Below are 114,307 nucleotides of genomic sequence, written 5' to 3' on the forward strand. Positions count from 1 at the left end.
ACAGCTTCTCTGGCCTAAAGCACTCATGAATCACGTCTTTTCTTTCCCAGCAACTCCGGATGCTGCTGCTGCTGTTGTGGACAGGTGTGATTTGAATGGCAAATAAGCTTCATGCAAATACAGCAATTAGTGTGGGGAAGGAGTGCAGCGGGGTCATACCTTCAGAAGTAAAATGCACAGTTTATATGTATGTATGTATGTATGTATGTATGTATGTATGTATGTATGTATGTATGTATGTATGTATGTATGTATGTATGTATGTATGTATGTATGTATGTATGTATGTATGTATGTATGTATGTATGTATGTATGTATGTATGTATGTATGTATGTATGTATGTATGTATGTATGTATGTATGGATGTATGTATGTATGTATGGATGTATGTATGTATGTATGTATGTATGTATGTATGTATGTATGTATGTATGTATGTATGTATGTATGTATGTATGGATGTATGGATGGATGGATGGATGGATGGATGGATGGATGGATGGATGGATGGATGGATGGATAGATATCACACACAAACATGTTTCACCACAAATGTATTTTTAAAGGAACAGTCCGAAAAATAAATACACAAACCAGCAACACTACAAACCTTTAACACCTACATTAAACATCTGTAAGTACACACAAAGGAAACCAGGCAATATTTATGACTGCTGGCCTGAAATGAATAGTTAGCACATTTCATTAAAACAGCCCAGACATGATTGTGGTGCCATGATGTCCAGCTGTTTCCTTAAGAAGGCACAGTATTAACTTACAGTAATTCCTTATTTACTGTAACAGCAAATGTTTAATAAAGGCCAGCCAGTGAAGAACATCTTATTTTCTTCTCATCTACCAAATGATTCTAAAATCAACACCAAACATACCAATCTCATATATATGGTTTTAAATGCATATTGTTTTGTTTTTTTTGTCATATCCCCAATTTTTCTACTCTGTGACTACTTCTTTAAATCTAGCATGTTTAATGACAAATCCAGATATACCATTATTCAAAAATTGTAAAGCCTCCACAGAATACATTGTGTTGTTTAAATAAAATCAGAACAATTTACAAAGTAATAAACATTTAAGAGAATAATAAACAGGCACCCATGTTAGACTAAGCAAAGAAATCCATATTTATACAGTACAGAACCAAATGTTTGGACACACCTTTTAATTCAGTGAGTTTCCTTTATTTTCATGACTATTGACATTGTAGATTCACACTGAAGGCATCAAAACTATGAATAACACATGTGGAAATATGCACTAAACAAAAAAGTGTAAAACAACTGAAAATAGCCCTTATATTCTAGTTTCTTCAAAGTAGCAACCTTTTGCTGTGATTACTGCTTTGCACACACTGTGCATTTTCTTGATGAGCTTCAAGAGGTCGTCACCTGAAATGGTTTTCACTTCATAGGTGTTGCCCTGTCAGGTTAATAAGTGGGATTTCTTGCCTTATAAATAGTCATGAAAATAAAGAAAACCCATTGAATTAGAAAGGTGTGTCCAAACGTTTGGTCTGTACTGTACCTAAAAACAAAAACCAACATTTTTTTTTCCGCTTTCTGACTTGGCTTTGTAATGTGAAGGCACAGTGTAGCTTAAATAGGATTGTTCATGGCTGTAAGTGTTCCACAGGATTTAACAACGACTATGTTACAGTAAAAACCAAACAGAACTACATAAAACTAAATAAATCTGTCTGTACACCGCATGAACTACCCAGAGCAACCAAAGAGAAACGTGTTAAGTGTTATAATTACGTCACAATTCAAAGCACTTCAAAAACTACTGGGGAAATTCGCTTTGTTTTCCTCTGTTGCGCCTCCTCATGGTGAGTAATTCCCAAACGACTGTGAATCATACAACATGTGCTAGCTTAACTTTGACTCTGTCTAGGTGTAAACTTGTTGGGATAGTTTTTCTTTATATATAGTTTTTAATGTTTGGACTAAAAAACACACTTAATTGTACCAACTCTTTCCATGAGTCCCTCTTTGAAATTGATGCTTAAAACTGCATGAAAACAAAAAAGAAAAGAAAATACAATAAAACTGAGTTAAATTTTGTGGTTAAATGGTGTTTAAATTGGCAATCTTGAACATTTTTATTTCATTGAATTTCTTAGATTTGAACTGCTGAACGACGTGGCTCAATAGTGCTTGTGTGTATGCCTCACTGAAGAACAGTACCTCTGTGTTTTTCAGTATCGGAAAACCTAGTGGTATTTAAAAATAGCTCTTTTCATTTGAATATAAAGGATCTGCAAACAAGAAACACAATTTGATTATCTGAGCATTTTTTTAGCAGTGTAACAACAGTTAAACTTTTTCTCCCTCAAATCACTGGCACTTATTCAAAAACTGTTTCTTTTCTATTATACTATTATTACTATTCACTGGAACGGTTTATCCTGGTCCAAAGTGTATATTCCATTATCTACATACTACATTGCATTTTCAGAAATCCCAAACACACCAATAGCCAATGCATCAAACTGGAACAACATTCCCTGACAACCTGCCAGATCTAGTTAATCCTAATGAAAAGTAAACATACCATGCTGCTGCAGTTTCACAGCACAAATATTTAACCTGTTAAACAGGTGCTGAGATCAGATAAGGCAGACACCTTAAACGCAATGTGTGTGTGAGTGAGAAGAATTAACCATTATTATTGGAAGAACTCTAGAAAGTGAAACACTTTGTAGTTGTAAGTTAGTATTGTAACTCACAATCACAGTACAATTAGGGAAGAGACTACATTTTGAGTGCAAATGAATGTGAGATTTAGAGGTCTGACAATAAAGCATGGTTGAAATGTTAAAGATTGCCATTTTAAGCTCCAATATGGGTCAGATCATTTTTTTAGCCCTGGTATTATTATTCTGATTCGACACCATCAAAATACAGCAGGGCAGAACAAGTGGAGGTGTGTTAGAAATCTAGTCAAAATTCTCCCAGAGGAGCAAAATCAGCAAATTTATATAAAATACATTCTTAAAAATTAAATTTCTTGGGATTTTCTAAAAAAAAAAAACATTAAAGGAAGCCCAAAATAACAAGCTGTACCAAACAACTACTCTAATAGTGCCTTGCAGAAGTATACAGCTTGAGCTGTTTCACTTTGTGTCACATTACAGCCGCAAAACTTTATGTATTTTATTTAGATTTTATGTGAAAGACCAAAACAAAGTAGTTGCTAATTATGAATTGGAAGAACGCATGTTTTTAAAAACATTTTTACAAAAACACCCTAAGAAGACGAGCATATGTTTGGATTCAGTCCCCTTTTAAACGAAGAAAGACATTGTTGAAAGAAAGGCTGAGTATAATCTTCCTGCAGGAACTTTAAAAATGCAGTCAGAAACTGAAATAGGATCAAAGCAAAGACATGCGTTCGAACGGCCCAGTCAAAGTCCTAACCTAAAACAAATTCAGAATCTGTCGCTAGTCTTAGAAATTGGCGTTTACTGATGCCGCCATCCGGTCAGACTGAGCTTAAGCTATTTTTCACAGAATGGGCAAAACATTTATTAAGTAGTTGAGCAAAGATGTGTTAAGAAGTGGTTCTACAAAGCTTTGAATGATCAAAACTGAATACGTACAGATGGACGTTATTTCATATTTTCATTCGCAGAAAATATTAAAAAATATTTCTTTTTCTTACACTTTAGGATTACGTTACTTCATATCGGTCTATTAGATATTCAGATAAAAACACACTGAAGTTTGTGGGTGTAACGTGACAAAATGTTAAAAAGTTCAAGGGGTGTGAATACTTTCATAAAGCACATAATATAATAGAATGCCGAGGCTCTCATTAACAATCAAATATTAGGTAACCTCTTGCTGGTTTAGGCCTTTGCAGAGGATTTATTTATAATATTAAAGTACGTCAACAGGTCTCACTTTGTATTAGGCAACAAGATTCATATCGTTTGCTTTTCAATGGGAATTTCTTAAGTAAAAGGTTATGCTGTCAAAATGAGGTTATATAAGATTGACCCTTTTCCCATGTTTAAAACCACAGCACAAAATAACTCAATTATGAGGAACTGAGGCGCTGTTGCTGTTAGTAGTTCCACTTGTGAGGAACTAAGAGGAGCCGGACCATATGGTTTGCGTCGTGAGCTAAAGTGTCAGTGTTTCAAAGGTTTCTCCAGTAGAATGAAGCATGAATGGAAGCTTTAATGGTGGTGTGTCCAAAAGTTTACTTGGTTTAAAAACAAAACCTGCACACTTCAAGTCTCAGAGACCACCATGGAGGAAAAGATGTCCACCAAGCTGTCGAGTCCATAAAGGTAGCCGTCCTCTCTGTTGCCTTCTACCCATAAAGCTCGGTGGGTTAGTTCCTCCCCGTCAGGGAGGGGCGTGGTCTTTCCAAAGTCGATCATCCACACTTTGGCTTGCTTCCTGCTGTCATGAACAAATAAGAGGGAGCTGCCAATTACCTGCAAAGACACACAACAGCCAGATGATCCAAGAGAACTGGACACAAGGGCCAGAACCGAACAGGGTTTCCTCCGTTATTTGCTCAGCAGAACAAGCTCGTTTGTTTCTTTTCAAAACATTATTTCACTTCTCGTTTCAGCTTTGTGCCAAATGTCTGTCGGCGTGTGTGTGTGTGTGTGTGTGAGTGCGTGTTTGCGAAAGTGTGAAAATGTGCGCGAGTGTGTGGTCAGGCAGTTAAGAGTCTAATTTCCATGATGAGTCTTGCTGTGTCTCAGTAATTTGGTGTGTTTACTTTACATTAACAACATAAACTGAATAAACAGGTAAGTAGGACTGAAACTAATGCACAGATTAAATCCACAACCAGCTTGTGTTTAACTCCCATCAGTTCCAATTGAAATAATAAAGCTGCATAAAGACTTTTGCTATAATCCATACATCAGTGGCAAAGCAAAAAAAAAAAAAAAACATAATGATGCATTCAATAACCATTCAACATATTTTTCAGAAATATAATCTTCCATGCATAAATACACAGAGCATATTTTCAGTGTTTTGTTTCAATGTGAGCAAGAATTTGATGTATATATTTTTTTCTTTTGCAAGTCTTACGAAGCAACTTTTCAAATGTTTCCCCTACTAACTGTGTGTCTTTACCTCATGACTTCTGAAGAATGGAGAGATTTCCAAAGTGGCTCGGATTTCCTTTAACCTCGTTAGATATTTGTTCTGGAAAATAATACAAATAAAGAACAAAATTAGTTTTAAATGTGCTTAGCAAAGGAGAATCTCATAGCAGCATCCAGGTTTGCCCTGTTTTAAACTTTATTCAGCCTCCGATCAACTCCGACCAGCTTTCTATTCCCCACTGACGGAAAGCTTCCTCACACCATGACGCTGCCACCACCATGTTTCACTGTCAACATGGTGTAAAAATGTGGTGAGCAGTGTTAGGCTTTCACCATACTTAACATTTTGTTTGAAGACCAGAAAGCTTTTCTTTCTCAAAGAAGCAGAGCATCTTCTTTCTATTTTTCAATTAGGGCAACTGCTTGCTGTAGTTTTTGATTTATTTAGGGTTGCCACAGTAACCGAGGTTGGAAATAAAAGCACTGCACACCTTTCAGATTTGTATTTCTAAAAAAAGTTATAGATAGAAGTTTCCTACTACTTCACAGTTATGTGCTACTTTGAGTTATAATATATTCTTAAATGACCCTGCAAGCACTATGCATAAGTATTATATATAAGCATTGTATCAGTTAACTGCATGATAAAATTAAAATAAGCTCAATCATTTCAATTCTGATGATTAATGTTTATTGAAGGGAAATTTTGTTTACAGAGAAATCATAATCTATTTTACTTTTTGTTTTATTTACTATTTTTGATTGTGTTTCATCTTAGAAATTTAAAATATCTTCCAGTAGTAGGTGTTCTTTACAAAATTAAAGTTTATTGGTTTACAAAGGGCAAACTTGCATTACTATGCCATTATCAACATATTACTTGAAAATTGACTCAATACCACAATATTAACATTTTTCCCAATAATTACTGAGACAATTTATCATCCAGCAAAGTTTGTTAATAGTTTTGTCATAAAATATGTGAACAAGTTCATGGCATATGAATACTTTAACAAGTAGCTGTGCTTCACAGCGTTCCAGTTGGGAAACGAAACTAAAGCACAGAAATGTTTGACGTCGTCTGAATTGTTGCGGTTCTACATAACTGTAATCCAGATTGTTAAAACGTTCAGACACAGCTTCTGCTTGTTCCGCAGACACAAACTTAATGATAGACATTATACACAACTTCACCTCATCCTCTGATGCTTTTTTATTACTATCGTAATTGGCAGCTTATTGGCTCACTGAGTATTTTAGAAAAACACTCACCAATATCTCCGAATCTCCTCTTACAAAGTCATGGAAGGCTGCCACCACTTGTTCCCTTGTCCTTGTTTTCTTAAAATCTCTGTTCACAGTTCCATCTTCTTTCTACAGAAAAAAAACAAGAGGAAATTAAAATTAATTGGCTTTATTTGTGACTCGTTAAATATGGTAAGTAATGTTTGGAAGGATATGGCTTACTGTGTAATCTTACAGCCTAGAGTGTTATGAAATTTACAAATTTCTTCTGTACCTGCTTTCTTGTAATATTTAAATGTTTGAGGTCGTCAAACTACTTTTTATATTAGACAAAGGTAGCCAGTTAATACAAAATGCATTTCTCAAATTATTTCATTTATTAGGGGAAACAGCTACCCAAACAAACCTGCCCCTATAAGTAAATCAAGACCATTACTACTACCACTACGTTTGTTTTATGCCAAATGTAATAAGCTGCAAACCTTCCAACAATTTTCACTTTTATGACTTTAGTCCAAAGAACTTAGGGATCATAAAAGTATTATTCAGAAAATTTATGTCAGACCTTCATAATTCTTTTGGTTAGCAGTGGATTTGGCCATGGCACTCTCTAGAGTTGCAAAATCCAAGAAATGATCTTGCAGCTATTTGCAGACTGACAGTTAATGGATGTGTTTCTCATATGATCTTGTATTTCTATAGATATTTCAAAATATTTTAACCTACTTCAAGTTGTCAGACAGGATAGACAAAATTATTTCTTAATTTTTACACCCAGGGCAAAGTTGGTTTGGATAACTTTTTTCCATTAAGAAATGAAATTGCCATTTGAAAGCTGCTTCCTTTTTAATTTGTTAAGATTATTTAATATTAAAATCAAATAACTTGTTTGACAATCTGAAACATTTAAGTTTGACAAAAAAGAAAAAAGGGCAGAAAAAAACTGAAAATCCTTTTTCAGGCTTCAGTCTTAGGAAAGCAGACAGACAGAAAAGGTAGGAAGGAGTAGAAAAGGAGAACAATGTGTGGAAGGAAGGCAGAAGGGTAAGAGAGATATTTTTAGAAATTTAGCCTTTGAGCAAGAAAATACCTCTTTGTGTTTTTTTAATCTAAACATCCACACAGTAACTATTTTTAAACCTTCAGCTTTCCACTTCATAGATCACAAGTAATTATCATCATCGTAAGTTTCCCACACTCCAAAAAAAGAGCGTGTTTTATGTTTAGAAGCATCACAGATCTGCCTTTGTAGTAAAGAGTCTTCTTAAAATGAACTCATCAATGATTAAAACCATCACAACAGACCAAACTGTACACTTCCCTTCTAAAACAGCAAATGTGGAAGTATCAATGTTCAAAGTTGTAACAGAGTGCTGGTGTGTGAAGCCGAAGCTGTGGCAGAAAATGCAACGCTGCAGCAAGCATGTTCTTACAGGACGTGAGACCATTGATGGTCACCAGTTAGGTGGTTTAAAAAGGAATAAATTAGCTTTTCCTATTCCGCTCGCTGCCTAGCAACGAGGTAATATTTAGAAGCAAAAGTACTTTTTTTTCCTCTTTATGGCTTAAAGTCTGAAGAGTCTCTGATCCAATCTGCCCTCAACTCACAATTTACCATGTTTTCAGCTTACATAATAGACTCATTGCTATAGGCTTGGCTGTCCTTGGTGACGATCCGTGCATAATTTTCCAAATGAAAAAGCACACACACGTCTTTTTTCTGGGGATAATCCTCCGCATCATGGCAGCGGACCACCAGGAGGTTGTGAATGTCCTTATATAGCCATGACTCCCACAGACAAAGGGACTTTTAGTGTGGACACAATATGTCAGAACCGTATGCTGAGTTTGACACAGCTGACACTGACAGAACTCATACAGGACAAGGGTACTCCTGTACCTTGAGAGGAAGTTTCTGGGAAAAACAGGAAGTTAGGTCATATTCCTGAATTAACCACACAGCAGCGCAGGCCGTTGGAAGAAAGAAGGGAAGGAAAGCTGCTCACACACACCTTTGTCCCTCTTTGAGAGTCTTACCTTGACTCCCTCTATCCTGAACCCCAGGGTGGCCGTTGAGCTTATTGTCTCTCTCCACTGCATGTATCTTGGCTTGGTCACTGCCTTCTTGTCGTTTTCCTCCAATGTGGGCGCCTCAGGGTCGACCTCGATCATTTTCTGATACATGTCGGGCCTCGGCGCAGGCTTTCTCCGAGCCTTGGTTAGTTCTTCTTCAAGGTAGGTCCTAAAGAATTAAGAGAATCACAATTGGTGAGGGATGAGGAGGGAAAATATGCAAAGGTTACATGAGAAGAAACACACGTTGCACTGCATATTGTTCCTAAGGTCAGGTTTTTAGTTATAACTGACCTACAGAGGTTATCTGTTTTCCCACAAAAACTGTCAATTGAGCTGCTTATTGACAAGCAGCTCAATAAAGTTTTTCTAAATTTAACATTCAGTGTTGTATATAAACATGGTAAAAATGCGTACCTATGTGAGTGGCATTAAAGTTTTGGAGAACTTTGAGCAAAATTCACTCGAGTGAAGAATTCAACAGCAGCATTTGAATGAGAATAAAAGATGAAGAATGCATTTTGAGGGACGCAAACTTTATCTATTTTATGTAGAAAAAAGCTGCAACATTACCCTGCACAGAAGTACCTGGTGACTGGCATATGTGCAAGGCCAGATATCTTACTTTAAACTTGGCTTTAGCACCTTGAATTTTCTTTAAACTTAACAATATAAATATAAGGTCAATTTCCTAACCAAAACTGATGTTTTTTACCATTGTAAAGTCAAGTTTAGTCAAATTTAAAGTCAAGTTTCAGACTTTAGTGTTAATGAGTGATAATTTTGACAGATACTCTCAAACATCAACAGGGATTGGAATTATTTTGCTCTTTGATTGTTAAAGGAAAAAGCAGCTTTTTGGGGAGCAGAAGATAATGGTCTCCTGGTCTCAATACTGCACAATGACACAATTATGTTTGTATTTGACACATAATAAAATAACATTCCACCTCACATCTCAGACAACAGACGAGCTCCTCTGTAAGATCAAAAACCTGGAGCAGTCAGTGGAATTAAGTACATTATGTAAAACATTTTGTGAAAACAATTTTGCATTCTCTCACCTCACTCCCATCTTACAGTCCATTACACATGGGTAGTCGAACTCTGCCAGCAGATCCTCCATCTGGTTGTATTTCTGGCCATCCTTCTCCACGTCTCCATGATAACCAGGAACATAGGGCTTCAGCACATCCTCCATCAGCCGGGACAAGCAGCGCTGCTCACATTCACAGTGTTTCTAAAAGACATCATTAACAAATGAGCATTTAAATCAGAATTACAAATATGAGGAAGCTGTTAATAACAGAGATGATTTGAAACTAATTTCTTACTTTTAATATGCGTCCATTTGCACCCGCTTTAAAACTCCCTGTGAAGAGAAAAACCTTTACAGTCAGGCAGCTGCAGAAAGAGCCTGAGGTACCGTAGCTTAGTTTAGCTGACTGAAGTCACTTCAGCTGTGATTTAGATCTCTGTTAAACAAACAGGTTCCATGGGGTCCAACATGATGATGTATAGCGCTAACATTGCAGCCAACCACTTTTCAGCTAGATGTGTCAGAGCACTTAGGATTCAACCGTCCCTTGCTTATGTCACCAGAAAGTCGCCTGTGTTCTGCAACATGTGCATGCATACCTGCATGTCCAGCCAGTTGAATCCAGGGATACTTCTTCTTGAAGGACATAACAAATGGAGACCAGTGGACCATGTTCTTTATCTTCTTCCATGACTTGTGCTGCATAAACACACACAGAGAAACAAAGAGCCTTAGTGGAGTGTTCCTCCCCTGGAGTCTTATCATGTATCTCTACTTTGTTATACTGCAATACTTAGACTTGGAGCATGCTGACATTCAGGATGTTTATTTCTGAGTAGCTACATGGGCAGAGAATCAGCTGCTCTCCAAGAATATATTAAGTGGAATATAAAAAAATAATTATTATTATCGTTTAGTAAAAGTAGATAACAGAGCCATAGCTAATAAAGATTAACCTCTGGAAGGTTTCAGATTTGAACTACCATAGAGGTTTAAACTACCAGACGACTTTAGGTATACAACCTCAACAGCATGGACTGTGGTCTCATCTGTTCTCAAATAGAAAAACAAGAATTATAAGAAAAACAGAAACTGGTTTTTGATAAGAATGTTTACGACCTTAACAGTAAAAGCAGTTTTCTGACTTATTCAGTTTCCACCCAGTTTAGACTAATATTTGAGACGAGCTTAGAATTTGACACAATTTGCTTCTGGTCTTTGAGCAGCTGAGATGCCTGTTGATCTAAATTTTAAACAAAAAAAAATATTTTGAAAGTCATTTGCCGCCACCTAGTGGTATGAGCGTGAAGTACCACTATCTGCAGTATAAAAAGTATACTGTGTTTAATAACTTACTTTCCAAGTCATGTTTCAGCAATACAACAACATACATGCATTAGACTAAAGATTTAGTTCAATATTTTGCACGATTATGTCTCGTTGCACATTTGCATCATACCTATATTTTGCATGGACTGCATGGGCTACATTCAAATAAACAATCTCCATTAGATTTAGTATCTGCTTCACAGCTAAACACAATGAACTTAATTTCTGTACAACTGTTTACAATCTGAGGCAGTAGAAGGTTGTGAAACAGTAGTATATTCAGTTCAATTCACTTACACAGCACCATTTACCAACAAACTTCACTTCAACCCAGTGAACAGGTTCAAATCCAACCCTAATAAACCAACTGGCTGAATAATGTATTTACCCTTGAAATGTCCCACGCTTTCAAACTGAAAAAGGGAAGCAGGCATTCAGTGTGTTGGCCCCCACAGCGTGGAATCAGTTGCAGTCTGAACTTAAGATGTCGGAAATGATTTCACTGCACTTATTTCGAGCAGTTCTTAAAGATAGGTAACAAGATTCTATGAAACAGTGTCATTGTTTTTAAATTGTTTTTATTGTTTTATACTTGTGCATATGTATTAATTGTTTTTACCTTGTAACCAGGTTGCTATGTATTGCAAATTTTTTGCCCAGGTCCCTCTTGAAAATGAGATCTAGATCTCAACGGGGTTTACCTGGTTAAATAATGTCAAAATGTAAGTTTAAATAAAGAAGAGAAGCAGCTTTAAAGTTTGTCTTTAAATATGTTGGCTAATTATCTGCTTTTCACTGTTTTCCTAAAAACCTATGAGAGACATAATAAACACGTGCGCCTAAAAAAACACACACACATACATTGTGTTGACTATCCGTGACCTCGGGCAGTCATCTTTTCTTTTTTTACATGTGTTGTTTTCTAACATTTTAACTAAACTCTGGAGAACTGAGCCAGGGTTTCCCCTGGTAACTCACACAAACACGAATAGACCCAGCGTTTCAGCAAAGGCTCACCCTGTCCCTGGCAGGGATGCATTGAACTGTGGGAGTCCTGCCTCACAAAGAGACACTCATTCACAAAGTGACACACACACACACACACACAAACACACGCAACTACACGTACACACACAGCATTGTTGTTTCAACATAAACAGCTTTTCTCTCCAACTCTTCCTTCTTTTTTACTAGTTCTCTGGCTTTATGTGAGAATGTGGCTGTTCTTATTTTTTTATTTATTTATTTTTTTGTCAGTTGTTTGTTGATTCTTGCGTTGTGTGTGAATTGTGAGACAGTTATTTTTTGTTTTTGGGCATGTGCACCGACTGATGGCACCCTTTGAATTTCGTTGTCCTTGTGACAATGACAATAAAGATTTATCTCTCTTTATAGTGCTCAAGCTGTTCTTCATTAATTGTGTTTTCCATATTCTGTTACAACCATAAATTTCATTGTATCTTATTGGGCTTTTATGCAATAGACCAAAATAAAGTAGTTCATAACTGTGAAGCGAAAGAACATCTTACAAATAAAAATCAGAAAAGTCTGGTGAGCATTTATATCAAGCAATTGTTACTCTGACACACATATATATACAACTCTGTGCAACTGAAATCTTTAGAGGTCATTTGATTAGGAAATGATGTCAGCCTAAGTGTAAATTAGACTCAGTATAAATAAAGTTGCACACAATAAAGCTTGGGCCTTGAGAAAAAGCCGCAAGAACAAAGCTACTATTGAAATAGAATCATAAGAAGTTATGCCTTCATGTGGGGAAGTTGCTCTCTGGTCAGATGAGTCCAACATTAAACTTGTGACATGTGTGGGACTGCGAAACAGTTTGGGACTTGTGTCACAGTCCCCAACTGTGAAACAAGGTGGTGGCAGTATCATGCTGGGAAGCCTCAATCTGCAGAAAGATTAGTTTAAAAGCTGGTAGAGATATCAAAAACGAATTGCAGCTGTTACTCCAACAAAGGAGGGTTTCTGCAAAAGTACTGACTTAGAGGCCTGAAAACAATGACATGCCACACTTTTCAGATTTATTTCTTGTACATTATTTAAAAATTATGTAGAACTACTTTCCACCTTACAATTATACACTACTTTGTGTGTGCCAATGAAAAAAATTATTACTATTCGCAGAGGTTTGTGGTTGGAATGTGGCTTTTGCTGAGAATCCGTTTTTACTCTGCATAAATAAACCCGGTGCACAACAACTCTGGAAATCTAAAATAGAAATAAAACAGACTTTTAGTGTACAAGCCAGTATTGTACAATGAAAACTCAATCTCCATCCCAGCAATCCAAGACACTTTTTTTTTGTTAACAGCGGGATCATTACATCAGATGTGGAAAAATTCAGCTCGACTCTGAGAGTTCAAACAAAGCTTGGCTGTTCGACAACAAGGTCACCAGTGATTGCAGGCAAGCTGAAAATATGTGTCGAAAATCCAACTTCCTAAACACCGCTTGACTAATATGACAAAATCCTCTCGCTTCATGTTGCAAATAGAAAGTTAACGATGACCTCACTGAGAGAAGATTTCCTCCGGTCTGTGAGAATCAGGAGAAATAATATTATGTCTCCAAATAACTTGAGGGAAGAAGAAGAGCAGCAGGAGGAGAAGTGAGGAGAAGAGGGATAAGATAAGAGAGGAGCGAACCATAGAAGGAGACATTTAACCCACGTCCAATAATCTGGACCTGAAGAAAATTCATCAGCTGTTACTATGACTATCTATGGTTAAACATGTCCACACACTTTCATTCAAAGCATTCAAAAGTCACATGATGTTTTTTTCTTCTCTGGACCAGTGAAGGGGTTAGGAAAAAACTCAAGCAGCAAAAGACACCCAAACCCTGGCGTTTATAGAAATCACATGATGGAAACTCATTAAGAGTGAGGTCATCTGAAATGGGTCCCTGAGCAGAAAGTCTAAACCTTTCTCAGTTTGAGAGGTCCAATAAACAGAGAATGTTTTCTTTTATATTTAACAAGAAAAAAAAATCAAAGGAGAGCGGATTGGTTAAAGGGAAAATTATGGCGGCCTGGAGGCAGGAAATTGCTTAGTTTACATGTATTATCAGTAATTAAGGCTGGAAATTAAACAAAGTGGCTAAAACATTCGGTTATCAGCCAACATATTTGTTTTTGTTTTCTAAACACTCATAAAGTTTGGAACTTATCTCATTTTTGTCAACTTGTTTAGCCAATGAGCAGGAAGGAAAAGAGTGGTGGCTACTGGCTGAAGTTAGCGCTTCCTCTGCGAGTTCTGTCATACTTTCCAGCATGCAAGGCAAGAGTCTGCACCAGCTTAACAGAGCAACACCCAACATGGTCTTTATGTGACCTTCGCAGAAAGTACTTCAGAGGTTTTCATAAATTAAAATTAAAACTCAAATCATCGATTATTCCACCTAGAATCACTACTGCTCAGTAAAATCTTGCTAGTTCTAGTTTGTCAAACACGAATCTTTCAGTAGGTGTAGATCTGAGTTAAAAAAAATCTCCTGCGTGGGTTACCTGAGGGCTGCTGCGTCGGTGGATGACAGTGATGATGAAGATGGCTACGAGTGATGCCACAACACTCCACAGTGAACACAGCCATGCAGACCACATCGTGACAGATGGGCTGCCAGTCAACCAGGCAACCTGACAGAAGTGACGACCTGACCGGCCTGCGCTCCTCTCACAGCTGGAAAACCCGGCTCTTCGGGCACCTCTTTCCCAACCTCAGCAACATTTACACCTGTGTGTGTCTGACTGAGCGCAGGCACAAACAACTGCGGGGTCATTTGATTGGCAAAACACAGGGTAAGCATAATCTGGACATGCAAATCTCCACACAGGTCCTGACAATTGAAAAACAGATGGAGCAAAGTGTGTGTGAGTCTGAGAATGCAAAATAATCTGGATTTAATTAGAAGTCAAACAAATTCCTCTTAGATATGTTTTATACTTGAAAGCAGTTAGAGTATTTTTCTTTTTTACTTTTTTTTCTGGGTGAATAATGATGATGACAAAAAAAACCCACAACAATAGCTAATATAAACAAAAGGAAGCATTCAAACCAGCATTGCCCACACTCTATGGTAACCTACTCGGGACTTTACTGCAGACTTCATGTGAATTTTAATTACTTAAACTCACAATGCACCTAAGCAATCAAAGGGACTGTCTAGTTTATCTACATTTTAAGACAATTCGACTTGTCGACAGTACAGACTAAATATAACAAATTCTATTGACTGTATTACTTCCTGTTTCTGTCAGCAATTCTTAAAGACGTGTAACTAGATAAACTGCAGGTTGTTATTGTTGAATTAGGACACTGATGTAACACAATGATTCCATTCTCATCTTAAACAGAACTTAATTAAATCGCTTGTACTTCCTCCAGCCTATACATGTCAATTCTTTTGTACTTTTAAAACAAGAAAATGTATTCAGAAATTAATTTTTCAATGTGGACTGCACAGTGATCCAGTTGGCAGCACTGTTGCCTTGCAGCAAGAAGGTGCTGACTGCACCATTCTTACAGTGAAACACGGTGGTGGCATTTTTCCTTCTGAAAGCTCAGGGAAGCTGGTCAGAGTTGATGTGAAGGTCAGTGGCGCAAAATATAGTACAGTCGAGGAAGAAAACCATGTTGGAGGCACAAAGCACTTAAACATGGAGTAAAGGTTAATCTTTCAGCAAGAAAACAGCTCTATACATTCAGTCGGAGCTGCAATGGAATGGTTTGGATCAAAGCATGCTCATGAGTTCATGTGGATCAGTCAAGGTCAAAACTAAACCCAAAATAAAATGTGGGACAAGACTTGAAAATAAATGTTTAAAGATGCTCTCCATTCAATCTGACAGAAAAACAAAACGAAAATGAAGCTCTGACTTAAAAAATTGTGTTAGTTGGTCATAAGAAATAGAATGAAATTCATCAAATGTACTTTAATCGTGTTTGTCTACCTTGACAACTTAATAAATTAACTTTGATAAACATAATGTTATTACTTATTAATTAATGCATTTGTTTTTAAGTTGGAGCTGCATTTTCTTATTTTCAGTGTGTGCAAAGTCTTAATATTATTTGTTTCCACATATACACTACTCTTTCCTGTTTGCAATCTGGGATTTTCCCAAAGTGTCTGTGATCCAACAGGACAGACATTTTTTCAGCTTGGCTTCCACTTTGTTGAGAAATTACTGTCTATAAGATGAATGAAAGATGCCTTGTTGCCCTCCTGGCTTTAGATAAGATGTTTTCTACAAAAGGGAGCTTTTCTAGTGAAGCTTAATTACATCTGTTGAAACTTAACAAGAGGCCTCAGACTGTTAAAAAAAAATCCAACAAGTCTTAATTTAATGGTGTTTGATTTAAAGTTTTCAAGTTCTGTTAGATCAGTGTTTGATTTACTCTTCTCAGTGCAAACATCTACAGTGTATTCATATCCCCACAGTGCTGATTGAGGGTTTCTTCTGGATATAATTACCCAAAAAATGATATGTGTGCATACTCATGTCTCTTCATGTCTGCAAAAAGAAAAAGAAAAAAGAAGTAAGACTGCTTTTAGAAAGCCGCTGAAGGCTCAAAAGCCTTTTCCCTCTGTCTGTAAGTTCCCTTTGCCGCCAGCTTCAGTCTGTCTCACATCTTTGGCCGCTCGGTGAAAGATTTCTTCTATCTCCGTCCCCAGACTGGCTGAGTGACAGGAGGATAGCAGGAAGAACAGCAAAGTTTCCATTGAGGGAGAGTCGAAGAGAGAGAGAGGAAATTGTAAGCGAAGGAACTTCTTGCAGACAGGAAGTTGAGGAAGGGGGGGTTGCCGCTTGCCTTAGCGACAGTATTTTCCACATCCGCCACTGACTACAAACAAAATAAGGCAGAAAAAAAAACTGGCCTTGCCCACTGTAAACAGTAGATAGAGGAAAGACTAAAAACAAGGGAGAGCCACTAAGCAAGAGAGGTTTTACTGGTCACTGGTCATTACTGGCTCTAAAACATGCATGATTTTCAACACATCAGCTACATGAATTTGCAGAAGCTACAAATTCATTGGTTTTATGTCAAAAAGGTTATCTTAAAAATATGCACAGATATATAGGAATATAATGTTTAATTATCAATAAAAAGAAACTGAAGTTATGTGACCTGATATCAGCTGTTTGCATGCGGAAAGTAGTGCAGTAAAAGGTGTTAAATGGTTAAAAAAAGACACTCAGGGCAAAGGGTAACTCTGGGTTACTAATGTGTAATGTGCACAAGCAGGGGAAACACTGATGCACGCTGATGTTTTCAACGGAGAGACTCTGAGGAAACAACAGGCTCGATATCTCTCACCACAAGGTCCCCTTGCAGATACAAATACTGCAACTGTCTGAGTCTGCAAAAGTTTAGACTACGAGGTGCACAAACACAACACAAACACACACTTACTCGCAAGTCAAAGAAGAAAGAAAAATCAAGCACACAGGCACCATTAGGCTGCAGTGAGGGTGACGCAGTTTAAACAACGTCCTTGGGGAGAGCATGATTAATCCTTTGGTAACCAAGGTTTGGAAAAACAGCTTTGAAATACTGACTGTGCTGGTGAGCTGGGAAAAGAAAGACCTTACAGTAGAAAGGAGGTTAGATGGTTTGAATGTGGCTGCTGTTCAGTTATGTCGTAACCAAACATCGCAGTTAGATAAGAAGACTTCTTTCCAAATTGAGGTCACTATGGAACATTAAAGAGCCAATCTGAGTTTCGATCTAGGCTTGACTCTGCAAGACTAAAAAAGCCAAAGTGATTCAAGGGGATCCTTTGCAAATTTGCCAGGGAATGTCAGTGCATTTAATACTCCTACATATTGATCTCTGGCTCACATGCATGAGTGTTTTCTCATAACCGTGTGTCAGAGCCAGCAGGGTTTCCCCCGAGCAGTGGGTCCAGTAAAGGCCGTCTGTCATCTAGGCCACCAAACTCAGCAGTGACAGCAGTTTGACCCGACTTCTTCATGTCATGCATAAAACATGCAGCTGCATTCTCCAAACTCACACAAAAAGCACCAAATAAAGGACTGACCAGTGGTTCCCCTCTCACGGTAAACCAAGTAGGCACTGCAACTAACACACACTTGGGTTAAACACACACCCATAAACTTAGAGACTCTGCACAGCTGTAAGAGGGAAACTCGGTTTGACGTCACTGGGCTGCTAGGCAACTTGCGCTGTGGTGGTGAAGATTTTCCACTGCAGTACAAACGGGGTGTGTGTGTGCGTGTGTGTGTTTGTGTGCTGATAGTTCAGTTGACTTACAGTGCTGGACATACAGTAAAAATGTCTGCTCACCTCAGTGAAGTACGGCCAAAAGAAATCTCTCATTTTGGTTAAATTCGCAGGAAAAAGCATAAAATTGACACGAAAGGTGACGATGTTGGGTTTGGGTCAGCGTGTTACCACATTTATCAGAGACACAGAAAAAGGGATGTGAGTGTAGCTTTACCAGGTTACACTTTCTGTGTGTACGCTAATGAATGTGTGATATTTAACTGACTAAATTTGTAGAGAAATGTGTGCATAAGGTGTGCCGATGATGTGTTAGGGTTTACGGTTACTGCAGGACGGGTGTGGCCTTCGCTTCAAAAAGGCCAGCTTGTTTATATAGTCGATCTGTGTATTTAACAGGCGCATCTTTTTCAGCTGCAGAAAGTTTATAGAAATCTTTTCAAGCATCCCGTGCTTTACAAACTCTACATATGGTTTCGTAACACTATGCGTGTGTCACTTCGCTTCTAGATGTCCTGCTGTGCATCCTTTTTGCTGCTTCTGCCCAAAATAGCTTCAAAGTCTTGACTGAGTCTGCATAAGATCTGAAAGATGAAGGAGTTTTATTCCAGCCCTGACAAAGTGAGAAGCTAAACAATAAAATAACAGGAAAAGCATTTTTTTTGTACATAAAAAAAAACTATTTAATTCTTAATAATCCCAATAAAAATATATGATTATTAATAATTATTATAGTTAATTTAGCATTCAAAAAAATATTTAGTTAATTTTTTTTCCATGATCATCACAAACGTAGCTCTAAGAGAGCCAAACCACATGAATGTCCTTCCCCAGCTAACAAAGGACGCAAAGCTAAAGACTGACTGCTGGACAACCGAGTTCTGAAGAAGCCACAAGCTTTTGCTCTTGTAGGACGATGTGTCAAGTGGCTTACAAAGATCTCAAGCACAGAAAGATTCTCACGATGGATGGTGAAGAAAGCAAAGTAGCATTCTTTGTCCTGAGACAGACCACGAAAAAGAATCAGAAACAGCAGTTTCACACTGGCTGAAAGATGACACACTTTCTAAAATTGGGGCCACACAATATTGGAAGATCATACGATTTTGACGCTGTTGGCAAAAACTGTGATTGTTTTCTTTAGTACATTTCCCACAACTTGTTTTTAAAATTCACAGCCTGTGCAGTATTCATAATATTTTGATCAAGCTGGCTTCGTCCACAGAGAACAGCTGAAACACCAGCCAATAAAAGTTATAAAGCTCAAAGCAAAAAACAAAGTTTTGAGTTAGCACTCCAACCTCTGTCTGTATGACTTATCTGACTCAAAATGAACTGGCAAGGCACTGAAATATGTTATAAGCCTAAATATCAATCAGCAGTATAAAAACAAAAAGGGACTATGCTGGTGTTACAACGTCATTTTAACAAATTCTTCCACAGAACCAGCAGGACCGAGATGTGAGCGTGATTGGGTTAGGAATGCTGTCCTACAGGAACTGCACAGCTGGGTTCACTAATTGTCCAAATGCCACTAGTTGATTAAGTATGACACATTCACATTTATGTAGAAAATATAGTGTCAATATTAAGCTAATGACAACTGAGGTTTTATTTTAAAAAAAATAGTCTATACTTTGTTTTACTATCACGTAAAATACATGTGAGCTACATTTTTCAATAAAAACTAGTTAGAAATGACTACACTTAACCAAAAATACTTGTGTAACTCTGAACATTTTAAGTGAAAAATTGCCTTGAAATGGTAAAGAATTGAAATGGAAACCTGCAAAATAAGTTTTGGGAGAGAAAAAGAAAATTATAAATACTTTTTATAAGTGAAGTAGATTTGTTAAGCAGCCATAAAAATTGTTCTTAAAAGAACAAATTCTGCAAATTGCCCCAACATACTTGAAAAATGTAAAAATGTTTGTATCTCAAACTAAATTTGTACCATTTCCCTATTTTTTCTCTCAGAGTTCACAGAACCAATTGCTCCACATGAGCTTACGTGAAAAAACCCAGTTTTCTAATTTCTGATTGATTTTGTTTTTTTTAACTGACATATTATTATGAGAATAGATGTAATTTCAAGTCCTAGTTGAGGTTAAATCTGAAGAAAAAAAAAGGAAATGACTAAGTTGTGTTAAAGGAACCGCATTTGTGGAATGAGGCGTTTAATATTATAGAAAAGTTTTTGATTGAAAACTGCAATATAAAGTAAAGAAAAAAAATTTTAATATGTGGAAATTATATGCAGAATATTAAAGGCAAATCAACAAAAAATTTGTACTGTCAATTAATTAATAATAATAAAAACGTTTTTATATCTCCTCAAAAAGCAGAATATTTACCATTTCAAACATGCCCTGAATAAATTCTTCTGAATGTTACAATAAATGTATCCTATTAATCCAGATGCTTCTTTGAAGTTTTCTTTTGTAGCTTTGTTTCCTGAAGACATTTCCCAGCTGCAACAAACAGCTATTATCTCGTCGAAGCTTCATTTTTTTCCTCCACAGAGCTCAACTGAAACACCGATGCCAATCTGTGACAGGTGTCTTTCTGCTGCAAACATTATCAGAACAGGAAAAAAAACTGCCAGCACATTTCTAAGTGACTTGTATTTTAGGAGAGATGCGAGATAGTTAAAATATCTACCAAATGTCTCTACGTGTACCTTCTGTCGGAAAAAAATGTTTTCAATTCATCTTAATGGTCACAACACTCTACAAATATTTAGCATTTAACGTCACTCTAAAATGCCTTTATTAAAGAAACGGTTGTCTGCAAAAATTTATAAAACAAATGGACAGCAAAGCAGAGCAAAGGGATCAACTCATAACTGAGAAATAATGTGTTTGGATGTGTCTCACATTTGCATTTTTTTACACCTAGCATGCAATAAAATAATTCCTTTTTCTAGCCCTCGTTTGATTCACGCTCTGGCATTTATAGCTGTGTCAGAGCCATGTTAACACATCTATGCATTTCCTGGAACATTCAATGGTATGACAAACACCTTTTAAAGACCCGCTTTCAGTTTTTCTTTGTCTTTTCTGCAGACTAAATACTATGAAAATGGTTTATTTCCTTGTTGGTGTTTGTAGCAGCTAAATTCTTATTCAGTTCCACTGTGTTTGTATCACTCCTCCTCTCTCTGTCCCTCTACTCTCTCCCACATACCTCCTACACGAGCAAGCACGCTTTATGTGTTTCTGCACGTTTGCCTCTTGCACAAACACATCAGATTTCCTTAAAGGACGGATCAGGAACTGTAACAAGCCAGAGACAAAATCAAGCTACATGTCAGACAACGTCATGATGTGCCCATATGTTGCTTGCAAATTGCACCGAGAGCTTTGGCTTCTATCTTTATCCGGACAAATAGAAAAAAACAACAATGAATGGAAACATGCAAAAGACAATACAAACCCTATTCAAATCTTTAAGCCAAATTCATTTAAACAAATGATTTATACAACAGCAGAGTAAGTGGAGAGGTTGGTTTCAATTTGCAATCTTTCAGCAAACTTCTGTTAAAAAGATCTTACTGAGAGTTTGCCAAAAAGGTCACTTATAAGGGAGGAAGTTTTAAAACAATGCAAAATCAGTCCCACAATCCTTCCTTTCAAAGGAAAGTCAAGTGATTTTGTAAAAAGCTGCCTCCCACATGCTTACACACACACTTCAAACCCGAAAAGGGCCTGGCGTTTAGCTGCATTGACATTCAGGAGGTGAAGGCAATTTCTCATGCCTTCACCTTGTTTTATAACACGCACAATCTCACACGGCTTCAGAACTGCACATTAGCAAGAACAGGGCGCGATCCCTGCTAGTGTTGAGGTAACTCAGGTGGTGGGCTTGACGCAATTTGACAGAGAAGCATTCAGAAACATGCAGAGGCATATTCAGGAACATCAGCAAGGGGCATAAAGAGGGATTCCTGAAGCAAAACACTAAAAGAGAAGCTTATTATTCTGTCTTACATGTAAAACTTGATTTTATGGCACCTGAATCCAGAGCAATTCAGACAATTTACCTGCATGGTGTGATGGGTAAATCACTTATGAGTTGAGTTAATTTATGTTGACTAAATTCTCTGCCCCAACTAAAACCTGTAAGTTCTGTTTGTGAATGAATGCGGACGTTGTGTAAGCTGATTATGTGCTACGAATAGTACTTTCTTTTCATTCAGCGTGTGATATACCACCCTGTTGCAATAAACACATAGACAAAGTAAAACAAAAAAAGTCAGGGCAAACTCTTTCCAGGAAAGAAAAAGAACAAAATGCACTTCCAATAATCTCAGTGAAAATATTTTAGACAATAAAACTGGTGTTGTGCTTTAATGGCTCCGTTCAGCAGTTTAGCTAAACAGCCTGCGTGTAGATGACGTTCTATACAGAGACGGATTAAAGAATGGTTTTCTACAAACAAAGTAATGCGACAAACACATGCAATAAGCTCCCAGTTGGGATTGGGGATCAACAAAATTAATAAAAGCTATTGGATGGAAAGAGGGAACAACTATAAAGACATTCCAGTAATCCATCCTGCACCCTTTGAGACCCTTTAGCCAAAGTCAGAAGAATAAAACCAAACAAGAACTTCCTGTCACAGCAGTTAGACAAGCTAATGGAGGAAAAACTGCATTAAAAAGCCATGCCATTATGTTATGTTAAGTAGAATAAAACAAAATAAAAATTAAAAAAAAGTGTTGTCATTGCAGTCACTTGCACAGCATCCAAAGTGAATATTAACAACAGTCGGTAATAAATACTTGGCTGACGATAGCACTTTTACAAATTACACTTTCAAAACAAGATATAGCCACAATTACTAATTAGCAGTGTGGTGCATGAACAATTTTTTTGAGGACTTTGAAATGAACAGCGCTTGTTTTTACATGACAAACGCCACATAATTTATTCTACCATCTTTAAAAGGACCCGATATACAGTACAGACCAAAAGTTTGGACACACCTTCTAATTAAAATGGGTTTTCTTTATTTTCATGACTATTTATAAGGCAAGAAATCCCACTTATTAACCTGACAGGGCAACACCTATGAAGTGAAAACCATTTCAGGTGACGACCTCTTGAAGCTCATCAAGAAAATGCAGAGTGTGTGCAAAGCAGTAATCACAGCAAAAGGTTGCTACTTTGAAGAAACCAGAATATAAGGGGTATTTTCAGTTGTTTTACACTTTTTTGTTTAGTGCATATTTCCACATGTGTTATTCATAGTTTTGATGCCTTCAGTGTGAATCTACAATGTCAATAGTCATGAAAATAAAGGAAACTCAATGAATTAAAAGGTGTGTCCAAATTTTGGTCTGTACTGTATGTAGCATATGTCTCTTTTCTTGCTTTCAACTTGACTGTAAAGTCTTCATCCTAACGTAAGAATTTGAACTAATGGCAACTATTCAAACTAATCAACTGTGTTTTGCTTTTTTGCGTGTGTTTTTCATCATGACTGTATTACTTGTTGGCAGGAGACACAGAAAACTTTTCCTTGAGACCTTTGTGCATATTATAAGCAGCAGAAGTAACAGCACCAATGATGTCAGATTTTTACATAACTGCAATTTTTGTCAGCTAAATAAGTTTAGAATGAATCAGAATTTTATTAATAAAGAAAGATTTTAATGCCTTTATGACCACAATTATGCATAATCCACTTTGAATTATTTTAATTTTATGTCCGTACAATCATAAAAACAACTGACGTAAGTATTTTTTACCATTTGTCCAAGGTAACTTCAACTTTTAGTGTCTGGCAGTAATTCATTATTACTGTGTGTTTTCGACCATGCAATAAATTGAATGTTCAAAAAAGGTAAGTGCTAATAGGAACATCGTCTTAATAAGCCTTTTTTCACTCAGTATTTTACTCATTTTGCTTATGTATGAATATGAGCGACTTTTTTAGGGAGTTTCACCATTATAAAATACTATTTATGTGAGCAAAGGGAGAACAAAACACATTTAAGGAGGGTTACAAATGTTAGGCACCGACAAATTCAGTGCCCTAGTTGGTCAATAATGTCATGAAGTACATATAATTATAAGTAATTATAATGTGGACCTGTTAATATTGGAACTGTGACCTGTGAACTATGAACATGAACCAACTCACGCTGCTAAATAACTGCAGTAATAATTATTTTCACTGTTTCTGCCTTCTGGGTTGATCCAACAACTTTGTCACGAATATTTGCGCCTAAGAAAAGCTCTAAAAAGCATTCAATGGATGTTTACCAAGTGCTAAATCTGTTGAATGTTGATTTCACACCTCTACTCATCCAGGAAGATCAGATAATTAAATGTCACATCCAATAATAGCACATTAAAATACAGTGCCTAGGGCCTAGGTTTTCAATGAATCTGAAGCAAAAAGACTTTAACACTGTTTATCAATATCTACTAATATTGTATAGCTATTATCCATTTAACCAATATTGTCCTCCACTATGGCATCAACTAAAGATCTCCCTCTTAAGTGTCTGTTTTTCTGCTATGTAGCTGTCTATTTTCTGGGTCCAGTTAGAAACCTGGCTACAAAACTTTGGATCCTGCAGATGGGAATACAGACACCAAGTAATCCCTCAATAAACAGAGATAAAACACTTAAACCATAAAGTAATAGAGCAGTATACTGCCGCTTAAGTCATTATTAAGAGAGATTTGAGATAAGAAATGTTACTTAGATCTAAAACAACAACTCAATACAACTGAGTTAATCTTTTTATGAAATATAAAGTGCAATCAAAAATTGCTCATTATTCTCATGAAAATAAAAGAAATCCTTAAGGAACTCTGTAAATGACAAGCTTTTCTTCAAGCTGACAAAGACAAAAACCAAAACAAATTTTGGGTCGACTCACCGCTTTCTGCTTAGAACTGAGATGTGCAGGATTCAGGAGATTGTCTCCCTTCTCCGTGTCACTGGAAACATCATCCTCCGACTCTTCCCAAGACGAGGAGAATCCAGCTGAGGAGGCGGAGGAGGAGGACAGCTTCCTGAGAGGGCGAGACGAGGAGTATGGAACAGGACTGGAGCTGGGGCTGGGGGACCGTGACAGTCCCCGCTCCGAGCCAGAGCCGTCGGTAGTTTGAGACCGGCTCTCCAAACCGTGGTCGGTGATTATGACTGCGGGGATGGAGGGAAGCAGGGAGGATAAATGGTCGGATGTTTGATCAGGTGCGTTCAGCGAACTCAGCTTCACGTTATTACTGTTATGTCCTTGAGGTAACGCAGGGGCTTCAGAGATATTGATAAACGTTTTTCCTTCGGTCTGAATCAGCACTTTTGATTCCCACTGATCCTCCTGCTCATCTTTATTTTCTCTGTTTGTCCGTTCTCGCTCATCTCGCTCCATTTCTCTGTTTTCTACCTCCTTTCTAACTTTTTCCTCCTCCCTTTCTCTCAGTTTTTCCTTATTCTCCTCATCTGTAGCTGAATGTTTTACTGACGTCTCAGGCAAACAACGAATAATCCGTTTATCCCCATAAGGAGTTTGTAACGTTGTTTGTGAATGGCAGTCATTTTGATCAATCAGTGTCTTGTTCTCTGTGTTTGACTTCATAGCATTGCTGTTCTTCTCGCGCTCATCCATTCCACTTTCCTTCTTTAGTCTTTCAGTCATCCCTTCCTCCACCTCTCTGCCATTTTGGGCAACAGAAGGTACTTTAGTTACTTGTGGGTGGGTCATTGGATTTTCGAGAAGTGTGTTTCCTTGGCTGGGAGACAAAGAGGACTGGCTAGTCGCTCGTCTTGTCGTCCGAGGACTGCGCTGGAGTTCACTGTTCAGGGCCTGGGTGCGGATCCCGGAAATGTGGGCCTCAAAGATGCCCACTTTTCCCCTGACCTAAAAGACAAAAATAATAAAGGAGTATTTGTTTTGAACATTTATTATGATTCCATTTGTTTTTCATTGTCTAACAATAAATTCAGTATAAATATAAGCAAACAAATTGTATTTGGAAACACAACGGCTCACTAATTTCTACATCAACAGAATTTGTATCTATGACCTGCTCGGATGATGCTGTATATAAACTGAGATTATGGGACATTATCCCACTATAACGTGGATAGGTAAATACAGCACTATTTAAAATAAAACTAAGCATTCCAAGCCAAGTTAAGAACATACGCATGCAGGAAATGTTAGTTTTATACTTAATACAACTTTTAAAACCTTCTAATTGTTTAGGCTAAGTATATTAAAATCTTTTAAAATATCAGTTTAATTTATATTTTTCAGAAATATAATGAGTAGAATGACTCAGAAAGTAAGGACACCACAATTAGCACATTCTAATAAATAGAGAAAAGAATTACCTGTTTAACAAACCTTAACCCAACAGTTCTTGAAAAATAACTTTACTGCCTTAGCTTTAATCTGTGATAATAAATATTACACAGATACAATAGCTAAAGAAAGTTTAATCATGTTGGAAAACGGTACACAGATTGCTACGGTGTGACCAGAAAGCTCTTAAAAACATTGTTATTCAATTAACTTAAAAAAATAAAGAAGTAAATTCCTCTGACTTCTCATCCTGACTGAAAATCTTTGCATAATCAAATGTAAACAAAGAGTTGCATAGATGACTATATAAAGATAAATTTCCGTTAGAAAGTAGATAAAATCACCTCAACGTTTTGCAGCTCTCTGTGGATCCGGAGCAGATGTTCCTGACGTTTCCTCTCCTCTCGCGCCTCGCTCCCTCTGGTCCCTCCTCCCGTCTCCTCTTGCCCGTCTCCCTCCCCTCTGTCTTCACCGCTCAGGCGTCGGATGCGTTGGCCCACATTGACTCCCAGGCGCTCCGGGCTTCGCGGCGAGGGGGAGCGAGGGCGAGTTGTGTCGCAGGGGGAGAGCAAATTTGGAGGAGGGGGAAAGACAAAGGCTTGGCTAAGAGATCGGGGGCTCGTCTAAGGGAAGAAAGAAGGGACATTAGCAATCACCATTAATAATTCACAATAATGTAAAGTTACTTTGACGCATTTATGACAAATTTATTGATGTTTGCAGTTGAGTAGCTTTAACTTCTAAACTAAACTCCAGGGAAGGAAACATATTGTGATTTGACTATTATGGGTTAAAAATCAGAAACAGCGTGCTTTCTAGTACAGGTATAATTTTTTTGTAAATAACTACATTATTTTTTTATTATTTAAAAATTAAGGATGAAATAAGATCTTATGATATAAAAACACCATCACATCTCTTGTGAAGGTGGAGTGAGCACCTTTAGCCTGACATCAAATCCAAAGATTATTTCCATCCAGGATTAAAACAAAAGTGCTGCTGTTGTGCTATATAGAAAAAAATACTTTAAAATGATTTATTTTTACAAAATGGTGAACACATCCTGATTTCGCATAAATTGAGAGCAAATTAACAATAAAATAAACTGCTATGTTATTCATAACAAAGAATACAATGCCTTGAAATAAATTTTGACACAATAGCAAGTACACTTCCTATTGTGTTGTATATTTTGTATATTGTGTATATTGTATATACACAATATATTGTGTATATACTTGATAGCAAGTATTTTGTTATTAAAGGTGCCGAGTTGAAGAAAGATGTATCAAAATGCTGCTTTTTGGACCAACCAAACTTGGATTAAATAATTCTATGCAGGTTACAGAAACTTCAGCTTGTGGTTTGTGACTCTGACTCTGTCTTTTGAAAAATCAAAAGAAAGTATTCTTAGGTTGCCCCGAAACTTCGCTACACTTTGTCTCTTCTTATTCTTGCAGACATAATATCTCCTTAATATATATCATTCTACTCCTTCTACAACCTATTCTCTAGATGTATTATGAAGATAGGAACACTTTTTCTACGTTTTATAGAGGAGATTTTTATCAAGCAAAATTAAACTTTAATAAGAGATTGAACAGAATCAATTGTCCACACTTTACCCAAAAGACGTAATACAATAATGTATTACGTCCAACACATACAGTGGTGGTTTCTGGGGGCATTTCTATTCTCAAGCTAACAAAACCACACACCACCGTCTCCAACGAGTCACAAAAACCAAAGTTTAAAAGTCACTTAAAGACTAGAAGTAATCCAAAGACCCCAGATACATACAAAATATGGTGGTCCACTCTTTTTTAACCATCTATCTAAAGTTAACAGCATATGTTTCTAAATTCACTTCACAGGAGCTGGTGGAAATATAAAGAAATGTTTCCAGATTGACTGGACATGGTGCTGTTGCTACCTTAGGACTCGTTGGGCTGTACAGGCTTCCCCCCAGTAACGGACAGTAGGTGCTCCGATCCGGAACCGGCAGCACAGGTCGGCCGACTGGGCTGGTGTTTGTTCTAGATGTGGCGTTGGAGGACCCTGGCTGGGAGTGAAACTGATTGCTGCTGCAGAGAGGAGGGAAACATACATCATTAACAAACACCAAAGCTTCAAATAAAAGCAAAACCAAAACAAAAAAACACACACTTTCAATAAGTAAGATCAATCTCAAGACTTTGGTCTAACAGTTTCTTACAAACATAGTAATAAAACTTGTAGAAATAACTGATTTTAATCAAAGTCCTTGTACCTGTTCATGACTCCAAGGCCGTTCAGGTTCAAGGCAGAGGCTGCCATCCCCACGGCCAGGCCAGGGGCTTTGTGTGCTGGGTACACATCTGACAAAGTCCCCTGAAGCTGCAGGGATGCCTGCCGCGCCAAACAGCTCTCAGGGTTTTGTCTGCATCCACAAAGAAGCAGCAACAGAAGATTGGCAGCAAGAAAATAGGCCCCTGCCGATGAAAACGAAGAGAAAAAGCCAGATGAGCTTACTATATGCCGTTTAATTCTTATAAATATTCCCACCTGAAGCAAGTGTCACCATAAAAGTTTTGTTTGCAAGCGAAAGGTACTGGCTGCGATATTTTTAAGTAGTGGGAGTCATTGTGAAGTGCGTCACAAACATTATTCATGTGATGCTGTTGTTGAAAAATTTAATTACGTTATTTAATCTGTAAATGCATAAATTGAATAGAGAGAAGGTGAATTTAAGGGGCAGACAGAGTTCAATCAGGGAACAAATTCTACAAGACAAAATGTCTTTTACTTCTGTGAGTCTGAAACAAACAGCTGGTCCAGCACAAAGACACATTTTCCTTCCATCAATAAAAAAAACTAACTATTACTGATGAGTTATTTACTACAAAACCACAAAATGTTTCCGTCATTCTTCTTCCTTCATTTTTACTTAAGAGTGAGTGTATCAGAATTGGAGAAAAGTAAATAAATGTTATGGATAATATTCTTAGACAGGCATCAACTAAAATGAACAGATCGCATGTTTACGTGAACACTTTTAAAATGCAATCATTTCAATGACAATAAAACCGGTAAGATTATTGAAAGAAAACAAACACGACCGGTTATGATCACTGATCAGATGATCAAAAAATGTTTTTTTCTTATTCAATAAATGCATCAAAACCAAGAACACCCAGTAATTTCTTTACATAAATTCATCAACAAAAGACTCAAGCGTTGATGCACGTATTTGTATCTTTTTAAAAAAAGCAAAGAAAGAAAACAAAGTGCAAAGCACTTTTTTCTTGTATATGTGTTACAAGTCAGCAGTCAAGAAAACCAGCTATCAGTATCAGATGTGAAAAGCTCAATTGGTGCATCAGTAAGTGTCATAAACCTAATAAAGTTAGTATAGTGTATACTTTTAGAAGAAGGTAAAAGTTAAGTTCCAGAAGGTAAAGGTAAAGGCAAAGGTAATTTTATTTATATTGCATATTTTCAGCAACAAGGCAATGCAAAGTGCTAGTGCTATAAGTGCTAGAAGTCAGAATAAAAGTTTAAATCAAAAAATGTCAGAGGTTTTCACAGTTTTAAAAGCTAATGTAAAGTGTGCATTGGTCTTTACGGCATTCATAGTTTTGTTTTTATATGAATACTATGATTTTCCAAATTACAGCTGAGAATCAGATGCCTGGCTCTTTTACAACTGCTTAGCTGCTTTAAAGTATCATTGTAAGAACAGTTGCTGCGATGACGAAGAGAGAGGAAGAAAAAAAGGAATCCATAAAGATGCAGTGACGTAGACCCGTAAAAACGAACAAAAGTAGCACTTCTTTAACAAAAAACACACTGACTAAAATGTTCTGCAGTTTTGTTTTTTGTGTTTGTTTTCTTTTTATGCAATTCATCAACCTCTGCTCTTTTGCAACCAAATTAAGATGAGTTCACCCCAATTAGAGGTGAACCGTGGCACAATACAGTTTTAGTTCTGCACTGGTCAGTTTAAACACTGCATAACAGCTTGTTTTATCATATCCCGCTGTGAAACAAGCTATGCAAATAAGCTTGACTGAGCAACATGAGTTGAAGACTGGCATTCCATGCGCAGATGGTCAGCTGCAGAAAACCTGCTTAATGCTTCGCCTTATTTGCCAGCTACTTGTTAGAGATATCATGCTTCAACTCAAGAGCGCTTCAGTGAAGCACTAAAACATCCACAGTATCTGGCAGATGAGTGATTGTGATTAACTGTTTCTGCCGAGCTGTGAGTAATAAGTATTTGTGTTCAAAAACATTGGTTTCAAGGATATTTCTTTCTAAAGTCAACGTTTTATCAGACTTTAATCGCACCGCAGTCTATTTTTCCACTCTGCTTTATTTATCGGTACACTCAGAGAAACTAAACTGAAGCCGTTATCTCTGCGAATCAAAAGCTTTTCGACTCTTTTGCATTCTGGTTCTGGGGGCTCACTGAAGCAACCAGCTCTTCTTGCCATGTGCAGAGCTGACGGAAAGCAGCCTCAATAATGCGTTTTGATTCCAGATAAGTAAAAACATCAGGTCACGAACCGGGGGGTGAATATGGGATTTCCTTATTGGGTAGTGACGCAGTTAGAGAGAAACTGAAAAGACGATCTGATAGGGCCCCTCTTGACTAGAAAGTGGTCACTGCTGCTTTTTTCTTTTTTCCTTTCTTTAATATAACACACAACCTCATATATTTTGGCTTTGCTTGTGCGAATGCTTATAAAGTTTTAGTGAAAACAAGTAAAAAAAAAGAAAAAAAGAAGGCTGAATGAGTGAGAAGATGGAAAGAGAGGTGTGTAAGAGTTATTTTGGTTCTGTTGTCTGTTCTGAACCCCTCATGCAGAAGGAGCAGATTTACTTTCTGTCAAACAGAGGGAGTGTAATGAAGCAGCACTGGGCACCAAGAACCAATTTCACACTGTGTGGGGCACGTGGTTTTTGCACCCTAGAGAAAAGCTCAGTCTTTTTTTTTTTTGTAGCCAAATTTCTCATAAAAAAAAAAACAAAAAAAACATTGAGAAGCCAAAACCCAAACCCAACCTTTGACTCAGCAGTTAATAACCCATTCAGAGATGTACTGGATAAAATCAGAAGGTACGAACAACCTCTTCAATCCACTAAATCTAAAATTTTTTATATAGGAACAAAAGGACAAAGACTTTAAAAGAGTCAGCACCGTGTATTTTGATCCATCAGTCACAACTTCATTATGCCGGCACAAAAACATGCAAATCCTGTTGCGATCTGAGCGTTTTCTTTTATCGCGCTGGCAAAGGTCCAACGGCAACAGCGATTAAACAGAAAGGCAAACAAATACCCGGGCCATGCCTTTTAAAATCGCACAGATGAGTCAAGCTTCAAGGCAACAGGCAGACCTGTACTAACTTTAGCGCATCTCAGTCAGCCCCTTCAGTGTTATTTGTGCTAAAGCTCGGCCTTGCTCGTCAGAGCGAGTGGGACCATGTTAAGACTCCAAACTGTTCACTTGCCCACACTAGTGGGCAAGACATGCATAAAACAATCAGCTGGTAGAGAGGTTTTTAAAAAGTGCAGTAAGGACAGCAGCGGGGAGACAGCATGCATTTATCTGCTGTGTAACACTTTCACACCAACTCCATTTCATGCGTTTTGTTTGTGGGTGTTTTATTGATAACTTTGACAAGTGTGTATTAGTAGAGATGAACCAATCAGGCTTTTCCTGGCCAATACAGGTTGATGCTTTCTGATTATAATACTGATTTTACACTCGGAGGACTATAACATGTAATTTAAAAAAAAAAAAAAGAGGTTGCAGGGTTTTGTTAAAATAGGTCATTTGAATCCAACAGACAACGAATGAATTACAATAGCATTATTCCCTCTAATTTGAATTAAACTCAAGCACAGCTTGGTGGTGCATCTGTATTTCTTCATTTGTAGGCTATTGATTGAACAAATATTTAACTTAGTGCACTCAATTTACCTTGAACAGTAATTAGCACATAAATATTACGAGAGAAAAAAATCCATCATTAATTTCATCCACATTTCCATCTAATCCTGTCATCCTGTCTGAGGCTCATGAGAAAAGGCCATGAGTTCAAATGCAAAACAATTTGACGTATACTTGTGTAATAATTAGAAATACCTTGATAATAATATTTAAGTTTATTTTCTTCTAAAATGAAAAGTATTAATTTGCTTATATTATTATTATTATTATTAAATGCTAACAGACAATAAATCTTCCAAAAAACTTATTTTGCATAATTTGCACTATTTTATCAGCAGTTTAATAGAAAAGAAAATACTAACTGAATTGCTCTGCATTTTTCCATTATGAGTGATAGGTTAAAATATTAAAGTGTAAAACCTAGCAAAAAATACTTAATACTTACATTGCATACAATACAAAAACTGTCAACTTAAAACCTGCATTTAAATTGCATCTTATGCTGCATTTCATGAGGATTTAAAGAGCTTTTTGTACAGTACTTCTAAGCAATATATATATATATATATATATATATATATATATATATATATATATATATATATATATATATATATATATATATATATATATATATATACGCATATGCATAATGTGCACAGATCAACAAACAGTGCCGCTGCTCTTTGCACTGCAGGGACACATCTCCAAAGACTTGTCCCTGTCCCGCCCGTGTAGATCTTAAAAGAAATATGTATGAGACAGCTTGTGCAAGTCAACATTTCCACGAGGATCGTTTAAAATTCCGCACATTCTTTGACTTTCCCACCATCTTAACTAATGTTTACGCCTGTGTTCCTGAAGGGTCTACTCCGCCACGGCGCTAAATGTGCAGTAAGTGCCAACAAAGTGTAATAAACAACATCCAGCTGCAACGTTCAAAATAATGACGTGCGAAAGCATGTCACAGCGGCCCAGTTGCTGTCTTACCTCCACCCCGTCCCGTCTCCTCCGGGTCTTCTCCGGGACACTTTTTTTTTTTTTTTTTGTATTAAACCGAGCAGATGCAATATCTCTATGTGTGAAACATACAAAGAAACCAGCCGTCGTGCACCATCTTTGTTTTTACTTGTCACGAAGCAACTTTGTTAGACGCACTCGCCGGTTTTCTGCTTTTGCTCCTCCACCTCTTCACTCACATAAAAAAGACCCACCTCCACTTTAAAAAAAAACAAGAGGAAAATTAGCCTTTCGCGACGAAGAGCATCCGCTCGTTTCTCCAGCAGCCTGAACCACGAAAGCCGTCCGGACCGCTGCAGCCCCGTCCTGCGGATGGACAGCAGTTTTTTGAGGGGGGATTGATGTCTGTTATCCTCCGTTGCTCGACTCCTCTCTGAGTGTAGTAAAGCTTTTTGTGTCTGCGAGTGTAAAGGCGGAAGCTCGTGCTCTCTCTCTCTCTATCTCTCTCTCTGTCACTCCCTCGCGTGGACTCGGTTTAGTGGAAAGGGGAGGGGGAGCTGAAAAAGCTGATTGCACGTGAACGCGCAGCATCGGGGAAACCCTCGTACGGACGTGCTCGGACGCGTACATGAGCTGAGCTAGAGATGAAAAGTTAGAGCCCAAAGTCAAATACTACGGCTACCACTGCAGAGGTGGTGGTACTCTCCTTTAATTATCTTATTCAGAGCCGGTTCTAGTGATTCTAGTGCCCAAGGTGAGATAATCCCTTGAAATCCCCCCAGAAACCACCACTGTATGTGTTGGAGATTTGGTGTGTAAACTTCTTGGCCCAAATTCTCTGTTAAAAGTTCCTGTGAACCAGAACTAAAACTTTTTTTTGTTTCAAAATAAAAAAAAATGCAAAAGTAGTTCTTTGAACTTAAACAAATGTATATTTCAATTAAATAACATAGTTAGATTTTTGTAGAATGGGGGTTTGTAGTATATTGTAGATCCAAAGCGTAAAAGGGTCTCACATTTACTTTTTTGAAAGAAAGGTCTACAGTGTCCTATTTTATTTTTCTCAAGACAATAATTTCATATTTTTGTGCTTCTAGGAAAATGTTTTGGTCTATTGTCTTCAATAAGAACAGGGTGTGTCTCACTCTGGGTATGTGTTGCCCTATTGATGATGAAAGAAAAAGAGAAAGCAACTAATTAAAGACATTAAAAATGTTGAGTCGTATGTAAGTATTTTGATTTTAAGATAAATTTAATTCATCAATAAAAAATCTTACCATAAAAATGTTTCTATTGTCATCAAATGTGCTTTGAGGCCAGATTTTTTCCTATTCTCAAATTAAAGTCAAAGGGCCACAAATGGCCCTTTGGCTGCAATTTGGACATTCCTCCATCTAGATTATTCTAGATTTATTATCTCAAATGCATTTTTTATTTTATTTTACTTTAGTTTATTTGACGGTTTCAGTCTGGATGCCCTATGTAGACTTTACTTACTCTCAAATTAACATCACTGCATAATTTTTAAACAATTTTACTATAATACATAGGATTGTAATGTAGTGTTTAATAACAGATACTATAGTCTTCTTACATGAAGTCTTCTTGAAAAGGCAATACAAGATACAAATGAACATTAGAACCCTTGTGGAAGCTGTGATTGACCTTTAGAAAAGTTAAAAGGCTTAAACAATAAACTACTAAATTAGACTTTTAGAGCCTTTATGTATGAACAAATGTCATAAATATTTCTTCAATGGACCTTTCCAGGACACGTGTAAAAAAGTTCTAGCTGTTGCTGAACAGTACAAACAAAACATGTATTTGCATTGCAGGAGACTACTAAATGTTGTCAACATAACGAATGATCTAGTATGGATATTAACAGCATCCCATTTTACTATTTTATAAAGTAAAATAGGTTGTAATACAGTTGTATAATTACACAGCAGCAACAGAAGCATCATTAGGCAACTTAGTGATTTTAATCTAGCTACCCAAAGAAAATAAGACCCTGATCTTCAAAAGCAGATCTGCAACGTTTACCTCCAAAAAGGCACAAATGATCTAGCAAAGAGAGAGACGTTATAACAAGACTAATTGACCCAGTAGTGATGTTTATTGACAGTGGGAGGAAGCTGGAGATAACTCACGCATGCACAAGGAGAACAAACTCTGTGCAGAAAGAGTCCAGGCTGGGACTCAAATCCAAGACCTTCTTGCTGCAAAGCAGCAGCGCTACCAACTGCATCACTGTGCAGTCCAAGATATAAAGTAATTTGATCTACCAGCTATTTTCTTGAGAATATTTCAATGACATAAAAAAAAAATACTTTTTACTATTTCATTTTACTGCCTCTTCTTGGTCTGTCCACACAGGAAATAAAATCCAACAACTATTCACCAAGTAAGTAAATAAAAAAGCTGTCCTAATATTAGTTTGTGGCTATTTCAGGTGGGAAACACCAATAGTGAAACAGTTCTGTCAGAAGCTACATACTATAAGCTATCTTTATTTTTGTAACAACAACGGAAGGTCCCTTCTAATATTAGTTACCTTTACTATATCTTAAAAACATGCTAATAAGGGGAGCATTTACTCTCAGATACTGCTTGAAAATATAATTATAAGACACCCTGAAGAGTAGAAACTTTTTGTTACATACTTACTTGAATAAGCTGATTGTGGCAGAAATTGGTAGAACGGTTACATTTTTAAAAACCTTTGTGCCTGGCAGGAGGTCCATCAGATTAAGGAACAAATGACACAGACTGGTTATCGCTCATACTTTTTTTTTTAAGGAGTTGTGAACAAAGCACCCCCTCAAGCAGTTGACGCCTTAAGCAACCACCCAGGTGGCCAATGCTAACAGACGTCTCCAATTTCACTTTGAGCTTCACTGTTCAAGAATTCAAACATTAATTCACATTTAGTGACATTTACCAATGGGTTGGTTTCTTTTTATCTATAAGACTATCAAATAGTTTTAGTCTGGGAACTCATTTGGTTTTTTCTCTCCAAGTTTAATGAGTATCTTTGTTGTGTGACTTGATTATTGTAATAGTACTGCTATTCACTTTTTCCATAAAAAGTAAATAGACTATAGCCTCCTGATGGATAATTACTGAATGTCTGATTATGTTTCAGCTAGTAATAAGTTAGTTAACCCTATTGACGAGAAGTGAGTAGCTTCTCATTGCTTAAATAACCTTGTCAAAAGACATCCTGTGATGTAGACACGAGTAAGGGAAACATCGAAGAAGAAATCCGAAACTTTGAAGATGGGTTGAGAACTCTCAGTCAGAAAGAGGCCATCATATATCTGTTCACAAAACGTCAGAAGTCTAAATTGTCCAACATGTCTTGGCATGCGGAAACATTAAGAGATCCTTCCAAAAGTTTGAAAAGGAATTCCCACTTCTGAAAAACAAACACAATGCTGCCTAGCAAGGTTTTTCTTCTGGCAAATGTCGAACCCAGACTGGATTTCAGAAGTATGATTTAGCGATCCTGAGAATTTGGGAAGCAGACTTAAAGGGCAGCACACTTCCCAATGCTTTGTGTCATATTAAGGCTTGAACAGACCAGGAAAACGCAGTTTAATGGGGTTTTGTACAGACTGTCCTTGAGCTACTCTCAAGGCCACAGGTGTTTGGAAGGCTCTAGCTCTAGCTCTGCAGAAAGCAGGCAACTTCTACTTCCCTCAACATCTACTGACTCTGCTCTGCGATTTTGTCTCCAACTTTGAGTTAGTCCCTTGCCCTGTTGCTTCCTCATTCTTTTCCTATGGCGTCAAAACAGAAAGCGGTGTGTTTCAGGTGTGGCCTTAAAATACAATCGCAGGTGTGACTCCAATTAACTCAAATGTGTTTCCAAAATCTGGTATCATCATCTGGGCTTTACCAAATGACTTAAAGCAATCATTCTTTATGTAAACTTTTGATTCTGAAGACATCAATAAATAAATAATTTTGGTAATTCTAACTAACATAAAATAAGAGAAGTTTGGTCTGATTTAACTTCAAACAGTGAGAAAAAGAAGTGTATGTGTCTTTCTATTTGGTGCATGTAAACTTCTGGTATCAACTATATGTTCACTTATCAGCTTTTCATAATTAGCCGAATGTCATTTATAACTTAATTCTTCAAAGTTGTTTTCTCAAATTACCTCTGGATTGTCCTCTTTCCAACTCCTCATGTCTATTTTTTAACGAGTTAATAGATTCAATTGATAAATCATGTTAACACTGACAAGTACTAAGATGAACTAAGAGTTTAGTGCTGAAAAATGTTGATTTGAATGTTGTCAGGGTTGCAGCCACAGTAAAATGAATTTGCTGTCCACAAAGAGCAATGAAGCAGCAGGGTTAGGGTGCTTTCACCGAGTCAGAAAGCAGATTATGTGCAGAGAATTTATATTTTGCTTAACTTTTTTCCCCGATAAATAAATAAATATGTTTAATTGTTGGTCTGAGGATGGAAACACGTAAAAGTTTAAATGTATGAAACCTCAGAACTTTAGTCCTGGTCAAAAGACCTGCTGGAACAAATTGTCCTAATTTTGACCATCTAGCTGCTGCAAAAGTATCAACACTAAAAACTTGGATGTAGATGATTTTTCTTACAGAATTTGGAACTTAAATCTCATTTGTAAGACACTTATAATAATAATAATAATAATAATAATAATAATAATAATAATAATAATAATAATAATAATAATAATAATAATAATAATAATAATAATAATAATATTAATAATAATAATAATAATAATAATACCTATGACAGGTTGAATTATATTTACCTAAATGTAGAACATACAGACTAAAGTTTGTTGAACATACAGACTAACCCTATTTTTTTTTTCAGTTGTCAAGAAAAGAGGATAAGAAAAAAAACATTTTAACTCTCTATCAACTTATTTAACAACATATAGAAAAAAAATAGAACTCCATATTTCCTGAAATCAAATGAGATTTGCAAATGCAAGAATGAGTTTTTGCCCCCTAGTGGCTTTTGTATATGCTGCATGTTGTTGGGAGATATCATTTTGTCTAACATTAAGTAAAATTTATGGACTTAACACCACACTGTACTAAAATCAAACCTTAATGGTTGACTTATGAAACCAACTTAAATACTATCATATAAATATGTAAATATATCAATAAAAGACTTGTCACAGTGTTGCCATGCAGTATTTGTAGAGAATTTGCAAGCCAAAGAGAGCTGCTATTCTTAGATTGAAGACACCATTGTTTCACCCTATTAGCTTTAGCTGAAGCTTATCAATCATGATGCAAAGCTATATCTGTTCATCCAAATTGGTTCATAAATGTTGCTTGATGCTCTGTTGGTGTACTAAATACAGGAGCAAAGATGTGAAAATACAAACTGTTGTCTGAAATGCAGAATTCAGTGGGTTGAATTGATGAAAAATCAATAATAATTACGCTGTCATGATTATTATAAATGTTCTCTAATCTCTGGATGTGATGTACTGCAGAAATCTTGGAGTTTGTTTAGACATAACTCTTAAAATGGCTAGTGTCTTTAATGGACGGACCCACCGGTGGGTCCGTCGGGTTCTGAAAACTCCCATGAGTGAAAGAGGTGATGAAAACCTATTGCTGTTTTCAAAGACTGTCACTCAATTACCCATTTTAGGGTAATACGTTTTCTTTAATAAGTTAGTATAGCCCTGTGGGCAATACAAAATGTGCTAATTATTATCTTTTTTTTTTAACAAAAAATAATTTTCATATTATGAGATGTCTCCCAGTTAGTTCTGTCTATTTTGAGATCCTTTAAGAATGCATTTTTAGGGCTACATCACTATTATGCAAATAAGCTGCTGCTGCCCACACCCCACATCTCAATGTTTACACTTTATACACTTGAGAATGGCTGGAAACAAATACATGTTTGACCCAGAATCAGACCCAGAAGCAGAAGGAGCAAAAGAAGCAGAGCCTGCTGGGCAATCAAGATGCAGCAGCTGTTTCTGAATGATAAGTCAACCCTCTTGCAGTCCCAGAGTGGATAGAGTGTCTGGGAATAGACAAGGCCAATAACTAAACATTCTCCATCTTCTAGTATTAACTTTTTACTTTCCATGAACATAAAAAGTACTCCTACATCTATTTCTTTTCGTGTGTCTTCTCTGTCTTCTCACACTCCCAGTGGATGATGGCAAATGGCTGCTGGTACTGAGCCAGGTTTTGGTTCTGTTAGATGTTTCTTCCTGTCAAAGGGGATTTTTTCCCCTCACCACTGTAACTACATCCATGCTAGGAATGAGGAATCACTTTAAAGTTAGCGACACAACCCAAGTAATTGTCTGTTGTTAAGTGTTCCTCCAGGAAGTGTGAATGCTCCAAGTCAATTATTTAATGCAGTCTGCTGGGTTTCCTTCGAGAGAGTTACTTTTTAAACTAATTTGAATAATGAACTGAACTTAATGCACTGTTTGATAAATAATATCACTTAGAATGTATGTGTGATTAAACTGAAATGATTTTCTTTTTGAAAAGTGCCTCAAGATGACATGTTGTGATTTGGTCCTACATAAATAAACTGAATTGAGTTTTCTAAAAATTAGTTCTCCAACACTCTGGAGAACAAATTTCTCCAAAATTAGTATGTTTCAGCATTATTCAATGTGATCAATTTAGGAAACACAACTCATAACTTCTTAAAACCCTGTTTTAAACACAGTCCAATTCTTTATCGCTGCATTGTTCTGGATTGTTGACAAACACATAAATACACACGGCGTGTGTGTGTGTCCGAAAGACTTGTTTAAAGGGATAGCATTTCATGAGATTAGGTTTCTGGCTCACCGTTCTTAAAACACAACCGAGGCAAGATGTAACAAGCTCACACACAATCACAAAAACTCAAGACCATGAATTAGGCATGCCCAGGCAGGGTCCTAAGAATGCTTCAGATTAGACTAATATTTGATATTTCAGTGTTGTCTCCCATGCTATGTGCTCATGAGAAACAAAACACAAAAGATACCCTTTTATAAATAGCTTCCCCCCCCTGTTGCTCCTGTTTGATACATACCTACATGTTTTTAATCTCTGTCTATCTGTGGTTTTATCTCTGTGCTCATCTGGTTCTTCTTCTCCTCCTTGTGTGACACCTGATCCTTGGGTTTAGAGTTACCACTCACACATACAAAGAAGTGTAAGAGGAAGCCAGAGGGCACCGGCGATTGACATTACATCAAGCAAAGAGGTGTGAACTGCTGGGAAATATTTGTTCAGCGTCTTTGTATTTGTTCACCAGCCTGGGAGATAAAGAGAGCAAAAGAAGCGGGTTTGGTTCAAGGAAATACTGTCTCAAGTCGTTCCAGTTGGTTATCGTCGGATTTCCAGGTAAAAGACGCCCAGATGTGTGTGTTCGACTGACTGCGGTGCACTTAGGAAAGGTGGTGGTGGTGCATGATGTATGGCCTTCGGGTCTAACGTTGTGAAATAACGCCATCTATAGAACTTGACTGCAAACCCTTACAGTTGCTGTTGTTGTTGTCTATCTGCTGGAAATGGGAGGTTTGCTCTTTATAACTAAAAATAAATGGCTACAAAAATAACTACACATCTAAACTTGCCCATATCTGCATTCAGAGCAAATCATTCAATGTTGAAGTACATCATAATCTTATCAAAATTTTGTACTAAAAGATGAATCACTTACACTTTGCAGGAAAAGATTCATTCATTCACACATTAATAGAAAGAATGAGAAGACCCTATAGATTAGAGTCCTCCTTTATCTTCCTTATATTCGTTATATTATTATATTTATCCAAAATAAGAGTTATATCCCAATTAAACTAATTACACTAATCAAGAATGTTTATTGATAATTTCTCTAAGGTCTATATCCTACTGATTTAGTTAAAAAATAAAAGCAAAAAATTAAACAATAAAACAAAGATACCAGCTTTAATTTATAGTCTACCACTACTTCTAAAACAAGGAAGTCATTAAAAACAAATTGATAACTATTTTTAAATTTCTTTTATTCATTAACGACTCTCTTTTTTTTTTTACGTCATGCAAGAACCATTAGTTAAACAAATACACTATAAACAAATATTTTGGGATTGAATTAGATTTTTTTTTTCAAGATCATCCACTTGCTGATTTATAAGCCATTGTCCCAGTCCAGTTTTGGGAGCCACTGATCTTTAATTATGGCAGGTTTTATATAATGGTTTAATAGTGTCATAAACGTTTGAGTGAACTAAACGGTTTCCTAATCTGATGAATTCAGCCGGTTTCATTCGTTAAAGTTGCTGGATTGAGTAATTAAAGCTGATTGGTTTAAATGGAGGACTTGTGAGGGACAGTTTACTTAGAGAAAGTGTTTGATCTTACTGTGTTAAGGCACGCCTCCAAAGTCAACAGACTGTTATAAACACTTGGATGCAAAAATGTAGATCTTGTTTAAATACCAGGGTTGGATTTAATTAGATTTTCTTTTTTGGGTTATGGAAAGAGTGTCTGATTATATCTCAGATAAACTCACGATCATGGCTGGACAATAACTATTCTTGTAGGCAATGTTTTCTGTCCAGATGGCTCTGTCGGAGTAATTCTCCTCAGAAGGACCTGACGCTAATCCTCCGGAGAATCTGAACTGCCTTGATCTCGTGCCTGCATGGGAAACTGAACTGCTTGTTCCCTTCTTATTCTGCTATTTTATTATTTTTTTTGCTACATTGAAGCCTCTTGGCTTAAAGATCATAGCATAACCTATTTGTTTATAGCAAGGACATGGATATCCCAGTGTGATGGGCTCTGCAGTAGGAGTAAAACTGGTCTGCACAGGGTGTGGAGCTGCTCTGTAAGCCCGTCACTGAGAGGAGAGAGGTTGTGGTTGGACAGCCGAGGAGAGATAGCAAAGAAAGAGCATTTCAGAACCATAGATTGCAGCAAGCTGATTAGCTGCAGATTCATGATTGTTTTAATCTCATTGGAGACGCTCTTCTTGAAGGATGGGGCTATTACATATCAGGTATATTTTTTCTGATTTCTATGTTAATTGTCATATTTATTATGTCTTAACTACCCTACAAAGTCTTCTAAGGCATTTTGTCAAAGAGCTGCTCATCCAAATGGCTAAAGAAATGCATGTGACTGTCATTTTCTTAACATTGTATGATTTGTGTGCATTAAAAGCTGTGTGTAGATGTCTCTGCTTGGGCTCTTTAAATAATTTCCAGCATAGATATCCTGAAACCTGTCAGTTTGCAAATGCATTAGAGAGCAGATTTGCCACTCTCAAGCGACCAGTTTATAATCCCTTTTATATATATATATATATATAGTCATACAATGTGAATGTAACTGGATGACATTGCCTTTTGAGTCAATCTCCATTGACGTACGTAGTTTTTGCTTGACAAGAGAGCACTAAGACGAGTAGCCTTAGCAGATGCAGTTCATTAAACAAACATGCTGATGTGAGGGTGGTGGTGGTGGGGGAGACAAGGCTTTAAAGCAGCATCTGTGCTAAATATGCTCTCATGTACATTCTCTCTCTCTCTCTCTATTTCTCTTTCTGTGTTTGTGCGCATGCTCCCACTTGGCCTGCTTTGGATCCATGCTGCATCATTAATGGTGAGTCTGAGGAAACACTCCACACACCTCTTCATTAGGGATCCTACCTGTTTACGATCAGATTTATTCAGCAAGTATTGTGCTCATTCATTTCCTTCTACAGTCACAGACGATCGGTGTCCCTATGTGGTTGCTTACTCCTCTTATGTAGATGTCAAATCTGCATGGTTCCTTACACTTTAAGCCAATTACCTGAGCTTCTTTAACAGGCATGTGGTGTGCTTGTATATGTAATGGTGTTTGTGTGTGTCCACAGCAGCAATGGACAGGCGCTGTTATGCAATGACCTGCCAATGCATTTTATTTATGCGAGTATGAGAAATGAAGGGATAATTCACATTGAAAGTAATATAACAGATCCATAGCTTCTTCATAAACTTAATGAAAATCCTTCTTTGTTTTGTTTTGCTTTTTCTAATACAAATCACTTCATACACCTTTCCTCCTCATATACCTTTTATTAAGGGTGTTTATAGCAGCCATTATAAAATGTCACACATTATTGTGTATTGCCAAGGCAGTCATGCCTCTTGGATTATTTTGACATTGTATAAGGTCATACACACAAAAAACAGTACAGAGAAGAAGAAAGAAATGAGTAGTGTAGTGTGCATTTAGTGTATTCATTCATTCAGCTTCTGTCCGGAGTCATGGGGGAAACTTTTAAGGAGTTTTTAATACCCTGATACTTTGAGGAAAGAAACTTTTACACAAGCTGGATAATCTGTTCCAGATGCTATATAACCTCCCTCCAGAGGACAAGAGAAAGAAGTAAGTGGTACAGGTTGACAGTGTTTCCAGCAAGATGTTTGCCGCTTTTTGCATTTCTCTACCTGAAGTGCCTGCGAGTTTGGACACTGAACACCACTATCTAAGCACCATAAATATATGCACAATCTGCATGTTTAATTTACATTCATGGCCATTCAAATCCATAATTTAACACCCCACATAAATTATTTAAAATATTAATATAAATATATTCTATAATATTGATATTATAATAAAATTTAAATATATAATAAATGCATTTTTTCTGTAAACTGTATCCCCATTATCAAGAGTCCTGCTTTGAAATGAATGTTAGATGCTAGAAAAACAATTTTTAAAACGTTACAAGATTTAACCCCTAGGGGGAGCTGTCGTGTCACACTGACGCTTAACGTACTTAAATCGTACATCCCTCCATTTTAAACTGGCAACCAAAGCGACCAATCAAATGCCATACTCTAATACAGTATTCCCTCTGAGCCAATGAGAACCGGGTAAAAGGTGTTTTTTTCACTGTAAAAGGCGGGACTTTATGATGATGGACAAGTCTCCTTTGAGCTGCTGCCAGACCGTCGGTGTGAGTGGAGTGTAGTTGAGATTTTTGGGAGGCTGAGGTACTGGGACGTGCATTATTTTTTGGAGCAGAACCGAGCGCGAGTCCACGTTTAGGAAAACCCGCAACACACTTATCTTTGGAGATTTAAACAGGTATGGGCTGATTTTTCACCTCCTTTAAAGTCACGTGATGGAGATATCAGCGACATATCGGCTTGCTTCATGGCTGTGTGGATCTGCATCATTTTCTGGTCTTTATGCTTTACATACTGAGGTTTCATATGCTTAACCTCCATAAATACCTACTTTTTACGTAGATATAGCGGTCAAAGAAACACCGCTGTTCGGTGGTCTCTGTTATGAAGGAAATTAATTCATACCTTCGATTTAAGGCGCTTCATGGCGCCTGCCTTCTTCCATGTTATCCCTGTTATCATCACCTTACTCCCCCCGCTTCCCGCTGCTTCTCATTCGGATGTGATTTACGTTGCTAGCGTAAAAGACCTGGCGGGCATGTTTTTTCTTTCTTTTTCCTTTTCCAGCTCAGGTTAATTTAGCTACACTCTCATGTTTACATGGTTGTGTTTTTTTTTTTCTTCAACATGAACAAACTCCCATTTTCTCCAGGTAGTTCTGATTGAACATGGTGCTACCTTTACGGCAATTTTAACGGTAGGTCATTTTTATAAGTGATGCGTTCAGAGACTGTTCAAACATCCGGCTCCGTTTTTTTTTTTTTTTTTTTTTTTTTTTGTGGGACAACAGACGTAGCAGTTTCCTGCCGCTGACAAAACAAAGTAGTAAATGCCTTGTTGTTTAAACACCACGCTGCTGAATTACTCCGCAAGGTATTTTGTTTTTATTTGTTGTATTTTCTCCCTGCACCAGATCACGACTTAAATTATCGTTTCAGTGTGATATAGATGAACTTTTCTGTTGGTAAGGGGTTTCCAGGCGTGCATGGGTGGGACACTAATATATTTTTTTCCATAATTCTTCGCTTTAATGGTTTGTTAAGGCATCCACAGTTTTAAAAGCCTGGCAGTTCCTACATTTTTATATGCAGGGTGTTGTTGTGTGTCTGTATCATAATATTTTAGACAAACTTTGACAGATGGCAAAGGGCTCATCTAGTTTAGACTGACAAGCAAACAAGCCAGCAGACTGGCAGACACTGATCTGAGATTGTGCTGACTTGTAGGTTTGTGCTAGACCTATTGGATATTTCAATGATCACGTATTCAAGAAATCCTTCGATCAATCAAGTAATCAACTGCTACAATGGTCGTTCCCACCTTGTCGTGTCTACTGTAAAAGTGTCTGCACTGTACTCTACTGTATTGAGACAGAAAATGACCTAAACCTCCATTCATATCGTAGCCTGAATTTGACATTTTGAGGTTTCACAACCCTAAAATGTTCATCTATTCTGTACCGTTTAATGAAAGTCAATTTCTGCTTTTTGTAAATATTCATGCACAGTCATGTAGAAATTTAAATAAGTGTGTTCAAAACCTTTTTGAAGTGTTGAGCAGATACGGAAAAACAGTAAAAAAAAAAATGCATAATTTACTTTGACATAATGATAGAAATAATAACATTATGTTACATTCTTAGAACTGCAACAGTTGAGCTGCAGCAGGAATAACTGTTTTTAAATGAAAGCAAGTCCACCATACTTTACATTTATGTTTGAATTTTAATGTAAATGTTGTGAAAAACGTGACTGGGTTAAGAGAAAATGCCACATTGTGTCTAATCTGTGCTGATGGGTTTTAGACGTGTCTGTCATGTTCATATGTCTCATGTTTTTCCGTATCTGCTCAACACTCATGTTTCATATGTCTGTTAAGTTAATATAACTTAACAGACTAAAACCAGGACACCGGGCTGTTCCATTTGGTATTAAAGGTAACCCTTAAATCTAGCTCTAATTATGGGTTTCAGTTTGTCTTGTGAACTTCTCTTCACTTTGATCAGCACAACCCACCCAGGAAAAGCTCCATTAGTGTGTTATGAAGTGATTATCTTTGTTCCCTGGTAGCTGATTGAGAGGCAGCTGGATTCTCATTGAAGAGAGTATCCATCTTGGTTTTGAGCTGTACTTTTATGGCTGTCATGTGCACCAGTCGTTATTGTTTATGGACGGGATGTCAGTCAGAGAACGGCTAACAACATCAGCTTTCTAAGAGTGATGCTATAAAAGCTTATGGTTGTAGTCTGGAGGGGCGGGGCTTTGAAAAGTCACCTACTGGCTTTGTTATTAGTGGTTCAGTAATCTGTTTTGTTACAGAAAACCCATTAGAGACACTTGTAGAGATATTGATCGGGTTTGGAGGGCCTCCTCCATGTTCATGGCCGTACTGTCCAATTAGATAATTGCAAATGTGTTTTTAGACAAACACGCTGCTAATCTTATAATTAGTTTGAATGTCTTCTAAAGCATACATTTGTATTTATTTTTTGCATCAATAACTTGTTCCATTTATCTTTAATACTTTACCAAATTTGAGCTGTATTTTCTGTCGTCGAGAAGAAATAAAAGGCAAACCGAATAAAAACACCATTTGTTACTATGGCAACATGATAATAGAAAAAAAGCATTATATATTATTGCTGAATATTACAATGATGACATCAGTTGTGACCAACCAACAACTTTCATCAGTTTGTTTTTTAAATTTATTTTGTATTTTCCATCATCACAATTTCCCCAAAGCTTTAGCTTCCTGGTCGCTCAAATCTACATCCGATATGGGCATCAAGTGCAGTGAAATATAAAAGCCTACCCAATCATCACACATTGATAATGCTGTGATGATTGTGGTTTGGTATATTGTGCAGCTCAGGTTCGTAGCGAGTGCAAGTAAATTCACAGGACCCACCAGCTTAGTAATTAAGAATAAGATTGGATTGCAAATGGTCTTTTCTTCTTAAACACAGCGCTATATGCCTCAATATAGTCAAGCTGCAAAAAAGAAAAGAAAAAATCGACTTGTGCAATTTTAAAATGATTAGAATCAAAATATATTAAAACGTACCATGTATACTTCCTGTAATAAAAAAAATGTTTAAGGTAGAGTTGTTGTCAGGCGCCCCACTGTGTGTATCATTGATCTGCAACCATCAGTGCCATGTTCACTCCCAGACTCTCAGGATGTGCAGAACAGTGGCAGCTCTGTTTTAACCCACTAATGAGAAAGCCCTAATTGGTTGTTCTGGTGGGGAGAATGGGCTCATTAGATAGAGCTGGGGGCTTGCAATAAGTTCATGATTATGTTTTTCTTCACTATATTTCTGTTTTCATGTGGAAACTTTGCACATAATCTCTAGATTATGTTTTTTAAATTGTTTTTTACATTTTAGAAGTCATCTCAATTACAGTAATTGTTGAAAGGGAAATATGCATTTGAATGGTTCAAAAATATAATTTCCTCTCTTTTTTTGTAAGTTGTAGACACACATGGTTATGAAAAATATGAGTGAAGTTTAGAGCGGTGTGATGTGACAAAATGGGAAAGATGGGAGCACATTTAAGTTGAAAGGAAGTGAGAATGATTTGTACGTAAGAGAAGAAAAGGGACTGAATTAGAGCGACGGAGAGAGTGAAAGATATTGCTTAACCATTCGGAAAGGCTATGGGAACATCCCTGTGTGGGTGTGTGTGTGTGTGTGTGTATGTGTGTTTTTATGCCAGCTCTGTAGTTTCACCAGAAGCAGAAAATCGACTCCCATCCACCCTGATAACCCTACTGTCCCACATCGGTTTTAAATCGAACTGAGTTCAACAACAAGTTGTGCAAACAATCCAAAACAACGCAGCCCTCCTTGAAATCACTTGACTGTGCAAGTCACCAAAGGTGCCTGCTTGCATAACAAAGCACAGTAATGAGATTTTATCTCCTCAGTGACTGTAGTGACAGCACTGTCACAACAATTATCAAGGAAGACATATTTTTATAGCGTAGTGCTCAGCTGTGACAAGAAAGTATCAGCCTCCTGGTTTTGGAGCTGCAGGGCAATGAGGCACCACAGGAGCTCTTTTCACACAGAGGAGATCAGAGAGGGCCATGGATGAATGGAAACTGTAATGCAATGTTCAGCTTATTACAGGGACGGGCGAGTGCTGCGGGGCGGGTGAAAGGGTGAGGCAGGGGGAGACAGAAATGTGTAGGACGGAGGGATAGAATTGTGGAAAGTCAGGGTGGGCTTGATTCTTCGGGTAAACCTGTAATGTTAATCTCGATTGTACATTAATGGGGGTAAAGAGCAGTTTTGAGGGCTTTTTGATGAGAGAATTAAAAGGAACCCATTGTGTTCAGCGGTAACATTTCAAATAAGCGGGGGAGAAGGAGAGGACAAGCTGCCTTCCCCAGCGTGCGTCCACTTCTGAAAGGAACGACAGAGTAAAAAACAGAGACACGGAGAGCAGGCCTGTTGCTTTGGCGCGGATCCAGACATAGTTAAAAAGAGATTAATCAGCATAGGGTCACATTCTGAAAGGGGGAGGCTGGTCAGGCTAGAGAGGCGTGGGGCAAAGTCTTCAGTTTTGAAAGGCAACAAGTCAGGATGCAGTATGAGGAAACAAGTGGCTGCTGAACACATGATATGTGATGCTTATCATCAACTCTGATTTCTAAAATTTGGACAGCGCATTTCTGTAGATTTTAATTTCAAAAACTCAGGGATTTTGCTATTTGCTGATCAGTTTGTAGCAGGAAAAGGATTTTAGTGTTATTATTTAATAATATTCATGGTTCCTTCTGAGGGTGATCATTTATTATGTCGGTTATAATTTTTGTGAACAATTTCTTATCATGATTTGAATTTTTATTTATTGTAGCCATGTCATTGACTAGCCTAAATGCTAGTCAGTAACTAGTAAGGTTGTTGTATGTTATATTTTCTCCACTGTTTGATTCATGAGAGCATCAATAAATATCAGTAAGTTTGAAAATATGATTAAATGCAGTTACGCTGTGCAGTTTAGTGATATAAATCACACTTATTGAAGAAGACAATTTCAAATGGAAATGTTTTTCAAAAAGATAATTGTTTGTGTCACTACAAACGCTGTTCCATACAGTTACCTAAAAAGTAAATGCATGATGTTTTTATCATAATCTTTCACACCACCCCTAGTTCGTAAGTTTGGAAATGTTTTGAAGTTGCCTATTTTCAAGCCTGAGATAAGGTGAAGTGTGGAAAGGCTCAAGCTAATTCTGCATTGATTAGACACCGCATTTCCAACAACACAGTAAAGGTTTTTTTCTAATCACAAAATGTGTTTTAAGACGTATCTATTTAGTGTGGAATACTTCAGACCAGGTTTGACCAGTTTAAATGTTGGAGAGCTAAACAAAGACAGCCTGGAGTCGTTAAAACAATGATTGAGTTAGTCTTTTACTCAGTTGCTGAATCAGACGGAAACCCCAACATTGCTTTATATACGTGCTGACTGTTGCTATGAACAACCACAGGAACGAAGGGAAAAGCATATTGACGATGTGTGACACAAATTTTAAAGAAAAAAGTGTCATATGAATTAACAGCGAAGGTGTCTGGCTGCCGATCACCACTCAAAGATGCCTCCACCCCAATTCTATAAAAACACCATTTCCCACAGCTGACTTTCTTTCATCTGACCAGACAATGAAGACTATGCCATCCATGCAACTTCCTGTATTGTGTTGCAGATGTAAAAACATTTGGTTTTGTACAGCATTATGGATCATGTTGCATAATCATCACAGCCGTTATCAGACTTGTGGTAAATATACTAAATACATGGATTTAAATCCATACGTTTGACTTTCCTATGTACTGAGGTTGTCCTACTCGTCTCAGTCAATAATAGTCCTGAAGTAGTTCAGATGCCATTAAAAATAGCAAAACGGCCCTTTAATTTAGCATACAAGTCAGGTACCAACTTAGTGTTTTGTGTTTAACAAAAACCTAAACTTTTATTTAGCCTTTACTACTTTACAAGATATTATTATAATCTATAGGCATGAGATCTTGTTATATAATTAGCCACAGCGTGCTTTTAGGCTATGAGACTGTAAATCAACAGATAGTTTATTCTGCATGGCAACCATGGACAACTACATTTTTTTACATTATTTTAGTTATAAGTTACTCCATATTTGATCACATTGGCCAACTTATTCATTGTTACATTTAAACATTCATTTGAAGATCTTTTTGTGTCGAAAAATAACACGGAAGCGTCTGGCAAATTAGGAGCATGGGAAACGAGGTTGGACAAAGACGAAAGGATACAGAGAGTAAACGAAACGAGAGACGGAGAGTCCCGGTCAAGAAGGTTGAGTGGGCGTGCAGTCCTGCCAACTAGTTCTCATTAGCAGCTATTGAGATGCTCTGAAGTTTGTTAAACATTTTGGAGAGAGTTTACAGAACTCTGTGTTTGTATGAGGGCGAAATCGAAGCATTCAGAGTTTAGGGTCTGTGCTCTGTAGTTCAGGTCAAAAAATATTTGTGGCAGGAAGTGTCTGCATGTGGCCCTGAATTTGACCAAATGTTCCAAAAGTGTGTAAGGAGATTAAAAAATGTTACCTAAATAGCGAAATAAATAATTGTGGGGTTATTTAGAAATGCATAAACTGATTTTTAACATTTCTGGCTTGCAATTGGCCTTTTATAAGTCACATTTTTGTCTGGATAACCAGTGTTTTCCACACCACATATATCACTTTTCCACATGGAAATGTTATTGCATGTGCAAACACAGCATCGCTTGGTTGCCATGGTAGCATCAGGAGAACAGAAAAGACTGCTCTCGTCATTATATCCACTGTAGTAGTTATTATTTCACTTATCAGTAAGTCTTCTGTCAGAAAACTTCAACAAATTGAATAAAAAATAAAGTATATAATAAGTATCATTACTCAAAACCTAATTTACTAAATATTTTACTTTTATCACACCAATTTTAAAAAAAAAAAAGTTTCCTCGTAAAAACAGACAGTGAGATTTTTATATTCAAAAAGGAAATTTAAAACAGAAATAGAAGGGTAAACGTGAAGGAATGGAGTTCTGCTGGGAGAAACAGCAGAAGGGAGGGGGTCTCTTCCTGTTTCCAAGTTAGGGGTCAAAGGTCATTGGTTTGGGATTAGTTGATACCAGACGCCTAAGTAATCTGTCTGGTTTTGGCGTTTACATGTGTGAGGCTCTGGCCACCGCACACATTGTTCACAGACAGATGGGAACGAGAGCGTGTCCAAAGTTCAACAGCAGCCGCAGTGTCCTTGACGTGACCGAGGAAACAGTAGAGTGGCATAGAAAAGAGGACATCTTGCTGTGGTCGCCAGGGAAACCTCTAATTTTAGAGTTTAGGGTTAAGAATGGAGAGCTAATGAGTTACTGGTAGCAGTGAGATTAGGATGTGTGGGTGTGTTATGAGCTAACCTTAAGCTTTTTCACATTTTGCCACCATTTGAGAGTCCAACACAAAGCAGTGCGTCACTGTGAATTAGAAGGACAAAGCTTTGTAGAGCCTCATGTGGTAAGAAGTCCTGTAGGAATCTCTACCAGCTGTCCACATGTAGAGACTGAATTTAGAAAATTCTTTACAAAATAGCTCAAGCTCTGTTAGAGGTGACATGTACTAGATGGTAGTTTTCTGACAAATAGTGTTTTGCAAGTAGGCCTTAAAGAGTAACTAACCCCCAAATCAACTTTTTTTTGCTGGTAAACTGTCTAAATAGGTTATTTAGGGTTCTGTTTTTAAGTTTCTGTCTGAATGTAGATATTTTTGTGTAAATTTGTTTGGCATTATATTGCCTTAACCCTACAACACCTAAATTTCAAGGTGTTTCATTCCTGGATGTTTTTGCATATTTTAATTGTGAGCAGTTCTTCGATAGTCCTGTGAGTAAATATATTTGCCCATAATTCCATAGCAACTGGAACTTTCAATATCTAGCAAGTTATTTTCGCAATTTACCGTGCCCCTCAGATTGATTTCATTCCCTGCTACTGTGAAATTACCGCAATAACCCGATATTGGCTGAAAAGTCTCCCCTTTTAGAAACCGTTGGAATTTTTCAAATAGCGCAAAGTGTGGTGGAAATATGGTGCAAATTTGGCTGGATCATTGCTGCTATGTTCAGTCTGAAAGGGTTAAACCTCGCTTTTTTGGCAAGCATTATGGCTGTAAAGGACTCCCCAACAACACAGAAAAAGGCTTGCTGGATTTATCACTAGTTGTTTTAATTTTTTAAAGTCGCTAGAGGTGCAGGAAAATTTGATTAGCATAGCGACAAAGTGAATAAGTTGACAAATAGTACCTTTTTCGTTCTGACCACAAACCCACTCACCCATTCATTCAGCCTCACCGTGTTTCTTTGCTCTGCCCCATTTTGCTGGAAGTTTTCAAAGTTTGCCAGGGGTGGGGTCTAACTTCCATAGGGGGGGTTAGTTTCACTTTAAATTCAGATCTACCCTAAATTTAGCTCCATCTATCTTCTTACCAACTGTGAAGAGAGGCACCTCCAAAACATGACACTGCCACCACCATGTTCTTCCACTGGGTTGGTGAGTTCAGGGCAGTGCAGAGTTTGTTTGCCACCATTTTGGTGAGAAAAACAAATTCCAATAAAATGCAGACATTTGTTGTTGTAAGGTAATGTGAAAACAACAACAACAAAAAAACACTAAAGGGAATAATTTGATTTGCCAAAATAAAGAGTTCATATCCTGCATCGGTTTGTCACATGAGCCAAGTGTGATGATCACTTGTTTTTGCCACAGCACCTGTTATTACTAACCGCTATCAAATGTTTACCCACCATAGTGTCTCCACACCCACCGCTGCAGAGCGAGCGGTGCAGTTTCACCTCAAGTTTCAGTCTCTCCTTGTGTAATTCTTTTTTTTTGTGTGTGTGTGTGTGTGTCTTGCGGCTCTGTTCCTGCCTGCTTTCTTACTCTCTCTTCTCTGTCTCTTTTTTTATATCCTGGGATATCACAGTAAAATATAACCCCTCTCATGTGCGCTTGTGTGACACGCCCCCGTTCTTTGTCTCCCACACACACCCCGTCTCACATTCACGCAGACAGGCCATTTGCGCCTGACTGCTTTAATCGCTGAAAAGGGGAGTTTAGCACTTAACAATAGTAGTTATGAGCTGACCTATTATTCTCACAGACACAGAGCGACACAGAGGGGGACACTTTACAGAGGAGGACCAAATCCATGAACTGAGTTAAGTGGGGTTTTTTTGTGGATAAACATATTTCACTGCGATTAAATCAATACGTTGACATACTGCAAATTTTTTTATTTTTTGAAATCATGCCAAAGGAATATAAACTTATTCTAATTCATTACAACAGCTACCAATGAACTGAAACCAGGTGTCTAGCAGCAGACAATTGTAGCTGTGAGTTGGGAATAATGGTATAGCAACCAGAGTAATTACATATTAAACATCCTCTCTAAGAATCATGCTTGAGATGAACTTTCACTAGAAAGCTGGAGGAGGACTCTGGGCAGCTTATCTGTGTCATTTTATGTCAGCGAAAAGTTAGAACCGAGCAAAGATGGAAGCAGAGGCAGTGAGGTAGTAGAAAGGATGCCAGTATGGACAGGCTGACAGACAGGCACACAAACATACACAGGGACACAGGGATTATCCCTTGTGTAATCCTCCGTTTGAGGGTCAGAGTACTGTGTAAAGAGACAGGCATGTCCCGAATTTTCACACCATCAGCGTTCCTAAGTATTTTTTTATTTTGTGGGTGTGTGTTTGGGAGGATGTGTGTGTCGGAAGTTTAGGTCAAAAACTCATCACTTGACTGGTATTCCCCCCCATCCCAAGCTCTAATTCTGAAAGTATGGTATTAAATATGTTTAAGTGTGTTGAAATGCATCCGTTTCTGTTTGTGCTTTTTTTTTTTTTTGTGCCGCTGCGTGACAGATGGAGGGATCATACAAGAGAACAGCACAGATTAGGGTTCTGCACCGTGTTTGTATGTGCTTATTTCAAAACTGTGCCTGTGTAGCTGTCAACTGCTGGCCCGTGATGCAATTCTTTTTGGAAAGCTCCAACTTGTTGCCTTGGCGTCCAGCTATCTGCTGGAGTTAACCCTTATTTATCCTCACACACACACATCACGGGCTGTTTTCTTCACACACACATACAACCTGTAAAGTTTATCTGCCATTATTTATCTATAATCCATTCCCTAACATTCTTGTATATTTTGTATAATCTGTACATATAGCTCCCATATTTATATTTATACACAATATCTATATCTGTTTGCTATAACCCCTTATAGTCCATACATACATAATCTTGTACATCTGTAAATAAATATTTATATCTCGTAGAGCACTTCTGGATAGATGCAAACTACATCTCGTTGCTTGTACTTGTGACAGTGCAATGACAATAAAGTTGAATTCTATTCTATTCTATTCTATTTCATTACATTTGGCCGGATGAAGGCGCATCCTTTTACAATTCTTTATTTTGTAGATTGTAATTTGTGAAAACTTTGCAGAGATAAAGCCTAATGTAGAGCTAATGTACATCTACTGCACTGATGGATTGAGTTTCATTTATTGCGCTCCACAATTAGGGTTATCAGTGTGCGCTTTGATAGAAAAATCATGCTATTGATTTATTTAATGTCCTGTTTAACAGCCCATTCATCTGGTCTCCATCTTTTATTGTAAGTAGAGCAGTTTTTCACTGTCTTACAGTGTTATATTAGCTATATTCGATAATTGGACAAGATAAAAATAAGCAATGGAACAAGCAAATATTTTTTTGGTGCATCTCTACAAATGTGGCTGTTTTGAAATATTGATATTTGCAGTAAAAACAAAGTCAGAATGTGAAAATGAAACCCTCATTTCCTAACACTTGTTTTGAGGTTTTTGGACCGTGGGAGGAAGCCGGAGTACCCAGAGAGAACGCAAGCATCTACCTACAGGGAGAACATGCACAACAGTACAAAGATAACCGTTGCTGATCTTTAGTTGTTGACCTTAGTGAAACAATTTTACAGCGACTCTTATGTGAATCACTGGACCCCATTAATCAGAGATTGTCCCGTTTTCCTCATTGAGCTTTCAAGTATCATTCTGTGTGCAGTAAAAGAACCTGCTACGTTTTGTTGCAGATAATAGTTAGAATCAACTTTATTTATTAAAGTTTGTGCACACTCACAATAGCTTTTTGTAAATATGTATAAATTAGGGCAGCTACTAATGATTGGTAATTTATTACTCTATTGGTTATTCTGACTATTAATTGAAACATTAGCACATTCTGCAGATTTTTCATTTAGCTATATACAATATTAGAAAGACATTAAAAGATGCAAAAAAAACCCCAAACAATTCAATTTCCTTTTTAAATAAGAAAATAAACAGTTTGTTGCCCAAAATGCAGTAGCGTAGTATTCCTTTAGCAAATAAGAACTAGGCTAGAACTACCACTTGGGGAGTTTTGGGTAAAACATATTTACAGACAAGGATGATTTTATCTTAAATGGCCTTATTTTGAGTCTGTATACTTCAGTTAGTGATTAATCAATTACTAAAATAGTTAGTGCAGATATGACTTAGTGCATGGTATAGCTCTGATTTGGGCTCTTTTCCTGTAAAGTGTCCATCAGAGAGACAGTCTGGGGGAAGAAACCATCTCTGTGGCTACTCCTTTTATTTTGCAAATAACGCTCTGTATCACCAACCAGCAAAGATTAGTAGCAAATATCATAAAGCATAAATCACCGTCATTGTAGTCGCTGAAATCACTTTTTAAGGACAGTCATGGATAAAAGAACTGGTGTTAAATGAAGCCCTGGTGAACGCAGAGAGTCAGAAGTATCCGTTCCGGCTCTGATAGTTGCACAATGAACATCGCATGTAACCCTGATGTGCTCTGAAAAGGCTTTGACACGGTAACAGTCTCCTATTGTCACCAGTTCCCCCATCCACTGATATTTATTTTTACCGTTGTAATCTCTCATCTCCATGGGGATTTATTGTCGTAGCCCATGAATGTCTTCACCATAGAAACCTGTTCCTCCACTCTTGCCCTGCTACGCCCCGTAGAATAGGGTGGATGGGTATGCATGTGCTTTTGTATCACCTAGACAGCTCTGCTATCTTCATTACAACATATAAAAGAAAGGAAAAAGGGGGAAAGGAGGCATGAAAACCCAGATTATTACTGCTTTTTTTCCCGCTTTGTGACAGTGTTTTCAATTTTATGCTGCTGCATTATACACTTTTATCCCCTGTACCTAAAGATGTTGAATTTCTGTCTGTTTGGCTTCAATGTTTGAGGCGGAATGGAAGCATATCTGAACAAATGGGTGGTGCTCTCTCTCCCTCTCTCTGGGGTTAGTGGTACTCTTCATGACCCTCTTTTTCCATGCAAAGAAATATGCAGTTTCAACTGTCTGCAGTCTACAAAAATTATGCAGTGATAACTTTGTAAGTAAGAGGTCTGCTTTCAGGATGCTCATAAATACTCCAAACGAGTACAATGAAAAGACACTTGGGGGGGGGGGGGGGCATAGTCATCTTAGAAGAGGTGTTTATGGAAGCTTTTCCTGCTCGATGTGGTATGAAAACCGAGTCGAGGAAGTCTTAATCCCCATGCCGATCGTCGTCCATTAGTAATCTGGCGCAGTAGGCACACTTTCTGTCTCTCTCTCAAGGGTCTTCTGTAATTCTGCCCTCCCCCCCGCCAATCTGCTGAATTTCTTTCCCGTTTTCTGCCCTCGTTTCTCTGTGCGAGGGTCCTGAGAGGCAGGGGGGTGGAGGAAGCGGAGCTCTGAGGGACGGAGGAGAGGATGGAGGACAGTTAGTAGGACAGGCGTTCCATGAGCAGCGGGGAGAGAAAGAGACGGAAAGTAAAGGCAGAAAGAGCTGAACGGGATTTCAGAAGGCAACCGTAGGTGAGAAGGAGCGAAAGGGAAGTAAGAGAGAAACACAAGCGACAGTAAGTAAGACTGTAAGCTCATCAGCTCATGTAACCATTCATCCGCTCATTTGCAAGAACTAACAGGAGAGGCGGGAAAACGTGCAGCAAACGTTCCCAGCAGTGTAATCAGTTTCTCACAACAGTTTCATCTGTGGTAATTTTGTAAAGCAAATAAATGTGAATCATATTAAATGCACAAAGCGGAGTAAAACGGCAATTAGCCAGCAAATCTGCACACCTCTGGATAATGATTAAATCGGTTGAGATATGCAAAGTAAGAGGCTAAGGTAAATTCAGAGAAAGCTCAGGAGTGTTGAATCACAAACCCCACTTTCACGATTTCACTGGATTAAATGAGCATAAAATATTTGAAGACAATGCACCACAACACCTCCAGTATGCGCCTGCAGACAAATTTGGAGTCTTTAATGAAGCAAGAAACACACAGGATGCCAGCTCGCTTAGGCGTCATCTGTACGATTCAGTGTTTTTCACCTGCGCCTGACCTCTTTATATCAACCATCTGTTACAGTTGTAGCTCAGAAACTCTTGACTCCCATCAGAAAAACTTGGTTTTATTGTCTTCTCTGGCTTGTTTGTGAAGGGAGAGAGAAGAAGAGTGTAGGAGATAATGTAAATTAGGGGCTAAAATGGGGCCTTGGAAGAGAGACAGAGGCTTCCAGAGCTGAGAAGAAAAGAGAGCAGCGAGGGGAATGGGAGAGTTGAAGTTATGGGAGCAGTAGAACAAGGTTCCCGGTGTTAATAGCTGTGGAGACAGAGGGTGAGTTTGAAGCAGGCCTAAGCCACCATGACGAAGCTCCACTTAGATGCCATCTCCGAATAAACCCACTCTTATAGAGAAGCACTGTTTCTGAGAAGGATCTGCAGGGTGTCTTTAATAGAGGATTGTTCTTACAAACCAGAATTTAAGTGGTTTTGTCGCTACTTAAATTGGGCATCCAGTGCTTTGCAAAAGTTTTCATCGCCCTTAAACCATTTCATATTTGATCACGTTATAATCACCACTCTATAGCTCTGTACAAAGTATTACATAATTAGAGGGAGGAAAATGGCACGTGGTTAAAGCCTGTCGCAATAAATCAATTAACCGCATGATAAATTAAAACAAGCTAGATCATTTCCATTTGTGTGATTGTTTTTCTCAGTCTTTTTAAAGACTGGATGACAAAAACTTCAGTCTGATGTTTTGGTCTCAACTAGCCCTGCTTTTGAAAGGAAATTTTGCTTACAGAGACTTAATAATTCCTTTTATTTGTTGTTTCTTTCGTGTGTGTGTGTGTGGTTTTTTTAATATTTAAAATTTCGGTTGTAGGGTTAAATGTTGGTCAGAAATTAAAGTTTATTGGTTTATGAAGTGGGAAACTTGCATTATTATGCCATTACCATTATATTACTTGAAAATGGTCTCAAAACAACAATATTATCATTCATTTATCATCCAGCAAAATTTGTTGTCGTGACAGGACTGCACATAGCAACCATTTCTGTTTAACCCTCTTTACTCTGACGACTAGAAATAAAATCCAGTGCAACATTTATTAACACTTTAGTAGAAGGGGTGTGCATAAGACTGGCATAATGCTGTCATAAACAGGACATAACACCTGTAATAAACAAGAAGGGGTCTACATGAATGTCTGTGACTGTTGTCATGAAGTGTCATCCAGTAAATAATGACACTTTTAGTGCAAAGTTGACCATTTTATTGCACTTTTAATGCAACTTTTAGTACAACTTTGCATTAAAAGTGTCAATATATACCGAATGACACTTCAGGACAGCAGTCATAAACATTCATGAAGAGTCATAAATAAAATGGATTATGAAATCCCTGTAAACAAAATGGCTAAATTCAGGGCAATCCTGGCAGAAGAACCTGTTGGAGGCAAACCCCAAGAGATGAGACTAAAGATTGGAGGTTTACTTCGCTCTGCAGATGGTCTTCAGGCACAGCTCGCTTACCATCTGTTATAGTATAGCACGCCTGTTATAGTATTTCTACATTGCTACTCTGATGCCGATAGGAAAGTTTCGCCTTGACTCTGCAGTAAAACATCAACTCTGTGACACATTTTCTGAAACAGAATCAAAGCTTGCTTATGTGCAGCTCAGTTTTACTTTTCCATTCCTGGATCTATAAGCAACTTCTTACTTTTAGCAAATTGTTTTGATTCCCTTATTTTTTCCTTGACTTATCATTGAACCTCTATGAGAAATGCTAAAGAATCGGAGAAAACTCTAAAGTATCTTCAGCCGTGGTTCTTATGTTTTATGTTTTATTGGACTGGGTTTACCTCTTAAGAAGTGTTTATCTCCTCGTTTTTGTTCTCTACTCAACTGGTTTATTGCTTCTCCCAGACACACACACACCTTTCCCTATCCATCTCTCCACCTCCCAGCTCCACCTCATTAGCCAATCATGCGTAAGAACCCCTGTTCTATTTTTACTCCGACCCCCTCCCTTTGCACCGCTGCTGCACTGTGGATGTTTGTGTGTCTGCTTTTATCTAACATGGCAGACCAGAGAAATGAAAGTCAATTACCGTTTAAGATGTTAATAAGGAAAAAATAAAGATGATTCAAGAGGAATGACATCTTAAATATTATTTAAATAACACGTTTTTACTTTCAAACTTGTTCTCCTCACATCCATGACCTTTACTTCCCCTAGAGAAGCGATGTCATCGTCTCGCAGTGCTATCAACAAATTAGTGTCAAGCTGCTTGAAAGTGTCTGTTGCTGTGACAGGTTGTGTGTGGACGGTGCTGCCAAAAAAATTTGGGTTGAAGAGTTTGTGTATGCTGACCGCAGCTGCAGGACAAAACTGTTGTGACTCATATTTTAACAATTGAGGAACTCTCTTCTCTTCCTCTGGGTTTACATAGATGTGCTTGTAACCAGCTAGTGACCCAGGTGAACGTCTCTGTGGAAATGTGATATCATAAACTAATGACTTCACCTGCTCCCAGCTGTTATTTGTGTTAGGCAAATATTTGCAGTGGGTTTAACGTACAGCATACCTTCATGCTTTTGTAGGAGTCGTAAAACCCAAAATACATTTCATCACATCATGCTTCATCACTCACCTCCTTTTTCTTTTCTTCTTTTTTTTTTTTACTACAGATTGACCCATCACCATGACAACAGAAGCGGGCTCTGAGACAGAGGTGAAGGAGAAAGCAGAGGAGTCACCTGCTCAGCCGGACCAATCGGAGACGGCCAAGGAAGAGAGCCAGGAAATAGCAAACGTTGAGGGAGAGGAGAAGGAAAAGGGGAAAGAGAAGGAAAAAGAGGGCAAAGAAGGCAAAGGGATAACTCGATACTTGCCAACATGGTTTAAGAAGCAGAAATCTCAAAGCCAGGTAAAGTCACACTGATGTTACTATGCTGTTGAGACTGCTTGAAAAGCAAGATTTCAATTTCACTATCAGTGTCTGTTTACTGGATCTTCAAAGCAAGGTGTGTTATCTAAGGTCTAAAATAAAAAAAAAATCATAAATTCTACTCATTTAGACATCTCCAACAAAGGAGGTCCCAGCAACAGAGGAACCCGTCAGCAAGGGGGTAGAGGGAGAGGAGGAGCCTGCCCCGGAGGTGAACGGCCACGCCGAGGAAGTGGAAGAGAAAGAGGAAGTGAAGTCAGAGGAAGTCAAGGAAGCAACACAGCCTGAATCTAATTCCAACGTCAGTGCAGACACTGAGGTAAGGGTTTTGCTGTGTGTATCATCAGCATCATGGCTGAAATGGGAAAATGGGAGCTGTACTTTCAGATGTCATGTGAATTTAGTCCAAAATGTTTGGAAAAAATTACAACAGGAGCCATAGAGATGATTTACAGTGTGTTTATCTTCACTTTTTGTCATGTTGAAACTGCAAACTTCAATGTATCTTAAGGAGATTTTATGTGACAGAGCAACATAAAGTAGTGCTAGAAATATTCTGCATCATTTTAAAAATCTTTTACAAATTAAAATATAGAAGTTTAGAGAGTACTAGTCAGAAATACAACCAAGTCGCCCATGGTTTTCAAACCACTTTGAATAATTAATTGAGCTTACTCTGTTGTTTGATAATTAGGATCAATTGGAAAGTATGTGAGAGTGAATTTAAATAATAATTTTTGTAAAGTGCCTCAAGATGACATTTGTTGTGAATTGGCGCTATATAAATTAAAAACTGAATTGAACTGCTAACTCTGTATGAACTGCAGAGATGGCACTTGACTGGATTTAGGAGTGTCATAGTAAAGGAATGCACATTACATTTTTCTAATTTTAATGGATAAGAAAAACTTTGAAAACCAAGATTTTCCACTTCACAGTTAAGGGAGGAACATTTTAAGGAGATTACCTCTTAAAAAAAGACATCAAGCTGATAAACATGTATGTGCAACAGTATTCTCTTTAGATTTGTTTCTTTACCCGGAAAGAATGAAGGAAAGACTTGAAAATTTTCTCCAGCTTGCTTACATGTGTTCTTCCATCCTCTGATCACATTATGCTAAGTGGGCCCACCCATTGACATCAACATTTCAGTCTCCAGGCCAAAAGAAACGCCTGCTTTTCTTTAAACAACATCAAACTGGAGAGAAAATCACACAAGGAGCATTAAAGAGAGCCAACTGGGAACTTCCCACTGAGTTCCAGCTAACAGTTTGGGTTTGAATATGATAATAAAGAAATCAGAGCATCAATAACAACTGAGTTTTGCCTCGCTTTTTTCTTGCAGCCGCTGGCAAAGGAAGAGAAGGTGGAAGACACCACTTCAAAAAGTCCGGAGAAAACCAAAGAGACTGCAGACGGAGAAGGAGCAGAGGAGGAGGAGAAGAAGAAGGAGCCAGAAGGACACGTAGAGGCTGAAACAGACGGAGGAGAAAACCAGACTTCGATTTTCCAGTCTCCTCTTCGCCTGGTGAGGAAGAACAAAATGAAGGTGGTGGTGTGTCACGTTACCCTCCTGGATGGGACTGACTTCACCTGCGAGGTGGAGGTAAGATGTCAATGAAATTCATCTGTAAATAAAAGTAGGCTTGTTTAGCCCAAAGCACGTGAGTGGCTTTGTGCCAGTGATGTAATCACTAATAGGATCAGATCTGGTGTGTGTCTTTGTTGGGGGGAAAAAAAGCTCTGGGGTATTTAACTTTCTGATTCAAAGCATAGCCATGATGGAAGCACCACCTGCTCACATTGCAAAGCGGACCAACCTGATGGGGGCTCGTCCGGGGAATAAAACACACTCACACACACATTGAGCAGATTAGGGGGTTCCACCAGATTACTTTTCTCCATCTGTTGCTCCCCAATGGACACGTGCCTTATACCCCCCCATTCTCCTACAGACACAGCAACTTATATTGTTTTGAAAAGTTTTCATGCCCTTTTACTCTATCCACAGTTTTTCACTTTATGTTGCTGAAAGAAAGCCAAAATAAATTCAATTTGCTGCAATCATGTGGAAGAAGGTGTACTTAAATCAGGGATGCCCAAAGTTGGTCCTCGAGGGCCGGCATCCGGCATGTTTAGTTCTCTCCCTGGTTTAATGCACCTGGATCCAATGATGGCTCATTAGATGGCCTAAGAAGAACATTGACATGCTGAAAAGGTTGTTACTACCACCAGGGAGAGAACTAAAACATGCAGGATGCCGGCCCTCAAGGACCCACTTTGGACACCCCTAGCTTAGATGAACAGTATACCAATACTATATTACAGATTAAGCATTAACAGCTTAAGACATTTGTTTTTTTAAGAATTACTTTATTCATCCCAGCAGGGATATTATTTCGCAGTTACAGCAAGAATTTTTTATACACAGATTAACACACACACGACAGGAGCTGCGTCTGCAGGCAGCCAGCTGAGCCGACGCCATTTTTGAAGGAGGACATGCGGCAAAGGTCGAACCCGCGACGTCCACGGGTCTAAGGCCTCCAAATGTGGGGCGTGCTATCCCCCTGCGCCACCACAGCACGCCCCTGTTTACTTAAATACAATAAAAATGATTGATTTAAGAGAGAAACGGTACATCTGAATTAGCCTAAATATAACACAGGAGCAACTGTTGTTTCGTTAAAATAGACAAAGCGGAGCGAGAACAGAACCGCAGAGAGATCATCAGTGTGGTGAGGCTGGCACATTAAGTTTTCTGTTCTGCCATAAAAAAGCCAAACCATCCCTTTTACTGCCTTTTTTTTTTGTCCCAATTTTTTCATCATTTCAGTTTGCTTGAAAATATTTCCCACACAGTGTGGACATTTTTATCCCTACAACCCCTCACATTCCCACACTTGCCTCCATCCAGTGGGAAGCATCCCAAAATAGCCATTGTGCAGATCCACTTGGTCCTCGTCTGCATTTCTGCATCGAGCGTCTTTAAGCAGAACAGGCACCGAATTCTGATGGTTTTAACATTAGGGTTCACAATCCTGCACTCGGGAATGGACTGTGGCAAACCGGCTCCCTGAGCTACAGTGTGCCAACGCCTAACCTACTCGCTTGTGAGAGTCTACGGTTGTTTGAACAGTGGCTGCTTTGTGGCACAACAGATAACGCTGATACTGCATCTAACTTCTATTGTCCTGTAGTGAAACACACACACACACACCCCTCCATCCCTCACTCCACATGCTGGCATAGTTAGCATGGCGACCTGGAAAGATGCACAATGCATTCCAGAGATTAAATTTTCTGTTCTGCTAGCAGACCTCCAACACAGGCAATACCACAGATTTATATGTTCTGATCACATGCTTTTTTCTACAATTAAAATATTCAGGACTTACAATAAATATACAAGGTGTCCACCATCCTAAAAAGTCTTTTAAAAAGTTGTCTCATTCATGGAAAAGTAAGTTTTGAAAATGTCTTGCATTCATTAAAGAATATGTGAGTTGACCGTAAATATGTTAATCACAGGTCTTAAATTTCTCTCTTTAATTTTATCTATTTAATCTCAGACATCTTCACTCATTACGTGCCATGACTTAAGCCGGTTAAAGCTATTGGTAACGAGCTTCTAATACTTGCTCGGTAGCTGGCTAGCTAGCTAGTTTGCTTTCCAGCTAGCTGGCCAGTGAGAAAACAAACAAGCCATTGGCTGCTAGCATATGTCTCATTAGCTGCTAGCATATGCTAACTGCTAACGGCATTCTGTTAGATACACAAAGCTGCTGCCAAGAGTCACCAAAAGACCGCAGAAATTTTACTGTTTTGGTCCCTTGCAATTTTTTTTTTTTTTTGTATATTTCTGTTGTGTTACAGATCTTTTACTCATAATAGTTTTAAAAGTCTTATATTTGAATTGGTGGAACTTGCATTAATCCTGTATTTGATGTTTTAGAGGGGAGAGTCTTGGTGTCACATGGTCTGAGTCAACAAACGTCTGTAGTATTGATAAGTGTTGGAAGCCAGCGGTAGCGCTTTGTGGCGAGACAAAACAACACTCTAAAAGTGTTGCATTCTCACGTTCATTTTGCCTTGAGCAAGTTTAGGAAAATACCACAGGTGTTTCCAGTTGTCCCAGGACAAAAGGAAAATTATTTCTTTTATCTGCGTCCTTCCACTTCCACCACGCTCCCTGGCCTGTCTGTGAGCAATGCCCTCCTCTCTGTCTGACCACCAGCATTAGAGTGAGGCTCCACCAAATAACTCAAAAGTAGAAGAATTTGACCTCATATAATTACGGTACTTTGTTCTTTGTGATCGCCTTCCGCTTCTTTTCCACCCTCCTTCCTTTGACCTTCTGACTGTCTGAAGGGGACCGCTGTGTGTTTGGGTGCACACACTTGGGCACGCATTCACAGATGGTTGTTAAATGTCATTTTCATAGCTGAGTGCGGAGGATTTTAGGGCTAAAGCCGCTATCAGGCCTATGAAGGAATGTGAGACAGATGAAGACACTGTACTAAAGAGCAGAGAGTAATCTAACAGATTGCAGAGAAATTTACTACTAAACTTTTAATTTCAAGTTTTCAAATGATGTTAGAAGTGGTTGTTTGTGATGAACTTTCTTTCATTTTGTCTCAGCAGAAACGAGCTAAGGGGCAGTACTTGTTCTTCAAGGTGTGTGAGCACCTAAATCTGTTGGAGAAGGACTACTTTGGCCTGATGTACAAGGACAACCATGATGAGAAGGTGTGTACTGCTTGGGTTTTAGGCTTAAACATGAAAGGCTGCATTGATTCAGGATTTTGATTCTCCTGTTGCTGTGTGTTTCTCCTTCTATGACCCCCCAGTGTTGGTTGGACCCCACAAAGGAGATTAAGAGACAAATTCGCAGTAAGTTGACCTTTGCTAATCTCCCGTTTCAGATTTTTGTTTATACTTTATTATGTTTCCATCCATCCATCCATCCATCCAATCTGTGTCATCCATTTGTTTGATTTCCATCCATCCATCCATCCATCCATCCATCCATGTAGGCTGTTTATAATTAAAAAAACTAGCATACTGAATGTAGCCAAATGGTCTGAATAATACATTTATAATTAATGAATCGATTGTCCTGCTGTCAGAAGAAAAACAAACTACTTGAACAAAACACCAGAGACACTGGAAGCCAAATGACAGCAGTCATGCGGCATTAAAGAGTTTACCAAGGGTGTCATCACTCTGCTTCATTATTTAAAGACCTTTTCATTACCTGTTGTTAATATTTAAATGTGAGATAAAGTGTGGTGTTTCACCTGTTTAGGGTTGGCACCTACTGGAGGAGTGTTGGCAGCTGCTAAGCTTACAACGTCTTGCTTGGTTTTATATACACAAAGCATGACAGTAACTATGGGACGGTTACATCAGCTTGAGAAAATGTCAAAGTCTGTTATTGGGTTATTATTGATCTAAATCCAGTCAGCTGTTCTGTTCTGAGATTGCATGTGCTTTGTCTTAAATTAAAAGTTCGGTTTAGACCTTCATTTGCCTACAAACTTGTCTGTTTCTTGTATTCCCAGGGTTTTCCTCCAGCTCTTTTAAAAAGAAGCTCAATAAATCTGACCAATAGCCATAAAAGTTAGAAATGTTCTAATTCGTCTTTTTATGCCGTTCATACCTTGCTTCTTCTTATGTTTGCCGTATAAGTAAAAACAAGTTCTTACAAAGCCTGTAACTTCACAGTACAACCATGTAATTTAGGCTCGAAAAAAGTTTACATTTTGTTAATTAGCAGATGTGTGAGACAGTGGAGTTTGGGTGTGTGCAGAACGCATGCGGTTTATCCCAGACTCTATGCAAGAGTGTGTGGTGTGCATAAATGCCTATATAAATGCTCTAAGTGCTATACATCTCACTCTATGTGCTCATTTATTTGCATTTTTTGGTGTGTGAATGTTTAGAAAAGCGTTCACTCACAACCTTTATGTATGCGGCCGTTGCTTTACGCAAATCACAGGGTTGACACCATTCTTCCCTAAACTGCTGTCATTTTGAGGGCAGCCATCACAGTGCGGATGCAAATAAAGATGGGTTGAAATCTAAAGCGCCTGTCAGTTTCTCCAGGACTTATGCTAGAAAGTACACAGGCGTGTTTTCCATGAAGACCTAAAAGTTTCAGTTTGGCCCCGAATTAACCCAAACATTTTATTCGGCATGTCTGCTGTTTGTGCTAAAAGGCTTGTGAGAAACATGCAACTGGGACGATCTTTCAACCTTGGGATTCATCTTTCCACACTTTCATAAAGGCTAGAGTTGTTAAGTGCACAACTAATAGTTGCAAAGTCAACAGCTTCACATCGTTGATTTCTAAAGCTCCTCCAGCTACTTTAAGCCTCCAGGCTGCTTCTTTTGATTAAAGCTCTGCTTGCCTGGCCTGGCTTTTTAAGTGAATAAAGATTTTTGGTAGGTTTTGCAGTTGTGCAAAAATGTGAGATTTTAAAAGCTTTAAAATCTTTGCTGGCAGATGTAATTTAGGAACTTGAATTATGATTGAGGACCAGGACAAAGTCATTCCAAGGACCTCAAATGGTCCCTGGGCCACACTTTGGACATCCCTGCTTTAAAACATTCACACAACAGCTACATTTATAATGTAAATGTAAATTGCGTACAGGGAATTATATTTATCAAGTAGGTGACTTCTAGATTTTATTTAGGGGTGTCAGAGTAAAGAGGGATGATTACAAATTTACACCACACTTTCTAGGTTTGCAGTTGTAAAAAAAAGTAAAAACTATGCTTATCATTTTCCTCCCACTTAACATTTATGTCCTCCTTTTTATTGGTCTTTCTCATAAAATGAAAGTTTATGGTTGGAACTTGACAAATGTTACAATTTTCATCCAGCTTATAAATAGCCTCACAAGGCACTGCAAGTAATGTCCTGGGGACGTAAAATCACATCAAACACATTCCTGGTTGACGTAGTGCATTTCCTAACGACATGTTTTTTTTTGTTTGTTTTTTTTCTGTCATGCTCAATAAAGTCTGGGAACCTCCCAAGCCGCCAGAAGATCTACGGTTGTTTACACAGATCAGAATATTCCGATTTAAATGGGTCACTTTTTCCTGAAGGGTTTTAAAAAATTCAGTCAGTTTAAGACAAGGCAGAGAATCTTGTTTATTAAATCAGAGGCAGCGTGAACAGAACCACGCATAAGATGGATTGATGGCTAGATGGGCACACTGTAAGTGTACAGACAGAGCTCATAGCTGGAGTGGAAACGTATACAGAGCTTTCTACTAGAGATTCATGAAATATTTTGCAGTCCGCTAAGTAGTCTGCTTTTAAACTTCTAAATAAATCAAATAATATTTCTAGGTTTCCTTATTCGGTTGAATTGACTTAAAAAATCACACTTTGGCACTGCTTAAGGAACTGCTTAACCAATATGTTTCTGCACATATTGGTTAATGTGCAGAAACAACAATGTGTCACTTTTAATGACAGTCTATAGGGGGACAGTCTCTATGTATCTTTATCTTTGTGTTTTTTTAAGACACTGGTCATGCCTATTCTGCACTCCATCTACATGACGTGAACCTTTAAAAATATGCTGATTCTACAAATAATGACAAGTAAAATGTCTGAAGTCGGTTTTTACATCCCACAATGAAACATTTAGTCCTGCAGGAAGTGAACGGGTGTTTGTTTTGACAGAAAACGGCAGCAAGATTTAATCTCACCTGTAATGTTATGCTGAATCTAACTGGAGGGCATGCAAAGCGAGCAGGTCTGGATGTAGGCCAGGTTTAGACCTCAACTGTGCGTGTGGCCGCTGTTAATATTTAACAGCAGTGGTCAGGTTTGGTCCTTCATCAAACTGTCTCCGACAGGTCTACGTGCCTCACTGGACACTTTCATCCAGGATTGTCCTGTAATGAGCATAAGCAGGCATATCTATCTGCAGTTCTAGATGATTTTCAGCTAAAAGGATCTGAGAGAGATATTAAAATCCTCTTATCTGGTTGTGCTGCAGTAGCATCAGTATAATTCATCAAATTGTTTCCCTTTTTGCACGTTTTGTTACTTTACTTGACATCTTTCAGTATGGATTTCTTCATAAAAAAAATCTCAAAAGAGCCTAGAACGACAGAGTGAAAACATGTCTGATGCCATTTTGTATGAATATATTAAAAATGTTTTATCTAAACATAACTATGGCTGAAATGATTAGTCATTATTATTGAAATAATTGTCAGCTAATTTAGTCATTGATTTATCATTAATTGGAATATACAGACTCAAAAAAGGCAATTTTTCTATATAAAAAAAACGTATTTAAAACAGTAATTAAGCCAAAGCTGTACAAAATGTATATATGTTTAGCTTTTATAATGAAAACATTTTTGTCTGTAAATATTCTCTACCACAAAACTCCTAAAGTGTCAGTTTTTTAGCATCTTTTGCATTTTTTAGTGCATTTCTAACATTGTATTAAAAAACTGAAGAGATTAAATGAAAAATCTATAGGATATGCCAAATTATCTATATGGTTTATCGTCCAAATAATTGGTAGAATAATCCGTTACAAAAATAATAGTTAGTTATTATTTGAACAAAACGGGCACAAAATCAACAGTAAACGCTACGAATACTTTCCAGTTACATTAATGTCGAATAATGTATTCTTTAGTTTTAAATTTGCATACTTTTTTTTTCTATTGGAAATACTTATCAAACAACCTATTTATCAAATCTATTAGGAGTCAAAAACCTGAATCTGAAGATGTTTTCAACCAGTGTGATGCATCTTTTCCATGTGTTTGATTTCTCTCTGATGTCATGTTTTCTAAGAATAAAATACCCAGATGATGTGATCTGCATTACATCACCCGGACATTTTTTGTTGAGTGGAACAAAACTCAACAGACTGGGCGAAGGCCATGACAGCCTGGCCTTTTGGATGCAGCCAGAACAGAACATAAATGAAGGCCACGTTATGACGGGTTGTTGAAGACGTTCGCTGTCATGTTGCTGGTGATGACGGCTCCTTTTTTTGATCTCATTGAAGACTGAAATGAAGCATGGCATTTAGTAAAGCTGGTGGGGAAGGGGGGTGTTATACAGCACCAGATTTGCTCATTTGTGTCTGGGAACATGCTGCATAACAGCTGTCCTGTATTATTTTTTATGAATCTCATCTGCTTTTATTGTCATTTTCTTTTAAGAATTTATATACATGTTCTGTTGTATTTTCCGCTCTGTTTCCTTGTTTTACTGCGATGTAAATCACTTAATTGAATATTTCGTTCTCCAGGTAACAACTGGCAGTTTGCATTCGGTGTCAAGTTTTACCCTCCTGACCCATCACAGCTTACTGAGGACATCACAAGGTACTCACACACACGCACGCACACGCCCGCAGACACACACACACACTCAACTTCCACAATTACTAACACCATTTGGTAAAAAATGCAAACAAAAGCCTGAAAATAAACTGTTGTGAAGACTTGGTGATCACAACATGACTTTTTTTTGTCAGTGTTGCTATAGTGAATGAAAAATGAACACTTTGAACAAGGCAAGCTAACAAAAACAATAAACTAGAAATCAGCTAAATGAGTGGAAGAGAACAGCATGGTCTAGTCGAAACCTACTGAACCGAGCAGAAATATATTCTGAGCTGTCTTTCTGGCTTCTCTCTCGCATGGTTACTGAATTATAACCATGCAAGAGAAATAGTCTCGCAGGGTAGATGGCTTGTAGAAACACTGTGTTTCCAAATAATCCCCTTTCAACTTAACGTCCAGCCATTATGCCGCCCAATCCCACCTACTAGCAGACCCAGAGTGATACTTCATGCATTCATGGGTGACTTTCTTCTTGTCACCAAAAAAAATAAATAAAATACCATCACAATATCTACTTGTGTTTCAGTGGTGTTTTTGTTCTCCACCAGATGTCTGTTTTTGTGATAAAGTATCCATTACGTTCTGCTGCTTTGGCCTGCTGTTTTATGTTAGGCTCTTTGTTGTTCAGATTTGCTGAAAACAACGGCCCACTCTGGCTGAAAATGTGAGTCATGGAGTAAAGTCAGTGAAAGTGAAGCAGACCCATTGAAGACTGGGTCTGGCCCTAATGCCAAAACAATATGCTCTGAAGCCACACAACTCTTCATAGAGTAGCAGGGAAACGCTCAGCTAAGTTGAAACTTGATGCTGGATTTCTTCTCACTTGTAATAGTTTTTCCTTCTGATTAAACTTGGGTAAATAAACATAAACCCATATTTTTATACATTTTATACACCCATGTTCTCATGGGTCAGTACTTTGTAATTTACATCAGGGTTCGTACCAGTGCTTGAAATCCTTCAAAATGCTTCAAAATTAATTTCAAATAGCTTTTTTCAAGGCTCAGAAGCTGCTTGATTTCTGTATATCTGATTTCTGAATGTGTTCTTGCATTATTGTGCCATTATTAGCCATTATTACTATTATATTACTTGAAAATGGTCTCAGGACAGAGGGCTGCACAGTGGCGCAGTTGGTAGCACTGTTGCCTTGCAGCAAGAAGGTCCTGGGTTCGATTCCCGGCCAGGGTCTTTCTGCATGGAGTTTGCATGTTCTCCCTGTGCATGCGTGGGTTCTCTCCGGGTACTCCGGCTTCCTCCCACAGTCCAAAAACATGACTGTCAGGTTAATTGGTCTCTCTAAATTCTCCCTGCGTGAATGGTTGTTTGTCCTGTATGTCTCTGTGTTGCCCTGCGACAGACTGGCAACCTGTCCAGGGTGTACCCTGCCTCTCGCCCGGAACGTAGCTGGAGATAGGCACCAGCACCCCTCCCGAACCCATTAGGGACAAGGGGTGAACAGAAAATGGATGGATGGATGGGTCTCAGGACAACAGTATTATTGTTTATCACAATAAGTATCGTGAAACCAAATATTTTCATACATCTTTTTTTCTCGCTGAAGTTAAGTCAAACTACACTTTCCTTGTTTCAGATCAGTTAGAATGATCAAAATTATTTCTCTTTGCTAGGAAACCTTTTTTATATTGTGCTTAAGCATTTAACTTGAGAAGGGAGGTAATTTACCTTAACACAGTTTATTAGGATTGCTTCAATGTAATGCATATTTATTATTCCTAAGGGCACAGTAACTTATTGATTGTCTTATATTTTATATGTTAAATAAAGTTATTAACATTTCAGGATTTTTTTTTTGTTAAATTAGTGTCCGGTATGTCAGACATTTCAAAACATTTTGCTACGTTTTGGCTTATATTGTCTGTGCTATAGGATGTGGAATACTACCATAAAGATATTTATAAATAATAAAATGTCATAGGGAATTGAGACCATCTTTTTTTTAGTTAATCTGTTTTGTTTTCATCTCCAGTGTGGTAGTGGAAAAATTTGAAAACATACCTTGAAAATGCTTGACAGGTTCTTGAATTTTGCTGTGGGAAAGTGTAGAAACCCTGAACCATCTACAAAAATTCCTTTAGTTCTAAACTGAGCAGAAGAAATCTTTATGATACAGGGAGGAACCTCTTGAAGAATCAGTAAAAGACATCCTGTTATTCAGCTACAAGAATGGAAAGAAACCTGCCCTACTGAGAAAACTATAACAAAGGCATTTAATCCATACCCATTTCCAGTTTGGAGTAAATTTTTTTCTCACCTTATCATTTTTAGGTACCTTTTGTGTCTGCAGCTGCGGGAGGATGTTGCTTCTGGACGGCTGCCTTGCTCATTCGTCACTCACGCTCTGCTGGGGTCATACACATTGCAGGTACAGCAAAAAATATCCTGTCTGTTTTGTTGTCTTGTGTTTGTGAGGTAACGTATGCGATAATCATGTTGACCAGTAGTATATTTAGCCTTGGCACCTTCCCAAAAATAGATTTCTGTTTTGAATAATTTACAGGCCGAATTAGGCGACCATGAACCCGACCAACCTCGCCCTTTGGACTTCATCAGTCAGCTGACGTTTGCGCCCAATCAGAACAAAGAGATGGAGGAGAAGATTCTTGAACTCCACAAATCCCACAGGTCAGAGAGGAAAATGAGTTTGACTCATAGTTTGATAGTTCAGCTGTTATCAAGGGAGTCTGACTGGATTATATTTATGTGCACGACTTATCATGATATTCTATTTAATTTTAGCCATTCTTTCGTTTTTAGGGGAATGACACCAGCACAGGCAGACCTCCAGTTTCTAGAAAATGCCAAGAAGCTCTCCATGTACGGAGTGGATCTGCACCACGCCAAGGTATAAATAAATGAAGGCCTCCCCTCTTCTCCTCTTCCTCTCCATTGTTGTTGACATCTGGGGATTAGCCCAGCTCCTTTGATGCTGGTCGAGCCGTGCCGGAGTGCATGCATGTTTGTATCTGTGCGTGTCAGCTGTGCAAACACTTGGACAGGCCATTTCCATGGGAACAGTCACTCTCCCTCGCTGAGATAGTGGATCATCAGCCGACTGGGTGCATGTTTCCTTGGTGTGGATGTGTGTCGGAACATGTTCTGGGGTCTTTGGGGCAAAACCAGCAAATACACATGAGAATAAGAGAGTCTGGAAATAGGAAGCTGGGAGGCATTGTGGAGAGTGAAGACAAAACATGGTTCAACTGAGGTTGAGGGCAGTCCAATTAGATTTAGAGAGAGGCAAGTTCCCTTTAAGGACGTGCTCCACTTCTGTCCAGCAGAGAATGGAAAGAATGGTGCAGCGGAGCGCTTTAATTGCTGACAGTGTTTTTCTTTTCATCGCTTACCATTGTTAATTATCCTGGAAATTCAAAGGGATGATCTACTTGATCTTTTATGGAACATGTCTGCAGGTTTTATCACTCCAAAGCCTGCAAAAGAGGTGACCTAAACACCATGTTTAAACTGTAGAAAGAGTAATACTAAGTTGTGTGCCTGATGATACGGAGACTTCGGCGCTTGCTTTGCAAAAGTAAAGCAAAGTGTTATGGAACGGGGTCGGAGATTGATTTGTTTGATCATTACATGACAGATTACATGCGGTGCCTGTTGGGTTTGGGATGCAATATAGCTTTGAAATGCTTCAGTGCTTTTGGTGCAAATTCCTTTCAAAACGTTGCAGCATTTTCTGAAACCACTTGTCTTTAAAACTGAACTTATTTGTACTGGCGCAACACGTAGATTACATTTTATGCTACATAGAGGGTCATCAGCAGCACTGTTATTAAGCTCACCACTAGTGTGGTTTTGTGTGATAAATGGTAAAGTATGTGACATATTGGCACTAATGAGTTCGAATAAAATTCGGCAATATTTAATTCATGGTTCACCTGTTACTTCAGTTTTTTTGCTGCACTTATTCATCTTTAAGTTTGGACTAGGCATATGCTGGTGACCCACATCAAGGTTAAACAAAGTAATGGTTCAAAAACATTCTCCATTGTACCAGCCCTGTGGGTTAAAGTCCTTTTAATGAAATGCCAGAGCAAGTGTTGGAGTGAGACTGCTTTTCTTTGGCTAGACTGAGAAGGATAGAGCAGCACTCCCTGTCCCAATGTTACTGTTTGCTAGAATTTGATGAGAACATCATTCAAAATGACTTTATGACAAATGACATTGACCAATGACTAAATTGTCTCCCAAACATAGAAAAACAGGTGGCTTCATGACTTATTTTCATTGATCACTCAGACAATTATCCGTGTTTTTGAGGTTGGTAATAGTTCTGTGTAAGAAATCGACCAAACAACTAAAGCCTATTAGTCCTTACAGCACAAGAACAAAGATCGATGGCTGGCTTTTAACACAGCACATCCATTTGATGTATGAAATGTGGCTGAGCACCAGTAAAACTGTCCATTATCAGCAAATTGCACTCTCCATTTGTGCAACTGATTGTTCTCTGTTAATTCATTGCCGTAATCAATTCGCCTTTACTCTGACCAAACGGCCTTGAATTTAAAAGCTCTGCTGGTGGGTTAGTCTGTAGGCCAACTGTGTTCTGATGGGGTGTGTGTGTGCGCGCGCGCGTTTGCTTGTAAAACCTTGTTTGGACCATTTTTCTGACACATGCTACGTTGGTTTAGGCTGTAGAAATGAATGGAAGTCGATGGAAAGTCCCCACAAAGATAGTCACACAAACATGCGTGTGTGTGTAATAATTGGGTTTCTACTGACCCTAAACAGACTACGGTACTTTAAAAATCAATCGATGAACAGCATGATCTGGTTTGTTTGTACAGCAGGCATTTATATCAGAAGAATACATAATCTCCTCATCGAGACATTTTCTGTATTCTACTTTTCTGTCTGACTATGACAGGATTCAGAAGCAGTGGACATCATGCTGGGTGTGTGCGCCAACGGACTCTTGGTGTACAAAGACAGGCTTCGGATAAATCGATTTGCTTGGCCCAAAATACTCAAGATATCGTACAAGAGGAACAACTTCTACATCAAGATCAGACCAGGAGAGGTTTGTAATAAACACACACTGATGGATGGATGAATGTTAAGTACTTTAAGGTTGTTGGCATGACTTTTGTTTAACTTCTGACATATAAGGCCAGACCTTCTCTGCTACGTGTAGATCGGTATGTGGAGTAAATGTGACGTAAGAGAGAAGAGTTTGTTTAAAAAATTACAGGACAAATATTAAAAACAGTTCTTCAGTTAGCCGACTTTAGGTGTGGAATAATTCTTGTGAGGAGTTAAAGTTATCTAAAGTTTTTACTCTTTAGAGAAAAACAAAGTATAGAAATAATTCGCTAAACAAATACAATAAGGCTTGTTTATGATTGTTTATTTTCTTTAATGAGTTTGTCTACAGACTCAATTGGAGTCCTTAGATGCATGTTTTTGAAAAACATGCAGGAAAGATTTGTTTTGATTTTGATACATAAAGGTATAATATGCTTCCACTTACACTTTTTTTGATTTGCACTTTCTTGAAATTGATTGTCAGGAATTTAGGTTTTATTCTGTACTAGTGTTGTCTTGATTTTTTCCCTTTGCTTATTAGTTTTTTTTCTACATTGTGTGTGTTTTATTTTTGTATATGGAAAATGTTAAAATGACTGAAATAAATAAAAAATAAATTGCAAATCAGAAGATAACATGTTTCTGCCATTTTGTTCCTTTGGCAGACGGAGCAGTTTGAGAGCACCGTGGGATTCAAGCTCCAGAATCATCGATCTGCTAAAAGGCTGTGGAAGGTCTGCGTAGAAAACCACAGCTTCTTCAGGTAAAAGACAAATATGCGTTCACAGTGAAACGCATGCGTGCTGCGCAGGAACATTAATTAACAATGTAGCGCTTTGAGAACTTTATTTGGCTCAAGACAAACCTGTATGTTCATTTGTCCTATAGGATGGCGGTTTATGTATAAAATACACTCATACATAATCACAACATAGACAGAAAATCCAAGTGCACACTTTTGAATGTGTTCTCCATGATATAAGCTTCGGTATCCAGTCTGACAACAAGGAGACGTTTCCCTCAATCACACGCACCTGTAAAAGTAACTACAAAATGTGTTTTCAAAGGAGACCACTGAACATGCTTTTGGTCGTGCTCCGTTTCTCCCTCCGCCTCCAGGTTAAACGCGCCGGAGCCTCCTACCAAGGCCCGCTTTCTGACGCTGGGATCCAAGTTCCGCTACAGCGGGCGAACGCAGGCCCAGACCCGGCTGGCCAGTTCCCTCATAGACCGACCCGCACCCAGCTTCGAACGCACCTCCTCGAAACGCATCAGCCGCAGCCTGGACGGAGGTAACACAAGTAGCATCTGTATGGGAGAATCGCGCACCTTTTTTAAAGAACTTCTCAACCGAAGGAAATGCGCATCAAAGGAGGAATGTCAAGCATGAAGCACAGTTAGAATTTCATAAGTTTATGTCTGAATATCTTTTTCAAAATGGATCTGAAATGCTCTATGACAGAGCAGATACAGGAAATAGCTGGGGCATCTGTTTCCTGTCACACAGGGAGAGACAGAGCGAGGGAAAGGGAAAGAAGAAAATAAAGAATGCTCTGTTTATTGAAAATAACAAAATTCTCAGCATGTAATGTCACATGCGATTCTGGCCTCTGGGCAGTAAGCAAGTGTGAAGTTACCTTACATTATCTTAAAGCTGCTTTCATTTTTGTAGAATCACAATAATTTTATTGTCTTTGAAAACAGAACGCACCGTTTATCCTGTGGTTTCCCACTTTTGGTTTACAGATTCCACTTTTTGCAGCTGCTTGCCTCCGTTTCCTGTCTGTTGCATTGTTCACTTACCTTACAGCGACCCCTGCTGGACAGATTGTTGCTTCAGTTCATTGTTCTTGCTCATTGGAACTGGAAATTAAACCATCAGATAACCAACAGATTTTCATTGTGTGGTTTTGCCTCTTCAGCACCGGTGATCAGCATAACTGAGGCTGGAAGTGAGACAGCGGAGAACGGACGGGATCACCGTCTAGAGCTCCACTCTGACTCCAAGGTGTGTATTCACCAAAATCTCATCGAAAGGGAAATATTAAAGCAGAAAAGGTCTGCCAGTGTTTTTAGACAACTTTAATTCTGACGTTTTTATTATTTTTGGGAGTGCTGAGTTATTGCTCAAAGAACAGAAATCAGTAACAAGGTGACACTTTCTTTGTAGAGCACTGAAAAAAGCATTATTTTGCTGTTTTTGTCAACTTCTTTAAATTGACTTTCTGATCACTACCTCAAAAAGCATCAACTGCCACAGGGAGGACGTGAACAGAACCAAATCGAGGGCCAGAATATTGTGTTTTGGAACATTTTTCACTGCCTTCAGGGGTAAAAAGAAAGGAAAAATGTCTGACTTTCTTTGCTTGTTTCTGGTATTTCCTGAAAATCCTTTAGACCTCTAAAGAAAACACTAATGTATTTGTTTTCAGCATGTCAGTTTCAATGCAAGACTTCACGTCATCTTGGGCCAAACAACTATTAGATTCCATCAAGCTTTAAATATATCATGAGAAATTTGCAGACACACTTATTGACACCTCTAGTGTTCCTTTTTTGTTCCACACAAGAACAGCATGAAGTGGTTGTTGTCAAAGAAACCTCAGGATCATCTGTCTAAAGCAAGCTGTTTCAGCTAAGCCCTCATCAGATTTAACAAGCAGCATGTGTTTACATTTGTGATAGTAGCACAGAAAAGGCTCTATTTGACCATCGCTCTGACTGTAAATATGAGCAACTTTAGGTCTGTAGCTATTTTCTTTTGGAAATATCTGCCTTACTTGATCTACACATTGTCCTATTTTTCGCATTTTGAAGAGTGGCTAAGTGACATGAGCTTTAAGCAGGCTCTGTAAAAAAAGAGGCCATTCATGATTTTAAGTTTCTGGAAATTCTGATCAACTTGTAAATCCCAAAATCAAAATTACAGTAGAAAAAAATCAAATTTTTTTTTTTTTTTTTAAATTCATTTATTTTTATTTTTAGGAGTTGTAATAGGTGTGCATTTATGAAAGAAAAATCTTTTGACATGCTATTTATTTCCTCTTAATGAAGCTCCTCAGATTAAAGGCTTTATTTCTCTAAACTTGTTAGTGTGAGATAAGCCTACACATTTCCACTTACACATGGTGTCAATATGTGCAGAGACAGATGCATATCACTTAATAGACTGATAAAGTCACTAAATGTTGTGATGTTTACCTGGACTGCCATGCACTCGCATGTCCACAAGGGGGCACTGTGCCCTCCTGAAGCCACCTCACAGGAGTGGATTCTGTTTGCAGTGCATGCCTCCTGTCCCACCACCATGTCCCTCACTCCCACCCTTTCCCTCCTGATCCTCACTCGCCTCCCGTCTCTTGCTGGTGACGCCCCCTGTTGGCAGTTTCTGCGAACTCCTGTGCCCTCTACTTTCTGCACTTTGCTCTGCCCCGCTATGTTCACTTTGAAGCTGTTGTGTCGTCTCGTTCACTGACTAATGTTATGTTTCTTTCCTTTTCTCTTTTTTTCCTTCACAAACACTCCCTTTAATTTTGCTTTTCCAATATCCCACTTGCATGATTTTATATTTTCTCGTCATGAAATGCCTGTCGCTTATTTTGGTCTCGTTTCAATTGATTTTTTTTTCCATGCCTCTTTTTTTAATTTAATTTTTTACTTTTTCGTCGTGTGTATGCAAATTTCCCCCTTCTCTATTATTTGCTTTATTTCCCATGTACATTTTCCCTCACATTCACTTCCCACCCATTAGTCAATCTTTATGTTCCCTCTTTCGTTTTCCTCATCATCCTCACTCTCCTCCATCCCCCCTTCGCTCGACTCCATCTCCGAGCTCGACCGCGCCCTTTCCGACATCTCCGAGGACGACGACCGAGCCGAGGACACGGAAGCCGCACGCTCATTGTGGAGCCTCCCCTCAAACACCCTTTCGCTTTTCACCGATCAGCTGATCTTGGCTGATCTTGGACACCTCATTCAAACCTCTTCATCCTGCCAGCCAGTCTCTGCCTCTCAGACATGTAGCTCAGAGCTTGTGAAATACGAGGAGGGTGTAACCAGAGCAACAGCCAGTTGGGCAAATTTGCGACAGTGGCTCTCTCTGAAGGGTGTGGTTAAATTAGTGTCTTTCATCTTGTGTTTTCTCTCGGTTTTAAGCAAGAATGAAAGCAGGTGTCTGCCCAGGAAGATATTTGCAGGGCTAGGAGAGAAGCTGAACATATATTTTAACATTTTTGGCACTAAATATTCAACTTTCAACCTAGCTGCATTTAGATTACATCAAATTATGAGCTGTTTAGCATTTCTGTGGGCTCGCTTTCTGGCATTTTTGACTCATCTTCCACTAAAATTCAAGAAGTTTGTCAGCACTCTGCCTTTATACACAAAGCAGCTACAGTTTCCCAAAGTATCCTCCATCCCCTGCCCACATATTGTCTCCTTCTCTTTGCGTTCCTCCTTTTCTTCCCGTCCCTCTCTTCCTCTTACCACCTTCCACTCTTCTAGCTTCCCAGCATCTGTCCATCGCTACCTCCTAAACCCCTCCCCTCTCTTCCTCCCATGCCTCTTGGCACTCTTCCTGCTTGTCGTGATGCTGACAGCGAGCCAGTCAGTCGTTTTAGCCCTGATTTTAGCCACACCCCTCGGCCTGACCCTGTCCTACTTGGAGACCGCCGTCTCCAGTCGAAGAAAGACTCTTTTGCCTGTGTCTGTCAGCCACGAGGCAAGCAAGCGTAATTTAAGCTCTGGTGTAGACCAGGACGCCTCCGCTCTCACACCGACACACACACACCCTCACACCAGGCACCATGGAGGCATGGGCTGGACCCAGGAGATGTGTGATCCTGCGGCATAAATTCGCACATTCACATTTCTCATCCTGCCCCACTTTCCATTTTAATTCTTTTTTTTTTCAGCCTTTGTGAGAATGTAAACCACATAGAAACCTAAATGTTTCCTCCTTTATGTTTTTCCCTGCCAACAGCACCTCCTGCACCTGATAAATACTCCTCCTCTTAGCTTCCCTGCACCTCACTCGAATATTTCCAAAGTAAAGAATGAAGTTTGTGACATTATTTAAGGAAGCAGAACTATAAAAAAAGAATCTAAATGAAGAATAATTATATAGTGTAAGTAGATATAATAAGTAAGTAAGGCTTTTAGATGCTGTTTTTGACTAAAGTAAACAGATACGTGTTGAATACACTGTACAGTAACTTAACAAAATAGATAAAGTGTAGTATTTAAAAATCTGCATTATTTTACAGTATTCTCACTCAGCATTTATTAGCTCTTGGATATTAAGCAAATGTGCCTCCCTTTGTTTACATATAGGCATGGGCCGGTGCGAGAATGTCACTGTATGAGAAACTTGATTAGAATTCTAAAACAGAAAAGCAAAAACGATTATCTCCTCTGCATTTTAACACTGGGTAAGCCAGGCTGCCATGGCTGTTTTGACAATGAGCCCTCTATTATAATGTTACTTTATATCTCTCATATAAACCATTAAAATCTCACTTCCAGATGATCAGTTGATCCATGCACATCAAAGCGATACATGTATCTCGAAGACATGACGTTTCCTGATATTTCCCACATACAAGGTAGCATGGGAAGCAGTATGATAGTAACTAACAGGCAGTGCACATTAACAATCTGAGAAGAGTTTTCTTTCTTCATACAGACAAAGGAAACCTCTTGCATCACCCTAAAAGGAGAAGAAGTGGTTGATTCTGCTAACTGGACCATGCATATGTGTAACACATTTGATGCCCCCCTATAGAAACTCTAAAACTTAAAACATATTTAATTTTTTATGAAGACCCTCTACTTCATCTAGAGTAAAAATAACTCATTTCTCGTGAATAAAATTGTTTTTAATTGTTTGTTTTTTTATTTGATGTTGTACATAAAAATCAATTAAGACAGAATAAATAAGCTTAATCCACACTTGCAGAAAACTTTAAGTCTTTTTTTAATGTAGAATAACAGCAAGTTGTTGCCACCTCTGCGTACTAATCATCCTAAACTTCTTACATATAGTTTCACATGACCAGAAGTGTTTCCTAACACAAGGGGAACAGGCGTTTCTCATCATCCATTTCACCGTTTTTTTAAAAACTCATTTCCCCTTCATTTTGACTTCCACCTCCCATGTCTGCCACACTGAAGGCTGAGGAGGTGGACTTGAGCCCTGCCGATGTGGAAGCCATGCCCTCCCAGGTCTGTAAGACCTGTTTATTAAACATGCTAATTCAAAGCCTGATGTTATGGTACAAGACTATAGAGGCCGTAATCCTAACTTGTCCTTTCTCCTTGACTTTACCCCAGCAACAGTCACCTGGACGTGCTGAGCCTGCCTCCTCTCAGGTTCATAACACTGTTATTGGTGATTTGGTTGCGCCAGTCGTTTTCTCTTCTCATGTTGGTTGGTTTGATGGTTGACGTTGCCCTAAAGAGATCAGATCAAATCAGCTGTGTAGTAGATAATGAAAATCCAGTCAGAGGTTGAGTTGTAAAAACCGATGACGAATGGGCATTTTCAACCATTATTTTCCATTTCTGCTGTGGCTTTCAGTTTCGCAGGTTGTGTTTGGGTTTTGCTTTGTGTGTGTGTGTGGTTCATTACGTCATTTTGGGATTGCTGAAAAAAAACGCTGGGGTTTCTTGGTTTATGTGCATGTGTGTTGGTGTCGTGGTGTTTCGAAACGCTTCGGCGGCATGGGTACAGCACTCAGATCATCAAAAATACCAAAATGTTTTCTTGTTCCCGCGCCAATGGTCAACTTTTTTTTTCAGTTTGGGATATTTACAGCAATTTCTTTCTTTTTTTTTTTTTTTTTTAAGTCAAATTAGTTTCTGTTATCTTCTCTACACATTTGAGTTTATTTTTTTTTTTCATTAATTTTCTGCATTTTGTGCTGTATGTCTGCCTTCCAGAGTCCATTGAGAGTGCATGGGGACAATATTTATGTGAGGCACAGTAATTTAATGTTGGAGGTTGGTACTGGCGTCGACTGATGGCTGAAAACCAGATCTCCGTGTTTCTACTTTTTCTCTAACGCCATCAGAGCTACAGCCCGGTCTTTACTGGACTACCGTACAAGACTGCTGCCCTCTCGCACTCTCAGGCTCTGTGTGCATGCCGGCGTGTGGACGTTTACTCTCTACTTCAGCTTTTGGCAGATTTTCAGCAAATCCCGTCTCATTGAAAAACTTTGTTTGAAGATCTTTCATTGCTCAATGTCCTGATTTGCGCAGCAGCTATTCTGATCAACTACGCCCTTATGTTGTACATTGATCCTTGGTAAAGTGTACTAGCATTCTGGCCAGTAAAGGGGAGTTGGATCTGAATGTGTGAAATGCAAACTATTTGTTTCATGTGCTTTGACACAAAAGCACATAAGAGACTTGGTGATCTAGAAACAATTTCCCAGGCCGAGGGTTCACAATGGCTGCTTTGTGAATAGGATGAGTGGCGTATTGACGCCACTATAATGCATGCTCTGTGCATGTTCAGTGCTGTTTCGTGACTGTGTTTTTACCTTGTTTTGTTCTCAGTCCTTGATTGGTCAAAGAGTTTGATTATTGCCAGGCAGCTGCGTCTAACCTCACTAACCTCTGCACAAGGAGCTTCCTTCCTGTTTTCTCGTGATTGGCTGCCACTGCAGAGACATGTGTGGTTGGATAACAAACTAAAACGACAACGCCTGTTTGTACAAATTGGGGCTGATGGTGATCGACTGCCATTGCGCTGAGAAGTCCACAAAGTATTTTATATTAAATCCTCTAGTTTTCTAAAATGGCCTTTTTTGGCCCTTAAAAGAGGTTTTTAAAGGCCAGGTTGGTTTTATTCATTAACAAAACCAAATGTAAAAACTGCTTTTCATTTGAAACATTTAAGATTGACAAAAAGTAAAATTAGAAGAAATTTATAAATGTTTATTTACATATTTATCCGTATATATATGGACAAACTGAGTAAAGTGAATTACTACCAGCTCCATGTTGTACATTCTGCCATGCTGTTTATGACCTCATTTATGGAGAAAATAAAACAAGTTGGGAGGCCCCGTTTCACTGAAGTCTGGATTTCCAGTTATTTTTTTTAACCACAGAAAAAGCTTCAGTGAAGCCTGCCCTCCATCCTGTTGCTCTTTGGATTGACAGATTATTTCTGAAAACAATGTTTTCCCGCCTTATTCCTTCTCCTTTTATCTTTCCCCTCCCTCCTCAACTACCTTCTCTCCTGCTCTTTTCTGTTACATTTCTGCCTCATCATCTCACTATTGCTCCATTTTCTTTTTTATTCCTAATCTCCTTTTGGAAACTCATCAAATCCTCACTTCTATCCTTCTTTCATTTCCTCCCATTCTCCTCACTCCTTGTACTCATCCTTTTCCCACTTACTCACCCCCCCCGTTTTCCACCAAATCCCTCATTCCCCGTATCCTGTCCGTCCCCGTCAGGACCTCGATAAGACCCAAGACGAGGTTCTGAAACACCAGGCTAGCATTAGCCAGCTCAAGCGCTCCTTTATGGAGGCGCCTCCTCCCTCTCCTCCCCAGCCCAACCAGTGGGAGAAACGTCTCACCTCCTCTCCTGCTACGATACGCGTCCAGCAGCAACAAGTGGTACGTCCGTCCGGATGTCTATCTCTCTCGACAAGCCATTATATCCGCTGATGATTGCTGGATTGTTGTGTTAGTTGAACTGAAACTAACTGCATTTCCAAAACTGTGTGTTTCTATGTACAGGTTGGTCCTCCACTGTGTTTAATGGTTGAACATTATTTGTTTTCTATTTTCGTGGAATCACTTCTCACTTAATTGAGCAACTGTTCCTGACACTTAACTTTCCTAACCCCTCTACCTTTTTATCCATGGTTATCTCGACTAACGCTCTGTTTCATTTTTGACAGCATGTGGGTTTTATCTTGCTCTCTCCTAAAACTCTGATTCTTATAAGTGATAAAACCTGTAGTTTTCTCTTCAGCTCTCCATTAACCCTCTGCCACTGCTGTTTTGTGTGCATCTCTTGCCGTAGAGCCTCGAAGATGAAATAGCTTCGGTGCTTCTTGGCAGACGCACTGCTGCTGAATTTTACTCAGCAGGCGCTCCGCCTCTCTGCAGTGTGCCAGAACCACCACTAGATGCTGCTGTGACCACATGTTCAGCTGCTGCCGCTCCCACTGCTGTCTGCAGTTCATCTTTGTCTCATCCTGTTTCTGCACTCTCTGCCACTGATGTGCTTCTGCTGGTACTAAACATTAAGGTGTCAGTTTACTTTGTATGGTCCCAAATGGACAGTTATGTTCCAGCTTGATGATGCTTTTTCTTAATTCAAAGAGCTTAAGGGTGAGAAAGATTGTTATGTTCTAACAGTCTGACTTAGTATGTGGAGTAAAATATTACTTTATCCCAGTCTAATTTAAAGACTTGGTGGAAGAGGCTAATGGGGATAAAAATCTGATTTCTGATTGGTCCTTCTTACCAAAAACACTATACAGTCAACATTCATAGTTTGATCCTACTTAGCTTACTCATTGTTGACCTAACATATGTTACGATATCCTTTAGTTTTTACGAGTTTCCTGTGCAGCTGTTTTTCTTGCAGAAAATATATCCGTCTTCATATGCTAAAGTGCTAGGCTAGTACTGGCATGTTTAATTTTGATATGATCATTTTGTGACAAAACTTACAGAAGAAGTTGTTTCCTGCTTCATAAAGGTAGCGTTTTGTTATGAATGTCATAACATTTATTGAGTTGTGTTTCAGCTCCTTTCTTCTACACTGCAGCACCTAGGACAGTCTCTTCTTTACTGTAAATGTCATTCAAAGGGGTGGAAATAACTTTTTTTTTGGAGAGAACAACCAGAATGAGGAGCTGAGTTTAGTTTTTTTTTTTTTTAATTTGTACTCTGTACCATTAGCTCACACTGGGGTCATCTCTAGTCCAACCATTATGTGAGATTTATCTTTATTTTCTTAACCATTTCTTCTTTTTTTAACCTCCTCTCAGTTGACCAGCTTGAAAGTGAACTGACACCTTTTATGCTTTAGTTAATTAAAGCTGCTTGGCAGATGTGCATATGAAGCCTGCTGTTGATGTTGCATGAATTAATTTGCGTCTGGGAGCATTTAATCCTCAGTGACTTGTTGATGCACTATTTTCAGGATTAATTTGATCTAAATCGACTAACAGCTGTGCAGTGCAAGGGTTTGTCATTTCTGGCGGTAAAGGAATGCAAATTGCCAAATCTGCACCCCAGACGTTCTCTGCCTATTAAAGACAGTACGATCTGAAGCATCTGTTTTCACAGAGGCTGAAATGGGGGGGGGGACAAAAAGAACCTTTTAATGTGTTTATTGTGTGCCTGTTTGCTGGAGCTTCTTTAAATGGCAAAAGAAACGCATTGCCATGCATGAAAAAAAGACTCTTCAGTACCATCCTTTCTTTTGTCTTTTTCTTCTGTGAGCAAACTTCATTTGTATTCTTATTTTGATCCTGTTTTTACTCGCCCAGTTCCTGCTGTGGTTTTAGTGTACAGATGAGCAGATGACAAAAGCCGGTCCCATCCCCACCCTGTGATAACAAGCGTCCCAGTGTTGCTAATTGCTAACAGTGATTTTCCCGCTGATGTGTGATTGATGTTGTCGTCCTAACTTCTCTGTCACGCAGGTCAGTGTGCCGCAAACCGAAGCAGCTTCAGCTGATAACACGAGCTCTGAAACCAAAGAACCTGCAAAGGTGGTACTAACGTTCTTTGTAACCAATCCCAGCTTTCCATTCATGACTTTCGCTTCCTTCCTGCCTCCATTTGTTCTCAACTGAGCTTTTATGTTCCCATTGCCACTTTGGTCGTTTCCAACTTGATCCAATGTAGAGGGTTCCTACACAGTCTGAAAAAGTATGGAATACAATTTTTAGGCTTTTGGTCTGGAAAAGTGGAAAGAATAAAGTTTAGGGAAAGGTTTTTGTTTCCAGGATTTTTTTCCTTATCTCATTGTCCTTTCCTCCTTATTTTTTGATTCCTTCTTTACTTTTTCCTTTTGTTTCCTTCCTTCCCTCTCTCCTTTTTCCTTTTCCTTTCTTAATTTTTTCTTTTCCTTCTTTCCTTTCTCTGCTCCTTTCTTCTTTCCTTGCTTCCTCCATTTCTTTCTCATTTCTTTCTCTCCTTCATTCCTTTGTTTTCCTTTTCCTTCCTTTCTCCCTTTTGTTTCCTTCCTCCCTTCCTTTGTCTTTTTTTCACCTAATCCTTTCTTAATTTCCTTGCTTCCTTCCTATCTGTCTTTCCATGTATCTTGCTTTCCTTTCTTTCTTTTATTTTAAATTAAATGTAAAAGACAGAGAATCCTGGAAAGTTGATTATGGAAAAGTCTGAACATTTTCCATTAAAACCGTGTAGAAACCCTGCAGGATCTTCTTCATTTATACCTCATTCCTCATGTTTCTTGAGTATATATTTTTTTCTGTTAACCCATTTTTAATTTATGTTCAATGATCATATTTTGCTCTTGTGTTTTTTGTTTTGCGTTTGTTGTATACATGTGCACCTCATCATGTGTGCCTGTGCACTCTGTGTGCGTGTGTGTAGACCACCGAAGTTGAAATCGAGGAAACTGTTGTCATCCAAGAAGTTTCCAGAGCGCCCAAACCTGTGGTCGTCACGGTTACGGCTGACCCCCCTGCCGCCTCGCCCACTGAGCACGAACCTCAGGACCAGAAAGTGAAGGTCGAAGAGGAAGCGGTGGTGGTGGAGGAAGTAAGCCCCGCGAAGCCGGAGAAGGCGTCCTCTGACAGCGAGAGTGAGGAGGAAGCAGAGTACCATCCAAACGTTCCTGCATCCATCTCTCAATCACAAATACCAGAGGGGAAGGAAGAAGAAGAGCAGATGAAGGAGGAGGAAGAGGAGCAGAAGCAAGCGTCTGCTCCGGTTGTTCCATCTCTTCCAGTGGAGGTCAGCCAGCCTGCATCTGCTCCGGTTGTTCCATCTCTTCCAGTGGAGGTCAGCCAGCCTGCAGAAGAAATGAGTCAAGAAGAAGAAGAATCTAAGAAGGAGGAGATGCAGGTTGAGGAGAAGAAAGACGATCAGGAGGAGAAAGAAAGCGGACGGGAGACGGAGGACAGCACAGATGATCCGATGGTGACCCCCGAAGAGGAGCCGGAGGGCCTCATGCTGCCCGAGGAGAGCGCAGAGGCCGCCCCCACCGAGGAGCCCGAGCAGCCTAAAATGAACGGAGAAGCCTCGCTGGTGGAAGTGGATCCCCGGCCGCAGGTTATTTGTTGCTCTGAGGTAAAGCCAACTGCGGAGCTCCTCCAGGGTTTCGAACCTTCCTGCCAGCCGTAGAAAACACCCACTTCTTTCCCCGCTGCTTCTCACATCGCCGGTTTCCTTTTCCTGCTTGTGTGAAACTTTAAGCCCCATGTACATTCTCACACTCCACTCCGTTCTGTGAAAGCATATTGAGAAAATAAAACACCTTTTGAAGACAGTTATGATTGTGCTGTAAGACTTCATCGCCATTATTGTTGGTGTTAATGTCAAAAAAGAAGCCACCTTTATTTTACTGCCCAGTCACACTTTTTCATGTCTCTGCCACATTTCCTGCCATTATCCTCATAGATATAGTGCCACTCATTGTGGTGTGTCGATGCTGTTGCCTCCTACGTTGTGTTGTGAAGTAAATGGGGCCTAAGTGGGAAATGCAAGATGCTTTTAGGTGTGCGCGTTTTCATTTTGCATGCTGATTTTCACCTTTATGAGCTGTGCCTGTGTGTCCTTTATTGTGTTTGGCAGTGACGCTGCTCCTCATATTTGTGGAAATCGTCATTGCCAAGCACTTTGGAAATGCCACCCACTCATCTGAATGCCACCTTGTTTACATTTCAATAGCCGCTTTGTTTTCCAGTCATTAGAGCCCTGCTGGCTTTATTGGCTCAGGTTCCCTTCATGTTGGTGCCATCTCATGTTCGGAGTTGCATGTTGACACCCAAGAAAGTTCTGTGGTCGGTGCTGCTGCTGTAGCTGCTAGTTATCTTCTCTTAGCTAGATTGTAATTTGCTTTTCCTGGCATGACATTGCACGAGTTTAAGAGCCCTCGTTCCACCTGCATGAATTTTATTGCATGTGTGCTTGTGTGTGCGCTTTGTTTACATACCTGCACTTTCTGATACACACAGACTATTTACAGTTCCTTTCAACAATACTCAAATCTTCAACTTCATTGCCTTTTTTTAGGGATTTTATGTGCGAAGCTAACACAAATTAGTGTATAACTGAAGTTTAGAAGAAACTTTATGCATGTTTTATTTTGCTTTGATTAGGTCACGTTCTTTATGTCTGCTCAGTCTCCTATGTGACTCTGCAAACCTCTTTTTTAATAATTAGGTTACTGACTTTTAAAAGCTATTGGTTGTTCTGGATTTAATTTAGGAGCCTCAGAGTTAACAAGTTCATGTCACACATCTTAGATTTTTAGCCATATATTATCTCTCTGCAGCTTGAACTATCAATCACTACTTTGTTTTGGTCCGTCACATAAAATCCCAATAAAATACAGTAAGGCAAGCAACACTTTTGCAAGGCACTGTATATTATCAGTACTTACACAAAGTCACTTTTGTTTGGTACCGTTGTCTTTGAAGCCAACTTCTCTTAATTTTGTATTAAAGTGACAACTACCTTGGAAGTAATTCTGATGCCAAAGACGTATTATGTGTCTATTTATGTGTTCCCAAAGCAGTCTCATATTAAACCTATTAACCGTCTCTCCTTCCCGCTCACTCCTGTCTCTCCTCCCTCCCCAGCCGCCTGTGGTAAAAACAGAAATGGTGACTATATCAGACACGTTTGCTGCCCAGAAAACTGAGATAGCCACAAAAGAAGTGCCCATCGTGCACACGGAAACCAAGACCATCACATACGAGGCCGCACAGGTGCACACTTAAGAAGCACAGGGAGCTTTTCTTTTTCATATTATTATAATTATTTCTTTCCTCTGTGTACTTTTTTTTATTTAATGACGAAAACCCTTTAGTTTAATATACTGCAAACCTTTTTATTACTTGTGTTGCAAAGTGCTTCCTTTTCTAGCAGCAGGGCATGGCGCCACCAGTTATTCCTCCATCCAAAGAGAAAAAAAGTCTTGCATTGTTGAGATGAGTTCAAGAATTTGCTGATGTGGAGCCGATCTCATTTTTTCTCTCTTTTACTCAGTTGGATGGTAATGGTGATGGTGAACCCGGAGTGTTGATGACAGCTCAGACAATCACCTCTGAGTCTTTGTGCACCACCACCACCACGCACATTACCAAGGTACAGAACATGATTATTCATTATGCATTTTCATGTTGATAGAATTTAAATCTTACAGTACATCAGTTCTTCTTTTTTTATGTCTTAAACTTCTGAGTTCAGGGTCTTAAGTTTCAAGTTGTATTCATATAATTTCCATCATTTTAATATTGACTTATTTATCTATTAAATTCGGTTGAAATATATGGATATTTTTGTTCCATGTTTTGAAGTTATCGATAGATTGTACTCTGCTTTGAGAAAACTCCAAGGGACATTTTGATGCACGGCAGCAAACGAGCATCATTGTCGAACTTTTAGCCTTTTCTCCTCTGGGCTGCAAAAGATTTTGACTCTTGCAAACGATTTATCTAGGAAATTAAATGTTCTTGACTACCTGTCCACTGCCCTGCTCGTTTATCACAAAAACTGCACAATTGTTTGAGTTTAAATAAATCCTATTGAAAGCTGAAGGAACCCTGAAGTTAAACTGAAGCAGAGTCTGATATTTAAATTTTTTTTTTTTTATGACGCCATCATTGTTTCATCTGTTTCGCCCCCCGGCTCTGCGCTTCCCTCTAAGCTGCGTCTCACCAGTCGGGCCATTACACTAACAAATAACCACATGTGACGGTCATCAAAGTTGTGTCCTCCATTTTGTTCCAGACATTAAAAGGCGGGCTCTCGGAGACGAGGATTGAGAAGCGCATCGTAATCACCGGCGACTGCGACATCGACCACGACCAGGTGGGTTCTCAGCCCCTCTGCTCATCTCTAAGGTTTTAGCTGCAGCTTGTTGGGCCACTTTAACCTGACAAGACGTGGAAGATGTGAAAGCTTCTCTCTAAGATCGTTTCTTTAGATGTAGAGTGTAAAAGTGTTGGGTTTTTTTAATTTAAAAACATTGTTGGGTATTTAGACTTCTGGTGACATGTCAACATCTTGTTGCTGGCAGCCAGAGGGCGACTTCTTCTTTATCACTTTTTCCCTCCATCCTTGCCTTGTTGGATGTTTTTCTTTTGTTTCTGTTTTTGTCTAAACTTATCGATCTCCCGGTTCATTTGATTTGCTGTGTTTGCTTCCAAATGTCAGAGATTTTGTGTCTTCTGTTCTAAATCAGTTTAGTCAAACTCAAATGAAAATGGACTGCCTTTGCATCTGCATGACTCTTGCTCTGTTGTTTGTTTAAGTTGCATGTCTGTTCGGTTTTGCTAAATTTTAGCAAAAGCAACCAGCCTGAGTTTCAGTGTTTTGGGAATTGATTCCAGTTGGAATAATTTCCTAATTTAAAGCCATTTTACTCTGTCAGTCCTCTTATTTACCATTCTGTCAACCCAAAAACGTAAAATGGTCCACTGATCTTTCATATGATGTTTTTTTTAATGCTTCTTATTTCATTTTTTTTTCTTTATTTAACACCATCATTTTGCCCTCCTTCCCCTCCACTGCCTGTCGTGCTCGGTGTCTCCCCTATGTGGCTGCCCTTGGGTACTGCAGGCACTGGCACAGGCCATTAAGGAGGCCAAAGAGCAACATCCTGACATGTCTGTTACCAGAGTGGTTGTTCATAAAGAAACTGAACTGGCTGAGGAGGAGGATTGACTGAACTCAGGTAATAATAGTGAGAGTTGCACTATTGTTATTATTGTTATTGAACCATTTTCTGTCTTACTGAGGTACTAGAAGAGTTTTGACGCAGCAAATTGTCTTGTATCGCAGCATCATAAATTTTAAACAACTCTAGCCTTTAGCTCCAGTAAATTTATTCACTCACATAAAGATTATTTTTTCTGATGGGACATTTCATAGTGTTCCCTTATAACATTTCACAATGTTGAGAGTGGGATCTTTCACCATTCCCATCTGCACAAATTTGCTAGATCATCCAGAGTCCTGACCCTTCCGCCCTCCATGAGCTAAGCTTCCAGGGTTTTAACAGGATTTAACCCGAAGGACTAAGAGCGTGTGTTTTCACTTGTTAGTCTAGTAGACTCGGTTCGAATGGGGACCAAAATTACCACATTTATTACATTTTCAGTTGCCGCGGTTATATACTGCATTTCACTTTGTCAAATAAACCAAACCATTTAACAAACCTGCTCCCCCCACCCTCGCCTTTGGTGGCGCTGCACCAAGAACCACTGAAGGAAACAACACGAATCCTCTGATGAAAACACCGAGCGCAACTTCCTTCTCCATGAAATGTAAACAAAAATGCAGTAGCGACAAATGTAAGGTTTTCTTTTATTTCTCTTTTGCTTTGGCAAAAGACCACGAGCCATTTCTCCCACTAGCACTAGGCTTGTGCATTTGTTTTGGTCGTGTTTACCCAGAATGCTCTGCGCTGTAGTCCACTTCCTGCTTTTGGAGCGGTGTCCGGATCTCCTGCATTCACATATGTATTCGAATCGTGCCAGAGTTTTTAGGCAGACCAGTTCTTTTTTTTTTCTCCACATTCACACCTCCCCAGATGTACTGGACCTTCTAGGCAAGCGAGCTAGAGTTCAATTAGAGCGGACCTAACAATGGTAGCGGCCTTAGATGGTCATGAAAGACGGTTGAGTTTATGTCCATTAAACTATTTCTGTGTTGATTCAACCATATGTTTTGTATCTTTACGCGCTGAAAACCCCATTGACGCCACATTTTTAGTTTTCAGTTTCCACCAGATTTTCATTAATATTGCCCTGGAATTCTTAAGAATTTATGAAAATAAAAAGGAAATAGGGCCTAAGTATCTCAAGCTTTCTAGTAGTGTTGGTTCCCTTAAATCTCAAATTATATAGTGCATTTGATTTTTCTCTGAAGCTAGATATAATGTCACACCTCACTCTAGAGTCTTCTAATTCTCAGTCTGGAAACAGTGGGAACTATTATCAGCATTACAATTCAATTACAGCATGTTTCTCTCCGCTTTGTGTTCAAACTCTGAAAAAACATGTTCACAAATATACAGTTTACAGCACTATGTTTGCCACCACAGAAACAAAACCCAATAGAAGAGCTAATAAATAATTGATACCAGCGAATATCGCTACGGTCTGAATGCGTGTCGGCTTTATTGGCTACTAAAACGAACACGCTGATTTTCCCACGAGGGTTTTTAGCTGAAGGCTTTTTTTTTATGGCATTCTTCTAAAAAAAAACAAAAAAAAAACAATGGGTGTGTTTATAGGGTCCAATTATTGCTACAGAGGCTTAGTTTCAGTTAGCATAAATATATTATAATAGCATAAAATGATGCAGTTTTAGTTCTGTTTATTTTTTAAATATTTTTTGCTAAAAGTAGATTTTTTTCCCCCTCCGACTGGAACTAAATGGTTGATTATTCTGACATTTTTCACATGCTGCTGCAATAAAAGGACTTTTTGCACATCTTTACCAGTAAATGTGAAGGGCGATGTAGCTGAAAGTGGAATGAGAGTATAGGTCTGTGTGCGTGTGTGCGTGTTGGGGTGCGTGCGTGCGTGTGAGGAATTTTTAAAAAAAATGGTGTGTTCTGTGAAAGGAGTCGGAGTGTTTCTGACCACAGAGCTGCAGGCTGATTGCCCCCAATCTGCTTTCCAGAACTGAAAGACCAGCAGTGACCCTTACCTCTTCTGACAACATCTTCATCACTTTACAACAACCAAGCTGCACTGCCAAAGGGAGAGAGGAAGAGGGGGAGCTCAAGAATAGGAGGAAGAAGAGGTTCAATCCGGGGCAGAGGGGATTGAAGATGTCACTCTCATCCCAGATGGTCTTTCAGACATTTGTTTTGGTGCATTTCAGTTTCTCGTTGCAAAAAAGAGAAAAAAAAAGCTATCTTCACTCTCTCTGAGGGAACAAAAAGAACCACTTTGTTAGCTTAACGTTTGTAGCTTCTATTCTTTTATATTAGTGCGTTTTCTTTACCTGGTTTATAAAAAAAAAAGAGAGACTATAGTGTTTGTTGCGTGTTGCGAATATTACATTAGGCTTCTGCTGATCTCCAACACGCCTGACATTCAAGAATACTTCATCTACGTCTCTATTATTACATCAGCAAAACTCTAAAATGTCCCAAAATTACGTTAGCATAAAACGAAGCCAATGGCTTCAGACTGAAATAGCCTCAATCCATGTCCTTTTGCTCTAAAGAGAGAGGTTATTTTTTAGTGAATTCCTTTGAAAATGAGTTTCAGTAAATTACAGCTCCTACTGTCCTTTAAAAAGGTGTAAATGCAAAGAAAAATATTTAACTCATTAATGCGGTTTGAAGAACATAGAAATAAATCTTTTTTTAATTTTTTACCTTATAAAACAATCAACGCAAGCTATTTCACATTAATGCTTTTTTATTATTATTATTATTAATCACACAATGGCGGGAGCTGTAATTTACACATTGCAGTAAATCATCCAGGTTTTTGGATTTTTTTTTATTTTATTATTTTGATGTTGTAAATGTAGCTTATTCATCCACATTCCTTGTGTCGTTGCCAGCTGCTCAGTAAGTTCATCTTCAGTTCAGCTCTCGTTTCATTTCACCGACACAAGGTGACGTTTTATCACTCATGTTTGCCGTGAAATTACATAAGCTTCAAAAGCAGAATGTGATGAATTTCACAAATCGACACTGAGATGAAGTTGAACTGAAAATTAGCAGATTTCAACGCTGGTCGATGCATCTCTTGTACGGAAAAGAAGACGGAAGAAAAATGAAGGTTATAAAAAAAAAAATAATAATAAGAGCAGCTTTTCAGTAGCTTAGCGCCTCTTTGGGTTCATCTACTGTACAACACTAACCATTCCTGCTGGGCCCCAGGGGAACATGGGAGATTAAACTGACATTTTAATGGGAGAGACGACTGGTAAACTGGACGATTATTGGGAGAGTGCCAACCGATACCTCGGGAGTGAAAACCAATTGAAGTGGTGATACAAGTTGGCCTTACTCTGTGCCGGTTCCAGTGCGGAGACGCTTTATTTTCAGAGAATATCTCCATGCAAAATTTCATTTCGTTTAAATTATTCAAAGCGAGCCGCGGAGCAGCGAAGGTACCAAAACGAAGACGACTTGAAACCAGTTCTGTCCCAGATTCAAACTAGTGCAACTTTTACACGTTCGCTGTAACTACAAACCTGCTTATTGTCGTAGTTCTTCACTGTTCACGCCCCGGTTGCTTTTCATATCCTTTTCATATCCTGCTACACGTAACACTAAGAAAAAAGCCTGTTAAAAGACGATAAAGCATATGGGATTGAATCACGCCTGCTTCACCCTTTCTTTTCTGTCAACTTCAGCCAGCTTAGAACAGGCTGACTGGTGTCTGTGACTGGTTTAGGTTCAGATTATCTCAACTGAAATAATCTGACTTCATCATGCTGCTGGATGTGTTGTAGCTGGTTTAGTGCAACCAAACGTTCTGCTCTATTCAAGCGTGTTTTCGAGCGGTTCCCATTGCACAAAATACTAGAGGGGTAAAACGGTCGGTACAACATCAGAACGCAGCTTAAAGAGGGAGGAAGTTACAGGGCCTGAAGTGCTCTTTAAACCCACAATGAATTTCTATGTTGTCTTTTTCAAATTTTTGTAGAATGACACCAAATTACACCGTTTTTATTCTGAGAACCTTGAAGAAAAGGCTTTGTTGTTCAAACGGACTCCTCTGAGAAAACATGTTCCACTTCTCTTTAATTGGACCTTTGTAAAACGATGTTTCAAGTAATACCGCTTTTTATAAACATCCAGTCTGAAAAGCATAACATGTCCAGTGGACTGCGAGGCTAAAGAAAGAGAAAAAAGAAAAAAAACAACTTTCTGAACACAGGTCTTACTTCAACTATGCAGCTAAATAACATTCCACGCGGGGAGGGAGCTTTGACTTCTAATCCTCTTGCAAAACAGAAGGAAAAAATAAATGTGAAAAAAACAAACAAATCAAAGCACTCATCTCTAGGCAGCTTTGGAAGTGGCCGCTGCTCCACATAGGAAAATCTCATTAAATAAATCTGTAATGCCACATCAGCTGAATCTATAGAGTCTTCTCATGGTTCGTCTTTTCTCTGTGAAACTGGTCTAGTAGTTGGGAGGGTGGGGTCTGTCGCTCCACCTTCCTGCTTATTTGTAATATTGTCACTGTGTATTTTGTTGGTGAAGAACAACCACTACAGATCAACTTGTTTTGCCACCTTTTCTCTGCTTCTGGTTCAGGGCTTTTCTCTTTGAACCCACCGCAGGAGGTTTAGGGGGAGGCGAGGTTGACTTTTCCAAAAATGTTTGTGGCTTTAATAAAAAAAAAAGATCCGAATTTCAATCTTTTATTCAGATTACGAAGCTGATGATCATTACCAGCTGATTTTAAATTTGTCATGGATTTTAACTGAATTGTCTTTATAATCAGATTGTCATTGGAGAAATTGTATTCTCAGGCTTTATTCCCCACAATAACGGCACATTTTTTTTGTATCTCATCTAACAAGAAATAAATCTTAACACGTTTATGAAGACGGACATTTTGAAGAGATTAACTAGCCACCTCTTTGCTTCCTGCTACCAACACATCACTGGTAGGTTGTTTAGTCTAGCTGCATAATCGTGTTGTCTCCTCACACGCAGCCACTCCTCGCCCCTGTGTAACACTGTTCAAATAAACAATTGTTATACTCTGAAACACTTCCAGTCGTCTTTTTTTTTTTTTTTTTCCAGGCACTTATTTTATTTATATTAAAACCTAAATAATGCAAACTGACGTACATAAGCTGAGAACTGTGTAGAAGATCAGTATCATACATAATATGAACATTACAGTATCCAATTTTTAAAAAACGCTGCAAAAGAGTTATCACACATTTGGAGATGTATCCACACCGAGTAGTGTTCAGATATTATATGTACATAAGTCAAATTTGTCCGTCACTGTTAAGAGATTCCTGTCAGGAATAGGAATGTGATCCAAAACTTCTCCTCCTCTGACTGGCACTTTTGTTCCTCTGCCTGTGTATGGAACTTCGGTCCTGCTCAAACCTGGACAGATCCCCTTCAGCTGGGGATGAGAAGAAGGAACAGGGAACAAGACAGAAAATATTGGTTTAATGCTAATTGCATAAAGCAAAGGATGTTGAGTAATGTTCATTTTAGTGGCTTAAAATTCAAATTTGTTGTAGTAACCATTTGGGTGGTTTCACTATAGCTACGGTTCTGAAAACTTACGAGTATTACAGGTGATACTCGGACCAAGTGGAGCATCACAAGCTAATCATTTAATTCTGCAATTTGTACTTCTCAGTACTTTTCTACCCTCCAGCATTATGCTAATTGAAGGCGGTTTTTGTTGAACAAATGCCAATACAGTGATTTGTAATTTGGCTATTATGCACAACGCAGCCTTAGGATATTTTTTTGCTTACAAATGTTTCCATTTCAGATTCTAATAGACCTCGCTCAGTTTTTCAACTAGAAACTATAGAAGATCAACATCCGAGTGAAAATTTGATTGATTAAATAGCATCACCTCAACCAAGCAGAGAGCTTACTATGGTGATATTTATTATTTAAAGTTAGGAGAATTATTGTATTGGGTTAAATATAATATATATATATATATATTTTTTTTTTTTTACCACTAAAACTGTATACAAGACTTTGGAATATTCCAACATTTTTTTTTGTTTAGCGGATAATGCTAAACATTGTGACTTGCGAGTAGTTATTACCAGTAAAAGATAACAATATTTTGTTTGTAACTACAATAACACTAAATGTTAGTGTTTAATTAACTTAGAAAGACAAGTTTTTTTTGTTTTGTTTTGTTTTTCTTTACCCCAGATTTTATGACGTAAACATTTGTTTCCTAGCTTTGAAGCTAGTTTAGAGTTAGCTCGCATGCTAGCTGGTTTCTTGTTTATTAAATCTGTTAGCATTGGGTCATTATGTAGTTTACAAATAAAATGTCTTGAAGAGGGGGAAGCACTGCAGCACTAAACGGAAAAGAAGTATTTAAGAATATCTATGTAAACTTAGTACTTTGTAATCTAATAGGTAAAGGAGGCAAAAAATATTTAAAAAAAATCTGCCAATTTTTTCGTAGCTGTTGTAAAAATAGTAGCTAATTTAATCATAAATCATAATCATAAAGGATTTTCGCTCTAGAAGCACATCTGGGTAGATGTTTTGCTAATAGTGAAATGGGACATGACAGCCATATTTAACTGATTATCAGTGAATGGCTGCAAACTGGGCGGCCTAATTGATTAGATCTGCTCCAAGCATAAACAGCAGATGAGATTTTCATGTTAACTGATTCAAGCTTGTTTACTCTGGACATCTTCAAAAGCTTTTGATTTCATAGCTATTGCTTTAATGTAATTAGGCATTTCCCCCCCCCTCTCAAATCTACTAGCAGCCGGATCAGATGGCCAAAGTAAAGTCACGACTTTGTTTATGGGATGTGAACGACTGAATGCGTCTGTCTGTGATTTATTGTCAACACAAAGAACAAAGGGGCTCAGGTTAATTCGGCAGAGCAGCATTTGTGACCAAGTCCCAGAACGCATGTAGAGGGAAGAAAACAAATGTTTCTGAATATTAAAACTATTACTGACAACCGCGCCATTTTGGTTCAGATACACACACGTAACGCCATAGGACCACAGTTGTGTAACCATCTTAGTTATCTGTGCCATCATGGTTTAGATTTATCCCAAAAATGCCACAGTGCTGAGATTCAGGTTTGTTTTTTTTATCCCCCCCAGGAGCCAATTTTGGCCATTTTCGCTTTTTTTTTTTTTTTTTTTTTGGATGCAGCTTACTCAGGACCCAAAGATATTTCTTCGTAGCCTCAGGCGACGAGTTGTCATGTGCAGCTCAAATAAACCTAGAGGTATGAGTAATCCCTGGCCTGCTGTTAGCACTGTGTGCTTGGATGACGCTAGGAAATAGCAAAGCCTTTCTTGCACATTCTTGTAATTGCGGCTGCTCCTCATTCTGGGATGGAAATGAAAGTTTTTGCGTCCCTGAAGGACCCGCCTGCCGCTGCGGTGTCCGTTTAGTTGCGTTCGCCCGTATTAAATATAACGGCGAGTTATTCTAGATGACACGCAGACCTAAAATCGCGCCCACCCTGTCTGAGTTTCCAGCTGAAGTAGACGATTAGTTGCAGCAGCAGCAGACAGACTGACAGGAACAGCAACAATCCAAGCAGCCAGAGAGGAAGAAAGCTGTCCGTGTCTCTGTGTGTGGCAGCCTGTTGCAGGAAAAGGGCCAGATCAGCCCAGGGGCCACTCAGCACCTCCATGCTTGTTCTAGAAGAGAGGAGTGGACATCAGGGTTGATGTGACATAATGGACACGAGGCAAAAATCTGTGTTTATGTATTGTAGGCATATTGACATTACGATACATGTAATTTCACATTCTTTCACAAGATATTTTATTATTCTAGTCTGCGGGCCTGAAATAAAGTTAAGCGTTCAACAGGCTAAACATAAAGCTGTGTTTTTAGTCTCAATTTCCCCCCCCCCTCCCCCCCCTCATTTTCACACTTTACATGTTCTTGGATATAAATAGCATACCCATGCGCTGCATTCATTTCCAGCCCTATTTGTCACCACAGCTTAATTTAACGGGCATGTGTTCAGCGGCTCACTGACCCAGCAAGCAGACTTCGTAAAGAGCACCTGGTTTGGGTTAACATAAAACAACGTGGCTCGCCTCATAAGGGACCCCTCTTGCAACACGCTGCTCCATTTCTGCGTCCAACTCGGCCGCAAAACATGCAGTCACAGCGTAAAAGAAACCTGCAGCCTTCAAAAGTCCTCCCGAGTTTCTGCGACTGCATGAATTAAGTCTTATCTGCGGCATTGTTTACCGTAAGACCTCCAGCTGGTAGGTAAATGAAGACAAGGGTTTTGGTTAATTTTCCATGTTCAAACAGCCTGAAGCACACAGAGCAGCTCAGAGGAGGCGTTTGAGTGGAGGACAGACGCTTTGACGCAGAAAATATATGACGCAAATTACGCAGAAGCTCACAGAGTGCAGCACTGTACGGCTACTGTAAGCGCCGCCTTCACTAACTACGCTGTCACATTAACCACAAATAATCTACAGCCATCAGCTGGTCATCATCACATGTGATTTGATGTGACTTATGAAGGGTTACATTGCGTAAAAACGATTCTTCGCAGCTTTCACATCCCAGGAAAGCAACGACAAAATCAGGTTGCGGATTTTTCAGAAAAACTACTGAACTCCACCAAAGATTTTCATCTCAGACTCTTCAGGTCTCATCAAGTGCATTAAATGTTAAAGTTTGTGACAGTACCGTTATATATATATATATATAAACTGAACACTTTGTGGCTGGTTATGCTTCTTCTGACTAAAAGAAAGTCGCACAAAGGCAACTGGTAGCTCTGCAGTTCTGCATCCAGATGAGACAAAGCTTTTAAGGATGATCTCATTTGGGAACGAGAAACCAGAGGAGAAATGTTTGGCCAGACTTTGCGCAGCACATTGGCGCAAACGCTTCATGCTTGCTGCGTAGCACGGCGGGGGAAGGTCAACGGACTTGGCTAGTCTTGCAGCCGCATCACCTTTGGCGGTCATTGAACTTTTGAAGTTTGTCCACTTGCAACGAATAGAATGGATGTTTCCATGTGACGCTGTAGACTTTTTTGTAAGTGGGAAAACTTGATAAATTAGTGGCGTGTCAGATCATCTCTGGCTGCTGGGTCACACAAGCAATGAAACACGTCTTCTAAAAAGCAAACTAAAAGATGTTTCTATTCAGTCTGGTTTTTAGTTTAACCTTATTATATAACGCCAATTTTTTGGTTGTTGTTATATCAACCGTTTTAGCAAGCGTAACTTCAATGATTGTGTGTAGTTTTGGTTATTTTAGATTTTACAAAAACTATATTGATGCTCAGATACTTGCGTTTATGCGTTCAGATTTTTAGAACTATACTTTGTTTTTCCACATTTACTTCTGGTACTTCCTCACTAAATTCGTTTTCTTTTCTCCTGTTTATAATATAATGTTTACCAATCTATTTGGGTTTTGTAGACTGTCAGAGTTTGATCCTTCCTTTTCCGCCCGTTTTTAAGCTCAGAGAAACACTTTGCATTGCAGCCGTGTCTTTGAAAACGAGTCTGCCTTGTTGTCAGAGTTGATCCTAAAAGCTTTAAAATGATATATGTATATATATATGTATATTTTATATATTTGATGTTTCAATTTTAATCATTTTAACACCTGCTATGTCCTGAAATGTAAAACATAGACTGGAAAGAGGACAGCAGCATCAGAACTGCTTTCTGAGCCCGGTTACTATTGTTTGACTTTAAATTATTTTCTCTCTTTCCAGCTTAACAGTAAAAATGTCAAACTGTTATTGTGGGAAATGTGCAGGTAGCATCATAGCGGATCATCGGACGCGTAAAGCCATAAGTGTGTGTGTGCGCGTGTGTGTTTGTGTGTGTGTGTGTGTTTTCCACGTCAAATCACTGAACTTTTACGGCGACAGTTTTTAAAAGTTGCGTTCATTTGCTATAGCCGCCCACGTGTGTGATTTCGACCGACTGAAGTGCTGCAGGACCGTGGTGCTGGTAGTTCATTCTGGGTCGCATTTCTACCTGTGAAATTACAGAAATTACATCCGAGAGCGCACTTTATGCACTGAATCGAAATTAAAACTCTTTGCTCCTGAAGCAAACTGCCATGAAATTAGTCTGTTTTCCCACCCACCGACGTCTGGTGACAAAAGCCGACGGCAGTAAAAAAAAAAAATATATATATATATAGAGAGAGAGAGAGGGAAATGAAATCGAGACTCTCGTTCACTTGCAGGACACGCTCCCAAACTCAACGCTCCTGTTTGTGGAAACAAAAAAGACATGCACTCACAGTTTTCAGGATCCTTCAGTGTGTGGATATAGTACATGTCGCCAGGTCCAACCTCTGCCAGAGTGTGACAGCAATGTATTTATTCATTTTGCACAAAAAAAAAAACAACTAAAAAGACATTCTTGCTCTGATGCCTAATCTTTTCCTCTGCTTTGGCTATTTGATCAAATCTGCCGCTGTTCTTGACTCCCCGCCACTCTCCCTCTGTTGTCAGTGTGAACTTTGTTCTGTTCCAACAGTCCAGCCTTGTGAGTAGTAAGAAGATTAGCTATCCTGGCCTGAGTGTGAGACTTTGCAACGTTGAGATACTGCAGCAGGGTTCCTTCAGGTTTCGGCTTCCTCCAACAGAGCTCAAACATTTGAAAGGGGGTTCTTTATTTTATATTGTGCACGTGTCCAGTCTGAGCAAAGGCTCCGGTCACTGGACCTCAGGACTTTGTACTCGCTGCCTCACGAAACGCTCAACCACACAGAGACGCTTTCGCCTGCTTGTCTCGTTCCTCCTTTAAAATGGACTTCCGGTCCATCTGAGCTTAAAGCTTCTGCCTCCGTCTAATTGTATCTCTGCAAGCGAACCCATTGTTTCCTCTGCTGGTCAAACACAACATTCATGGTGGGGCGTTGAATTGCTTTTCTGTGTTTTGTTTTGTTTTGTCTTTTTCAGTTCAGCCCCACCATTTCCTCTCTATTTATACATTTATATTTCATGAACGTTGCAACATTCGAAGAATCTTTTTGTCCTTTTTTTCACCTTTTATTTTGCACGCAAGCTGAATGAAAATTCATCTTTTCTTTCACTTTGCAGCTTTTCCATAAAGCCTTGTCTAATCTAGATAAGTGAACCTTTTGGGTTGGGTTCAATAAAGAGTAATAACTGTATTTCTAATGTGATGTATGAGGGGGGGATGCAGAGAAAATTTGACACTTTTATACAGTTATTTGTTAAATTAGGTCAAATGCCTGTCAAATATTAAGTCCAGTCATCATCGATTAAGACGATGGCGTGATCCGGAAAATCTTTCACTTCCAACTGAAGGAAAGTAACCCAAGCATGATGCTGCCAACCACCTGAAAGAAAACAGTTTCTGAACTATTCAAATATTGCTACTGACCCACCATGTCGGTATAATTCACCTTTGTTTGACTGTGTTTAGTTTTACGTCCTATCCAGTAGCCTGCGAGCATCGTTCTCCTGTGTTGTGCAGGCATTTAAAACTGATTGCTTATCAATTTGAGGCCAAATTTCATGAGTTCAGAACGATCGTTTGAAAACGCAAATTACCCTCCCAACTCTTTATCTCAGTCACCTGTGAACAAGAAAAGGCATTGTTTGCTGCAAACAAACAAACCAAAAAAAAAAAGAAAAGGAATTGATCGTGCATAAATGTAAACAATCTGTTGGATTTTTTTTTCTTCTTCTTCTTCACAGATTTAACTATAATGTCTTTCCCACCAGCCAGGTCCATTACTGAAAGAAAAATCGCCTAAATGATCCTATCAAAACGCAGCTCCGTCTCAAATCTCTCCAGATGTTTCATTTAGCCCGTTCCTAATAAGCTCCTAAAAATTGCAAGTAAATGTAACCAGGTGAAAGAATGGGTACATGTCAGAACTGTATTTTGTAAACCCTGTTTTGCTTTGTTTCGCCAACTGGTTGCAATTCTTGTTTTTGCCAGCATGTGGTGCTGCTTTACAGAGAGGTCAAAAGATTTCAGGAAGTAGAAAAAAAACCCTCTTGTGTATGTATCGTGGCATTCTGAGAAAAGCGGAAGAGAAGGACATTTTTGTGTGCCGAGACCTGGTGAAAAGGATGACTACATGGCCACCAAGCCGAGAATCCAAGTGTTCGGTAATTAATGTCGAAGCTGAATTATCTTCCGTGACCAAAGTTAAGGAGAGGATGTTAATGTTATGTTTTTCTTTGTTTGTCCTCTAGAAGTGCCACTGCCGTTTGTAAGAGTTTTAGTTTTGTATGTGAAGCTACGTTGCTACATGTGAGCCCGCCATTTTCACCGAAGCTGAGGCTTTATGTTGACAGAATATGGGTCATTTACATTTGTTTCTTTGCAACTCAGAAAGAGAGAAAATGTGTGTTTTTTTCCATTTAAAAACAATAAAGGACCCATTTTATTTGAAGCTCCGTGTGCTGCATTACTCCCGGCTTCATAAGAAACAAGAAAAAAGGAAAAGAAAAAGCTCTAAGTTCACCGTTTACCATCTCACCACCGCCGGGACGTCAAAGCACCGATGTTTATTACGTTTGATTTCAGCGACCTTTGCACTAAGTTGGTAAAGGAAGATGTTTTTTTTTTTTTTTTTTTTTTCTTTTGTCGTAGTTTTTTTGTTTTGTTGTTTGTTTTTAACCCTGTTTACTGTCACGTCTTGTTATCGGTGCTTCTGTGCTATGACGTGTCCACACTGCTTGTGTTCTATTGGAGATGTAGATCCGCCTTAATCATGCAGATTTTTATTTATTGGTTGTTTATGTTGTACAGCAGAGCTGCTCCCATCTCAATCAGGCTCGTTTTCGCAAAACTCACATGGCGTCAGTGCCGGTGTTATGTTGGCTAATTGAGTGACGACATTGTGAGCATCAAAATAAATATCGATCGCCTTTGTGTGAACAACAGATAGTTGTTTCTGGAGAACTGTGTGTCTCCATGTCCTCCGCCGCCTTTTGATTGATCAAGCGGGGCTAAGTATGGAAAACTCCCACACGTCTTTCTATGGGGGTTTACAGATCTTTGTTTCTCCGTTTCTGTTTCGCTGTTTGTTCGGAGAATTAATTACGTTTAGGCATTTTGCTGTTTATGTGTTTGTTTGTTGTCTGATAAATCACCACACATGGCTTTATTGTTTGCTTTGCTTAGGCTTATAAGCAAAAGACAGAGCCTGCAGCCCTTTTAAATTTAAACAGTTTAATGCTTTAAAGTGGTTTTATGAGTTTTCTCTCGTACATAATTGTTCAATAATGGCCGTTTTTTTTTTTTTATGGAAGAAATTGCCCTGTGAAATTAAATCACATGCCAACAGACTGCACAGGGAAACAACCACTAGAGCTACATCAGAGAAGGCAATAACTTTACTTTAAATTAGATTTATGCATCAAAATTCTAACAATAAATTTAAAAGAGGAGTTCAAGGTTTACCACCTTATCAGAAGAATCAGGATGTTATTGTGCCATCAGTGATATACTCAGATATTACGGAGTTTAACAAATGTAGCAGTGAATGGGTGAATGAATAAATATTTATTTCAAACAAAAATTCATTAATTAGTAGTAAAAAGAAAGATGATAATCAGTTCAAAGAGGAGCAGGAAGAAGTATAAACTTCCATGTATCACCTTACTTCATGTCCCTGCACATGGTGCAAAAGAAATTTGGGTGAGCATGGTCTCTCCTTAATCTGTTTTAGTTTTATTCTATTGTATATAATTTAGTGGACTGAGGTGAAGATGCAGTATTGTAGAAAAGAAATGATTACCCGAGTTTCATACTGAACTGAGCCACTTCTGCTCCCCGCTGTAAACTGTCATCTTTCCTGCCTTCACTTGGTGCTTTTCAGGTAGCGGCCTGGATTGATTCTCTGTGCTTCTGCTGGACGCTAAAAAGGAAGCGAAGGAAAGAACTGTGGGTTCTTTGTGAAACCGTCTACCCAGGATAACCTCTTATAAATATTTTCCTTTCATAAGGGATGACACGAACTGCAACCGAAGTGAAGCGTTTCGGCTTTGTTTAACAGGCACCTGAACGGTGTCTTTCTGTAAAGAAATCAAATATCTTTTTTTATCATCCGACAGGTAATTTGTGCAAATGGCCGACGGCTTGTCACCTCTCTCAACTTATCTTCTGTTCCCAGCCACTTCTTGATTTCCTCATGAGCCACTGTGTACCTTTTCTAACCGGTTTCAAGCAACAAAGTTTGTCAGTATGAAGGAATCTAATTGGGCATTTGTGACAGTCAATAATTAGACCTCCCCCTGTGAAGCGCCACTGTGGCCCAGTGCAGTTTGTGGTGACATGAGGACTCTCAGTCTTTCTAAGTCCCAATTAGTGCACATGCGACGTTAATAGGAGGCTTTTCCAATGTTGAGGAATAGATGTGATGCAGGGACTACAAGCATCTGGCTTCTTATAAAAACAAGACTTCACACACTTTCAAAGTAAACACTAGTCAAATCACATAAAAACATCAACAGGTTACAATTACGGTTTCTCACATGGCTCTCTGCCCAGGGCGTCATAGCTTAGAGACAAACAGCTGCTCAAATACAAAAAACAAAAAAAATCAAATTTTTATGTCCAGTCAATGGAACTGATTTGCAGCTTACTCAGTACTAAATATAAAAAAAATGTTTTGTTTTGCTGAGTTTAAAAAAAAAAAAAAAAAAAAAAAAAATATATATATATATATATATATATATATATATATATATATATATATATTTTAATGAAATCTGGAGTGAAATTGACCTGATATGTAGTTCTAGGTTTTTAGCTTACACTTGCTTACACAAAAAATATTAAAACATTATTTAAGATTTATTTAAGATAAATTCCAATTGTGAAAACACAATAAAGAGCATTTTCAGTGCTTCCTAAGTATTAGGACCACCTTAGATTGAAGCAAGTTTGTGCACAATACAAAGCGTGATTAAAGATGAACATAGTTATTTTAGTTATTAAAGATGCTTTCAGTTGCAGCTGGCTAAATAAGGGGCTCAACAAGGGCAAAATTCATGCTCGAACCGCCACTGACAGTTAAAGGATAAAGGTTAGCAAGGATACAGAACATAAAATATAATAAAAAGAGATTCATTGTACACAGTGAGCACACTGCTTTCTGACATGACAAGCTGGGCCTCTCAGCTAGACAGTACTCCCAATTAAGATTACTCTGAATATTTTCTAACAAGCACCAGGCGGGCTGTCACCATGTTACTGTGTGATAGTGAGAGAGCGAGGGTGTATGCATGCTGAGGGAAATACCTTTAGGATGATGGTGATTCAGAGTGACTATGAACATGTATTTCCCAACATTTTCTGGAATCTCCTACCTTGTTTTTTATTTTTTTTTTGAGGGTGTGTGGGGGGGTTTGTGTGTGTATGTTGGGTGCTTTTGTGAATATGTTTTTATGAAATGCTTTCCGAGACCCTCTCCAACTTTCCTCCCTCCTTGCCTGTCTTGTTTAGCTTCCAGTTGTCATAGAAACCTTTTGGCCTTTTTAGCATAAGTTTTGTCAAGGGTCGCCAATGATGCTCATCTCCATAGTAACTGACTTAAAAAAAAAGAAGAAGAAGAAGAAAAGATTCAAACCTTCCAACAAGAAGTGTGACATTTACTTACAGGCATATTGCTGCAAGAATGTGCATTTTCTGGGACATTGAGCATTGACTGGCAGACATAAGACTAGGAGTTAAAGTATTAATCTATACCAACGGTGTAGCAGCTGCAAATCCATAAATGTCTTATACGGGGCTATAATTTGATATGAACATATCACTGTTGCCCCCATGCTTCCCATTTCACTCAAAAGTATCTTTACACAAGCAGTAGCACAAATGTTTTCTATAAATAAAAATGTGAAAATCAGGGAAAACAAAAGAAATCTCCTATTTTGTTTATTTACAAGCTACAGCACAGCTTGCCAATACAGGAAGTTAGAAAAGTGGTTTAAAACTTTAATGAGTCATTTGGGAATAAGAGTAACATACATAAAGTTAATTTTTTTTTCTGGGGTGCACTAGATGGAATTTCACAAAAAACATTTCAGATTTATACATTGTGAAAAATATGTATGCCCAATTTAAAATGTATACACACATCTACATATATGGAGAAAATTGCTACAACAACAGGTATGTTTTAAGATGTCAAACGTGGCTTTGTTAACTAAAAACACAACACCAACTTTCAAACACAGCAGTGAGGGCAGGCATCATCCCAAGGGCCAGTTTTACTGTCAGAGATTCAGGCGAATTTCACAAAGTAAATGAAATGACGAAAGACACATACCATGTCAACTCCATTTTAAACGTAGACACAGCAAGATTTTCCAATATTACAATTATCCAAAACATCCCAAACCCAGTATTGAAATTTTTAAAGCAGGTCCACACTTAGCTTCTTCTGAACAATCAAGGAAATACAGGAGATAAAGTATGACTGGCTAAAACTACCAGTTATATAATCTAATAAATATGTAAGTTATATAAAATGTTTAAAGATTAGAATAAAAAAAGTAAAACAAGACCAGAGTTGAAACTGAGTCAAGTCTATTGACAACGTACAAATATTTCACAGCTAAATGAAGCTGTGCAGCTCGAGTATTCATACTGAAATCGTTTCCTTTCCAGTGGGGATCCTCATCATGTGTTTGTTCAAATTTGATTTCTGGGTAAATCTTTGTCCACAAACATCATAATAGAAAGGTTTCTCTCCCAGGTGGATTCTCATGTGAATGTTTAAACTTGATTTATGGCTATATCGGTTCCCACATAGATCACACCAGAAAAGTTTCTTTCCCATGTGGATTCTCATGTGTGTTTTTAAACATACTCTATAGCCAAATCTCTTTCCACACTGATCACAAAAGTAAGGTTTCTGTCCTGTGTGGATAAACGTGTTTGTTTAAAGATGCTTTCTCTGTAAATGCTTGTCCACAAACATCACAATAGAAATGTTTCTCTCCTGTGTGGATCCTCACGTGAATGTTTAAACTTGATTCATGGCTATATCTATTCCCACATACATCACAATAGAAATTGTTTTCTCCTGTGTGGATTCTCATGTGGGTTTTTAAACCTACGCTATGGCCAAATCTCTTCCCACATTGATCACAAAAGAAAGGTTTCTGTCCTGTGTGAACTATCATGTGAGTGTTTAAACTTGATTGATCGCAAAATCATTTTTCACAAAGATCACAGCAGGACAGTTTTTGTCCTGTGTGGATCGTCATGTGTTGGTCTAAACGTGATTTATAGCCAAATCGTTTTCCACATAAATCACAAGAGAAAGGTTTCTGTCCAGTGTGGATTCTCTTTTGTATATTTAAAGTGGTTTTTTTTCCAGTGAATGTTTTACCACGGTGTTCGCAGCTAATCCTCACTCCTGTCTGTACTTTCCTTTGTGAGTCAACATTTTTCTTCTCTGTAAAACACGCATTAACCTCAGAGGTTGAAGACTCCATTTCTGAATGTGTCACATGTTTCTGAGGAGAGCGACCGTGAACAAAATCATCAGTACTCTCAGATGAGCTAACAGGTTTGCGAACACTGTTTCTATCTGACTCAAGAGCTTTGCTCCCCTTGCAGGCATTGGGCCTGTCTACATCATCGTCCTCTTCCTCATCCTCGGCGCCTATGGAAATGGAACCATCTCCACGATTTTGTCTAGTGATATATATTCTCCCATTATTCTCTTCTGGAAGCTCACTGCCTTTAATTTGGTCTTGATAAAACTGTGAGAGCAGAGGGGGTTGTTTATCATTTTCACTCTGTATTGGCGTGCCAGTGACTGGAAAACTGATAGCATTGATCTCCTGCGCCGCCCCGAGACTGATGCAGACTCCATCCTGTTTTCCCTCCAGGTGGTGGAGCTTAGGATCATGCAGGTCAGCACACAATCTGTGATATTCAGGGGTTTCTTCTTTAACCGCCATCATCTGCTTAACAACTGCAGGAAACATTGAAGCACATTATACATATTAGAAAAGGTCACTTGAGTGAAATGCTCATCCTCTCTGGCTTCTTTAAAGAAGCTTTGGAGCAAAGATTTGTCTGTTGATTGTTTGTGTATCCAGTAACTGTAAACAAAGTCTGAAACTGGATTATCTGAGCTGTGGTGACGTTGCCAAAGTGGTTTTATTATCTCTAACCTGAGAGAAGGTGAATGCTTCATCTGTCTCTAGGCCAAGAACAGCAATAGCGTTTCACTTTACCCAGCCACCACTGTGGGTAAACGGCTCCTTTGTTCATTGAAGCTGCAACTCATTAACCACCAGAAATTTTTCTGTTCACACAGTTCTAAGTAAGAGGCTGTGTTTTGGTAGAAGAAGCTACATCAACTGAGGAAGAAGAGGGAGCTGGTTCTAATGAAGGACAACAACCCAATTTATTTGAGCCATTTATTTGAGAATTGCGCAAGAAGGCAATGGCCAGGCTACTGGGAAAGTAGTTACCACTAAAACAAGACCCTTTAGGGAACTAGATAATTTGTATGTTTGAAATTAATGAAAGATTTTTGATATTAGGTAATATATACGGTTGTAGTAATCAAATCAAAACAAAAGATTAATTTCAGAATTAATAATTTAAAAGATCTGTCTCAAAGATATCTAACCTGTGACATTATTTTTTGGAGGAGACAACAAGATGGTAATGGATGAATGGCTGCATAGATCCCCTTAGAGATTTCAAAAACATCATTACAACTCAGAACGTGCGCTGGCTTTCCCACCACTGACAATGATCAAAGAAATATTTTGCTAGAAAAATTAATTGTTTAAAAGAGTCACCAAGACAGAAATCCCCAAAATTAGTCTCTTTAGCTTCATTACTTGTTCACCGGCAAGTGATAGGTCGAAACAGTCCCTGTGTGCTACAGCTTCTACAACCTGCACACATAAATCCAGCCTTGGCTACAAGTATTTAATCTCTTCTTGAACTTTTGCCTCAGGGTGTTCCTGATGCCACACTTTTCTATACTGGAAGCAAAGAGCAGAGACGAGCAGAATACATTTTGTGACTAAAAGAAGCATAAAGGGCGGTGGGGGCGAAAAGAAAAACGAGTCGACAGACAATCAGGGAAAAGTGGACAAACAAACACCTGGTTTGTTTTCTCCCATGTGCTTTCATACAACACCTTCATGGTACTCAGAGCTGCTTTGTTGGTATTTCATCCACGATTTGTGCATTTGGAAGCTGGAAGGCCACAAGGTTGAAAAGGGTAAGAGGATAATGAAAGTTTTAAAAAAATAATTACGATTAGCCTCCACTTAGAGAGAGGTCGCAGAGACTGCGAGGGAAATCAGGGGCAACCGATTTCTCACAGATTAATCGGTTAATAACGGATGTCGCAGGAATCAGCAGTTTGAGTGTATTCGCAGAGATAAGAGCTGCTGCAGAGACTAATGGCAAGACAGACAACAAGAGGGGCTGGTGGGTGGACGTGTGAGACAGAAGGAGAGAGGAAAAATAATGAAGGCAGAGAAAATTTTATAAAATGGTGCAGGCAAATATTTCAGATTCTAACTCTGGTTGATTCAATCTGTTGTTTTGACAGTCGGCAAGAGACAGACAGAGTGCTGGAAATTACTAATCAGCCGAGAAGGAGGCATGACGAGGGCTAACGCAAGAGAGGACCAGACAGTGAGGGAGGACGAAGAAGGAAAGGGGTTCGTGGGCGGATGTGAGAGCGAGCGGCGATGAGGGGGACACCGGGGGAACGAGAGACGTGGGGTTGAACGGGCGAGGAGGAGAGAGGACACTGAAAAGTCAGGAGAGTTGCTGAGCGCACTTGCATATTTCATCTCAGCTGAGCCAAAGAGCAGAAGCTGCGAGAGCGAATAATGAAACAGGGGAAGCCTGAGTGAGGGAACAGCTTTGCACTGACTAATACTCGTTACTATAGCAGCGATTTAGCATCAGGGTTGGAGAGTGGTTACATAAGAGTGGCCAGTAGCATCCTTCATTAAATTTGCACTCGCATCTTGAGTAGGACCTCTATCCTGATCAGCTCATCGGGACTCTGCTTACCTTGGAGATGGAGGCTGGGGAGGCTGTTTTTAGCCTTCTGCACCACTTTGATGTCATCGTGCAGGTCTAATCTTTTAATCCCCAACTCCGAGATACATCCCCGATTCTCATAAGTCACAGTTATTAGTCTCTGTTCTGCTGGAAGTAAACGGGAGTAACATTCCAGCCACAAACGTGAACTGTTGGATGCACATTTCTCTGTACAGATGTGCAAGAAATAATCCCATAGTTCTGTTGGTTGTGTACCTTGAAAACATTTTTCCTTTATCTGTATTTAGATCAGGGCAACTGGCTTTTCAATATAGAAATATAGTGATCACATAAAAAATCAGAACTTGAGAAAGGAGTTTACTGAGAAACCAAGAAGGAATCTCCCTGCTGCAAAAATCAACAACTTTAAGTTTGAGTTACACCTGCAGCTGCCCAGAAGAACAACCCCAACGCCTTCTCGAGGCTTCTCTTGTGGTCAGACGAGACAAAATCAAGCTATTTGACCACAAATAGTGTTGTGTCACCACTGCATGGTGTTGATAGCATTTATGCTGAGGGTCTATCTTCCTGGCAGCGATACTTACGCACAAAGAGGTTGGACTCTCAAACTTCAGTTCAGATTGGTGTTTAGACGATTGAGACAACGAGGAAACAACTGGATGTTCCAACAGGACAATGATCCAAGCTGTGTCTGGAATAGATAAAGCGGGCGCAAAAGGTCAGCACCAGAGTGCACGGATATTTAACAAATTTCCTGCTATCATTTTTGTGTCAGCTGCCGCTTTGCTTTCTAAACATCGCCTACAGAAAGTGGCTTAATGAAAATTGCGTGTTTTACAGAACAGAATGTAACCTGGCAGTTCGAAGTCAATGTAGCAGCTGTTTTTCTTTTTCTCTCCCCCTGGCAATCTGCACTTTATCTCAGTGACTGGAGCGTCAGTTGTGGAACACCTGTCCCAATGGCGCGTGCCGCTTTTAGATAAGCAATAAAATGTTTTCACACAATCAGCATTAGTGAAGATAGTCTTGAGAATCATCACCCCCAATTGATGGTGATGGTGAATATATTAATTTTTAATCGTGTGTTCATTTAAAAATAAAAAACAACAAAAAAAGAACCCTTATTTGTCCACGGTCCGATCAGATGCTCTTTATGAGGGAGAGGAGGACAAACATGAGGAGAAGAGGTGAAAGAGAGAGAGAAAGGCAGCTTTTACTTGGATGTTTTACGCAACATTCACAAATATAAAGGAACTCTGAGGCTTTAAAAGGGTGGCTTGTAATTAAATGGTTGTCTCTTTGACATATGAGTGTGCTGCATTTTAATGCCGGCTGGCGCAGAAGCAGGTAGACTGGAGACGGAAAGAGGAGCAGATAAAGATTTACACAGACAAAGAGTAAATCTGAATATGTGTTTGTGTGCGTGTGTGCGTGTGTGGGGGATTTAGAGAAAGAGAGAGAGAGAGAGAGAGAGGTGTGGAAAGAGAAACAGATTGAAAGGAAGGACTGAAAGGTTATCTCTAACTGTAATGATGCTCTTGTTGTGAGTGGGGTCATTTAACCTCAGACAAAAGGGAGGAGTGATGGGTGCCAGAGAGAAAGGAGAGAGGGAGAGATTGTTTTTTCCTGTTTAGTCAGGAAGGTTACGATGACACAGAGCAGAGATAATGAGAAAAGGAATAAACGGGTTCTGTTTGGACCTTTTTTGTTGCCGCATTCCATTTGTTTTCCTCCGTATTTGACTATTCCCTCCAAAACACGTGGAGGTGTGTCACTGTCACGAAATGGCAAATGGATAATTTTGCAAGGGAATGTCACTTTCCATAACAGGTAGACTCAAAAGTGCTTCAAAAATTATTAAGTACAAACGCCAGAAAGTGGGAATGACAAAGGAAAAGTTTTAAAAACAAGGCATGATGTTTGTTCATCTTTCAGAAGTTACATCATTGACACAATCAATTATTTTATTGCTGACGTTCCTTTCAGAGCTGTTCTTTAACAACTGTTCTTGATTTTACAGCAAAAGTTTTGAAAAAAAACGAAACAATCTCTATAAACTACTTTTATGAGCACATGAATAAACATTAATGAGCTTCTGGTCACTGCAACCTTCAGGATATTAATGTCAAATTGGTGTTATTACTATGCTTGATTTTTTCCCCTCTTATTTTTATATATGTATATTTTTATCATTAGTACAACTTGAGTTTCCAAGAGCAGGAAGGTTGCTTTGTTTGTAGGATATCCAGGTGACATTTGGAAAGAATTAAAAAGAAGTAAATTAAAAAGAAGTTCTTTTTAAACTCTGCTTGCAATATGGCTTCAGGACTAACATTGTCAGCAAGTTCGGAAGTGCCCTAAAAAAAAAAAGAGAGAAAAGAAATAATTGTGTTATAGGAATCCATCCAAATTGTTGTCGACGCCTGTTTTAATAGACCTCCCTGAACAAATTATGACTGCTTTTAAGAATGAATTATAGTCGCTTAAGGAGAAAATTTATGAAGTATGTTGGACCTCATGGTTTCCCCCCCACAAGCAGGGTTTTTTTTGACAGTATTTATAGGCTGTTACAAACTGCAGGACAGGCCAGAGATGTTCTCAAGAGAATCGTTTTCACCTTCCAGAGTTTCAATCTTGATCTTGCGGCCATAATTCTTCCAATTGTGATCCGGTGGGTGCGTTGCTGATGTAGAAACATGCTGGTGAAGTCAACAGCTTAAATGCTTTAAAAACTAGTTCTTACCCTCAGCCTGATAAAACATTCTTTATATATATAAGTACTGTAGTTGCTGTGAATCAGATGCCATTGAGATTGCTGCAGGCCCTTCATTTGGTAATCTCAACATAATCAGAAACATTTAGATGCTGCATATTGCTTAAACTGTGTGCTTAATAAAATACAAAATCCAGTTTTTGGAAGGGGAGAGAAAAAGAGGGCAGGAAGGGAAGTTTTCTATTGCCTTCATGCATGTGCAGTCAGTGTGGAGCTGGCACCGCTTGCTTACTTCTAAGGAGACTTTTAAAAAATTTTTTATTAATCTGAAACAAACAATACGACCAATCAACTCATGTGTGCTTCTGCGTTCATTTTCAGTTCAGACAAAGTGGAAATACGCGCCAAAGTTCCTGTTCCAGGATGAGTATTTTAATCCATATCAAGCTCGTGCAGCGTGACGTCTGACTGCCCGATTTCTGAAATTGCGCAGTGTGCGCGCCAAGCTTATTGGGATGCCGACGCCATAGTGACTCACAAAATACTTGTAGTTTTCCTTCCATAAAGAGCAGAACCAAAAGGCGGAATAAAAGATTCACTAGAGCAA

General features: G+C 38.7%; 2 protein-coding genes and 1 long non-coding RNA gene across 19 annotated transcripts; 1 reads left to right on the forward strand and 2 right to left on the reverse strand.

Moving 5' to 3' along the window:
• Nucleotides 1-1,500: 1,500 nt before the first annotated feature.
• On the reverse strand, nt 1,501-33,786 carry itpkb (inositol-trisphosphate 3-kinase B). Of its 3 annotated transcripts, none has more exons than XM_023347951.1 (12): nt 33,309-33,786; nt 28,650-28,851; nt 28,314-28,461; nt 26,725-27,003; nt 24,950-25,933; nt 10,057-10,156; nt 9,753-9,790; nt 9,483-9,658; nt 8,383-8,587; nt 6,373-6,474; nt 5,129-5,200; nt 1,501-4,470 (listed from the first exon to the last, which is right to left on the reverse strand). In XM_023347951.1, the coding sequence occupies exons 2-12, from the start codon at nt 28,694-28,696 to the stop codon at nt 4,261-4,263; spliced, it is 2,361 nt and encodes a 786-aa protein (XP_023203719.1). In that variant the 5' UTR covers nt 28,697-28,851; nt 33,309-33,786; the 3' UTR covers nt 1,501-4,260. The 3 variants fall into 3 exon arrangements, with proteins under 3 accessions (XP_023203719.1, XP_014327716.1, XP_023203718.1); XM_014472230.2 differs by having other exon boundaries at nt 28,314-28,464; XM_023347950.1 differs by having other exon boundaries at nt 28,314-28,464; nt 33,533-33,783.
• Nucleotides 33,787-40,572: 6,786 nt separating this feature from the next.
• epb41l2 (erythrocyte membrane protein band 4.1 like 2) lies at nt 40,573-96,007 on the forward strand. 15 transcript variants are annotated; one of them, XM_023347931.1, is made up of 24 exons: nt 40,573-40,667; nt 60,377-60,591; nt 60,743-60,931; nt 61,958-62,218; nt 65,254-65,361; nt 65,463-65,505; nt 69,918-69,993; nt 72,304-72,400; nt 72,536-72,660; nt 72,793-72,880; nt 74,918-75,070; nt 75,741-75,838; nt 76,195-76,367; nt 76,998-77,083; nt 81,247-81,297; nt 81,406-81,444; nt 83,544-83,708; nt 85,757-85,825; nt 86,673-87,371; nt 88,886-89,014; nt 89,295-89,393; nt 90,039-90,119; nt 90,870-90,984; nt 92,940-96,007. In XM_023347931.1, the coding sequence occupies exons 4-23, from the start codon at nt 62,156-62,158 to the stop codon at nt 90,972-90,974; spliced, it is 2,547 nt and encodes an 848-aa protein (XP_023203699.1). In that variant the 5' UTR covers nt 40,573-40,667; nt 60,377-60,591; nt 60,743-60,931; nt 61,958-62,155; the 3' UTR covers nt 90,975-90,984; nt 92,940-96,007. The 15 variants fall into 15 exon arrangements, with proteins under 15 accessions (XP_023203699.1, XP_023203689.1, XP_023203692.1 ...); XM_023347921.1 differs by lacking the exon at nt 40,573-40,667 and adding an exon at nt 44,246-44,396 and having other exon boundaries at nt 60,353-60,591; XM_023347924.1 differs by lacking the exon at nt 40,573-40,667 and adding an exon at nt 44,246-44,396 and having other exon boundaries at nt 60,353-60,591; nt 65,257-65,361.
• Nucleotides 96,008-96,025: 18 nt separating this feature from the next.
• LOC111611386 lies at nt 96,026-101,591 on the reverse strand. The gene is made up of 3 exons (XR_002754031.1): nt 101,239-101,591; nt 98,455-98,636; nt 96,026-96,379 (listed from the first exon to the last, which is right to left on the reverse strand). It is a non-coding gene; the product is annotated as an uncharacterized LOC111611386 (long non-coding RNA).
• Between the last annotated feature and the right edge of the window lie 12,716 nt (nt 101,592-114,307).

Source organism: Xiphophorus maculatus, chromosome 15 (assembly GCF_002775205.1).
Source record: "Xiphophorus maculatus strain JP 163 A chromosome 15, X_maculatus-5.0-male, whole genome shotgun sequence".
Taxonomy (NCBI): domain Eukaryota; kingdom Metazoa; phylum Chordata; class Actinopteri; order Cyprinodontiformes; family Poeciliidae; genus Xiphophorus; species Xiphophorus maculatus.

What these genes read in the sequence shown, in the direction of transcription:
- itpkb (XM_014472230.2), bottom strand. Translation starts at nt 28,696, where the DNA reads ATGGCAGCCTCTGCCTTGAACCTGAACGGCCTTGGAGTCATGAACAG. An exon ending in TCAGTTCTAAGCAGAAAGCG is followed by an intron (nt 10,157 to 24,949) that starts GTGAGTCGACCC and finishes GTGTTTATGCAG; the next exon opens with CACAAGTCATGGAAGAAGAT. An exon ending in TCAGGATAGAGGGAGTCAAG is followed by an intron (nt 6,475 to 8,382) that starts GTAAGACTCTCA and finishes TTTTTTCTGTAG; the next exon opens with AAAGAAGATGGAACTGTGAA.
- epb41l2 (XM_023347921.1), top strand. Translation starts at nt 60,367, where the DNA reads ATGACAACAGAAGCGGGCTCTGAGACAGAGGTGAAGGAGAAAGCAGAG. An exon ending in GATTAAGAGACAAATTCGCA is followed by an intron (nt 65,506 to 69,917) that starts GTAAGTTGACCT and finishes TTCGTTCTCCAG; the next exon opens with GTAACAACTGGCAGTTTGCA. An exon ending in CAGCCGCAGCCTGGACGGAG is followed by an intron (nt 76,368 to 76,997) that starts GTAACACAAGTA and finishes TTGCCTCTTCAG; the next exon opens with CACCGGTGATCAGCATAACT.